Source organism: Pan troglodytes, chromosome 10 (assembly GCF_028858775.2).
Source record: "Pan troglodytes isolate AG18354 chromosome 10, NHGRI_mPanTro3-v2.0_pri, whole genome shotgun sequence".
In the NCBI taxonomy this organism is placed as follows: domain Eukaryota; kingdom Metazoa; phylum Chordata; class Mammalia; order Primates; family Hominidae; genus Pan; species Pan troglodytes.
Window position 1 is genome coordinate 116,584,335 of NC_072408.2, and position 141,610 is coordinate 116,725,944.

Sequence of the window (141,610 nt, forward strand, 5' to 3'; positions counted from 1 at the left end):
GGAAGAGGCTGGAGCCACTCTCCATGCCCGGTCCCTCATATTTGGATATCAGAGCAAAGGATGCACCTGCTATCCTGGAAAAACCACCTCATCCTCCACAGGGTGGGGTCTGTGTGCGTGGCAATGTAGGGGCGCATGGCACAGTCTGGGTCTGGGCCCAGGAACCCAGCTGGGGCTCTAGCCCTGACTACCTGTGCCTCCTTGGGCCTCAGTTTCTCCATCTAGGAACTGGGCTGGCTGATCTCAAAGTGCCCTCCGGTGGCCATTCTAGCATGGTTTCTTTATACAATCAATCACCTTTGATTACCACATTGATGGGGGGAGGACAGGTGACGAAAGCATTGCTATCACTGCTACAATTACTGAGATCCCACACTTAACTACAGGCAGACCAGATACCAGGCTCGGGGCTAAACGTTACTTGTGCCTCACAACCACTCGGCGCAACAGAGGTGCATGCACCCACATTACAGACAAGGTTAGTGAGACCCACAGAAGGGCAATCACTTTGCCCAAAGTCACACAGCTGAGGATGAAGAATGGAGAAGTGGCTGGGATAGAACACAGGCCTGTCTGATTCTGAGTCCGAGTTCCCAGCTGCAACCCTTTGCAGAGAATAGAAAACAACTGTCAACCGCCAAATGTGGCCAATTGGGCTCCAGAACCCAGGCACAGCCTTGGATCCCAGAGCCCCAACTGCCCAGACATCCCGGTGGGTGAGGGAGAAAGAGGAGAAGCCACCATCTCATCCAGGCCCCGGGCAGGAGCTGCAGTCCTTCTCTAGGTCTCTGTTCTGACACTAGGATCCTTCTCTCTCTACTTAGCTGTCCTGGGCTCACACCCTTTACCACGGAGCTGTCCAATACGGTAGCCTGGTGTGCAGAAAACCTCGGCTATCACTTCCTGTCATAGTGACCATTAGAAGATCACCCCAGGTCAGAGACAGGTGACCTTACAGAGAGATCAGAGCTGCCCCAGAAGGCCACGGGGGCTCAGGCGCAGATTTGGATAGAGGAAGCTGTGTTAGTAGACACTCACCTTTCCAGGGTGGCTCTGTGTTTTCTTCACTCATGTCCCTGTCTTTAGATCACAACCCCATTTCTGGAGCGGGGAAACTGAGACAAGTTCCAACTTCTGAACTTGCCATCCAAACAGCGACTCCTAACTTTGCCCTACTCAGCTCCCTCGGCTGCAGCCTGGACTCCTCCACGCGCAGCTCCACGTGTGCCCAGCACCACTGCGCCTGCCCATCCCTCCCGGGCGCTCTTAAAGGGCCCACACCCCGTCCCACCCCCAACGTTGGCCGGAGAAGGTGGAGTCCAGCCAGCGCGATAGGTGAGAGCAAGGGACGAAAGGTTTTCTGTTTAAATTGCCACCATCACCAGCGAGTGGCAGGGGGAGGGGAGGAGGCAAGAAAACTGAACTTAGCATCCCACTGACTCCACGTGTGACCCTGGGTGACTTGTGTGCCTCTCTGAGCCTCAATTTCCAGATCTGTTGAAGGAAGTGGTGGCACCTGGAGGAGTGAGGTGGCATCAGGTGATGTGTGGTCAGGATGATAGGGCAGATTCGTCCTGTAAGAGGACCCCTCTGAGTGCTGTGGGATGTAGTTGTCTGAGGGTCAGAACTTGTTCCATCCTGAGGCTGTGTGCAGGTGTGTGTGACCTCAGGCAAGTGATCACTCCTGAGTCATCTGTTTCCCAACTGTAAAATGAGGCTCCCACGGGGAGCTGTGGCTCGTACCTGTAACCCCAGCACTTTGGGAAGCAAAGGCTGGAGGATCACTTGAGCCCAGGAGTTCAAGACCAGCTTGGGCAGTATCATGAGACCCCTATCTGTATAAATAATTTTAAGATTAGCAGGGTGTAGTGTGTGCCTGTAGTCCCAGCTACTCAGAAGGCTGAGGTGGGAGGATCACTTGAGCCCAGGAGGTCAAGGCTGCAGTGAGCCATGATCGCACCACTGCACTACAGCCTGGGCAACAGAACAAGACCTCGTCTCATAAAATAAAATAAAATGAGGCTAATATTTTAATGTATGTACCATGTGAGGTTTAACTTAGGAGATAGGTGGTCAAATCCCCTGGGTAGCACAGAGCCATTAGGTAAAAGACATACAACAAAGGTGGAGTATTCCCATCCTTGCCTAGTGCAGCTGACTTCCAAGTCACCTTGGAAAGTGGGTTTCCCAGTCAAAAGAGTTTGAGAAACAGATGCCTATCCCGGCTCTTGGAGATACACAAATCGCATTAACATATTAAAGATGCTAACAGATCCTGCAGGCAAGATTCCCTTTTAACTTCTTTGCAGTGGCACAGTCTCGGCTCACTGTAACCTCTGCCTTCCAGGTTCAAGTGGTTCTCCTGCCTCAGCCTCCTGATTAGCTGGGATTACAGGCATGCGCCACTACACCTGGCTAATTTTTGTATTTTTAGTAGAGATGGGGTTTTGCCATGTTGACCAGGCTGGTCTCAAACTCCTGACCTCAAGTGATCTGCCTGCCTTGAAGGCCTCCCAAAGTGCTGGGATTACAGGCATGAGCCACCACGCCCAGCCCCCTTTTAGCTTGAACCCAGCATTTCCCTAACTTTTTTGACCACCTAAGTTTTTGTTTCCACCTATTTACACCCCATGGAACAAACAGGACTTCAGGAAATGCTGAGTCCTGCCTCTTGTATTGCAATTGGGGAAACTGGGTAAGTCCTTTCTCCTCTCTGGACCTCAGTTTCCCCAATTACACTGCAAGGACTCATAATGAGTTTGTGGCAGAGCAAGGACTGGAACCCAACCCTGACCTGGGTGGCTGGGTCTCATTTCTAGTACGCCCTAACTGGTCCTGTCCATCATATTGAATTAGGCACAAAAGAAGGGGAAGGCCCTCAGGGAAGAGGAAGAAGCCACATTTGAGAAGTAGGGATGAGTACTCTTATTTTGAAAGAGAGGAAACTGAGGTTCAGAGAGGGGAGGCAACTTGCCTGAAGGCACACAGCAACTTGGTCCTGAACGCTCCAGAGACAGTCGAGGCCACCTTCTCTCCTTCTTGGGGTGAGGGTACGAGGGTGGGGGTGGGATATTTCCTGTCTCAAAGCCTCAGGGCACACCCAACAGGGTGCTCACAGGGAGTCTTCCTGATCACATCCCCAGGTTCCAAGCTTCCTTCTGAACCCCTCTGAGGAGGCCCCTGCGTGTGACAACAGCGGCCCCTGGTGACCAATCTCCAGGACCTCAGCAGCCTTACCCTGTGCTAGCCAAGGGCAGATCTGTGGGATCCAGAGGGTGTACCCCCAAAACTAAGCGGTGCCAACAGAACGGGGACTCTCTAATGTCACTAAGAACCTTGAGGTTCTAAGAAGACCCTAAGCTGAGATCTGCGGACCTGGGTTTGAGTCCCCGCTCCAAACCCCAACCTCTCCTGCCCTTACCTGTTAGCAGCCATTACAGCCTGCTGCTATGGAGAAATAGAATGTGGGCCTGCTTTGGAAAGACCAAGAACACTAAGTATATATAAAAAAAAAAAATCCTGCCACCCCCTAGAAAGGTTCAACTCCACCACATCCAGGCTATGTGTCCTTAGTCATGGGCATTTACTTGATTGGGTCTCACTTTCTTCATCTGTAAAATGGGGATACAAATTTGTACTTGTATCAGCATGATTTGGGCCAAATATCAGAAAATCCCCCTGACTCAACTGGTTTAAATGAGAAAGAACATTTATTCTCTGGAATAATCATAAGAAGCCTTAAGGCAGGGTGGCCTCACAGTTGGTTAAAGCAGCAGCTCAATGGTGTCATCAGGGACCAATGTCCTTTTCATCTTTGTGTTCTGTCAAGGCCCCTCAGGGGCACAAAGTGGCTGCTGCAGTTCCGGGCATCACATCCAGATGCAATAGTGACCAGCAACAGAGAGGATAGTCTTTTCCTAGATTTCTCTTACTTTCCCAGAAACTTTTCCCAGAATTCCTCCTCCGCCAGCAGACCTCCCCACTTGTCTCATGGGGCAAAACTGGGTCACATGGGGCAGGTCACATGTGCCCTCAGGGGCACAAAGTGGCTGCTGCAGTTCCGGGCATCACATCCAGATGCAATAGTGACCAGCAACAGAGAGGATAGTCTTTTCCTAGATTTCTCTTACTTTCCCAGAAACTTTTCCCAGAATTCCTCCTCCGCCAGCAGACCTCCCCACTTGTCTCATGGGGCAAAACTGGGTCACATGGCTATTCCCACACTGATACCTAGTAAGGGAAGGAGAGTCACGGTGATTGGTTCAGGTGTTGTAAGGAAGAGGGGGCATGATTTCTAGGATGGTACAAACACTGGTTCATGAGCTCCCGCACATGGTTCCTGAGATTATGAATCCCAAACACTGAGCACGGCGTCTAACACATGGCAGGTGCCTTATCCATATTGCTTCCCCCTTTCTCTGATTCCCTCTAAGAACACAAGACTCCCAGCCTGGCCTCTCCTGAGCCAGCCTTCCACCCCTCAATCCTGGGGCTTAGGTCTCCACCACTCAGTGCCTCTCCCATCCTGACCTCTGGATCCATCACTGCCCTCCCTCTTATTTCTATCTCAAAAGCTTGGGATGAACAAAGATCACTTCGTTGTCCTCAGTGACACTAGATTCCTAAAGAATAAAAGATAGGAGATGCTAGATTCTTATATAAATGCTTTCACCAGGGAGCCAAAAATTAATAACAGCATGAACAGAGGCCTGGAGTATTTAACCACTCCATCCAGACAACTGAAATGATCCGAGTACACCGTTATCTGGGCGAGGTGCGGGGACTGACTGCCGACTACGACATTATCGCATTCGGAAATGTCAGAAGCATGCATTTTGCAGGGAGATGAACGGTGTGGCTGAATATGGCTTTTGATTAAAACAAAATTCCCAGCATTCATCTAAAACAATAATAACAGCTAATAATAACAGGGCATGTAATAATGAACCATTCATAGGCATAAGAGGTAATTGTTCAATTAAGATCCCAGAGTTTCAGAGACTGTCTTTTCTGATGGGGTCCCTTTGTTTTTGCCTCCAGTAGCACTAATTCTTTCCCAGTAGTGCTTTAAACTTGGGAAGAAAAAAGCCCTCCTGTCAAATATGACATACAAGTGCCTTATCATTATTAAATACACATACATGCACACAATAAGCAGTCCTTGTTGGAATAAAGTTAGGGGTATGGCGCTCTCAGTGAATGCTGACAGGCTTGGGAGCTCCGTGAAAGTGACAGGCAAGAGCCTGGGCCTTCACTGCAGAAGTGGTCTGGCCTCGTTACCTCTCACTGCCCAGGGACCGGAGTGCTTTCTCTCCAGCATGGGTTCTGAAGACAGAATGCCTGGGTTCAGGTCCCAACTCCACCACTTAGCATCCAGGTGCCCTGGGCAAGAGTCTTCATCTCTTTGAACCTGTTTCCTCATCTATAATACGGAATATAGTAGACATTTAGTTTCTTTGGCCTGCCTGGGTTCTATTTACTCCCTCTTCTAGTGTCTGTAACCATTAGCTATTGCTGCCTGCACTTAAAACACAAACACACACACACACACACACACACACACACAATCATAAAAAACCTGTGGTATCCAAAAACATTAATTTCTCATGCAGCTGCCAGGTTCCTCTGATCTCAGCTAGGTTGCCTGGGGTGACTTGGGTGTCTCTTATCCTCTTCCTGAGGGCTGGCCCTGGCATGTCTGCTAACATCCCATTGGTCAAGACAAGTCACATGCTCAAGCCCGGGTATGGGAAATTATGCTTTGCCCTCGGTGGGAGGACATCACAAAGTTAGACTGCAAAGGGCACACAGGGCAGGAGAACGGAGAAGGGCATCTAAACTAAGGATGCTGCTTTTTTACAGTCTTCAGAGACGATGAACCTCCTGTCACAGGAGGTATGCAAACAGAGAGGTGTAGGCTTGGTGGTAAAAAGGGATCAAGCGTGGATATAGGGTTGGGATAAATTAATGATTCCCAAATATCAATCATTTCTATAACATAGTCATAATTTTCCCCATGAACGTTTATTCATTTAATATAGTTCCTTAAATCATCTAAGTATTTTTATAAGCTATATTTTTATTATTAAATGACTTTCTTGTAAACTACACTTGAGACCACTACTTTATCTAGAAAACTGTATCATTTGCCATAAAGAGAAGGCTTTATTACTCTAAAAATAAAATGAAATTAAAATGTTTTTTATTTTATTTATTTATTTATTTTTGAGACACAGTCTCACTCTGTCACCCAGGCTGGAGTGAAGTGGCGCAATCTTGGCTCACTGCAACCTCCACCTCTCAGGTTCAAATGATTCTCCTGCCTCAGCCTCTCGAGTACCTGGGATTTCAGGTGCACACCACCACACCCAGCTGATTTTTTTATTTTTTTTGTAGTTTAGTAGAGATGGGGTTTCACCATGTTGGCCAGGATGGTCTTGAACTCCTGACCTAAGGTGATCCACCTGCCTTGGCCTCCCAAAGCACTAGGATTACAGGCATGAGCCACCATGCCCCGCCATGAAATTAAAATGTTTTTAAGTTCTTCCTAGATACCATGTCCTTCCAGAGGTTCTGAGCCTAAGGCTTTTCTCTATTTGAAAACAAAGATTAGTGAATGTTGGGAAGGCATTCAAACACAGAAGCACCAAACTGAGACCTTGATACAGTCAGGGAATACACAGAACTGAAAAGAGAATATGGGTTTTTTAAGTGTGATCCTATGTCCATTGTATCACCTGAGAATATTCTGGCATACCACCAGCGCATGTCCCACACTTTGAGAACATTGGGAAAGGTCATCTTTAAGATTTTACTGCAACAAACAAAATCCCAATGACTTGCAGATTTTTAAGTTCCCCCACACAGCTATTTAGTCATAGTCAATATCCAAATCATTGAATATTTAGAAAGATCACAGTTGGAAAAACTTACTACATGGCTAAAAGTGTACTCATAGGAAAATTCATAGCCAAAATTATTTCATTATAAAAAAATAAAAATAATTAGCCAGGAGATAGTGGCATGCGCCTGTAATCTCGGCTACTCAGGAAGCTGAGGCAAGAGAATTGCTTAAGCCTGGGAGGCGGAGGTTGCAGTGAGCCAAGATCATGCCACTGCACTCCAGTCTGGGCGACAGAGTGAGACCCTGTCTCATAAAATAAAATAATGAAAATAAATGAATTAAACACTCACCTTAGAAGTTACTGAGTCTTTTTGAGTTGGGAGGGTGTTTTGATTTTGTTGGCAGGCCCATCCCATCCGCCTCTAGAGAAGTGACCTCTTCACAGACCCAGAATGAGCCACAGCCATTCTTGATGACAATGTTGGGGTGGAGGGTGGACATTTGCAAAAAGGACTGTAGTAGATGCTACTGGTTGCCTAGGCAATATCAATTCGCACATCCTCTTTCTCATAGAACCCAGACCTGGCTGGAGTCACTTCCTTCCTCCATATCGCCATCTGCTTCTTTAGGCCAATTGCTGTTTCCTGCCTGCTGATTGGCTGAAGCGTGGGACACATGACACAATTCTGGTCAATAATACAAGAGGAGAGGCCAGCTAGGACACTTCAGGGAAAAAGAGACAGGAAGAGCTGTCTTCCCTTCTACTGAATGAGACTGAATCTGGATGTGATGTCTGGATCAAGGGCGCCATCTTGTGTCCTTGAGGAAAGCTGGTGTGACAAAAAAGCCAGCACACCAGGCGGGGGTTGCCTCGCACAGTGCCTGACGCGTGGTTGGAATCCATACTTAAATGCTGAAGGAGTACATGAGGGACAGAACTGGGTCCTTAATGAATCACAGAGACCCTGAATTTACCAGCCTTAATATCCTCCCTAACTTGGGATATCCTGCTGACACAATGAATATCCTTTTTTTTTCCAGCCAGTGTAGGTTTTCTGTTACTTGCTGCCCAAATCACGTAACTATATGAATACTACAACCACAATTCTCTCTTCTTCCTCACTGATTTGGGTGTTGATTATTTATGATTCAACTGCTGCCTGGGGGAATTTTTTTTTTTTGGAGACAGAGTCTCGCTTGTTGCCCAGGCTGGAGTGCAGTGGCGCGATCTCAGCTCTCTGCAACCTCTGCCGCTGCCCCCTCAACCACCCCTGATGGGGCTCAAGCAATTCTCTCACCTCAGCCTCTGAGTAGCTAGAATTACAGGGGTGCCCCACCATGCCCAGCTAATTTTCATATTTTTAGTAGAGACAGGGTTTCACCATGTTGGCCGGGCTGGTCTGGAACTCCTGACCTCAGCTGATCTGCCCACTTCGGACTCCCAAAGTGCTGGGATTACAGGCATAAGCCACCGTGCCCAGCCTGCCTGGGGGAATTTAATGGGTCCCAGGAATCACTTGATCATCGAAAAGCATGTGCCCATTTTACAGATAAGGAAACTGAGGCTCAGAGCATTTCTAATCTACCCACAAATACCCGGAAGAATTCCTGAGGCAAGACTCAAATCAGTTCTCTTGAATCCAAATCCAGAGCTTTTTTTCTTTTTTTTTTGTTTTGAGACAGAGTTTTGCTCTTGTCACCCAGGCTGGAGTGCAATGGTGAGATCTTGGCTCAATGCAACCTCCACCTCCCAGGTTCAAGCAATTCTCCTGCCTCAGCCTCCCAAGTAGCTGGGATTACAGGTGCGCAACCACCATGCCTGGCTAATTTTTATATTTTTAGTAGAGATGGGGTTTCGCCGTATTAGCCAGGCTGGTCTCGAACTCCTGACTTCAGGTGATCTGCCTGCCTTGGCCTCCCAAAATGCTGGGATTACAGGCATGAGCCACCACACCTGGCCCAAATCCAGAGCTTTCTAGGACATTCCCCCACATGCCAACATCCCCCCTCACTATCCCTGCTCGTTTCAAGGGCACCCAAGGCAAAATAGGCCCCCTCCTTGTCCCAAACAACCAGCTTCAAGGGAAGATCCAGGTGGCCATCTTGTCTTCTGACCAACCCAGAGGAAGAACCCAACAGCAACAACTTAAGAGTGTTTTCACTTCAATCAGAGTAGAGGAAAAGGAAAAGAGTGTTTCTCTCTCTGCCCCGACCTTTTGCCCTTCTCGAAGTTGAGACCCAGGGGCTCAATCACGTGGCTGCTCCTTCCCAGAGCCTGACCTGAGGGAAAGATGTTTGCAGCCTCCAGAGAGCTGACCTGCCACTCTTAGCTGGGGTTCCCTGTGGTTCTGGGGAGGTTCACCAGGAAGCACCCTGTCACCCGGACCTGAAGACTGGCTCAGGCGCAGCCTTTGACACAACCTGTCTAATCAGAATGGCTCTGGGGACGCCTGTTGAGAGCGCTGGCTGAGGACCCCCTGTCTGGGTGTAGGAATAGATAAAAAAGCATGGAGCCCTGGGAATAACTGGGCTACTCCTGGACCACGAGGGGTACAATCTGCTCCTGGAGGGCAACGTAGAAGGAGGTGGGGGGTTGGAGCCCCCTGGCAAGCCTTGGTGGTAATCTGAGTCCTCCCTCCTGCTCATGGAGATTGGTAGACTCATGTCCCTCCTGCCACTGACTCTCCCCTTCTGACAGATGAAGAGGTAGAGGCCCAGAGAGGTAAAGTGACTCAACCAACATTCCCTGAACCAAATAACCCATTGCCAATGCAAATTCAGGACTGCTCAACCCAAGCCCCATGATATTTTCCACTGCAGCTGCCCTTGGCCTTGGTCTCCTCCAAGACCCAAGCTCTTCTTGACTGAAGCTTCAGAAGGACGCGAGATCCCAGCTGGAAGCTGGACCCAGAGCTAGGAGGCCATGGGAAACTAGCTGGCTGTGGCTTCCTTGGCTCTGGGGTGGGGGCAGCAGGGTGGGTGTTTGTGGGGTCCCTCCTCATGCCAGGAGGTCTGGAGCTGCCTCGGAGCTTGACTGGTGTTGGGTATGACCCCAGGCGAGTGGCTGCCCTGGTAAGGTGATATAGTTTGGCTGTGTCCCCACCCAAATCTCCTCTTGAAGTGTAGCTCCCACAATTCCCACGTGTCATGGGAGGGACCTGGTAGGAGGTAATTGAATCATGGGGGCAGGTCTTTCCTGTGCTGTTCTCGTGATAGTGTCACAAGAGCTGGTGGTTTTATAAAGGGGAGTTTCCCTGCACAAGCTCTCTTCTCTCTTGCCTGCTGCCATGTAAGACGTGCCTTTCACTTTCCACCATGATTGTGAGGCCTCCCCAGCCACATGGAACTGTGAATCCATTAAACCTCTTTTTCTTTATAAATTACCCAGTCTCGGGTATGTCTTTATCAGCAGCGTGAGAACAGACTAATACAGAAGAGAAGAGGGTCAGCCTCACCTCCGGCTCATGGCTCACAGCTCCAGGTGGCATGTGGCCCTGTGGACAGACACAGGCAGGCAGTCCTCAAGGAGGCACCATCCCACTCAGCCAGCATCACCATGACCCCCACCCATCCCAGCTCCACAAGCACTGCCAATCGCCCCTGCCACCATGGTCCTCACCACAGCAACCCGCTTGCACACCCAGCACCCTGCTGACACTCCAGGCTCACCCACTCCCGTGCCTGCTCCGTGCTGCCTGGCAACCGTCCTCCTGCCTAGCAGGACAGCCCTCCCAGCATGACTGTCCCCTGATGAGCACCAGAGTCCCCGCACCTGCACTGTCAACCCCCTGCCAGCGTTACTCTCCCCTGCCCAAATGTACTGTCTCCATGGGGATCATTATCCCCCAGCCAGCACTACTGTCACCCCCACCAGCATCACTCTTGCCCTACCAACATGACTCTCCCTGGCCAGCATTATTACCCCCACTAGCATCACTCTCCTCTCCTCCCTCCACCCCCACCTTCCCCACAGCCACACCAACCTCAGCCACCTCTCAGGCCACCACCACCACCATCACAACCACCCAGTCCAGCCCCCAACCACCAACACTCTAAATGCCTCCCGGTCAGGACTTCTGCCCTCACTCTCACCCCCGCCCCTGGCTCCCCCCAGGCATTTCCTAACTCTCCCATCTCCCTCGCTGTAGTCTCATGCCTGTTACCATCCCTCCCACCCCTGCCATCATCCTGCCATCTCCACCGTCAATGAATAAACATTTATTGAGCACCGGCAAATCCCAGACACTACAGAACACACAGAAGGCATGGCCCCACGCCGAGGGCCCCAGCCCCCTTGCAAAGCTGCCACGCTGCCAAAAATGGTGGCGCATGCAGCTCAGGCGCAGGCTGAGGCTGGGGCTTGGCCGGGCAGTGCACTTGGAACGGGGTCCTGAGGCCTCTGCCAGGTTCCAGCTGGGGCAGGGGTCACGTCGCTTCCTGAGAGCAGAGCAAATAAATAATGGAGAGGCAGGGGCTGGGGCCTGAGGTGGAGGGGCTCTGGCGTTGGCTATGTGACTCCATAGGAGCAAGACAGGTGGCCGGGAGCCCCCACCCCAGGGTGGGGAGGCAGAGCCGGGGGACCAGAGGGTCCTGGGGCCTCCCTGGCACCTCCACTGGTCCCTCGCCTCTGGGGCCAAAGCAGGGTGTGGGGGGACACCCCAGAAGGCACTGCTGAAATGCGGCTGGACTAGAAATGAGTGGGCAGAGAAGCTGGGCTGCAGTCCCTAGAGCGGGGCGTCATCAGTCCTCCACTTGGGGGGGTAACCCTGCTGGTGGCCATCGCAGCGGGGGTTCCCCATGCTGTCCAGAGGCACCACCACCTCGTCCGGGTTCGAGTTCTTGTTCAGTTCCACCACGCGGGGTACCACCGAGGACCAGCGATCTGCACCGCGAGCACATCAGAGGGAGGGGTGGGGGTTGGTGGAGAGAGAGCGTGCATATATTGAGTGCCTACTGTGTACTGGGCACTCCACAGTGTTCTGAAGGGGGGGTGTGACTATGCTCATTTTACAGAGGTGGAAACGGGCTCAAGAGAGGTCAAGGTGCCTCCCCAGGAGAGAATGGAGGAACCAGGATTCAAGCCTGGAGCCGAATGCCCTGAGTGCCTGTGTCCTCTCCAGCTGCGTCTCGCGTGCTTATGGCTTACTGGACAAACGGGAAGGTTTTCTCCACACAGGGATGGCTGAGGAGCTTGTCCTCCCTCCCCAGGCCAGCTTATGTCAACAGTAGGGAGGGCCAGGATGAAGCCACGCAGGTGAGGTACCCCAGGCATTCACAAGCAGCAGAGGAAACTCAGGGGCACACTCTCTCATTCTGTAGACACGGACACTGAGTCCCGGAAAGAAGCAGGACTGCTCAAAGCAAATTCGTGATGAGAATGGACTGGGGCTCCCCTCCGCACCCGCCCCTCCACTCACCCCTGCGGAGGCGGCCCACGGTATGCGAGAAGCCATAATACTGGTAGGTGTCATTCTTGCCCGGGTCCTCATTGATGATGCCCAAGTTCTGGTTCCAGTGAGACCAGTTCACCTCATCCACCCTGGCAGGGCCCAAGCAGAGGGTCAGGGGACCCCCTCAGAGAGAGCCCCATGCCACCATCCCCAGCACACCCTCCTATTTTTTTATTATGGTAACATATACATAACAAGGCTGGGCGTGGTGGCTCATGCCTGCAATCCCAGCACTTTGGGAGGCTGAGGTGGGTGGGTCATTTGAGGTCAGGAGTTCGAGACCAGCCTGGCCAACATGGTGAAACCCCACCTCTACTAAAAATTTAAAAAAATTTTTTTTAAAATTAGCGGGGCATGGTGGCAGGCGCCTGTAGTCCCAGTGACCCGGGAGGCTGAGGCAGGAAAATCACTTGAACCTGGGAGGCGGTTGCAGTGAGCCGAGATCACACCACCGCACTCCAACCTGGGGGACAGAGCAAGACTCCATCTCAAAAAAAAAAAAAAAGACTTGTGTGTGTGTGTGTGTGTGTATACACACACACAAAATTTGCCATCTTAATCATTTTTGAGTATACAATTCAGTGGCATTAAGCACATCCACATTGTGTGACCATCACAGCTATCTATTTCCAAAATTCTTCCATTCCCCCAAGCAGAAATTATTTTTTTTATCCTTCTTTTGAGACAGGGTCTCACTCCATTGCCCAGGCTAGGGTGCAGTGGCACGATCACAGCTCACTGCAACCTTGACCTCCCAGGCTCAAGTGATCCGCTCACTTCAGCCCCCCATGTAGCTGGGATTACAGGGATATGCTACCACGCCTGGCTAATTTTTTAAAAACGTTTTGTAGAGATGGGGTTTCACTACGTTGGTCTTGAACTCCTGGGCTCAAGCAATCCTCTTGCCTCGCTTCCCAAAGTGTTGGTATTACAGTCACCACGCCTGGCCCAGGTAATATTTCACTGTACACATAGCCCACATTTTGTTTATCCACTCATTTTTTTATATATTATCTTTTTTTTTTACATATTATCTTTAATTTTTTATCCTATCTATTCATTTTTGTTTGTTTGTTTTAAGGCAGAGTCTTGCTCTGTCCCCCAGACTGGAGTGCAGTAGTGCAAACTCGGCTCACTGCAACCTCCACCTACCAGGTTCAAGCCATTCTCCTGCCTCAGCCTCCTGAGTAGCTGGGATTACAGGTGCGTGCCACCACTCCCGACTAATTTTTGTATTTTTAGTGGAGTCAGGGTTTCACCATGTTGCCCAGGGTGGTCTCAAACTCCTGACCTCAGGTGATCCGCCCACCTTGACCTCCCAAAGTGCTGGGATTACAAGCACAAGCCACCACACCCAGCCAAGATTTGAGCTTTGGATTCAAACTGAACAGAGTCTGGGTGTGGTGGCTCACGCCTGTAATCCCAGCATTTTGGGAGGCTGAGGTGGGAAGATCGCTTGAGACCAGGAGTTTGAGACCAGCCTGGGCAACATAGCAAGAACCCCATCTCTACAAAAAAATTAAAAATTGTTTGGATATGGTGGCATGAGGAGGCTGAGGTGGGAGGATCGCTTGAGACCAGGAGTTGGAGGCTGCAGTCAGCTATGATCACACCACTGCACTCCAGCCTGAGCAACCCTGCCTCTAAAAACAAACAAAAAATGGAATTGAACTGATCGGCTGGCCTAGGAGGTGGGTTCTATTATTGTTCCCATTTCACAGATGAAGAAACTGACTTTGTCTGACTCCAAACATTCTGCTTATGCTCTATGCTGACAACCACTTTACAATGAATGAATCAACTGGAAAGAAAAGATTCATGAAGGGGTTCCCCTAAGAAGCTGGCACTCCCTGTGCCTCTGGAACACGGAGTCATTCTGCAGATGGGCTGGGTGAGGTCTCCAGCCCTGGAAACTGCACATTCCTCAGCTTCCCATTTCACCGAAGGCACTAGAGCTCACCCCACTGTTTGGTAGATACAGGGTGATGCTCTAAAATGAACCCACCATCCAAGTCTCTGCTTCCCCCTGAGCAAGAACAGGGGAGCCTGTGGCATCCCGATGCGCATCAGGCACTGGCTGAGCACTTCTCACGTGCTGACCTGTCTAATCCGCACCGCCAGCCTAGGAGCCCGTGAGATCATTGTCTCATTCCACAGATGAAGAAACTGAGGCTGAGAGAGGAGGGCTGACTTGCCTGAGATCGCCTGGTGGAAATGAACTCTGCTCGGGCCTCTTGGGGCCTCAGTGGCTCCAGAAATTGCAATGGGTAGACGACGCTGGAGCAGCAGGGGCCCCGAGCCAGTGGGGACAGTTCCGCCCTGCCCGCCTGGCCCCACTGCCCCAGCCTCACCTGAAGCACCACCTGCGGTCAGGAGTGCCGTCCGAGCTCTTGCCCACGGTGACCATCTCCCCAGAGCGGAAGGCCTTCCTCAGGAATACGGGGAAGGAGCGCTCAATGTCCAGGATGGTGGTGGCCCACTGCGGGGAGGGAGGGTCAGGAGGGACATCGGTGAGCCTCACAGCTTGCGCCTGCCGCTCTGGTGGCAGAAATGAGACAACGGGCCAGGGTGGGCCCAGAACTAGGCATTTAGACTCCTACTCCCCACTAGACACAGGGTTTATAAACTCAAATACCCACAGGTGGCAGGCAGGAAAACAAATGGGTGAAACAGGATCAGGTGCAGAAAGGCTGCAGCCCAAGCCCTATCACACTTACACAGCAGTTGCCACTCAGTGAGGGAGGGGTGGAGACTGGGGCGAACAGGGAGCAAATGCCCACGTGTAAGGGGGCAGCTGCCACTCACCCTACCTGAGGGCTGCCAGGCAGGAATCCGGACCCTGCACTGCCTGGGGCTTCCAACTTTTCAAGAAAAGCCAGAAATCTGGATTTTCATAGGGAATCTCTTAACTTTTAAATTTTGCAGTTTTGTTTTTTTTTTTTTAATATAATGGTCTGATGCTGGGTGCAGTGGCTCACACCTGCAATCTCAGCACTTTAGGAGGCCAAGGCAGGTGGATAGCTTGAACTCAGAAGTTCAAGACCAGCCTGGGCAACATGGTGAAACCCCATCTTTACAAAAAATACAAAAATTAGCCGGGTGAGGTGGTGCACACCTTAGCCCCAGCTACTCGGGAGGCTGAGGCCAGAGAATCACTTGAGCCTGGGAGGCAGAGGTTGCAGTGAGCCAAGATCGCACCATTGCACTCCAGCCCACAGGATGCCCAGTTTGCATCCGGTGAGTAATGCCCAGTGGGGAAACTGAGGCCCAATGAAGTAAGCAATATAGATAAAGGTTAAGAGCAGGCCGGAGCTGTTTCCCTCAGACCCAGTCCTGGGAGGACAACCTTGGGCCCTTTTTTCTCACTGCACCATATTCCTGAAATGCACAGTCAAGGTAAACATGGGTGCTGTATTCCTGGGCCGTGGGGCAGCACTGTTTATTAGGACACCAGGTTTGTAGGCTGCACCTGGCCTGGGAGGGCTGTGATCCCAGGGCCTGTTCTTTCCAGGATTGCATAGAAAGCTTTTGGTAAGTAAAAACTTTCTGCAGCTCCCCGGGGCCAAGGCGGCCCCTGTCCCCATTGGTTTCTCCTCTAGGAAGCATGCTCACAGTTGCTAGAAAAAGACCCCCATGAGAATGCTGACATCCCTGTGCTGGAGTGCTAGAGCACAAAAGCTGCCCCTGGGCTCAGCGTGGGACCCCTGCTGAAACGCTGATGCCCACGGAGCACTTTCTGAGCCGGCAAAAGTCACTCAGTCATGCTAGGTGGAGCTGACTGTGTCCTGTGAGCTGGACCACAAGGAGAATCTGAGCCCACTGCTGGCAGCCAGGCAAGAAGCCACCTCAAAATTCACTAGGCAGCTCTGGGAAGTCAGCAGCAGCCTCTGATGCCCATTTTACAGACAGAGAAGTGGAGGGAGAATGAGAAGACACGGCTTGCTCAGAGTGGAAGGCCAAGGAAGCCAGTCGGGTGAGTCTCCTTGGAAGGATGAGGGTGGCTGGTAGAGTGGGGCTGGGGGCCCTGGGGCCTCACCTGCAGCTTCCAGATGTGCTTGCTCTCCTTGGAGACCTGGCCCACTGTCTCGCCCATGAGGGCAATGAGCATGTTGAGGAGCAGCACAAAGGTGAGGATGATGTAGGTCACCAGCAGGATGATGAAGACCACGGGGTACTTGGTGCTGCTCAGCATCTCCAGGTCGCCCATGCCGATGGTCAGCTTAAACAGGTCCAGGAGGAAGGTGCTGAAGGTCTCGCTGTCGCGGCACGAGGGGTAAGTGGGCACTGTGCAGTTGGTCTGGTCCTCATTGCACACCTTCATGTTGGCACACGGGTTCAGGAGGGAGACCAGGGCTGTGGGAGGATAGGGGTGGCACTCACTGAGTGTGAGAACACCCACAGAGAGGTGGAGGGTGTCATTCTCATTTGCTGGAGGAGAAAGCTGAGGCCTAGTGAGTGGAGCACGCTGGCCCACACGCTGACCCATGTCACCCTACACATCAGCCAAGCCACACCAGACCCAGGTCCTCCTGATCCCAAAACCTTTGAAGCCTTTCCATAAACTCTTGCTGATAAGGAAGAGGTTGTCTCTCTCTCTCTCTCTCTTTCTTTCTGAGATGGGGTCTTGCTATGTTGCCCAGGCTGGAGTGCAGTGGCTACTCACAGGCTCAATCCCACTACTGATAAGCGTGGGAGTTTTGACCTGCTCTGTTTCCAACCTGGGACAGTTCACCCCTCCTTACACAACCTGGTGGTTCCCTGCTACCGGGAGGGAAGAGGTGTTCAGGATCTAGTCCAGGGAGGGTCTCAGTTTTTCCCACCAGGGGACATTTGACAATGTCTAGAGACATATTTGGTTGTCACAACTGGGGGTGGGGGTGCTACTGGCATCAGGTGGGTGGAGGCCAGGGGTGCTGCCTGACACCCTACAATGCACAGAATGGTCCCCGCCACGAAGAATGATCTGGTCTCAAATGTCAATAGTGTTGGGAAATCCTAATGCGGCCTACCATTCTTAGAGGTCTTGGGGGCTCTGGAATGCCCCTATTCGCAGGGGTAGACTCTCTCTCTGACAGTTTCCCACTCCACCCCAACCCAGAGAGGAAAAGTGGGGGCTGAAACCAGGCATCAGTCCTGACTGTCCCCGAAGCCATGTTCTCTAAGGGGCCTCTCCTGCTCTAGACATCTCAAACTCATCATGATTCTCCTTTCCTACTAAGCCCAGGTGGAGCTTCAGATTCCTTCTCAACACAGTTTGGCAGCAACAACCTGTCCCTAAACCAGCCAGGGAGGGGAGCATGAAGAAGACTCAGTCCCATCAGTCAGTGGGGCACAGAATGTCATATTGCCTGCAACCAGGGATTAGAGTATGCAGATTTCAACTCATATGCTAATGTTCTTCAGTTGTATAGTACCTGGTGAAACACTGTGTTGAGAAGGATTCTGAGACCTTGTCTGGGCTCACCGGAAAAACTGTTCTGTGATCCATTAGTGATGTCTGCTATGGACACCAAAGTGTGGGAACAGAAAGAAGCGTGTGTGTCCTGTTTATGTCATGTCAGCCTCAGAATTGAGATCTAGTGCATCCTATAAGGAGAAGACCTGCAACCAAGCTGACTGCTAAGCTGCTACTCTAACCCTTGTTTCTCCTTAGTTTCAATAACTAGGACTGCAGTAGGGCTAGATCCCTGACCTGAATCCCAAACTGTTGTTGAACCCTTGACACTGTCTAGTTTTTCCATTGTGATCCCTGGGAAGGGAAAGCTGTACCCTGTCCCTATCTCCCCAGTGAAAACTACAATTCCACTTCCCACCAATAATCTACATAGAGACTTGGCCACTATCGTGGGTTAAAATATCACCCTTGTCAGATTCCTGTGCCAGGCTCGTCCCCAGATGAACCTGCTCAGATGTGAATGTGTCCAGGTCTAACCTGAGTTGGCCATTCCCCTTTGGATGCTGGGCATTGATGTCAGATTACCCACCCCTCGGGGATCAGCCCAAGGACTTGGTCAGTTTCTCCAGCCCTGGTCCCTGGTCCTTCTCCCATGACCCATGCCACTGAGGTCCCAGAATGCTTCTTAGTGGCATCGTGACATCACGAAGAAGGTATATCAAAGGGAGCTGATGTTGGGCTTTAAGAAAATACCTGGGCTGGTAGTTTAATTATTAAATTTTATCCTTCCATGTATCCATGCTCCTTCAATGTGGCTTTACAGCTTCTCCCACTAAGAAGTGGAGTCTAGGCCAGGTGCAGTGGCTCGCGCCTATAATCCTGCACTTTGGGAGGCTGAGGCAGGAGGACTGCTTGAGCCCAGGAGTTCAAGACCAGCCTGGGCAACATAGCAAGACCCTGCCTCCACCAAAAAAAAAAAAATGGAAAAAAAGAAGTGGCGTCTATTTCCCCATCCCTTGACTCAAGGCTGGCCTTGTGACTTGCTTTGGCCAACAGAGTAAGGCAGCAGTGATGCCATGCCAGGAGGTGTCCTTGAACACTTCTGCTCATGTTCTTGGAACCCTAAGGCCACCATGTGGACAAGCCCAAGCTAGCTGGCCAGAGATGAGTGACCATGTGGAAGATAGATAGCAAACCCCCTCTAACCAAGTCCATACTAGCTAGACCAGTCAGCCAGCAGCCAGCCTGCCAGCTGACCACAGGCACAAGAGCCTGTAGGGATCAGCCAAACCTGGCCCAGGGCAGCACGGCCACCCAGCTGACCCATTGACTCATAAGCAATAATAAGTTGGCCCGGTACAGTGGCTCACGCCTGTAATCCCAGCACTTTGGGAGGCCAAGGTGGGTGGATCACTTGGGGTCAGGAGTTCGAGACCAGCCTGGCCAACATAGTGAATCCCCATCTCTACCAAAAATATAAAACTTAGCCATGCGTGGTGGCACACGCCTGTAATCCCAGCTATTCGAGAGGCTGAGGCAAGAGAATCACTTGAACCCGGGAGGCAGAGATTGCAGTGAGCCAAGAGCACCACTGCCCTCCAGCCTTGGTGACAGAGTGAGACCTTGCCACAAAAAAAAAATAATAATAAGTGGGTGCTATTTTAAGCCCCACTTTAGGTGGCTTCCTTTGTAGCAATAGCTGATACTCCAGTTTTGCCATTCACCAGCTTTTTTTTTTTTTTTTTTTGAGACAGAGTCTCGCTGTGTTGCCCAGGCTGGAGTGCAGTGGTGCCATCTTGGCTTACTGCAACCTCCACCCGCTGGGTTCAAACGATTCTTGTGCCTCAGCCTCCCGAGTAGCTGGGTCTATAGTTGTGTGCCACCATGCCTGTCTAATTTTTGTATTTTTTGGTAGAGACGGGGTTTTGCCATGTTGGCCAGGCTGGTCTCAAACTCCTGACCTCAAGTGATCCACCCGCCTCAGCCTCCCGAAGTGCTGGGATTACAGGTGTGAGCCACTGCGCCCAGCCACCATTCACTGGCTTTTGAACTTGTGCTAGTTATTTAACCCACCTAAGCCTCAGTTTCCTTTTCTATAATAGGGGATAATAAAGGCACTTAGCTTACAGGCTTGTTGGGAGGCAAGGATGGAAACGTACTTAGTCTGGTGCCTGGCACACAAATAAGAACTCAGTGGCCAGGCGCGTTGGCTCACACCTGTAATCCCACCATTTTGGGAGGCCAAGGAGGGTGGATCACCTGAGGTCAGGAGTTCAAGACCAGCCTGGCCAACATGATGAAACCCCATCTCTACTAAAAATACAAAAAAAAACAAAATTAAAAAATAGTGGGGCGTGGTGGCAGAAGCCCGTAATCCCAACTACGTGGGAGGCTGAGGCAGAATTACTTGAACCTGGGAGGTGGAGGTTGCAATGAGCTGAGATTGTGCCATTGCACTCCAGCCCGGGCAACAGGAGCAAAACTGTACCTCAAAAAAAAAAAAAAAAAAAAGAACTCAGCAAGGCTGCTATTGTCCCCTATACATCATGGCTACTGTTCCCGTCCTTGCACCACCCCTGCCAGGACCACCTGAGCACCCAGAGCTCACCTGAAGCATAGCCAATCATGAAGAGCAAGTAGACGAGCAGGAATCGGAAAAGGTCCTTGAAGAGAATCTAAAGACCCCAGCGGGATTATGGAGGCAAAGAGGAGACACATGGTTTCTCACTTTCCCCATTCCTCCATCTCCACCCTGGTCCCACCCCAGTGTCCAGACCATGCCTCCTGCCCCCACGGTACCCAGCATCCTCAGGTCTGCAGGTGCATAAGTGTGCATGTGGTGTGTGTGACTCCCTCCAGGAACACACGAGTCCAGAGGGTCCTCCCAGCCCGTACCTTCTGGATCATGATGCTATAGGTCCCCGTCAGCTTCAGCCCACGGGTGAAGTAAAGGGCATTCATCCAGCCCAGGACCAGGGCAAAGACCATCACGGCCAGGTAGGCCTCGATCCCTGCCAGGTAGAGGGCTGCTGAGACGATCACCAGGACAGAGTAGATGAAGCTGCAGTGCAGCAGAGACCACAAGAGAGGCCAGAGGGGAGAGGGGACAATGAGGCTCTGGAGGGGAAGACACGCCTCCAAGCCCTCCAGGGTATCAGGACTTCCCAATGCCTTCTAGACCCCCAGAAACGAAACAAAGTGGATTAGCAGGGTTTCCCAGCATTCTGTTAACAAGAACATTCAATTAGCTGGCAATTAATCCTGAGGTCTCACAGGATCCTGAAGTGATGCCCCTTGGAATTGCTAAAGAAAGATTTAGTGGTGTTCAGTGGAGATTTTGTGGCTAAGTGAATTTCATCATTCTCCAACTCTAAGGGAAATGTGAAAGAGGGAACACACACTCAGTAACTCTCTCATTCTCTGTCCCAGGCAGATATCATTAATCAATCCCAACTCTTTCCCACTAAACACAGACACAGGTGCAAAATTCTTAACATGGCACTTCAGGCAGACATTAGCAATCATTCACCAGCATAAGAGGTTAAAATTATTTCTATCCATGTTGTATATGATAACTCCCTAGCAATCAGAATTTTTCTTGAACCAGAAGACCCTATTGTTTGTGGCTTTGTCCTGACTTTGGGTTAGAGCTGCCCAGGTTGGGTGCATTCATTTCTAACAGAATCACCTCTCTCCTGAATCTGGATGACCTAGCAGCCCAAACCCACCTTCCTCACCCAGAAGCTGCCGGCCCAGGGACCTCTACTCACTAGAGCAGCTGGAAGGAGCCATCAATGAAGAGAGAATTCACTCCAGGGCATTTCTTCATGAACAAGTCTTTGATCTGGAAGACAGGAGGGGGCACGTGAAAGGGGTGGGGCCAGCAGGAGAGGAGAGGAGGAGAGAGGAGACAGAGGAAGGGATAGAAGAGAGGGAGGCAGAGGCTGGTACAGATAAAAGACAAAGGACTCTTTCCTGTTAGAAAAGGAGAAAAAAGCAGAGATGGAGAACGTGGGATTGGAGGAGGTAGAAGAGAAATGGGAAAATAAAAGGAGGAAGGAAAGGAGAAGGACCATTTGGAGGAGAGAGAAGAGAAAAAGAGGGAGAGAAAAGAGGTGCAGGAAGAGAAGAGGAGGGCAGGCAGGGTGGGGGGCACGGGGGCCAGGCACTTACGTTGGTGAAGAAGAACAGGACCCCAGTGAAGAGCGTAATGACCTCGCCAGCCAGCCGCAGGTAGTCCACCGTGGTGCGGTAAGGGTACGGCGGCTGGGGAGCAGCAAGGGCACACAGGTCGTCACCCAGCCCCTCCAACATCTGGCCCCCAATCCAGATGTTCCCCCAGGCCCGAAACATCTGCATCCCATGGAGCCTCCTCCTTCACTCTCTTCCTCCTGAGTCTTCCTCCTCCCAGCTCAGGGCCACCCGTGGATGCTGGAGGGTGCCTCCCCAACCTGTTCCTAAACCTTCTCCAGTTCCCCCTACAGGGGACCCAGAAGGATGAGGTTGTGCCCCAGTCCTGCATGGCTCAGCCCAGTGCCTGCCCCAGCTCCTGCCTGGTCCCCGGGCACTCACTGTGCCCTCCAGCGGCTGGTAGTAGGCGGTGAGAGTGAAGATGACCATGGCACACAGGTAGGAGACCACGTTGATGTAGAAGGAGACGGCCCCGAACTTGCGCCACTTGTCCCGCAGCAGTTCATTGATGGGCTCCACAGCCAGCATCTCGTGGCGGTTCTATGAGAGGCAGGGTGGTCGGGGGCTGCCTTCCTGAGATGGGTGGGGGGTCCAGGCAGGCTGCCTCGGGTGTGCCTTCCCCCACCCTCCACCCGGATAGTGCTTTCTCTTTCCATCCATTCCTCAGCTGCATTCAAGGATTCATGGGGAACTGGACAGATACTGAAAATCAGCCCCAAGCTCCTGTGCTCACCATTTGAGATTCTGCCCAATTCTGCCTCAATGTACCTTTCCACCCTATTCTAGCATCACAGAACTCGGAACTGGAAAGTCCCTTAAAAGACATTTATTTTCAGGCCGGGAGCAGTGGCTCACGCCTGTAAGCCTAGCACTTTGGGAGGCCAAGACAGGCGGATCACCTAAGGTCAGCAGTTCAAGATCAGCCTGGCCAACGTGGTGAAACCCTGTCTCCACTAAAAACACAACAATTAGCCGGGCGTGGTGGTGCACACCTGTAATCCCAGCTACTCCTAAGGCTGAGGCAGGAGAATCACTTGAACCTGGGAGGCAGAGATTGCAGTGAGCCTAGATCGCGCTACTGCACTCCAGCCTGGGCAACAAGAGTGAGACTCCGTCTCAAAAAAGAAAAAAAGACATTTATTCTCATGGTTCCCAAACTCCAATCTGTGGATAGTACCAAGCTGCTGGCCACAAAATCATCTATGTAGCTTGCTGCAAGTATAAATCCTGGCCTCCACTCTCAGAAATTCTGATTCAGAGAGAAAGATTGAGAAATTTTGCCCAAAGATGATAAATGATTGACTCACCACAATTCTCCAATTCTGAACCCAGGGCAGACATCAATAATTGAGCCCTGCACAATTGTATTCATACAGTTCCCTGGGTAGACACTACTAATCAATCAGTTTGCACCTGAGATGCTAAACCTCCTGCCACCACTAATTTAAATCAAGATGGTCACTAATTCAAAAAATGAGGGAAATGAGGTCTTGCAAGGAAGCCAAGCTCACAGACCAGTAAGCCACAGGGCAGGGCTAGAAGGAAGACCACCTGCACCCAGTCCCCAGCATTTTCTGCTCCATTTGTATAGCTTCCTAGCCCTTTATTAACTTGAGTTTCTCTATAATCATGATTTGTGCAATAAAGCAGCCACAGAGATGCTCTTGTAGTGTTATTCCTGATAAAGGCAGAAACAAACCCAAGCGACCAGCAATAAGAGAACGGTTCATTTGAATATGGTATGTTTACATGCAGCGACAATATTACCGAAGAATATTTAAAAGTACAGAACGATGTTCACAAAATACTGCTAAGTAGGGGGAAAAAAGCTTAGTTTTTTTGTTTGTTTGTTTGTTTACTTTGAGACAGGATCTCACTCTGTCACCCAGGCTGGAGTGCAGTGGCATGATCTCGGCTCACTGAAGCCTCGACCTCCCCAGGCTCAGGTGATCCTCCCACCTCAGCTTCCCAAGTAGCTGGGACTACAGGCTCGCACCACCATGCCTGGCTAATTTTCATTTTTATTATTTTTTTTTTTTTGTAGAGACGGAGTTTCGCCATATTGCCCAGGCTAGTCTCAAACTCCTGGCTTCAAGCAATCCGCCCACCTTGGCTCCCCAAAATGCTAGAATTACAGGCATAAGCCACCATGCCTGGCCGAAAAAAAAAGAGCTTTCAAAAGTTCATATAACAACCATGAGTAGTAAAAGCTGACATAATGTTTACTCTGTGCCAAGCCATTCTAAAATTAACCTCTTTGGTCCTCCCAAGAACCCCATGGGATATCCATGATCCTTATCCCCAGGTTACAAATGAGGAAGCTGAGACCCAGAGAGGTGGAGCCACTTGTCCTGAGACACACAGCATGTAAGTTACAGAGCCAGGATCCCAACCCAGTCCTACCTGCCCCAAAAGTCCATCTTCCCACAAGTCTTGCTCATTTCCTCACATGGCAGACACTGTTCTGGGCACTTAGTTGGCACCTTCTCTTGCATTCAGCCAACAGACCCACCACGTTGGGTCCTAGAGGCTGGGGCTGTCTCCCCCAGCCCAGCCCCAGGGCCCTGTCCCTACTCCCAGCCCTGCCCCTCCTTCCTCGCACCCCATGCCCCTCCTGGAGCCCACCTCAATCTTGCTGTTGTACACCAGGATCTCCAGCACGGAGGCCTCTTCCCCACACGTGTCCAGGGAGGAGAGGTCATAAAGCGAGGAATACACTGGCCCATAGGCCCAGTCCTTGAACTTGCGGGACAGGTGCCGTGTGTCCTCATCCGTCACCTCCCGCCGGATGATGTGCTGAAAGATCTGCACAGGGGGCCAGGAGGGTCAGGGCGCTCACACTGGAAAGACCCCCAGGGCTGGGCCCAGCTCAGCACATGACGCCTCCCCAGAAAACAGCTAAGCACCGGCTGCTGGAGGACCCTTTCCTCATCTTGTTTAATTCTTGCTCTTATTATCTTGGTTTACAGATAAAGAATGGAGGCTGGGAAAAATGAAGGGTGTTCCAGAAGCCACTTAACCAGTCAGCTGGAGCCAGACGGAACCTGGATGAGCCTTCAACATCTTAATTGTAATGAATATCTTCTTCATGCCGTTAAAATAGCAATGAATCCATCTTAATGATATGTGAATTATAATACTGATGATCACATGCGGTCCTTCCTGTTACCACTCCTCCTTCCCTGGCTTACACACAGGGAAGCGGAGGCACAGAGAGGGGTGGGAATTGCCCAAGGTCAGGCAATGTTAGGATTTTGGGGTTTCTGTTTTGAGACAGAGTCTCTCTCTGTCACCCAGGCTGGAGTGCAGTGGCGCGATCTCAGCACACTGCAACCTTCTCCTCCTAGGTTCAAGCAATTCTCCTGCCTCAGCCTCCTGAGTAGCTGGGATTACAGGTGCCCATTACCACACCCAGCTAATATTTTTGTATTTTTAGTAGAGACGGGGTTTCACCATGTTGGCCAGGCTGGTCTTGAACTCCTGACCTCAGGTGATCCGCCCACCTCGGCCTCCCAAAGTGCTGGGATTACAGGCATGAGCCACTGTGCACAGCCAGGATTTTGGGGTTTTTTGAGACAGGGTCTGGCTCTGTTGCCCAGGCTGAAGTGCAATGGCACTATCACAGCTCATTGCAGCCTCAACCTCCTGGGCTCAAGTGCTCCTCCCACCTCAGCCTCCCAAAGTGCTAGGATTACAGACACGAGCCACTGAGCCTAGCCAAAGCCAGGATTTAAACTGGAGCCTTTCTACTGCCTCAGAGCCATGGTATAATTGCAATTTTAGTAATTTTTGCTACATTTTTTTTAATTTTGGTTTTTATTTATTTGGGATCTCAAATAATCCAGGCTGGACTTAAACGATCCTCTCACCTCAGCCTCCCAACTAGCTGGCATTACAGACATGTAAGTGACATTTACTGCTTCTCCCGGGCTCCTTCCTAAGAGCCTTATGTGGATCACCACATTTGTCACAACACCGCACCAGAGGACACTCTCATATCCCCATTTTACAGACAAGGAAACTGAGGCACAGAAAAGGGAAATGAGATGTCTGAGGTCACACACTGGGAAGTGGTAGCGCCAGGGCTTGGACAGGTGCTCCTGCCTCTAGCATACTCCAGACTTGGTTCCCAATCACAGCGATAGTGCCCCCCAGAGGACAATTCAGCAATGTTCTGGAGATATTTTTGGTGGTCACAAGTGTAAGGGGAGGTGTTCCTGGCATCTGGTGGGTAGAGGCCCGGGATGCAGATCAATGTCCGGCAATAGCACAAGACGGTCCCCACCACAAAGAGCCTGCCGCCCAAAATAATCATGCTGAAGTTGAGAAACCCTTCTCCAGGCCCCATGCTGCGCGGCCCAGAAAAGGGAAGGAACTGGGGCAGGGCCATTCAACGGGTTTGAGGCTGGGAGCACCACTGGGCTAGGGCCCAGGGACTCAGTTTCCTATCAGTGGCTCATCCTGGCTGGTGGGGGTGGAGTGGTGAACATCCAGTAGGGTGACATGAGGCGAGAGGCTCAGGGATGAAGCTAAGGAGCTTGGCTGGACACTAGGGAGCCATAGCAGGTTCTTGAGCTGGGACATCTGCACACTGGGGTTGGCATGTTGGGAGGTGCATGCATGTATTAATAATGAATACCAGCAGCAGACCCTCGTGTGTGTGTGTAGAGGGGTACGAGTGGGTGGATCAGCTGTGCCCCCAGCCGCACACTCACCCCAATCTTGCCCGTCTTGGCAGCCATCATAAGGGGCGAGAGGCCGTCGTTGTTGAGCACGGCCTCCAGGTTGCTGTCGGGGAAGAGGCGGGCACACTTGAGCAGCAGCAGGTCGTACATCTTGGTAACGAACTTGGTGTTCTCACGGGTGTTGTCAGCAATGGCCACCAGCGCGTGCAGCACTGTGTTGCCTCGCGAGTCCTGGCGCCGCATGTCCGCCTTCTTGTGGGGGTTCTCCGTCAGGTAGTTGACAATGTGGGGCTGGTTGGTGCAGGCAGCCAGCGACAGGGGCAGCTCCCCTGCGGGCCAGGGTGAAGGGTGGGAGGTCAGCGAAGGGGACCCAGGGTGGGACTCTGCCTGCAGACACTCGGGGGACGGACACCGTGGCGCTCTGAGGATAATGACGGAGACAGCACCAGCAGTGGATATGAACTGCACGTTTCTCTGGGTGATGCCAGGGAGATGGGGTGTGGCTAGTTAAGGGCACAGCCACGCGATTTGGAGGCTGTGAGGGACTGGACACATCCAATGATGGAATTCTTTTTTTTTTTTTTTTTGAGACAAAGTCTCACTCTGTCGCCTAAGCTGGAGTGCAGTGGCACAATCTCGGCTCATTGCAACCTCCACCTCCCGGGTGCAAGCGATTCTTGTGCCTCAGCCGAGTAGCTGGGATTACAGGCGCACGCCACCACACCTGGCTAATTTTTGTATTTTTAGTAGAGACAGGATTTCGCCATGTTGGCCAGGCTGGTCTCAAACCCCTGACCTCAAGTGATCCACCCACCTCGGCCTCCCAAAGTGCTGGGATTACAGGCGTGAGCCACCACGCCCAGCTGATGATGGAATTCTTTGTGTGACTTTGTCCCTGAGCTGCACATAATGAATGCCTTTAAGCAGGGGCAAAATTCAAAATATTTCATGAGTCCAGTGATGACAACGGCAGTGGTGGGCTTTGGGCCTGGTGATGGGGCTGTTGGTCCCAGCATAAACCAGATTAAAGCACACAGACAATACAGAGCTGGGCGCTGACATCACAGCCCAAGGGCCTCTCGTGATCCCCACTGCACAGCTGGGGAAGGTGAGGCTCAGGGAAGTGAGGTCACATGCCTGGAAAGTGCAGAGTGAGGATTTGGCTTTTTTTGTTCTTTTCTTTTTGCTTTTTAAAGACAGGGTCTTGCTCTATTTTCCAGGCTGGAGTGCAGTGGTGCAATCATGGCTTACTGCAGCCTCGAACTCCTAGGTTCAAGTGATCCTCCAGCCTCGGCCTCCCAAGCAGCTGGGACTTCAAGCACATGCCACCATGCCATCTAATTTATTTATTTATTTATTTTTTGAGACGGAGTCTCACTCTGTCACCCAAGCTGGAGTGCAATGGGGAAATCTCGGCTCATTGCAATCTCTGTCCCCCAGGTTCAAGCAATTCTCCTGCCTCAGCCTCCCAAGTAGCTGGGATTACAGGCACCCACCACCATGCCCGGCTAATTTTTGTTATTTTTGTAGAGATGGGTTTCACCATCTTGTTGGCCAGGCTGGTCTTGAACTCTTGACCTCAGGTGATCCATCTGCCTCATCCTCCCAAAGTGCTGGGATTACAGGCATGAGCCACCGTGCCCAGCCATTTTTTAAATGTTTAAAAGAGACAGGGTATTGCTATGTTGCCTAGGCTGGTCTCAAACTCCTGCCCTCAAGTGATCCTCCTGCCTTGACCTCCCAAAGTGCTGGGATGACAGGTGTGAGACACCGTGCCTGGCTGGAGTGAGGATCTGAATCCAGGTCCATGGTGCCAAGTTCCCCCATGGCACTTACACCTCAGAGGCAAGGGCCCTGTGACCAAGACCGACGTGCAGCCTGTGCTCCAGAGTGCTGCCTGCGCCCATGGCCAGAGTGGCCCTGGGTGTCTGGGGGATGGTCAGGGCTGCAGACACCAACCAGTATCATGCTATCTCCCGCCATGCTTCTCCAGCATGCTGTCAGCCCCCACCAGGCCCCTCCTTACCAAAGTAGAAGTAGCCCCCCTCATCCTTGGGCTGGAAGAAGCGCCCACGGGCCTGGGCGTGGACGTCAGCTCCCTGGGCCACGAGAAGTTCCACATAGTGTTTGCAGCGACGCTCAATGGCGATGTGCAGGGCTGTCTGACCTGGGGGCAGGGGATGGTCATCCAGGGTCCTGGCGGAGCAGAGACCTAGCCAGGCTTGCTGGGGGTGGGGGTAGGGTGCAGGACGTAGAAATTGGGGGGTGGGGGATGCAGGCAGAGTCCTGCCCAGCGACACCCAAGGGCAGCAAATAGGTCCTTGGATATTCCCTGGGATCCATCGCAGAAGCAGAATCTCAAGCCTGAAGGATACCTAGTTTGTGGAATCCTGAATGTGAGAAGTTTTTAGATTCATAAGATGCTTTAAAAATCCTAGAGGAGGCCAGGCGCAGGCTCACGCCTGTAATCCCAGCGATTTGGGAGACCAAGGAGGGAGATCACCTGAGCCCAGGCGTTTGAGGCAAGCCTGGGCAACACAGTGAGATCCCATCTCTATAGAAATGCTAAAAATTAGCTGGGCCTGGTGACTTACACCTGTGGTCCCCGCTACTCCAGAGGCTGAGGCAGGAGGATTGCTGAAGCCTAGCAGTTCAGTACCAGCCTGGGCAACTGATATGGTTTGGCTCTGTGTCCACACCTAAATCTCACCTTGAATTGTAGTTCCCATAATCCCCATGTATCATGGGAGGGACCCTGTGAAAGGTAATTTAATCATGGGGGCAGTTACCCTCATGCTGTTTTCATGATAGCGAGTGAGTCCTCAAGAGATCTGATGATTCTATAAGGGGCTTTTCCCCCTTTTGCTTGGCACTTCTTCTTCCTACCACCATATGAAGAAGGACATGTTTGCTTCCCCTTCCACAATGATTGTAAGTTTCCTGATGCCTCCCCAGCCCTGCGGAACTGTGAGTCAATTAAGCCTCTTTCCTTTATAAATTATCCAGTCTTGGGCAGTTCTTTATAGCAGCATGAGAACGGACTAATACAACAACATAGTGAGACCCTGTCTCTACAGAAATTTTAAAAATTAGCCTGGCATGGTGGTCCATGCCGGTGGTCCCAGCTACTTGGGAGGGTGAACTGGGAGATTCCCTTGAGCCCAGGAAGTCAAGGCTGCAGTGAGCCATGATCACACCACTGCACTCCAGCTTGGGTAACAGAGCAAGACCTTGTCTCAAAAAAAAGAAAACTCCTAGAGGAAACAACAGTACCTTGGCCTCCCAGAATTTTGGACTCAAGATATAATATTCATGGATTTTGAATCTTAATATCCAGGCATCTGAAGGTCAACTCTGATTTACAGAATCTCAACTGGGGATTGGCCCGGTTCTTGGCCCCCTGCTGCCTTTGCCTCTTAGAACTTGTGAACTCAGGACTTATTATCATAGAGCCTTAGAGTATCTGCCACCGCAGCATCTTAGGGCCAGATCCCGAGTTCATGATCACTAGACTCGCTGCATCTCAGAATCTTGGAATCTTTTTTTTTTTTTTTTTGAGACAGGGTCTCACTCTGTCACCCAGGCTGGAGTGCAGTGGCACAATCATAGCTCACTGCAGCCTTGACCCTCTGAGCTCAAGTGATCTTCCCACCCCAGCCTCCCAAGTAGCTGGGACTACAGGTGTGCACCAACAAGCCTGGCTTTTTTTGCATCTTTTTTTTTTTTTTTTTTTTTTTGAGATGAGTCTTGCTCTTGTTGCCCAAGCTGGAGTGCAATGGCGCGATATTGGCTCACTGCAACCTCCACCTCCCAGGTTCAAGCGATTCTCCTGCCTCAGCCTCCCAAGTAGCTGAGATTATAGGTGCGCACCACCACGCCTGGCTAATTTTTGCATTTTCAGCAGAGACAGGGTTTCACCATGTTGGCCAGGCTGGTCTTGAACACCTGACCTCAAGTGATCTGCCCACCTCAGCCTCCCAAAGTGCTGGAATTACAGGTGTGAGCCACCACACCTGGCCTTCTTTTATTTTATTTATTTATTTATTTATTTTTATCTTTTGTCAAGACAGGATTTCACCATGTTGCCCATGCTGGTCTTGAACTCCTGGGCTCAAGCGATCTGCCCCCCTTGGCCTCCCAAAGTGCTGGGATTACAGGTAAGAGCCACCGCACCCAGTGGAATCTTCTATTCTGAAACTCGAAACAAAGTTGGAAGGGGTAGTTACCGTTCCTTCATCCATCCATCTATCCATGCATCCATGCATCCATCCATCCATCCATCCATCCATCCGTCCATTCGTCAGGTCCTGGGTACATGCTGGCACTTAGGCCCAGATCAAAAGTCTCAGGAGTCATACAAGCAAAGGACAGCGTCTCCATCAGCCCCCGTGGCACCCCTGCCCAGCCCGGGGCCCCACCTCGATAGTAGATGTCACGGAAGGGCGAGTTAATGAACTCCCGCATGTTGCCGGTGCGCTCCGCGATGTCCAGCAGCACAGGGATGGTGTCGTTGCGGCCGTTGCTCAGGTTCAGCAAGGCCTTGGGCAGGCAGGTCTTCCCCGTAGATGGCTCTAGCAAGAGAGACACACAAGATGATGCAGTGCTCCAGCCCATGACCTTGAACTTCCAGGCATCGGGGTACAGAACACTGGGTAGGGGGTCAGATGTCCTGGCTGTCAACATCTCCTCTCCAAGCCTGTTTCCTCATCTGTCCAGTGGGGACCCAGGGCCACTCTATCTTTCTGCCTCCAGTGGTGCTGAGAGGGTACAATAAATGCATGGGGTTAGGTGCTTTGAAATGTGAGAGGCTTCAGCCTACAGATTGGTATTTATTTAATTAATCTTATTTGGGAAGATTTTGTATTTATTTTTATTTATTAATATCCTTTTTTTTGAGAGAGAGGGTCTCGCTCTGTCATCCAGCCTGGGGTATAGTTGTGCAATCCTAGCTCATTGCAGCCTCCGATTCCTGGGCTCAAGTGATCCTCCCACCTCAGCCTCCCAAGTAGCAGCTAAGACTACAGGTGTGCACCTCCATGCTCAACTAATTTTTTAATTTTTATTTTCGTAGAGAAGGGATCTCACTCTGTTACCCAGGCTGGTCTCAAACACCTGGCCTCAAGTGATCCTCCCACCTCAGCCTCCCAAAGTGCTGGGATTACAGATGTGAGCCACCACACCTGGCCCTCGAAAAGATTTATGTAAAGTGCTTCATAAACAAATAAATGGTGAGAATGCTGGGTTAAACAAAGCCAATCATAATTCCTTACTACAGGACTTCTCAGAGCCTTTCATACACTAACAGTGACTGTGAACCTGTAAAAGCAAGACACACTAGGCAGCATTCACCCACCTGTCAGAGCATCGAATCCTTTTCCCATGAAGCACTTACACTGGTGCCCCTAGAAGGGAGTGGAGGGGTGCAGCGTTCCCCAAAGTGTGGGACTGTGTGCCACAGTGGATGTGAACTGACCTTAGGGGATCCAGGAGAGAATCTTGGGGGTTCTAGGGGGGTGCAACAATAATAACCCTGAAGGTTTCATCCACTATCGAATCTTTCTCATGAAGTCAACTCTCCGTTTGGTACTAGCGGGTCCTTAACACCTCTCACTAACGCTTGCTGATGTCTCTTTGCAAGTTTCTTTCTATTGTAGCTATTTTTATGGTTACCTGAGTTGATTTATATCTCAAAAGAGTAAGTTGAAAACTCCCCTGTGAATCAAGGACAGGGCAAAATCAGCCAGGGGCTCAGGAATGGCCAGAGGTTGGGAGACGCAGGTGTGGGTTCAGGTGCCCGTTCTGAAGCCAGGCACCTCAGGTTTGAGGCCTGGCTTTGCTCCCCACAGCTGTATGACCATTTCTCTGCTTAGGGTCCTTTCTGGCTAAATTAAAGCTATGAAGGGAAATCAAAGAGCTAATCAGTGTTTGTTGATTAGCCCAGTACCAGGCAGATAGCAGTCTTTGATAAATATTACTGTTGCTGTTATCAATCCATGAGACGGGATTTAGGAACCGTCTCCCTAAATGCCGGGAATCAGTGGGGCAGACTCAAGAGACCTGAATTCTAGTCTCAGCCCTTCCAGGAGCAGGGTTGTTTGGGACAAGTCTTGTTCCCAGTTGCTTTCCCGCTGTCCACCTGGCGCCCAGCTCAGAGGCGACACCAAACCTCTCATGGAATAATGTGGCCCAGCCACCGTCCCTCTCACATGCCTAAGACACCTCCTTCATTTCCCTCATTTCCCCCAGCCTCTCTGGCCTTCCTTCATCCACTTTCCACATAGCAGCTGGAATGGTCATTTCAGACTGCAATTGACCACGGTGAACTACAGGGTCTTTGCACCTGCTGTCTCTGAACCCCCCACCCCAATCTGAAACATTCTTCCCTCCTCTTTTCACCTGGTTAACTGCAACTCACTCAGACTCTGCTCAAGTGTTACCTCCTCCAGGAAGCTCTCCTGGATTTTCCCTGACTAGGTCAAATCCTCCAGTACAGCCTTTTGTTGACACCTGTTACAGTTCATAACTGTGTGCTTACTTATGTGGTTGCTTGGTCAATGCTGGTCCTGTCCAGGAGCCTGTGGGCACCTTGAGGGCAGGGTGATGTCTGCTTTGCTCACTATCATTCGGCCTCTGCCAAGCACAGTGCCTGGTATGTGGTAGGTGCCCAACAACCATTTGCTGAGTTAACACACATTGAATGAAGGGGAGAGCTGGGCACCCCAGGTAATTCCAAACCATAGGTGACCCAAAGTGGAACTAGAGACCCTGGAATCGGGCTTTCAGACACAGGTTATAGACCCAGGGAGGGGACGCCTGGGTCCTGGGAGGAGATGTCAGGAGCAGGATCTTCCCAGAGATGAGGTGGAACATGCAGTTCCAGGAACCAGCCACCAGGTGGCGAAGTGGCTCTGCCCAGGGTGGGGTGCTGTAGCCAGGGGCTCTAAATTGACAATTGCCAAATTGGAGGTTGTGAAACTCTGCGGAGGGGAGGTGGGGGCACGGGAGGACGTCCCAGACTTCCCTGATAATCAGATGAGCTCATGACCTTTCAGCCATGCAGGGACGGATCCAGGTTTTGTGGGACGTAGACTAGGTCGAGGACCTCAGAAAGGGCCTTAGCCAGGGGCCCTGGCACTTAATTAGTATCATGGACCTCACAGTAAGTCTCCCTCCATGCACATACGCTAGCCTCTGCAATTTCAGAGACCCACCTCCCAAGCCTATCTTAGAGTCCCCCACCCACACTCATGCACAGACACACATGCATCTGGGTTCCTGGACTATGCTAGAAGCCCCCAACTCAGTCCTGAATTCAGGAGAAGCCAGAGGCCTTGACAAGCCAGCCTGGTGCTGAAGGCACAGGTGCCAGCATCCATCTCCCAGGATTCGCTCTACCCCAAGATTCCGCACTTTTGCCTCACGTACTTGGTGGACCAGGAGAGGCCATTTGGCCAGGGCTTAAACATGGGTTATCTCCGAATGAGATTACTCATGCCATCACTGAGCTACTCCAGGAGCAGAGAGAAGCCCCATCCTCCCACAGCTCTAAACTTGTGCCTCCAAACGAGGCCACATCACGTGGCCGGGAACCATGAATGAATATTTTTCATAAATCCAGCAATTGTATTTTTTTTTTTTTTTTTTGAGACAGAGTCTCGCTCTTTCGCCCAGGCTGGAGTGCAGTGGTGCAATCTCGGCTCACTGCAACCCCCACCTCCCAGGTTCAAGTGATTCTCCTGGCTCAGCTTCCTAAGTAGCTGAAATTACAGGTGTGTGCCACTAAGCCTGGCTTTTTTTTATTTTTATTTTTTTTTATTTTTAGTAGAGACAGGGTTTTACCACGTTGGCAAGGCTGGTCTCAAACTCCTGACCTTAGGTGATCCACCCGCCTCAGCCTCCCAAAGTGCTGGGATTATAGGCATGAGCCACCGCGCCCGGCCCCAGCAATTGTCTCCTGATGGACACAATGATACTGCATCGTATTGTTTCAGGGTAAGAATGAGGTTGAGGCCAGCCTCAGTGGCTCATGCCTGTAATCCCAGCACTTTGGGAGGTTGAGGCAGGAGGATCGCTTGAAGCCAGGAGTTTGATACCAGCCTGGGCAACATAGTGAGACCTGTCTCTTAAAAAAAAAGAAAAAAAAAATTTAGCCAGGCATGGTAGCTTGCACTTGTAGTCCCAACTACTCTGGAGGCCGAAGCAGGAGGATTGCTTGAGGCCAGAAGTTCAAGGCTGCAGGGAGCTGTGATCACACCACAGCATTCCAGCCTGGGTAACAGAATGAGACCCTATCTCAGAAAAAAAAAAAAAAAAAAAAAAACAGGTTGATAAAGGTATATGTGGATGATGTAGCACAGACTTGTTCACCCTGTTTGGGAACTTCATTTACTTAAGGTAACTGAAGTCTTAAAAAATGTCCTCTTCTGGCTGGGCACAGTGGCTCATGCCTATAATCCCAGCACTTCGGGAGGCCAAGGCGGGCGGATCACCTGAGGTCGAGAGTTCAAGACCAACCTGACCAACATGGAGCGACCCCGTCTCTACTAAAAATACAAAATTAGCCGGGCGTGGTGGCGCATGCCTGTAATCCCAGCTACTTGGGAGGCTGAGGCAGGAGAATCACTTGAACCCAGGAGGCGGAGGTTGCAGTGAGCAGAGATCATGCCATTGCACTCCAGCCTGGGCAACAAGAACGAAACTCTGTCTCAAAAAAAAAAAAGCCTCTTCTGACATCCCTGAAGCCTCCTCAGACTTAGGCTGTAGACCAACCATGGTCCGCCTTCCAAGATGGGCCCTTCTTCATAGCAGGTATCACAATTCTTTTTTTTTTTTTTTCCTGTCTGTCACCCAGGCTGGAGTGCAGTGGCATGATCACAGCTCACTGCAGCCTCAGCCTCCCAGGCTCATGCAACCCTCCTGCCTTGGCCTCCCAAAGTGCTGGGATTACAGGTGTGAGCCACCATGCCCAGCCTTGGTGTCACACTTCTTGACATGGTATCTTGACTTGTGAGATCACAGCCAGTTTAATAATGGCTTACCCAGAACCCAGCACATTGCAGGTGGCTGATTTGGGTGCAGGTGTTCACAGGTAAGGCCTGGGGCTGTGGAGGGTGCCGGTGTCCTGAGGTGGGTGTTTTGAATCTGGACAAGGCTGAAGGGTTACCTCTCTGGGCTGGGGCTTCAGCCTAGGAAGTGGAGCCCTAAAGCTGGGCTGGGGTGGAGCAGACCCCAAGAAGTAGAATCAGGACTACCAGCCCAGACACCCGCCCATCCCTCCAGACCTTCCCTCAGGGGAGCAGGAGCTCCAGGACTCCAGCTGCCTGCGCTGGGCTCTTTGTGGGATGAGAGCCAGGAGTATGCTATGATTATTCCCCAGTTTACAGATGAGGAAACGGAGGCTCAGAGAGGTCACACATCGCTTAAGTGGTAAAGGTAGAATCTGAACCCAGGTAGGTGGACTCTGCTTACCCACTACACTAACCTTTTCATACATAAGGGCTGAATGAATGAAAGAATGAATAAATGGAGGTAGCTGAGGCACAGAGAGGTTAAGTAACATGGTGAAGGACACACAGGACCAGACTCCCTGTCCAGTGCACTTTCCAGGCCAATGCAGTCCACCGACCCAAAGAAAGAAGCTGAGGGGAAAGGGGGCCCCCAATGCCAGGCTTCCCCCACACCCCTGGCTGTCCCACTGGCTATGCCCATCTGGGTGGCTCACCTCGAAACTCCTCATCAGTTAGGCGTTTCTTGTGGGTCAGCAAGAATGGGAGCAGCCCGTCCAGGTCAGCAGTGGAGCCCCGGGACACGATGTCAAAGAGGATAGGCCGGTTGAAGACTTTGAGGATGGGGGGCGGCTGAGGGGCAGGGGCTTTGGGGCTCTGCGGCTGCTTCCTGGAGGAGGTAGGGAGGCAAGTTGATGGGAGGGCTCATCCCCTGCCTGCCCCACTGTCCCTGGCCTTAGGGACCCAGAGACTGTGGTGGCGAGCGGGCAGCTGAAGCCCTACAAGGAACAGGGTGAGGTAGTTGGGGCAGATGTAAAAACTAAGGAATGTTTTATCCAACAAACTATAGCTAGTACCTACTGTGTGTTGGGTGGAGACAAACAGAAAGAAATGCACAGACTGCCCATACATCTATCCACCCATCCATCCACACATCCACTTACCCACCCATCCATCTATCCATCCATCCATCCATCACTCATCTATCCATCTACCTATCCACCCACTCATCCATCTATCCACCCATCCATCCATCACTCATCCATCCATCCATCCATCTACCCATCCACCCATCTATCCATCCAATCATCACTCATCCATCCATCTACCCATCCACCCATTCCTCCATCTATCCACCCATCCATCCATCATTCATCCATCCATCCATCCATCTACCCATCCACCCATCTATCCATCCAACCATCACTCATCCATCCATCTACCCATCCACCCACTCCTCCATCTATCCACCCATCCATCCATCATTCATCCATCCATCCATCTACCCATCCACTCACCCATCCATCCATCCATCTATCACTCATCCATCCATCCATCTACCCATCCACCCACCCATCCATCCATCCATCCATCACTCATCCATCCATCTGCCCACTCATCCATCCATCCATCCACCCACCCACCATTCACCCATCCACCTACCCACCCATCCATCCATTCATCACTCATCCATCCATCACTCATCCATCCATCCACCCATACATCCACTTATCCATCCGTCCATCACTCATCCATCCATCTACCCATCCACCCACCCATCCATCCATCCATTCATCCACCCATCTACCTACCTGCCCATCCATCCATCCATCCCTCATCCATACATCCACCCACCCAGCATCCACCCATCCACCTACCCACCCATCATCCATCCACCCATTCATCCATCCATCACTCATCCATCCATCCATCCATCACTCACTGATCCATCGATCCATCCACCCACTCATCCATCCATCCATCCATCCATCGCTCATCCATTCATCTACCCATCCACTCACTCCTCCATCTGTCCACCCATCCATCCACTACTCATCCATCCATCCACCCACTCATCCATCCACCCATCTGCCCATCCATCCACTCACCCATCCATCCATCCATCCATCCATCACTCGTCTATCCATCCATCTGCCTATCCACCCACCCACCCATCCATCCATCCATCCATCCAACTGCCCATCCACTCATCCACCCACTCATATATTAGTCATTTATTGAGTACTTACTAAGGCAGAGAAACTGAAAGAGACAAAAACAAAGATAAAATAAAGAAACAGCAGACTAAAAGATGAGGCATTTCATCCATTCATTCCATAACTAACCCATTAATTTATTCATTCAACAAACATTTTAGACAAATGAGGCCATGCTCATATGTACCTGCCCATGGCCCACCACATGGTAAACATTCAATAAATGTTAGTTGATATTACCATTATTAATGAGTGTCTACTGTGTGTCTGGAGCTTGTATGTGCATGGGAGAGATGTGGGGCTACAGAGGCAGATGGCGGAAGGGTGTGGCACAGAGAGGGCTGGGAAGAGAAGAGATAGAGAGAGAAAGGAAGGAAACAGACACTAAGAGCTGGAGGGCTTGGAGACACTCATTCAGTCATTCAACAAACATTATTTCGGCACCTATTATATGCTAGGTTCTGAGAGAGAAAGAGCTAGCCCAGGGCCACCATGAGGCAGGAATGCTCTCTCTGTCACGTTCTTACCTGGCCCAGTGCCTGGCACATCTTGGGATGCAGTAAGACTCTGTTCAATGAATAAGAGACTAAAGAGAAGGAGGAAGATGGAGGCACAGGGTCTGGGAGGGAGAAGAGGGGAGAGTAGGGGAACAGAGAAAACCCTAACAAGAGGCAGCAGGGCCAGAGGGGAAGGGGGAATGCAGTTGGGGAAACTGAGGCCAGGGCAGGTTGTGGAAGCAGGTGGGACGGGGTTGCAAGGGTGGACAAAGCTGGCATCTGGCTGTACCCAGCCTGTCTTGCCATGAGAAGGGGACAGCCACTCTCCTCCCTTCCTCTTCGCCAGGGGTTGAGATTTTCCATCTCAGGGCAGGTACTGGCAAAGGGGATCATTAGTATCCACAGTAGGGTAAGACGTGCTCTCCTGTTGACAGGGGCACAGGCACAGACACAGCCTCTAATGAGGGCACTTAGGCAGCCCCCACTTTACCTCTTCCTGAACTTTGACCTTTGAGCCAAAAAATAAAAAGCAATACTGCCCCCACCAGATCTCACTGAGGCAGCCTTCAGGGCTCAGCCGTGCCCCACTTACTCCACCAGCCTGGACTTCCTGGGGTAGGGGTGGGGAGGAGGGCTTGCGGGAGGGGAATGGGAGATACAGAGCCCACCAGCTTTCAACAGGACCTGGGAAGGCTTGGGGACAGAAGGATGGGAACACTGGGCACTCTGCTGCTCTGGCCCTTAGTTTCCACCTCTGAGCAGAGGTTGTACAGATTTTTCAGCACAGACAACTGTGAGGCCCTATTCCTTGGAGACATCTGCAGAGCCTCTCCAGCCTTAGGCCCTTGCACTCACACTTCTCTCCACCTACAACACCCTTCCCTCCCTCTCTGTGACTGCCCCTTCGTGACCTTTAGCTTTGGGCTTAAATGTCAACTCCTCCAAGAAGCCCTCCTGGATTACCTTTCTTGTATCCACCCACTCTCTAACTTCAGCACCTCCCCCAACTCACATGGCACATCCATGTGCTCAGCTACTTGCTTCTTGTCTGTCTCACCCTCTAAACGGAAAGTGCCGCCTGAGTAGAGGTGGATCTGGTCTGGCTCAGCCTGAAGCCTCAGGGCCAACCCCACTGACTGGCAGATAGTGGGCACCCAAGAAACATCCACTGGCTGGGTGCGGTGGCTCACGCCTGTAATCCCAGCATTTTGGGAGGCCGAGGTGGGCAGGTCACTTGAGGACAGTAGTTCGAGACTAGCCTGGCCAACAAGGTAAAACCCTGTCTCTACTAAAAATACAAAAATTAGCCGGTTGTGGTGGTGCACACCTGTAGCTCCAGCTACCCAGGAGGCTGAGGCTGGAGAATTGCTTGAACCTGGGAGGTGGAGGTTGCAGTAAGCCAAGATAGCGCCACTGCACTCCAGCCTGAGTGGCAGAGAAAGACCGTCTCAAAAAAAAAAAAAGAAAAAGAGACATCTGAATGAATCAATGACTGTGAATAAATAAAGGGGGCGGCTCTTGACCAAGCAAGGGCTGTGAAGGTGAATCGGCTCCATCCAAGAGATAAATGAATCTGTGGCCAGCAAGGGGGACAGAGGAGGACCATGCAAGTCCAGGTCATCTCCAGACCTCAGCACCATCCTCCAGGACACACACACAGGCCACCGAGAGGAGATTTCATGGAGCAGTTGAGGAAAGGGTCAATTCAGGGCACATTAGGGACAGCAGGGCCGGGACCTAGAAAGGATACAGTTCAGCAGGGCCTGCTGAGGCTCAGGAGGAGCTGGCTAGGAGACTGCAAGCCCTGCTCCCTCCCCCAAACTGCCAAAAGCTTGTGCAAGTCCCTAGGCTTCCTAAAGGACCAGGAGGGAGGGCTCAACCTCACAAAGCAGGGAGTCTGCAGGTGACAGACAATAGGGTCATGCTGGAAACAGAACCCGGGATGTCTGAGTTTGCAGAGTGCCACACAAACCACATGCAGATGCCAGCATAACACACTGGGGGAGGATGGGGACCAGACAAGGTGGTCAAGGGGGCTGCAGGCTCCCTGTCCCCAGCTAGGCCTGGCATGGAATGCGTCATAGGGGCCACATGCTGTGACCCCATCCAGGGCTTCTCTCCAGTCTGTCTTTTCTTTCAGCAAGGCTGTCATTATGGGAAAGAAGGTTGAATGCCTTAGGGTTTCCAGCTCTTTCTAAGCCTCAGGAAAGCCACTGGATGGCCAGGAATGGAGGCGATGATTGAAGAAGACCCAGGAGGGGCAGCTGGATGTGTGCCAGGAAGAGAAGGCAGGGAGATGGATGGATGAATAGATGCAAAAATGGAAGAAAAGATGAGCAAATGAATAAATGAGTCAGTGACTAAGCAAACAAAAGAGTGAATGGACAAATGGATGGACAGAGATCTGGGTGAATGAATTGGTGGTTAGAAGAGAGAAGGAGAGGAAGGAAAGAAGGACAGCAGGCAGGTGAGCAATCAAGCATGAGAAATTGAATGAATGAATGAATGAATAAATGAATGAATGATGAATAGTTTGATAGCTGAATGGCTAGATGACTAGAAACAGTGGGTAGGTGAGAGGATGAAATGACATTCAGATGAGAAAACGGTAGATGAATGGAAGGTTGGTTATATGGGTGTATGGCTGGACAGATGGCTGACAGATGGGTAGATGAGTAGATAGATATTTTCATGAGTGGACAATGGATGGATAGATTGGATAGGTGGACAAAAAAGTGTAAAGATGGGTAAATGAATGAGTAGATGATAGATGGATAAATGGATGGATGGATGGATGGATGAACAGATGTATAAATAAGAAGATAATAAACAAATGGAAGGCTGGATGTGTAGGTGAAGAGATGGACAGAAAAGTAGATTAATGGGGGACAGATGAGTACGTGAATATGTAGGTGAATAAAAAAAGATGAGGCAGGATGCAGTGGCTCACACCTATAATCCCAGCACTTTGGGAGGCCAAGGCAGGTGGATCACGAGGTCAGGAGTTCAAGACCAGCCTGGCCAAGACGGTGAAAACCTGTCTCTACTAAAAATACAAAAAAAATTAGCTGGGTGTGGTGGCGGGTGCCTGTAATCCCGGCTACTCGGGAGGCTGAGACTGGAGAATTGCTTGAACCCAGGAGGTGGAGGTTGCAGTGAGCCGAGATCATGCCATTGCACTCCAGCCTGGGCAACAGAGCAAGACTCCATCTCAAAAAGAAAAAAAAAGCAGATGAATGAATGGAGAGTTAGATGAGTAAATAGTTGTATAAATGAGTGGGTGGAAGGGTGAATGGGTAAATGGGTAAATGGCTGAGTTTGCATTTGTATAAATGCATTTGCATTTGTATAAATGAGTGGGTGGATGTATGCATTGTATAAATGAGTGGGTGGATGGATGAATGGATGAACAGACAAATGTCCTATGGAAGGGTGGACAGAGGGGTAAATGGGTAGAGTAATGGATGATGGATTAATAGATAGATGGATGATGAATAGATGGATGGATGATGGATAGATGGGTAGATGGATGGATGGATGATGGGTGGATAGATAGATGATATATGGATGGATGGATAGATTAATGGATAGATGGACATATGGAATGATGAATAGACGAATAGATGGACAGATGGAAGGATGATGGATGAATGGATGGATGGATGATGGGTAGATGGATAGATGGATGGATAGTAGATAGATGGACAGATGGAATAATGATGGATAGATGAATAGATGGACAGATGGAAGGATGATGTATAAATGAATAGATGAATGGATGGATGATGGATGATGGATGGTTGGATAGATGGATAGATGATAGATGGCTGGATGATGGATGGATGGATGGATGATATATGGATGGATGATATATGGATGGAGAGATGAATGGATCGATGGATAGATGTATGGATGGTTGGATGGATGGATGGAGGATATAGAGATGGAGAGATGAATGGATTGATGGATAGATGTGTGGATGGTTGGATGGATGGATGAATAGATGGGTGGTTGGATGGATGGATGGACGGATGATATATGGATAGGGAGATGAATAGATGGATGGATAGATGTATGGATGGTTGGATGGACAGATGGATGGATGGATGAATCGACGGATGGGTGGATAATAGATAGAGGGGTGGATGATGAATGGGTGAATGGATACAGAGGAGGAGACCACAGGCCCGGAAGCTAACAATACTCACTCTATGATCTTCTTCCTCCACCTCTTGTTGTCACTGGGGTGGTGACGATAGGTGCCGTAGTCAAACAGTGAGTCCATGGGTGCTTTCTTGGGCCCAGGCACCACGGAGGACTCATATAGGGTGGACTCCAGCAGATCGATGGGGTTGGGCACCCCCTTGCGGAAGGCGCCCTGGAACTTCATGCGCAGATTTGGTCGCCCATCGCCTGGGCCAGCAGGGCGACTGGCATCAGCCGGTGAGGGCGAAAGGGAGCCATCCTCCCCCTCAAACAGATTGGCCAGGGAGGAGAGAGGAAAAGCCTCCCCACCTGGGGTGCCACTCTCATCCCCGGGGAGCTCAGCCACCTCCCCGGGCCCCGTGCGGGGGCCTTCGCTGGAATCCGCCATGCCTGCCCCAGGCCCGTCTGCACTGCTCAGCCTGCAAGGGAATGAAAGGTGAGTCAGGCAGAACCCGGCCAGGGGTGGGGGCTCCAGGAAGCCCCCTCCCACGTGGACAAGCAGCAGTGCTGCCAGCTGCTTCAAAGCCACCGTTGTAATGACAGGGGCACAGGGAGGCCACTCCCAGATGTGGTTGGCCGCCAGCCTCAGGCGGGAACTGCAACAGGAGCCTCTTTCAGGAACCTGGAAACACAAATTGGCCCCAGGTCCAACTACCCTGGGCATTAGCTGAAAGAGGGTGGACTTCAGGGTCAAGCTGGGACCCCATACTTGGATCCCAGACCCTACTGCTGACCAAGAAAGCCAGCTTTGGAGCCCCAGAGAGCCAAGTTCAAATCCAGGCTCCACACTTAGTCATTCCATGACATTGAGCAAGTCAACATTTCATAGCCTCAGCTTCCTGATCTGTAAGATGGGGATATCCAAGCCTCATGGACAGAACATGCAGTCCAGTGGCCAGTGCAGTGCAGTGCCTGGCACGTGGTAAGAACCTGGCTAAGGCAGAACCATTAACCGTGGGCTTCAGGCACAGGAGGGGCTCAGAAAATCCATGTGGACTTGCTGTGTAGGCCGGCAGTCCTTTTCCTCATCAAACACCATCATGATGAACCCATTTTACAGAACAGGAAACTGAGGCTCCAAGACTTGAGTTGACTTCCCCAGTGCACAAACTCTGCTCCCCAGTGCAAAGTGCTGATCCCTCCCCGCACCTTTGCCTGGTCAACTCCTCCCCACTGGTATTCCAGCTCAACTGGGCTCCTCTGGAAAGCCCTCCCTGGCCTGCACACACTCACTCCCAGGATCCATGCTCCTCTCCTCAGAAGCTTTATCCCAACTGTTCACGGGATGGTTCGTTCCCAGGCTGTGGGTGCCAGGAGGCAGGAAATGTATCTGTCTTGTCCATCCCTGAGTCCTCACACAAATGAACAACTTTATGACAAAGATGTCATTTGTTCCCATTTCTCAGATGAGGAAGCAGCTTTCAAAGGCAGCAAACAGCTTGCAGGAAGAAGAGCTGGACTTGAACCATGTCTCTCTGGCTCCCGGGTCCAGTGCTTAGCCAGGAGCCAGGGCAAGGGAGGGGCAAGGCCCCACTGGTTGGCTGTCAGCGCCCTGCTCTCTGTAGCATGGTGCCAGCCAGGCGGGGCTGGGCACCAAGGGTGAGTTTCCTGGAACTCTTACCACCCCACCCGGGAGGCAGGGGCATGTCTGAAAAACCCTCTCTTGTACATCTCACCCTTCCCACCCAATACGCACGTAGAAAAACAAATAAACTAGTTCCCACCTTGTTTGTTCTGTGGCTTCCAGGAGGGAAGACTTGGACCAGAGAGGTGGGGACACAGCAAGAGGCCTCCCTTAGTGGGCGCAGCAGGACACAGAGGGTCAGAGCTCCCACTGGGGGTGGGCTTCCCTTTGGACACCAAAAGGGAGAGACAGCCTGGCCTTTGGAGTCATTCAGGCCTGGGTTCTAATCCCAGCTCTGCTATTTACATGTAGTGTGATCTTAGGTAAGTTACTTGAGCTCCCCAAGCCTCAGTTTCCTCCTCTGCAAAATGGGTACAATTGTAGTCACTTCTTCATAGGGTTGCAGGCAGTGGGAAGTGAGGTCAGATATATCCAGTGCCACTTCTGGGATTAAAGTGGGGTTTTGGCTGGGCGCAGCAGCTCACGCCTGTAACCCCAGCACTTTGGGAGGCCGAGGCGGGTGGATCACTTGAAGTCAGGAGTTCGAGACCAGCCTGGCTAACATGGCAAAACCCCGTCTCTATAAAAAATACAAAAATTAGCCAGGCGTGGTGGCACGTGCCTGTAGTCCCAGCTACTTAGGAGGCTGAGGCAGGAGAATCACTTAAACCCAGGAGGCAGAGGTTGCAGTGAGCCAAGATGGCGCCACTGCACTCCAGCCTGGGCAACAGAGCAAGACTCTATCTAAAAATAAATACCTCAGGTAAGTCGCTTAGCCTCTCTGAGCCTCAGTTTCCTCATCTGTAAATAGAGTGGGACTTTCAGTTATTATAACCAAACGAAGAAAGAGAAGTTAGGATGCCAGGTTCTGAAATGAGACCCAGTTCCTCTCTTGGCCCTGGTCATTAGCCGTTTGACCATGGGCAAATCACTTCCTCTGTCTGCCCCATGGTTTTCCCACCTGTAAGACTGGAGTGACCACGCCTCCTCCTAGGGTCCTCCAGCATGTGAGGCACCTACTCAGTTCCAGCACCTAGTAGGACCTCTGGAGACATGAAGTCCTTTCAACTGGCCAGACAGGAGAGGGGGATCTGGATCCCCAGTCCCTCATGGCTGCCACATGCATTTGGGCTTTGCTCTGCAGGAATGGGGGCCAGGGGGTTGCTGAGGCAGGGGGGGCATCTGCAGGGGCACAGGCATTGGCGGGAGGTGGATTAGACTCTCCTGGGCATGGCCCTGTCCACCTCACTGGGGGCCCTGAGGTCAGGGGGAGACGAGGCATCAGGCGCACCCTCTGTGTTGTCAATACCCTTCTATCCACTGCACCCCTCACCATGGCACCTCAGGGGCTAATGGAACCCCACCCCAGGGAGCTCCCAAGGCCAGAGAAGGCAGCCAAGAAGGTCCTTCCATCCCCCGCCATGCCTGCACCCTCCTCCCCTCAGGAGGATAGCCCTCCCCTAAGCCTGGACAGCACCCCAGGTTCCTGGGGACTCCAAAATGGGGGCTCTGGTGCCAGCCAATCCCGGGTTCAAATCCCCTCCCAGCAACTGTCAACCTGTCTGGCTGCTGTGTGGCCTTCGGCAAGTCACGCCGCGATCATGATTAGCATTCTAATTAGGATGAAATAATAATTATGAACTAAATCACCATCCTCGCCTGATGACGTAGCTCAGGCTGACCAAGGACAGTTCTGCTCCTCCCCTAAGGACATTTGGCAATATCTGATGACATGTTTTGTTGTCACAACTGTACAGGAGAGGGAGCACTACTGGCATCTGGTAGATCAAGGCCAGGGATGGCACTAAACATCCTCCAAAGCAAAAGACAGCCCCACACCACAAAAAAATGACCCAGCCCACAATGTCAATAGCGCCGAGACTGAGAACATCTGCCCTGGAGGTAGGTACTGCGATTGTTCCCATTCTACAGATGAGGAAACTGAGGCTCAGAGAGGCTAAGTGACTTGCCTGAGGTCACACATCAGGTTAGTGACAGAGCCAGGACTGAAATGCGGGCAGCTGGCTGCAGAGCCCAGGTTGAATCCCTCCATGGACTGGGGATGTCCTGGGTGCCAGGTGAGGGTGAAGGGGAGCCATCCTCACCCTCAAATAGATTGACCAGGGAGGAGAGGGGGAAGGCCTCCCCACCAGGAAGCTCGGCCACCTCACCAGGCCTGCACAGGGGCCTTTGCTGGGATCCGCCATGCCGGATGGTAGTAAACATCCTCCAAAACAAAAGACAGCCCCACACCACACAGAATAACCCAGTCAACAACATCAACAGCGCTGAGGTTGAGAAAATCTGCCCTGGAGGTAGGTATTGCAATCATTCCCATTTTACAGATGAGGAAACTGAGGCTCAGAGAGGCTAAGCGACTTACCTGAGGTCACACAGCAGGTTAGTGATGGAGTACCAGGGTACCACCTGAGTGCTTACAGTGTCTCCTTCAAGCTTCACAACCACCCCCAGGAGGAAGGGATGATTACTGCCACCCATTCTCATCTCTCTGAGCCTCGGTTTCTCTATTTGTAAAATGGGGATTGCAATAATAGCACCTCCCTTGTAGGGCTTCTGGGAGATAAAGCAGGTCAAGTGTTTCTTGGGCACCTAAGAAATATTTGATAAATGTTGGATCTTGTCACATTTAATGGTATCATCATCACCACTATGATACGGTCCTGATTTACCTGTCCTCCTTACTCCCCTTCCCCAAAACACACATGCACACACGTGCCAGCACTACAGCCTGACATTTTATAGCCCACGCTAAAATCCACCAAGCCCCTCTCTCATTCAATCCCCCGAAGAACCTGAACAAAGCTAGGCTATTGCTCCCACTTTACAGCTAAGGAAATGGAGGCTCTGAGAGGCCAGCTAGGGAGCAAATGGCTTTGAAGAAAACCTCTAGACTCCTAGCCCTGGGCTCCTTCCACATCACAGCACTCAGGAGTGTGTACACACCAGCTCACGTGTACACATACACATAGGCATGTGTACACACACACACACACACACACCCGGCTCTGCTGCTCTGTGGCAATTCCCTCCCCAAACACTGTCCTGTTCTCTGTGGTCAGAGAAAGAGTTTACTCCCTGTTCTAATTTGCCCTAAAGGCTGTTATTACACATTCCAAACTCATGCCAGTTTTAGGAGGGAGGGAAGGGGGGGATGCAGGCAGGGAGAGAGGCTGAGAGCCTGGGTGTGAGTCCACATGTGTCTCCTCTGTGTGTGACTGTCATGTACATTTCTTCCCACCTTCCTCCATGGGCGTGTGCATGTGTGTGTGCCCACTGTGAGCAGGCATGGTGGGCCCTTCGTTCCCGTACAGGCTCACAATGCCTCCTACCAGGAGCCCCTCCACAGTGGGGAAGCTCCCAGCTGCACCAGGTGTGCATCAGGGAGGCACCCAAGAACGTTCCTGCACGACTGTGAACATCCTCACACACTGACATCTTCACAGCAGCGTTCATTTAGAGCAGCGGCTGTTTGTTTGTTGAGACAGGGTCTCACTCTCTCACCCAGACTGGAGTGCAGTGGCACAATCTCAGCTCACTGCAACCTCCTCCTCCCAGGCTCAAGCAATTCTCCTGCCTCAGCCTCCCAAGTAGCTGGGATTACAGAAACATGCCACTACCACTCGGCTAATTTTTGTATTTTTAGTACAGACGGGGTTTCCCATGCAGGCTGGTCTTGAACTCCTGACCTCAAATGATCTACCCGCCTCGGCCTCCCAAAGTGCTGGAATTACAGGCATGAGCCACTGCGCCCAGCCAAAGTAGCGGTTTTTGAATATGTTGGTTTTAAATCGTATATATTCAAAAGAAGGTTTATATTCAAACTCTTCTTTAGAATATATATACTGAATGGTGGTCCACACAGAGATGGCAGTTGTGTAGGATGGACAAAGAATCTGCATCTTCCTCTGGAAAGGGCCCAAGGGGCAGCAGTAGAAGCCAGCTACCTATTTATTCCACACATTTATTGAGCACCTACTATGTGCCAGGCACTGTGCTAGACTAGGGACACAGATGTGAACAAAACAGATATCAATCCCTTTGGGGGCAGACCTTCTGGTGGGGAAACAATAAACTAGACAAATCAAGCAGCAGAGTCATGTCGGATGGTGTTAAGAACTGCATAGACCAGAAGGGCTCAGGAGTGGGCAAGTTAAGGGGTGCAGGAGTCCTGAGTAGGGTGATGAGATACAGGGCTGAGCCAGGGTCCCCAGACCTTCCTTTCTGCCCTAGACAGAGACCCCAGGCTTTCCGGAAACCTGGCTTTCTGCTCTCATGGCCCCCTGAGCCGGTGGGGCACAGAGTGAGAGAGCATTTTGACGTCAGGCAGACCAGAGGGTCAGATCCCAGACCCACAGCTCACTTGCTGGGTGAGTATGAGCAAGTTACCCAACCTCTCTGATCTTCACTTTCTTCAGCTGCCCTATTTTTTTTTTTATTTTTGAGACGGAGTCTCCCTCTGTCGCCTAGGCTGGAGTGCAGTGGCGCATCTCCACTCACTGCAAGCTCCGCCTCCCGGGTTCACGCCATTCTTCTGCTCAGCCTCCCGAGTAGCTGGGACTACAGGCACCCGCCACCACGCCCGGCTAATTTTTTGTATTTTTTTAGTACAGACGGGGTTTCATGGTGTTAGCCAGGATGGTCTCGATCTCCTGACCTCGTGATCCGCCTGCCTCAGCCTCCCAAAGTGCTGGGATTATAGGCGTGAGCACCATGCCCGGCCCTCAGCTGCCCTATTAAGGGATCGTAATAGGGTCGTTGTGAGAGGTATATACCTTGAGTCAAGTGCCTGGCATAAAGAAAGCCTCAATAAACAGCACATTGCACAACAGATGGCTTCTCTCTGAGAATCCCGGATTCAAAGGCGGTGGAGGTCTCTGGCTCCGTCCCCATGCCCCAACTTGCAGAGGGTGGAAAAAGGGGCCCATCCTCGGGGTTACCCGCGGCTTTGCCTGATCTCATGGAAACCCTGGCAAACATTTGTCAAATCCCATCCTCCTGATTACGTGACCAAGGAAAGCTGCTTAAATCTGGGGGCAAGTTTGGGCATGCAAACCTGCTCCGCCCCAGCGGGGAGGAATCCAGGGAGCTGGTTTCTCCCGGTTCCCTCCCTTCTGGAATCAATCCATTCCACCAGGCATCAATGCAGTGGCACCTGTTTGCAGGGCACAGGGGAGACATAAAAGTGTGGAACCTCAGAGAACTCGCAGTCCAGGAGGGAAGGCTGATGGCTCTTTCTGCCTCCAGGCCTTTGCCTAGGCTGTTCCCTCCGCCTGGAATGCCCTTCCCTTCGCTGGCTGGCTCCCACTTACTCCTCAGGCCTCATCTTAAAGGGCACTTCCTCTGAAAAGCCCTCCTGTTTCCCCTGCTCTTTACTCTTAGAGTAACATGTGCCTTCCTTTACAGCACTTCCCACGATTAAACTTTTCTATATATGTATTTTTTTTTTCAAGAGAGTCTCGCTCTGTCCCCCAGGTTGGAGTGCAGTGGCATGATCTCAGCTCACTGCAACCTCCGCCTCCTGGGTTCAAGCAATTCTCATGCCTCAGCCTCCTCGAGTAGCTGGGATTACAGGCATGCACCACAACACCCGGCTAATTTTTCGTATTTTTAGTAGAGGCAGGGTTTTGCCATGTTGGTCAGTCTGGTCTTGAACCCCTGACCTCAGGTGATCCACCCGCCTCAGCCTCCCAAAATGTTGGGATTATAGGTGTGAGCCACTGCACCCGGCCTATATATTATTCTTTGATTCATCTTCTTTCTTCGCCTCCAGAGTTTTAGTTCCATGTGGTAGGGACTATTTCGTGTCCCCTGTGTCCCCAGCATTCAGCATGGTGCTGAAGCAAAACGAGGTGTCAATGAATATTTGGTTTTTTTAGGCTGTAAGACCAGGGACCTGAAGTTCCAGGCAGGGTTGCAGAGCAAGGGCAGCCAGAATCCTGATGGGGAGGGGGAAAGGCTGTGAGGAGGAGGAGGAGGAAGATAAAGGGCAGAGGAGGTGTCAAGGACAAAGGTGTGGAGGGGAAAGTGCAGGGTGCACAGAGGAATGGTGTGGCCTGGGGCACAGGGAGAAGGAAAGCAGAAGAGATGGGTGAGTGGGTGGGCAGTGGGGAGGTGGGTGGGGGTTGGAATCCATGGGTAGGAAGGAGCCCACAGAGAAGGTGCTCAGGCTCCCAGACAGACCCAGTGTGCTTCTACCTCCCTCCACCCTGGGGCTCCTTAGCCAATTTGGGGGCCCCCACTTCCTGTGGTACCCTGAAATAAACACAACTGTGAGTGCCTGCCATTCCAAATCAGTCTTGCCGGGGACATGTGGATAGGAAGGTACTAGGAAGACAAGGACTCTGAGCTTTGCTGTTACTAGAGAGAAAATCCCAGACCTGTCCACCCCCTCCCCACCTTCCAGGTAAGAAAACTGAGGCTCAGAGAGGCGAAGTCATTTGTCTGGCATTGCCTTGCTCCAGAAAGGGGGAGGCAGGATTAGAACCCATGCATCCCCGGGACCTGCGCCTTTGATGGACACTTTACAAAGACAAGGGAACTCTGGGAGGGAGAAGCTGGAGAAAGAATGGAGTGGGGGATGGGTCGCAGTCCCTGATGAACCACCAGTTCACCAGCTCTGGGCAAGTCACCTGGCCTGCCCATGCCTCGGTTTCCTCACCTGAAAAATGGCAATGATCCTAGCACCTACCCCAAGGGAACTGTCATGAGGGTTAAATGAGATAAAGCATGCAAAACACTGAGCCCAGTGCCTGGTACAGAGCATGCATTCAGTCAAGCATGGCTGCTGTTGGAATCATCAGTATCAGTGTACTATTTATTAGTATCATTAGGGGAACAGATGAACAAAAGGACTGAGGACGAAGGAAGGCAATGACTCCTAGAGAAGGCAGAGCGGCCAGATCCAGAGCCTTGGAGGTAGACTCTGGCAGCCATCTCGAAGTGGTGGCTGCTGGGAACAGCCGGCTGGGAGCTCAACTCCTTGGCCAGGCGAAACCTACTGCCTGCCAGGCTACCCCACGGCTCCCAGGCACTTGGCAGGCGGCAGCAGTAGGGGGGCATCATGCCATGCCCAGCACCTTCCCTGGCCAGCCTGTATTTACCTAGCAGGTCTCGGCCCAGCCCGCTTCCTGTTTGCTGCACAGTGGCCGCCTGTCCAGGACAGACAGAGCCCCAATGTCCTGCTGGGCCCCCACCCCGTGCACTCACACCACCCAGGCAGGGCAGGTCTGGGGTGACTCACCACGCCCCACGGAGGGCAAGGCCAGCGTGGCCACAGCAGTCATTTGGTCATTCTGCAAGCCCTTGGCTGGAGGGAGGCCGGCTGACAGCACACACAGATGCCCCTCTGAGCTTTCACAGGGACCAAGTCATTTCCAAGGGTCCCGGCCCCTGGGTAGGAGCCACCAAGAAGCGGTGTGGCTTAATGGTTAAGAGCATGCACCTTGTAGACACAAAAGGCCACATATTGCAGGATTCCATTTATATGAAATGCCCAGAACAGGCAAATCCATAGAGACAGAAAGCAGATTAGTTGTTGCCAGGGGCTGGGAGTGGGGAGTGGTGACTGCTAATGGGTACAGAGTCCTTTTTTGGGGTGATGAAAATGTTCTGGAATGAGATAGTGCTGATGTCTGTACAACTCTGAATACACTAAGAAACCAACTGAATTGTACGTTTTAAAAGACTGAGTTATGAGTATGTGAATTACATCTAAATGACCCTTCCAGGCTTAGTGACCTCAGGCAGGTCACTTCCCTCCCAGAACCTCAGTTTCCTTGTTGCAACATGGGAATGTCATGGAGATTAAGCACACATAAAGGGTTTCTTTTTTTTCTTTCTTTTGTGTGTGTGTGTGCGCGCATGTGTGTGTGACAGAGAGAGACAGGATCTTGCTCTGTCACCCAGGCTAGAGTATAAGTGGCACAATCTTGGCTCACTGCAACCTCCGTCTCCCAGGTTCAAGCAATCCTCCTGCCTCAGCCTCCCAAGTAGCTGGGATTACAGGTGCCCACCGCTGCGCCAGCTAATTTTTGTATTTTTAGTAGAGACGGGGTTTCACTATGTTGGCCAGGCTGGTCTCGAACTCCTGACCTCAGGTGATCCGACCGCCTCGGCCTCTCAAAATGCTGGGATTACAGGCGTCGGCCACCGTGCCCAGCCACATAGAGGGTTTCAAACAAGGTCTGGCACGTAGTAGGAGCTCAAGGATACAAAGTCACTACCCCAGGAGGCTCCAGGTCCTTCTTCCCTTATCTCGCTTCCTTCCCATCAGAGCATAGCCCCAGGATTCCACCCTCTCAGCAAGCCCTGCTTAAGAACATGCTACTCAGCTCCAGCCCGGGAGGAGGGAGGCATCAAATTCTTAGTCCGGCCGGGTGCAGTGGCTCACGCCTGTAATCCCAGCACTTTGGGAGACCGAGGTGGGCGGATCACTTGAGGTCAGAAGTTCAAGACCAGACTGGCCAACATGGTGAAACCCCATCTCTACCAAAAATACAAAAATTAGCCGGGTGTGGTGGCATGCGCCTGTAATCCCAGCTACTCGGGAGGCTGAGGCATGAGAATCGCTTGAACCCAGGAGGCAGAGATTGCAGTGAGCAGAGATAGCACCACTGCACTCCAGCGGGGGCGACAAGAGCGAGACTCCATCTCAACAAAACAAAACAAAACAAAACCTTAGGCCCGCCTTCTCTCTGGCCTAGCCCCTCTCCTAGAGGATGGTCACAGCCACGGAGAACTCCAGAGAGGATTCTATAGTCTCAGAACGTTGCCTAATCAATGCTTTACATCTCATCTGCCACTCACTGGCCGTATGGTCTTGCACAAGTCACATCTCATCTCTGGGCCTTGGTTTCCTTATCTGTAAAATGGGAGTAATAATTACTACGACCTGGGTGGGGTTAAGCCGTATTTGCTCCATAGTTATTTGGTGTATAGCACATTCATGCTTTAAACTAAAAAATAAGGCTGGGTGCAGTGGCTCACACCTGTAATCCCAACACTTTGGGAGGCCAAGGTGGGAGGATCGCTTGAGCCCAGGAGTTCAAGACCAGCCTGGGCAAAATGGTGAGATCCCATCTCTACAAAAAATAAATAAATTTATTTATTTTTAAAAATATTAAAAAATAAAATAACAGCTCCTACCCCAAAGAGCTATTGTGAGGATTAAATGTGATAATTCAAGCCTTCAGTGCAGTGCCCAACAAACACCAAGTGTTCAATGAACTTGAACTTATTTTTTAGTTTAAAGCATGAATGTACTGTATACCAAATAACTATGGAGCAAATACAGCTTAACCCCACCCAGGTCGTAGCAATTATTACCCCCATTTTACAGATAAGGATGTTCAATGGCTGCCTTGCCATTCTTGCTAACATTCCCTCAGTTTGCAGTGGGAGGTGGGGGATGATGACATTGAGGTCCAGGGAGGTCAGAACTGGGCAGGCACTGGAACCCAGACTTCCCGGCTCCAAAACCAGGGCTCGTGACTGCAGAGACCTCACCTTTGGGAAGGGTTTCCTCGCCACCTCATTTCCATCTTCTGTCACCTTTAGAAGGCTGTCAGGACAAGTGCTGCCTCCCAGCTGGGAGACTAAGGACCAGAAGGGACAGGACACTCGTCCATGCATATGTTCCTCTACCCCACTTCTAGGAGCAAAAGTCCCGAGTTTGCCAAATCAGAGGAGGGGGAAGAGGGCAGGCGCCCGTTATGAGTGGATGGGGCAGGAGTCGGGGAAGGGAGCCCGAGGCAGCAGAAAACCAGTTTGAGATCCTTCCTCTGTCCCAGCCCACCTCAACACCAGTCTGTGCCAACAGTAAGCTGCTGCCTCAGGGGTTAACTGCTTGGAATTATGACTGAGGCTAATGCCTGCAATGTACCATCAGTAATGCCTACCCTCCATGGCACACTTCACACAGCACCTCCCATTTGGTTGTTTTTTGTTTTGAGACAGGGTATGGCTTTGTCACCCAGGCTGGAGTGCAGTGGCACAATCATAGCTCACTGCAGCCTCGACCTCCCAGGCTCAAGCAATCCTCCCACCTCAGCCTCCCCAGAAGCTGGGACCACAGGCATGTACCACCATTCCTACTTTTAAAATTTATTTTTTGTAGAGATGGAGTCTCACTCTACTGCCCAGGCTAGTCTCCAATGCCTGGGCTCACATGATCCACCCACCTTGGCCTCCCAAAGTGTTGTGATTACAGGCGTGAACCACCATGGATGGCCCCTTCTATCTATTTTAATCCAAATAATAACTATAGAGATTAAATATTATTGTCTCCATTCCCAGATGTATGAAGTCAGTCCCGGAAGAAAGGAGGTAAGGGCTGACATTTATCCAATACCTATCATATGCTAAGCACTTTCACATTTCTCTCTCATTTGAGGTCGGTGTTATTGTTATCATTTCACAGATGAACAAACTGAGGATCAGAAAGAATGAGATTTAACTGAGTCCACAACGCTACAGGAAGTGAATGTGGCTAGACTTCCAACCATCTGCTTTTAAATCCATTTGAGTTCATTCATCCCTTTGGGGGCTACCATGCCCTCTCCCTAGGACCCCCCTTCTCAACGCCATATCCCTTGGAACTCAGCAGGACAGGATGGCACAGTGGTGACAGGCTTGGAGTCTGAATCTTGACTTTGCCATTTAGTAACTGCGTGGCCCCAGACGGATCACTTGACCTCTCCGAGCTTCAGTTTCCTCACCTGTAAAAGGGAGCTCATCACAGTTACCACTGCTGGATTACTTGTCATTGTGGGTATCAGAGTCTCACAAAGTGGCCTCAAAGCACTGCGTGTGGAATGATGTCACTCGGACAAAAGCTCTAGGGTGGAGGGACTCCCTTCTGGTAACTGCTGAGGCCCAGATGCCTGGAACAGGTCCTGGCACATAGCAGCTGCTCAAGATGTATTTGCTGGATGAATGAATGCATGAATGAATGAATGAATGAATGAACAGAGGAAAGGAGTGAAAGACGGGCTTAGTCATTCTCTCCAGGGCAGAGAGGTCTCCAAAGCGAACCTCTGCCCAGCTAACTAATTAGCTTCCTCCCATCCATTTTTTAACAGACAGCTTACGGAGCACCTGCTATGTGTGGGGTTTTCTGGCCTATAAGACCAACACCTCTCATGAGGACAACTATCGTGAGCCCATTTTATAGATGAAGAAATTGAGGCTCAACAAGACCAGGACACTCACTCAAGCACACTTGGTCTCAGAGCCAGAGCCTGTATCTGAGCAGGTGCTTCCTTCTGATGCCCTGCCTGGCTGGCTTGTCCAGTCACTCATTCCTTCCTTCATTCATCCCTTCACTCTATCTACAGGTATTCCTGAGCCCCTCCTGTGTGCCAAGCAGGGACAGGAGTGAGCCAGACCCATGGGTCAGTCAACCCCATGCCCCCTGTCCCACCCTCACCTGCTGGGGTCTTAGCCCAAAGCCCATGGAACCCACCCTCCATAAACACACACACACACAATACACACAAATACATATACACATTACACACATATACACATACATACACACAATATACACACATACATACATATACACACAAACATACACACACACACACATGCACACATAGACATTCACATACACACATACACATGTATATACATACACATATGCACACACATACACATAGACATACATATACACACATACACACATATATACACAAACATACACATAAACATATAGTCATACATTACACATATACACATATATACACATATACACATATTACACATATAGACATACATATACACACATACACATACACACACAGACACACATACACACATACACACGCACATCAATATACACACACATACACACATACACAAACACACACACAGGGAATGGTCCCAGAAGGTGGCCAGCCCGCTCGGTCAACCGGGTGGAACCCAGGCCACTCCACCCTCAGGGGAAAACGGGCGCCTGGTGAGACTGAGGAGCTCTTTGTGCAAGGGGCAGGGTGGGTGGACAAGAGGGGCTGCTGTTACTCACTAACCAAAGAAATAGAAGGATATTCCTGTTTGGTCAATGGCCCGCCTGTCTGTCCCCTGAGCCCCCGCCTCCTTCTGTGGCCTTTCCAATGCCCTGACCTCATCTGGAGACCGGCAAGGGCTTCCTGTGCGCCTGGTGTGGTCTCGTGTGATCCTCCCTCACCGATGAGGAAACATGCTCAGAGAAGTGATGTAACCTCCTTGGGGTCACACAGCCAGCAGTGGCCAGGGCTCGGGGCAGAAAGGGGAAACCAATGGTCAGGAAGGGGCTAGGGGTGGGAAGGAAGTCAGAGTCACATTGAAAGTGAGGCCCTGTACCTTCCTCATTCCTGTCCGGCCACTGGGGTGCCAGCTCATGGGCTGCAAGGGCACCCGAGGTTGAAGGAGCCCAGGCCAAGACAAGAGCAGCAGCCAGAATAACCCAAATCCCTCCTCAAGTTGGCAGAGCTCTGACCTCAGCAAAGCCCAGGAACAGAGAGCTTAAGCCACTTCCTGAGGTCACAGAGCAGCAACTGGCGGAGCTGGGAGGTAAGCTAACGTGGCTCAGACGCCAAGGTGGGTGAGCCTAGCGTAGCTTTCCACGCAAGAAGCTAAGCTGGCCACTGGGCTTTTCGTGGACCCAAGGACACCAGTGTCACTCAGATCTGGCTTCCAGCTCCAGCTCTGCCATGAGCCAGCTGGGCATCCCTGGGTAAATTGCTTCCTCTCTGAGTCTCGATTTCCTCAGCTGTAAAATGGGGCTCAGCATTCCTGCCCCTGCCCACCCCCGGCAGTGGGGAAGCTGTGACACCATCAAAATGAACATCAGCCCTCACACCTGTAATCTGAGCACTTTGGGAGGCCAAGGCAGGAGGATTACTTGAGCTCTGGAATTCCAGACCAACCTGGGCAACATAGTGAGACCCCTGTCTGAAAAAAACCTTTTTTTTTAATAAGCTGGGTGTGTCCCAACTACTTGGGAGGCTGAAGTAGGAGGATCTCTTGAGCCCAGGAGTTCGAGGCTGCTGTGAGCTATGATCACACCACTGCATTCCAGCCTGAGCAACAGACTGAGACCCTGTCTCTAAAAATAATAAATAAAAAAAAAAGTGAACAACAGGCAATAGATGCTGGTTTTAAACTAAACACTCAAGGTTGTGCTGAAGACTGTCCACAACCTCCCAGCAAGGCAGGCATTACCTTATCCCCATTGTCCAGATGAGGAAACTGAGGCCAAAGGAATAATGGAACTTATTGGAAGCTGGGATTTGAAACTGGGCAGCTGGGCTCCAGCCCTAGTTTTTAAGCATTAAATCAGGAAAATAAAAAAAGTTGACAGCTCCTGGCACTCAGTCAATGCTCATAAATATTTCATTGCTGAAAACATATCATTATTTGCCCAAATGCAAGTCTAGCTTTGCCCCCAATACCTTCCACCCACCCACCTGGCATGGAGGGGCTCTCTGAGGATGTCTGGGGGATAAGCTGGAAGAAAACATGCCCTGGAATGGGCCTGGGGACAAGGGGAGCTGACACGGGCTGAGGCAGAAGAGCTGTGCTTCAGAGCCCCATCCACGTGCCTTGGGTCATCCCTGCAAAGTGGGATGAGAGTCCCTTTGACACAGGAGGAAATGGAAGCCCAGAGAGGCCAGGTGGCTTCCCTGAGCTCCTCCAGCAGGGAATAGCAGGCCTGTCTTAAACATGCAGATGCAGTTTAAGCCCAGGCCTGTCTGCAATTCAGGCTCTTTGTTTGTTTTGAGACAGGATCTCTCGCTCTGGAGTGCAGTGGCACAATCGCAGTTCACTGCAACCTCTGACTCCTGGGCTTAAGCGATCCTCCCACCTCAGCCTCTCAAGTAGCTGGCACTACAGGTGCGTGCTACCACGTTCGGCTAATTTTTGTATTTTTTCTAGAGACGGAGTTTCACCATGTTGCCCAGGCTGGTCTCAAACTCACGGGCTCGACCGATCCACCCGCCTTGGCCTCCCAGAGTGTTGGGATTACAGGTGTGGGCCACTGCACCCGGCCAACTCAGGTTCCTATCTCTGGACTGCAGAGTAGCTCCCCCATGACCCCAGGCACCCCAATGAGGGTCCAGACAAATGGGGACGGGCCACCTTACAGGTGAAGGGATGGATTTGCAATCACACAAATGGGATTCAGGTCCCAGCTCTGCCCCTTCTCAGCTGAGAGAACCCAGGCAAGAGATTTCACCCTCTAGACCTCATTCTGCCCTCTGAAAAATAGAGACAAAAATAGTTTTGTATCCAAATGTGCTGAGGGTGCTTGACTCAGTGCTTGGCACACAGTAAGTGCTCAATAAAGGCTTGCCACCATCATAATAGTTGTTAATGCAACCCAGGGTTGGCTAAAGCCAGACAGAACCTTGTACCCAGAGTTCATAACAGCAGCCACTTATCTCAAGAGATCGGAATTAATCTTTAACAGGTGAATTCTGCTCCAAATGGGCGATGTGGAGCATTCCAGAGGGCCCACTGGCACGAAATAAATGTTATCTTGGCTCCCCAGACCCTATCTGTGACAACAAGAGGAGCTGTTACCTGGGTCCCTATAATTTGGAGAACGGACTGGAGTGTCTTTCCCAAAGTCAAATGGGGGAAACTGAGGCAGACAGCAGAGTCAAGGGCCTGCATGGAGTAGAGACACCCACTTCATGTGGACCCCATCCCCCTAGGAACAGAGGAAGGAACTCAAAGGACTTTGACCATCTCAAAAGTATTTGTTCAGACAACCATGCCATAGATACTGACTGAGCACCTACTATGTGCCAGGCACATGAGGCTCAGTCTTGTGTGTTTCCTTCCCTCCTACATCTCCTTCCAGCTGCCGCTCTCCACTCAGAGCTTGGATGACTTCCCCAGCCTTGGGGCCAGCCTCTCTGTCTGAGCTCCTCCAATCTTTCCCACTCTGCAGCCAGAGGGACCTTTCTAGAACAGACAAACAACCGTGTCACTCCCAGGCAGGACTTCTGGGCCTCTGGGTCTGATTTAGCTCCTGCCTGTCTGATCCCTCACCCTTTCCAGTCACGTCACAAACTCCAGACAAACAGAACTATTTCTCTGCTCTATAAACCCCAGGTGTAGCCACCTGGTAACAGGTAAAAGTCATATCTCTGCTAGTGCCATTCTCTTTGCCTGAATACTCTTTCCTCTACTTCTGCGTTTATTCTTTAAGGTGCGGCTCAAACACTACCTTGACCAAGCCTTCGTGGGTCCTTCCTGGGCCAGTCCTCCTACCCTACGGCATTCTCCCCTGACCCCATCCATTCCACAGCATACATTTACTAAGCGTCGGCCATCCATGCACACCTTGCTAGATGCTCACAAGTCAGGTGTGGGAGCTCCTCCCCGGGGGGCCACAAGGGAAAATCCTTCTTGCCTTCACACGCCTCAGGCTACAGCGAAGCTGGGATTGGAAGCATCTCACTGCTCCAGTGCCCAGCCCAGAGCTGGCACAGGTGAGCTTGCAGAGAGCATTTGCTGGAGGAGGGAGTAAGTGGCAGAGGCCCAGTTGGCACCGGATAAGGCAGGAGGAACCTCCACAGCCCCTTCCCCAGATATAAGGTACCTGGGTTTCACCTGGGGAATCCCAGCCATCCTCACAGGAGCTCATGTGAAACATCCCTCCTGGGGGCATCACACCCTTTTTGTTCAGGCAACCATTCCCTGGTTACCTCCATTTCAAAACAGCCCCACCTTGATCTTACAAAGTGAACCGCCCTGAACTATGACTGCCATTTGCCATTTGTGTCTGGGACCCCTTCCCCCTGCAATTCACCAATCAAGGTGGGTGTCCAGGCTTTCTGGTTCCCATCATTCTTCAAACAGAATGAACTAGAGAAATGTGGAAATGGCCAATTGACTTTTTTTACCCTCTTTGTTAAGAAAATGTTTGGGGCAACAACAACTGGTTAAACGATGATGGCAGCCAACAGTGGCTGTGCCAGGTTCCTGGAAGGTCATCGGTCCTCATGACAGCCCTGGGGGCTTGCCCTCAGGCACCCCAGTATTACAGAGGAGAGAACACAAAGGCCCAGACAGCTAAGGGACCAGGCCAAGGTCACACAGCAGGGGACTGCAGAGCACACCCCGGGCCCCACACAGGCCCACTCTTAGCCCCCCAGATAACTCAGGCCTGACCTTTCTACCCGTGTTCCCCCAAAAGCCCACCTCGTCACCCTCCTCAGGAGCCCGGGGAGTCCCGACTTACCCTCTGCCCTTGCTCCGGAGCCAAAGTGGCAAAGCTTAAATCCTCAAGCGGTTCTTAGCATCCCAGAACAAAGCTCCCACAGGGTATCTGCCTAACATTTCAGGGGTTCACGGTCCCTCTGCCCCCAGCAGAGGCTCTTGTTTTAGAAGCTGAGCCAGAACAGCCACAGGGCCCACCTCTGCCCTGCCACTTCCCAAGCACCCAGGGGGCACCAGGCCCTGTGTGCAGAGCTGGCCCCAGGACAGGCCACCTGGTGTGGTGGGAAGGGCTTTGGGGCTGGATAGCCCCTGGGTTTAAATCCCAATTGTCAGATCCCCGACCTAAGCCTCAGTTTCCCCATCTGCAAAACAGAGAGGACAGACAGAGGGAACAGCTGCGGCAGGCTGGAGCAGTGGGTGGCTCGATGAATGCGTCTGTGGTTGGTGTTTCCAGGCAAGCGGGGAGTGTGGGAGTCTCTCTCTCCCCCACCCCCAGGAGCCACCCGCCCCCGGGACGTCCTGAGAGTCCAGGGCAGAACTAGAGGTTAAAGATTTTCATGCCTCTTGGAGGAAACAGCCGTCTCTCCGGGACTCAGTAACCAAGAAGAAGACTTTGGAAGCTCCAGACTCCAAATTCCCTCCGACATGCTCAGGGGCCAAGGGCAAACCTTAGGTCCCCCGAAATCCCTCTTCCAAGTCTCCTAAGGTGGGCTGCAAGGCTCCGGGCCTTTGGTTCCCTGGCTTGGGGTCTCAGGGAACCGAACCGCCCTCCCCGCAGACCTGCTACCCCAGGCCCCACGTTGGTGCCCATTTCACAGGTGATAAAACCGAGGCCCAAAGAGCCGGTGTCCGGCCCAAGGGCACTTAGCTGAGAGGCTGGCGCCTGCGGAACCTCGCGCCTTCCGTCTCCCGCGCCCCTGGCCCGCACTTTGGAGCCTCGGGACCCCCTGGAGCCGGACGGGCCACGGAGATGTCCCCAGGGGCGCGAGGGGACCTCGGCTGAGCCGCCCCTCCCGGGCCCGGGCCCCACTTACCTCCGGGACGGCTGGACGCCGGCGGCCGGGAGCTCCGCGCTTCCTGAATCCCGGCCGGCCCGCCCGGCGCCCGTCCGCCCGCGGGTCCCTCCTCCGCCGGCTCAGGTTCCAGCCGCGCGCCGCCCCCGGCCAGCTCCCCGCCCACCCGCCGGCCCGCGGACCCCGCCGAGCGCAGGCCCTAGAAGGGGCGGCCCCTGCTCGCACCCCGCCCGCCCAGCGAGGGCCTCCCCTGCGGGGGAGGTGCAGGGCCAGGGCCTCAGTTTCCTCGCCTGGAAAATGGGTGTCGCGATCCCTGGATAGAGCAGCAGACGGTCTTTGGAGAGGGCTCTAGTTGGAATCGGCTCCGATTCGATCTTGCTCCGTGATTTCGGGCCGCCCTGGGACTGTGTCCTAGTCTGTTCATGGGCGTCCCGGCCCAGTCCTCCACGTGTTTGCTCATTCATTCATTCAGCAGACAATTCCCTCCGAGGCGTTGAAGGAGGTCCCTACCCTCGGGTATGGCCCATAGAGATGGTTCAGGGGTAAATAAATGTGAGCTGCTCTCCTTGGTCTTCACCCAGTGCTTACTGCGAAGCCTGCCTCGGAGTAGGCCATCAATGTTTTGTTGCTGTTGTTTTTGAGACAGGGTCTCACTCTGTTGCCCAGGCTGGAGTGCGGTGGCGTGATCAGGAATCACTGCAGCCTCAACCACCAGCGTTCAAGCAATCCTCCCGTAACAGCCTCCCTAGTAACTGGGACCACAGACGCCTACCACCACGCTTGGCTAATTTTATTTAAATTTTTTGCAGAGATAGGGTCTCACTATGTTGCCTAGGCTGGTCTCAAACTCCAGGGCTCAAGCGATGTACCCACCTTGGCCTCCCAAAGTGCTGGGATTAGAGGTGTGAGTCACCGTGCCTGGCTCAATGCGTTTTTGCTTATTTTTTATTATTATTATTATTATTTTTGATACATGTTCTCCCTTTGTCACCCAGGTTGAAGTGCAGTGGCACGATCACGGCTCACTACAGCCTCAAACTCTTGGCCTCAAGAGATCCTCCCACTTCAGCCTCCTGAGCAGCTGGGAGTACAGGCATGCGCCACCACACCCCACTAATTTTTATTTTTTTGTAGAAGAGGGGGTGGGGGAGGACAGCCGGTCTCCAACTCCTGGCCTCAAGTGATCCTCCCACTTCAGTCTCCCAAAGCACTGAGACTATAGGCATGAGCCACCACACCTACCCATGTATTTTCTTTTATCAGATAACAAAGGTGGGCCCCAACACATAGCCATACCCTCTACCCAGCGCTGAGTCCACTTGAATACCTCCACAGGATGCGCAGCTCACTTCCTCCAGGGTGGTTGGAAAGCCTAGCAGGCCCACAGCTTGGCTCTGTGACTCTCTAACCCAGCAGCCCTATGCAAGTCCCTTCACCTTTGTGCCTCAGTGCCTCTACATCCCCCTGTAGAGTGCGGCATACAAAAGTCCTCACCTCACAGTCGCAGTGAAAATGCTGGGAGCATCCAGGCTGTGCAGAGCCCTTTTTTTTTTTTTTTGAGACAGAGTCTTACTCTGTCACCCAGGCTGGAGTGCAGGGGTGTGATCTCAGCTCACTGCAACCTCTGCCTCCTGAGTTCAAGCGATTCTCCTGCCTCAGCCTCCTGGGGGCTGGGATTACAGGCGTGCACCACCACGCCAGGCTAATTTTTTGTATCTTTAATAGAGACAGGGTTTCACCATGTTGGCCAGGCTGGTCTCGAACCCCTGACCTCAGTTGATCCACCCACTTTGGCCTCCCAAAGTGCTGGGATTACAGGTGTGAGCCGCCGTGCCCGGCCCAGAGCCATGCCATTTTCATCATTAGTGTTTTCACTAAATTGAGCTGACTCAGGGACTGTGGGGTAGCTCCTTCTTCCTCAGCTTGAAAATAGCAGCATCTCTCCTGAGGTCCAACAGCTGGAAAGTGAAATTTTAGAATTGCTGGGTGGGGAGGCGAAAGAGAGAGAGAGAGAGAGAGTGTGTGTGTGTGTACCCCTGAATAGGAGTGATGTGTTCACCTCCAGTGTGAAACATTTACAAAGAAACAAACCCTAATAATTAACTCACTGAGCACAGAAGCGTAGGGGGTGAGAGGGAGAACAGGCTGTGAGGTAGGGTTTGCTCTACCCATTTTGCAAATGGGAAACTGAGGCTTGGAGAGGAGTGTGGCCTCTCCAAAAGCTGCTCCCTCCATGGTGGGGGTTGGGGTGGGAAAGAGAACCCTCTGAGGGTCCGGAGTAAACAGGCAGATGTCTGGCAGTGGAGAGGAAGGTAAACACAAGGCCCCTCACACCTCCCTGACAGACAGCTATCTGCTGGGGTTCCTCAGGGCTGGGGCTGGGGCTGGGCCAGGTTGAGGGTGGAGGAGTGAGTCTGGGACCCATTTCTGCAGAAAGGCCTGTCTCAATTTAAAGAAAATGGCAAGGGTGATTCCAGCCATAAGGAGGCTGATGTTGGGGACTGGAACTGGAGGAGATGGGGCCAGGGATGGCGACCTCCTCTTCTCTAAGCTCAGAGGGAAGGGGCCTGAGCACTCAGCATCAGCATCACTAACCCAACTCTTTCCTGATCCCCATTTCACAGATGGGGCAACTGAGGCCCCCATGCAGGGAAGTGACTCATCTTGGGCTAAGCAGCTGGAGCTTGGCCTCTGCACCAGACACTGGGGTTCAAATCCTGCCCTGCCGCTGATGGGAGAAGGAGCTGTGGTGGGAGCTGTGGGCAAGAGCCTCCCTCTCTCTGTGCCTCAGTTTCCTCACCTAAAAATGGGTACCAGTGTCCATGAAGCAAGGGAACATGTTCATGACCACAGGTCTAGCACCTGGCACTTAGTAGGTGCTTTAAAAATACTGGTTGATGGGTCAGGCGAAGTGGCTCATGCCTGTAATCCCAGCACTTTGGGAGGCTGAAGTGGGCAGATCAACTGAGGTCAGGAGTTCGAGACCAGCCTGGCCAACATGATGAAACCCCGTCTCCACTAAAAATACAAAAATTAGTTGGGCATGGTGGTGGGCACCTGTAATCCCAGCTACTTGGGAGGCTGAGACAGAATTGCTTGAACCTGGGAGAGGGAGGTTGCAGTGAGCAGAGATCGTGCCACTGCACTCCAGCCTGGGCAACAGAGAGCGACTCCATCTCAAAAAAAAAAAAAAGTCCTGGTTGATGGAGCTGGGGGAGAGGAGAATGGGAGGTTGCTGTTTGTTGGGCATGGGGTTTCAGTTTTGCAAGATGCAAAGAGTTCTGGAGATGAACGAGGGTCACACAACAATATGAATATACTTTTTAAGTTTAATTTTTAATCTTTTTTTTTTATTTTTAGAGAGAGACAGGGTATTGCTCTGTAGCCCAGGCTGTAGTGCAGTTGCCTGATCATAGCTCACTGCAGCCTCAAATTCCTAGGTTCAAGCGATCCTCCTGCCTCAGCCTCCTGAATAGCTGGGACTATAGATGCGTGTCACCAAGCCTGGCTTTTTAAATTTTATTTTTTGTACAGGTGAGGTCTCGCTATGCTGCCCAAGCTGGTCTCAAACTCCCGTGCTCAAGTGATCCTCATAACCTGGCCTCTCAAAACATTGGGATTACAGGCATGAGCCACTGTGCCTAGCCAGAAATAATGTTTCCTCTTAGGGAAGGAAAGATTTTCAAGGCCCTCAGCATTGGCTGTGAGTCATGTGGCAGCCACATGTGGGGCGCAGCCTTGGTCTCCACGTAGCTCCTGGACTGCCCCAGGTGGACTCAGCGACCTCCCCTAAGAAAGGTTCCTGGGCAGCAGCCAAGGGTCTGCATTTACCAAGTGCTTACTGTATGCCAGGTCCAGTGCCAGATGCTGGGGAGAGATTGGTGAGCCAGACAGGTCAGGATCTCAGGGACTTTATACCCAGGGTACCCAGTTATAAAAACAAGACATGTGCACCTCACTTTACAGTTGGCACAGTCCTGATCCTGCCACTAACTCAGTTCATCTTTTGACAGCCTGGAAAGGAGGAATTCTTCCACCATTTTATAGATAATGACACAAAGACACCACTTGTCTGAGATCATCCCACAACTGGTAAGATTTGAACCCAAGCCCAGCAGACTCTACAGTGTAGCATGACCAGCAGGAATATTTTCCTGGCCAGGTGCGGTGGCACACACTTGTAATCATAGCATTTGGGGAGGCTAAGGCAGGAGAATCACTTGAGCCCCAGAGGTCAAGGCTGCAGTGAGCTGTGATCAGGCAGCTACACTCCAGCCTGAGCAACAAAGTGAGACCCTGTCTAGGAAAAAAAGAAAAAAAGAATATGATCTCAAAAAGACAGACCATAAGTGTGGATGAGGAAGTGGAGAAGCTGGAATCTTCGCACACTGCTGGTGGGAATGTGTAATGGAGTGGCTGCTATGCAAAACGGTCTGGCAGTTCCTCCAAATATTAAATCTAGAGTTACTGCCAGGCACGGTGGCTCCCGCCTGTAATCCCAACACTTTGGGAGGTCAAGGCGGAAGGATCACTTGAGGCTAGGAGTTCGAGACCAGCCTGGCCAACACGGTGAAACCCCATGTCTAATTTAAAAAAAAATACAAAAATTAGCCGGGCATGATGGTGGGCACCTGCAATCCCAACTACTCAGGAGGTTGAGGCACAAGAATTGCTTAAGCCCAGGAGGCGGAGGCTGCAGTGAGCTGAGATTGTGCCACTGCACTCCAGCCTGGGCAACAGAGTGAGATCCTGTCTCAAAAAAAAAAAAAAAAAAAAATCTAGAGTTCCCATATGACCCAGCAATTCCACCCCAGAAACATAGCCAAGAGAAATGAGAACTTACGTCCATAGAAAAACTTGAATGTTCATGGCAGCATTATTCATAATAGCCAAAAAAAGAAAAGGACTCAAATTCTCAGTGGATAAACAAACACAGTATATCCACACAATGGAATACTATTTGGCAATAAAATGAATGGTTACTGAGTCATGCAACAACATGGATGAACCTTGGAAGCAGGATGCTGAGTGGCCAGACACAAAAGGCCGCATATTACATAATTCCATTTATATGAAATGGCCAGAAGAGGCAAATCTATAGAAACAGAAAAGAGCTTAGTGGTCGTCAGGGGCTGGGGGGAAGGGAGGATTTGGGGGGCCAAGGGTAATAGCTAAAGGGTATGGGTTTTCTTTTTCTTTTCCTGTCGCACAGGCTGGAGTGCAGCAGTGCAACCACAGCTCACTGCACCCTCTAACTTCTGGGTTCAAACCATTCTCTCACCTCAACCTCCTGAGTAGCTGGGACTGCAGGCGCATACCACCACACCCAACCAAATAGGATGATGCAAATATTCTAAAATTGACTGGTGATGGTTGCTCATATGTATGACTATACTAAAAACCACTGAAGGCCAGGCACAGTGGCTCATGCCTGTAATCCCAGCACTTTGGGAGGCCAAGGTGGGAGGATCACGAGGTCAGGAGTTCCAGACCACCCTGGCCAACATGGTGAAACCCCATCTCTACTAAAAATACAAAAATTAGTCAGGCGTGGTAATGCGCGCCTGTAATCCCAGCTACTCAGGAGGCTGAGGCAGGAGAATTGCTTGAACCTGGGAGGCAGAGGTTGCAGCGAGCTAAGATCACATCGTTGCACTCCAGCCTGGGCAACAGAATAAGACTCAAAAAAATTTAAAAATTAAATAAATAAATAAAATAAAAACCACTGAAGAGTACACTTTAAGTGGGTGAATTGTATGGTATATGACTATCTTAATAAAGCTGTTGTGAAATTTTCTTTTTAAAAAAAGAAGAAGACAGCCAGGTACAGCGGCTCATGCCTGTCATCCCAGCACTTTGGGAGGCTGAGGCAAGAGAAACGCTTGAGGCCAGGAGTTCAAGAGCAGCCTGGGCAACATAGTGAGAAACCACTTCTCCAAAAAAAAAGAAGAAGAAGAAGAGGAGGAGGAGGAAGAAGAAGAAGACATGATCTCTAGGATCAAAACGATTGGGTGTGGCTCTATCATACTTCTAAGCTGTGACCTAGGGCAGGTGACTTTGCCTCTCTGAGCCCTGCTTCTCTCATCTGTAAAATGAGAGCAGTAACTTCCCCTGCCTCTTCAGGTTGTAGGGATTAAACACAATAGGGCTTGTGAGGGCTGGGCAGTACGGGAACACAGTAACTGTTCAATAAATAGTCCCACAATGGGGCCCCGCCTCCTCCAAGACTAACTTCATGTGCCCTCCCACCCAAGCGCTTCCAGCTTCACCCAGTGCTCTCCTGTATGTTCCTTCACATCTCCCTTCCCAGCAACCCTGTGAAGTGGGCATCAATTTCCCCATTTGATTGTGCCCATTTTACGAATGGGAACTACTGAGTCCAAAAGACAGCAAGCATAGCTCTCCTCCTCACTCCCCAGGCAGAAACTTCTTTCCTCTCCTTCCCCACACTCCCTGCTGTCCTGCCCCTGCTCTCTCCCTTCCTTCATTCCATGTCCCCTCCCCAACCCCGCCCCCTCCCCTTAGCCCAGCTGGGGGTTGGTTTAGGCCAAGAGTTAATGTCGGGGTCCCTGGGGGCCTGGAGTGGGTCTCTGAGGTATGGATGTAGCCAAGGCCACGATGTGGGGTTGGACCCCTGCAAATCCCAGCCTCTCAGCCCCTCCTGCACCAGCCTCTCAGCCCCTCTTCCCTCCTCCCCATCATCTTCATCTCATCCACCCCTCCCGTGGGCGGGTCTTCTCCCCTACCTTTTGCAGACCGACAAACTGAGGCTCCACACACAGTGAAAGCCGTTTATCCGAGGAGATAGATACCTGCCAATGGTGCCATCAGGATTCAAATCCAGGATATTCTGAATTCCAACTGCACCTTTCAGCCACTAAGCAACCGCTTCCCACTGTCCTGTGTGCCTCAGGACCCTCACCACCGAGGGGGGTCCCTGTTCACACCCCCTAGGATGAGATCAGGGATAGGCGTGGGGTGGGAGATATGGAGAGACATTCTGGTCTGCCTTCTTTGCACTTTCCCCAGTGAATGCCACACAGGGGCTCAAATCATGATGAAAAGAAGGAAAAACACAGGAAACTAGGGAGGAAAGGGCAGGGGAAGCACCAGGGCTAACAAGTATGCATTTATGCACTGCTTGCTGTGTGCCAGAGGCACTGTGTAGGGCTCTGCCTTCATGAGCTCCATCCAGCTGCACAAGAGGAAGCACGCCCAGAGAGGTGAAGGAACCTCCCCACAGTCACACAGCAGGGAGGAGACAGGGTCTGATGGTCTCCCAGGTTCCCCATGAAATCACATCTCCCCCCATTTACCAAGAAGCCACAGAGACTGGACACAAAAAGGCTGCAGACAATCAGTGCTCTGTCCACCCTGGTCCCGAGAATAGCAAGCTTTTGTCCCAGACACCAGGGCCCCACCCTGCCAGGGACCTTCAATGAGGCTCTTCTGGAATTCTCTCTGGGCCAGAAACCTGAGGCCAGGTGGGGAGGAAGCTCATCTCAGATGACCGTTGCCATGGGCACAGCTACTCTCAGCTGCCCAGCCACTGGCTGTGATTCCATTCCTCTGGGCAGCTGGGCGTGGTGGCCTGTGGGTAGGGCCAGTCACAGCTGGCCACGGGCACTTCAAAGATAGCCTCCATCTGAAGGCGATGGCACAGGCAGGGATGGGAGTGTCTAGGCCTTGGTCCCAGGGAAGGCAGGCTGATTCAGGACTTCCAAGCTGGGGTCCCTGGGTGGGCAACTGGGAGTCCATGGAGGTCCTAGAACAGGGAGTAAAATTGTGAGGGGATGAGGGAGCACCTTCTAGAGAGAGGATCATGACTTTCAGAGGCCTGGGGACACCCTCCCTACTCCGCGCCCCCAACAAAGTAAAGCACACTTTGTGTGAGGAAGTCTCACTTTACCCAGCCAGGCAGGAGCAGAGGTTGGATTGGGGCAGGGGAGGGGACAGCCTCTCTTCCGAGTCCCCCAAAGGGACCCCTAGAAATAGATCCTGGCTAACAGCTTGCAACCTGTAAACTGGCTCTGTCGCCCCCTACTCACAGGAGCGATGATTTCCCCTGTTCTTAGACCAAAAACCACACTCACGCTGGCCTCAGCACCTGTGGGTTTCATCCCCCACTGCCACCCTCTCTTGTTCTCCAGGCTCTGGCCACCTTGGCCTCTCTCTGTCCTTGGTGCATGTTGCTTTCTCTCCTGCCCCGGGGCCTTTGCACTAGCTATGCCCCTTCAGATCCCAGCTGAAATGTCACCTCCTCAGAGAGCTCTGCCCACCCGGACTCCAATCTAAATCAGGGGTCTGTAGTCATTTCCATCACATGACCCCTTTTGCTGTCCTCCACTGCTCATTTCCCTCTCTGGATTCATTGCGCACTGGACCTTGTTGTACCCCTGGGGAATAGAGACCTTATCTGTCGGCCGGGCGCCCCCGGTGGCTTACGCCTGTAATCCCAGCACCTTGGGAGGACGAGGCAGGTGGATCACCTGAGGTCAGGAGTTCAAGACCAGCCTGACCAATATGGTGAAACCCCATCTCTACCAAAAATACAAAAATTAGCTGGGCATGCTGGCACGCGCCTGTAATCCCAGCTACTCGGGAGGCTGAGATAGGAGATTCGCTTTAACCTGGGAGGCGGAAGTTACAGTGAGCCGAGATCATGCCACTGTACTCCAGCCTGGGCAACAGAGCGAGACTCTGTCTGGAAAAAAAAAAAAAGAGAGAGAGAGAGAGAGAGACCTTATCTGTCTTCTTGCAAGATCCCCTTAGCCGAGTTCAGAGCGTTGAACATAGTAAGTGCTCAGCAAACAGGGGTTGAATGACTATCCCTTCCAAACAATCTTCTCTGGGTCAGATCAAGGACTGATTAAGGGTTCATCATCTTCACAGCTGCCCTTTATCCAGCACCCCCTGGCAGGAGGCGCTGTGCTAAGTGTATTTGCATTTGTGGCCCCATTCCTTGTCAGAAGCAGAGTGTAGATTTTACTGAACTTATAAATACAAACCGGGAGCTGGATACAGTGGTAAAAGGTATCCATTGGCCGGGTGCAGTGGCTCATGCCTGTAATCTCAGCACTTTGGGAGGCCAAGGCAGGTGGATCACCTGAGGTTGGGAGGTGGAGACCAGCCTGACCAACATGGAGAAACCCTGTCTCTACTAAAAATACAAAATTAGCTGGGCGTGGTGGCCCACTCCTGTAATCCCAGCTACTCGGGAGGCTGAGGCAGGAGAATCGCTTGAACCTGGGAGGCAGAGGTTGCGGTGAGCCAAGATCATGCCATTGCACTTCTCCAGCCTGGGCAACAAGGGAGAAACTCCGTCTCAAAAAAAAAAAAGGTATCCATTGTAGATTGTCAGAGCTGGGCAGGAACTTTGAACTATCTAATCCCAATTTTGTTTTATTTTTATTTATTTATTTTTAAATTTATATATATATATATTTTTTTTTCAATAGCTTTTGGGGAACAAGTGGTTTTTGGTTACATGGATGAATTGTATAGCAGCGAAGTCTGAGATTTTAGTGTTCCTGTTACCAGAGTAGTGTACATTGTTTTTACTTATTTTTTTATTGACAGGAAATATTTTACATATTTATGAGGTACAAGTGAGTGTTACGTGTACAGAATGTGTTATGATCAGGTCAGGGTATTTGGGGTATCCATCTCTCGTATTTATCATTTCTGTGAGTAGGTAACATTTCAAGTCCTCCCTGCTAGCTACTTTGAAATATACAAGCCGGGTGCGGTGGCTCCCACTTATAACCCCAGCACTTTGGGGGGCTGGGGTGGGCAGACCACTTGAGGTCAGGAGTTCGAGACCAGCCTGGCCAACCTGATGAAACCTCCGTCTCTACAAAAAAATACAAAAATTAGGTCCAGGCATAGTGGCTTACGCCTGTAATCCCAGCACTTTGGGAGGCCAAGGCGGATGGATCACTTGAGGTCAGGAGTTCGAGACCAGCCTGGCTAACATGGGGAAACTCCATCTCTACTAAAAATACAAAAACATTACCTGGGCTTGGTGGCGCATGCCTGTAGTCCCAGCTACTCAGGAGGCTGAGGCAGGAGAATCACTGGAACTCAGGAGGCAGAGGTTGTAGTAAGCCAAGATCGTGCCACTGCACTCCAGCCTGGGAGACAGAGCGAGACTCCATCTCCAACAACTACAATGACAACAACAAAAATTAGCTGGACGTGGTGATGCGTGCCTGTAATCCCAGCTACTTGGGAGGCTGAGGCAGGAGGATGGCTTGAGCCTGGGAGGTGAAGGTTGCAGTGAGCTAAGATTGGGCCACTGCACTCCAACCTGCGTGATGGAGACAGACATTGTTTCAAAAAAATAAAAAAGAGAAAGAAATATACAATACATTTTTGCTAACTATAGTAGTCACTCTACTCTGCTATGGAATATTGGGGCTTATTTCTCTACCTAACTATATGTTTGTACCCATCAACCAACCTCTTTATCCCGCCCTCCCTCTATCACACCCTTCCCAGCCTCTGGTATCTATCATTCAAGTCTCAAAAAAAACTTTTGTTTTTTTTAGATGGAGTCTAGCTCTGTCCCCCAGGCTGGAGTTCAGTGGCGTGATCTCAGCTCACTGAAATCTCTACCTCTTGGGTTCACGTAATTCTCCTGCCTCAGCCTCCCAAGTAGCTGGGATTGCAGGTGTGCACCACCACACCCAGCTAATTTTTATATTTTTAGTAGAGACAGGGTTTCACCATGTTAGCCAGGCTGGTCTCGAACTCTGACCTCAAGTGATCCGCCCACCTCGGCCTCTCAAACTGCTGGGATTACACACGTGAGCCACCATGCCTGGGTTATCATTCTATTCTCTATCTCCACGAGATCTTTTTTTTTAAACTCCCACAAATGAGTGAGAACACGCAATATTTGTCTTTCTGTGCCTGCCTTATTTCACTTAACAAAATGACCTCCACTGCCAGCCATGTTGGCTACTAATGACATGATTTCATTCTTTCGTAAGGCCAAATAGTATTCCATTGTCTGTATATACCACATTTTCTTTCTCCACTGTCCATCAGTGGGCATTTAGGTTGCTAATCCCAATTTTAAAGATGAAACTGAGACCCAGAGGACAGAAGAGGCTTGCCCAGAGTCATACAGTGGATCAGGGCAGAGTGAGAGTTGAGAATGCACAACATTTTCTGGTGTTCCTTGTTGATGTGTTGAGAAGGGCCCTACTGTATCTTCAAGTACAAGGAGTAGGCCAGGAGTGGTAGCTCATGCCTGTAATCCCAACACTTCGGGAGACTGAGGTGGGCAGATCACGTGAAGTCAGGAGTTCAAGACCAGCCTGGCCAACATGGTAAAACCCTGTCTCTGCTTAAAAAAAAAAAAAAATACAAAAATTAGCTGGGCCTGGCGGCATATGCCTGTAGTCCTGGCTATTCTGGAGGCTGAGACAGGAGAATCACTTGAACCCAGGAGGCAGAGGGTGCAGTGAGCCGAGATCATGCCACTGCACTCCAGCCTGGGGGAGAGAGCAAGACTCCATCTCAAAACAAACAAGAACAGGGAGTAGGTGAAAATGATCCGGTTTAACTAACTGTATTAAGAACCAGTTGTCCTTTCAGGAGCCTTTGGCAGGCTGTAGCATCATAATTAATAAAAATATTAACACAATCCATTTATTGAATATCTTCTATGTGTCAGGTATTTTACACGCCTTATTTCATGTAATACTGCAAGGTAGAGATGTTTCTGTCCCATTTCACAGATGCAGAAACTGAGGCTCAGAGAGGGGAACTGACTTGTCCTGGGCACACAACTTCAAAGTTTCAGAACCTGGACGTGAACCCAAGAATTGTTAGGTGGTGGTGGTGCTGGTGGCAGTAGTAGCAGTGAAAATAACAGGACACACCTAATGACCCTCCACACTGAGGCAGGTGTGAACTCAGGGCCCCAAGACACCTGCTGGAGGAGTTGCAAACTTTCCCAACAGTGTGCAAGTGAGGCTTCTCACTTAGCCCTTAGGAAACAGCCCAAGCACGGTAGGAGGACAAGTTCTCCTGCCCCTCCTGCCCTCCCTCCGTTCCACCCACTTTGGAAGCGGGCAGGAGCCTGGTGGGGTGTGGGGAGGCGCAGGGCCTGGCGGGTCCTCCCAGCTCTGCCTCTGCGGCACAATGGGGACAGCGCCACCTACCGGGCCCGTGGGAGCTGCAGGGGCTCAAGCGCAGGCGCTCAATGCGCAGGCGCAGGGCTGTGGGGCCGGCGTGAACCCGGGAACCCATCCACCAACCAGCAAAACTGAAGGGTCGTGTCCCCATATAACCTCCTGCAAACGACGGTAATTGGGTCAACATTGAACGACTACGCAGATAAGCGCCTGCCCGGGCAGCTTCATTGACTCGGTGAGCTAGAAACTGTTGGTATTCCCATTGCATGGATGAGGAAACTGAGGCTCAGAGGGGTGAAGTGAGCTGTCCAAGTCTACTTCCCTAATAGACAGCCGACCCAGGACTCCAGTATTCGATCTCATCAGCCTACGCCCCACATCACGTAAATATATCTTTGCAGTTTTATTGAACACCTGAACACCTACTAAGGCAGCTTACTATGCTCCAAACATTGTTCTAATTACCTTACAAATGGTAACATTTAATTGAAGCCTCACAACAAGACCTGTGTGTTACGGATAAGGAAACTGAAACTCTGAAAGGTGAAGTTGTAACCGAGTCCAAACTCCCTCTGCTCCCTGCATGATAGCCACTCAGTCGAGAGGCCAGGAGTTGGAGCAAGGAAAGCGACTTTATTTTGGAGAGCCAGCAAACCTAAATGGCCTAAATGTTCTAAAGAGCCCTCTTAGAATTATATGGTCTTGGGCCCGGTGTGGTGGCTCATGCCTGTAATCCCAGCACTTTGGGAGGCCGAGGCGGGTGGATCACAAGGTCAAGAGATGGAGACCATCCTGGCCAACGTGGTGAAACCCCGTCTCTACTAAAAATACAAAAATTAGCTGGGTGTGGTGGTGCACGCCTGTAGTACCAGCTACTCAGGAGGCTGAGGCAGGAGAATCGCGTGAACCTGGGAGGCAGAGGTTGCAGCGAGCTGAGATAGCGCAACTGCACTCTGGCCTGGGCAACAGAGTGAGACTCCGTCTCAAAAAAATATATGTATATATGGGCTTGGCTTTGTCTTATATTTTAGGTAAGGGAGGAAAGAAAGAGGCAGACATCTGGGTGCCAGCAAGGGTCAGGGGGAAGTTTGTGAAACTTCTTTGTCCTTGGGTAATGGTCTCTCATGTGACAATAGCCAAATCTCCTTGTTCCTATAAATCGTTAACAAATTATAGTTGTCTACATACTTCCTCTTTAATCCCAAAGTTAGTTTTGAAAACTATGTGATTGCTATTTCTGCATTTTATCTCAGTTGCTCTAAAATTATCCTAGCCTTCATACAGGAATGGGTAAAGGCCTTTAAACAAAAATGGACCAGTCTGGACAACATAGTCAACACAAAAAAATTTTTTTAAAGATTAGCTGGGGCCGGATGCTGTGGCTCACGCCTGTAATCCTAACACTTTGGGAGGCCGAGGCAGGTGGATCACCTGAGGTCAGGAGTTCGAGACCAGCCTGGCCAACATGGTGAAACCCTGTCTTTACTAAAAATACAAAAGGTAGCTGGGTGTGGTGGCGGGCACCTGTAATCCCAGCTACCTGTAATCCCAACTCGGGAGGTTGAGGTAGTAGAATTGCTTGAACCCAGGAGGTGGAGGCTGCAGTGAGCCGAGATCACACCACTGCACTCTAGCCTGGGCAACAGAGCAAGACTCCTTTTCAAAAAAAAAAAAAATTAGCCAGGCTTGGTGGTGCATGCCTGTAGTACCAGCTGCTCGGGAGGCTGAGGCAGAAGGATCCCTTGAGCCCAGGAGTTTGAAGCTGCAGTGAGCTATGATTGCACCACTGCGTTCCAGCCTAGGTGACAAAGCAAGACCCTGTCTTTAAAAAGACAAAAGTTCTTCTGCTGTTTAATTGTTACAAAGTGAATTTCAGTTCCTTGTCTATAATAGCGATGTATTACAATGAGTTTGACATGTTGCATTGTAATGGGCTCAGTGAGTTTTAACTGAATGAATCAACAAGTCAGTGTCAACCCTCGTCAAACATTTGAGCTAATTTGGGTTTCTGTACGGTTAACCTGGGTCAGATAAGGCAGCACCCCATCAGTGGGAACGCTCTGGCAGGAGGTGTGCTGAAAATAGGCTGTCAGCTGGCACACAAGTGAACACGGCTGAGGGGAGATTTGGAGTCAGACATGAAACTTCTGTGGCCCCATATCTGGCTGGGTTACCCTGGGCAAGTCTCTTTGCCACACCCTTGGGGTTCAATTTCCTTCTCTGATAAACGGGGCTACTGAGGTCCACGTCTCAGGTGGTTGTGAAATGATTTGTGTAGAGCACTTTTGCAGGGCCCGTTATATAGTGAACAATGTGTGTTGTTTCCTCCCTGCCCCAGATGGAACTCAGTCACACTTTGACAAGGATGAAACGGGAAGGGCATAGATGCCTTTCTGGCTTTTGTCTCTGGGGTAGAAAACCCAAAATGTTCCCAGGGTCCCCGCAGGTACTAGGAACGGGGGCTGGGCTGGGAAAATCCCTGCCTTCCACAAAAAAATTGCCCTCCGGTCTCACCGTATTATGTTAGAGGCATAAAGAAAAGATCTTTTTGAGACGGAGTCTTGCTCTGTCACCCAGGCTAGAGTGCAGTGGCGCTATCTCGGCTGACTGCCAGCTCCGCCTCCCGGGTTAATGCCATTCTCCTGCCTCAGCCTCCTAACTAGCTGGGACTACAGGCGCCCGCCACCACGTCTGGCCAATTTTTTGTATTTTTAGTAGAGACGGGGTTTCACCGTGTTAGCCAGGATGGTCTCGATCTCCTGACCTTGTGATCCGCCCGCCTTGGCCTCCCAAAGTGCTGGGATTACAGGCGTGAGCCACCACGCCCGGCCAAGAAAACATCATTTTAAGGCCGAACACAGCGGCTCATGCCTGTCATCCTTGCACTTTGGGAGGCCGAGGCGGACGGATCACTTGAGGTCAGGAGTTTGAGACCAGCCTGGCTAACATGGTGAAACCCCATCTCTACTGAAAATACAAAAATATTAGCTGGGGTGGTGGTGCACACCTGTAATCCCAGCTACTCTCCTGCTGAGGTAAGAGAATCACTGGAACTCGAGAGGCAGAGGTTGCAGTGAGCCAAGATTGTGCCACTGCACTCCAGCCTGGGAGACAGAGCGAGATTCCGTCTCCAAAAACAACAATTTTTTTTTTTTATTTAAAAAATTAGCCGGACATGGTGGCAGCGGCCTGTAATCCCAGCTACTCAGGAAGCTGAGGCAGGAGAATTGCTTGAACACAGGAGGTGGAGGCTGCAGTGAGCCGAGACTGCGCCAATGTACTCCAGCCTGGGTGACAGAGCTAGACTCTGTCTCAAAAAAAAAAATCACTTTAAAAAGGAGAGACAGAATTCTGTATTTCTAAGAAATCCAAAGGAAAAAAACCCTAAAAAGCATTTAGAGCTTAGAATGAACAGTAACATCCCTAATCTGAGGACTATTAAAAAATATAATAAAATTGGCCGGGCACAGTGGCTCACACCTGTAATCCCAGCACTTTGGGAGGCCAAGGTGGGCGGATCACAAAGTTAGGAGTTCAAGACCAGCCTGGCCAACATGGTGAAACCCCGTCTGTACTAAAAAATATGAAAATTAGCTGGGCATGGTGGCAGGCGCCTGTAATCCCAGCTACTCGGGAGGCTGAGGCAAAGAATTGCTTGAACCCCGGAGGTGGAGGTTGCAGTGAGCCGAGATTGCGCCACTGCACTCTAGCCTGGGCAACAGAGCGAGACTCCTTCAAAAAAAAAAAAAAAGAAAGAAAGAAAGGAAGGAAGGCAGGCAGGAAGAGAAAGAGAAAATATAATAAAATCACAGACAGGAAAAAACTTATTTCAGGCTTCCATCTCTTGACCACGTTAGAGGGAGCTTTCCAAACTGGGTATCTGCATATACCTGGGTATATGCAATTGCACACAAGAGTCTTGAAGGTGTCCATAATTTTCAGGGTCAAGTTCAAATCTCTTAATGGTGCAATGTGACACACACATACACAGCCTGCTCTGGGTCAAGCCACCAGGTCTTTGCCTGTGCCTTGAAGTGTCCCCTGACCCTCCTCTTCTACTAGGCTTCCCTACCCCCGAACTTCCACAGAGGCTTGATGCATGCCCCAGTTCCCTAAGATACATCCCAGGACGCTGCCTCTCCTCTGAGGCTCCAGGTTCCCTCTGGGAACTGACCACTCTATTTCATCATTATTGATTTACCGGTCCATCTTGCCCACTAGATTATAAGCTCGATAGGAGCAGGAACAAAATAAAATAAATATTTCCCTCTACATTTAACCCTAGAATAAGAAAAAACAACAGCCCATGAAAAAGTGCAAACTGGTCCGGGGTGGGGAGGCAACAGGGATGGGTGGAGACTAAGGCAAAGTGGAGAATTGATTCCCCTTTCCCTTGCCCTGCCCAGCCAAGGGGGCAGTCATCTCTCAGCTCCCACCAGGCAGCCTGGTTTTTCAAAAGAAGCTAGAAACCCAAGGTTCTTTTCTTAATTATACGTTACATAGGTATACACGTGCCATGGTAGTTTGCTGCACCTATCAACCTGTCATCTAGGTTTTAAGCCCTGTATGCATTAGGTATTTGTCCTAATGCTCTCCTTCCCGTTACCCACCACCCCTGACAGGCCCCAGTGTGTGTTGTTCCCCTTCCTGTGTCCATGTGTTCTCGTTGTTCAACTCCCACTTATGAGTGACAACATGCAGTGTTTGGTTTTCTGTTCCTGTGTTAGTTTGCTGAGAATGATGGCTTCCAGCTTTATCCATGTCCCTGCAAAGGACATGAACTCATTCTTTTTTATGGCTACAGAAACCCAAGATTTTTTTTTTTTTTTTTTTTTTTTTTTTTTTTTTTTTTTTGAGATGGAGTCTCGCTCTTATCAGCCAGGCTGGAGTGCAATGGTGCGATCTTGGCTCACTGCAAGCTCTGCCTCCTGGTTCCAAGCAATTCTCCTGCCTCAGCCTCTGAAGTAGCTGGGATTACAGGCACCCACCACCACACCTGGCTAATTTTTGTATTTTTAGTAGAGATGGGGTTTTACCATGTTGGCCAGGCTGGTCTCGAACTCCTGACATCAAGTGATCCACCCACCTCGGCCTCCCAAAATGCTGGGATTACAGAAATGAGCCACTGCACCCTGCCGAAACCCAAGATTCTTATGTGAAATTCCCGTTTCTCCATGCAGCAACCAGTTCTGTTTTTTAAGACCATGGAGGCCAGGCCTGGTGCAGTGGCTCATGCCTGTAATCCCAACCCTTTGGGAGGCTGAGGCAAGAGGATTGCTTGAGGCCAGGAGATTGAGACCAGCCTGGGCAACACAGCAAGACCCCAATCTCTACAAAAACATTTAAAAATAATAAATAAATAAAATTTTAAAACCATGGAGGCCAGAAAATACATTCTTGGTAGGATTTGTAAGGGTCCCCAGTTGTAATTTCTGATGCAGGAAAGAAAAAAAAAATCAAGAACCAATACAGTGCACAGATGTGATTCCAAAATAGAGATTTATTTATTAAGGATTATTTAGTTTCTTCATAAAAATCTCCAATTGTTCCTCATTGGGTTTTTTCTTTTAAAACACACATCAACTCTTTTGGGGTTGCTTTGTTTGCCCCAGCACTTTAAAAAATACAGCTCTTTTTAGCGCCAGGAAGAACAGTTAAGGTTAAGGCAGTGAGGCGTTTTCTTGGATCTTAGCAGCTGAAGGGTTCATCTCTCCCCGTCAAGAGAATACACACGGTAGGTAGTTTCTTAGGTTGGAAAATCTGTCCCTGAAGGAAATAATTCTGCAGAAGAATGCAAACGGAGTCATCTATGGTCAATTGTTTGTGCCCTATAGCTTTGAAAGAAACGCCTCTTGGTCATCAAGGGCTTGCTGGTTGGTTTCAGCTGTAAAACAACAACAACAACAACAAAAAACAACCAGAAAAAAGAAAACAAACAAAAAAATCTGTCTAGCGAGACAGAAAGAGCAGGGTTTATAATAGTGCTGTGAGGCTGGGCTGTGCAAACCACATGAGAATACACACCAGTTTGCTTTTTAAAAAATCCCACATAGGGGCCCTGCATAATTTTAAATCAAACTCTTTATAGTCCTTAAAATAACAATACAGCGAGAGCCTCATAAGGTCACGTGCTTTTTTTTTTTTTTTTTTTTTTTTTTTTTGAGACAGAGTTTCGCTTTTGTTGCCCAGGCTGGAATGCAGTGGCGCGATCTCGGCTACTGTAACCTCCACCTCCCAGGTTCTAGCGATTCTCCTGCCTCAGCCTCCCAAGAAGATGGGATTACAGGCGTGCGCTACCATGCCTGGCTAATTCTATATTTTTAGTAGAGATAGGGTTTCACCATGTTGGTCAGGCTGATCTCAAACCCTGACCTCAAGTGATCCACCCACCTCTTTTTTTTTTTGAGACAGAGTTTCGCTCTTGTTGCCCAGGCTGGAGTGCAATGGTGCGATCTCAGCTCACTGCAACCTCCACCTCCCGGGTTCAAGCGATTCTCCTGCCTCAGCCTCCTGAGTAGCTGGAACTACAGGCGTGCGCCACCATGCCCAGCTAATTTTTTATATTTTTAGTAGCGATGGGGTTTCATCATGTTGGCCAGGCTGGTCTCAAACTCCCGACCTCAGGCGATCCACCCGCCTCAGCCTCCCAAAGTGCTGGGATTACAGGCGTGAGCCACGGCGCCCAGCCATCATGTGCTTATTTTTAAAGCGAGGTGGATGACACCATTCCCCCAGAGCTGTGTTCCTCGTTAGCAACAAAACAAAACCAAAAAACTCTAGGACTTGACTCATTAGAAGTGTTAATCGATTTTTACCACGCTGAAATGAAGGTATAAAGTCAGTCTGTGCTGTCGTGAAATTCCAAGGAGATTTGGAAGTAAGATCATTATTTACTGGTCCTTTAGAATAGACCAAAAAAAAAAAAAAAGACTTAAAAAACGAGGGCTGTCCCCTGCAGACTCTGGCAGGACCCTGGGCTGCTCTGGGGGACGCAGGCCAGGGGCAGCTCACCGACTTGATTCACAGTGATTCTGGTTTGCCTGTTTCCCCATGTGGCCACGAGTCGGGGACGTGTCCAGCAGTGGGCATGCCTACACCTTGTAGTTAAGCTCAGCGTTCATCTGGGTGTACATCTCGTAGATGACATCGATGGTCGCCGTGTAGTTGACTAGGAAGAGGCGGATCTTCTCCAGGCACTCCTCCTCCGTCACATTCTGCCCCTTGGAGAGCGCTTTCAGGAAGTCAGACTTATAGGGTGCTGCGTACAGTGCTGCCTTGAGACAGGCAAGAAGGGAGGTAGGCACAGCGTTAGCGGGGGCTAAGGAGCCAGGCCAGCAGGCCAGGGTTCTGGGAGGGGTCTTCCCTGGGTCTGTGCTGGACAGGGGGTTGTGCTATTTGAGGTGTTGGAAGGGAAAGGAAAAGGGAGGTGTATTTTGAGCGACAGCAGGAAGGACATCAGCTTTCGGGACAGACAAGCCTAGATGCAAATGCCAGTCTGGGCCATCAACTAGCTGTGAGCCTTGAGCAAGTCAGTTAGCCTCTCTGAGCTTCAGTTTCCTCATCTGCAAAATGGGGATAATGGCTGCCACCTAATCGGGTTGCTTTTATAAGGATTAGGGGGCTTGTACAAAGTGCTCAGCACAGCACCAGGCATACAGTAGGCACTCAGCACAACACCAGGCACACAGTAGGTGTTCAGCATGGGTGAATCTCTTCCCTCTGGGTTCCCTGCTCCAGAAAAGGTGAACTGCTCCTTCGGAAAACCCACTTTCTGAGTTGGGGAGACGACTGCTAAATATGCTGTGGTCTCTCTTTTGTCCTTAGGGGGGCGATACTTCCCTAAATTTCAGAGCTGCTCCCATACTTGAAAAGTACAGAGAATTCAAAATTCACAGAATTTCAGAGCCAGAAGAAAAAAGGTACAACTAGATAAAAAGCTTAGGCTAGCCAAGCACGGTGGCTCATGCCTGTAATCCCAGCACTTTGGGAGGCCGAGGTGGGCAGATCACAAGATCAGGAGTTCAAGACCAGCCTGGCCAATATGATAAAACTCCATCTCTACTAAAAATACAAAAATTAGCCAGGTGTGGTGGCTGGCATCTGTAGTCCCACTACTCGGGAGGCTGAGGCAGGAGAATTGCTTGAACCCGGGAGGCAGAGGTTGCAGTGAGCTGAGATCACGCCACTGCACTGCAGCCTGGGTGACAGAGCGAGACTCTGTTTCCAAAAAAAAAAAAAGTTTAGGCCATGAGTTTGATAGGATGAGGAAAGTATAAATATTATTTAAAAAAATTTTTTAGACGTAATCTCACTCTGTCCTCCAGGCTGGAGTCAGTGGCGTGATCTTGGTTCACTGCAACCTCCGCTTACTGGGTTCAAGTGATTCTCCTGCCTCAACCTCCCGAGTAGCTGGGACTACAGGTGCCCGCCACCATGCCCAGCTAATTTTTTGTATTTTTAGTAGAGATGGTGTTTTACTATATTGGCCAGGCTGATCTCCAACCTGACCTCAGGTGATCCACCTGCCTTGGCCTCCCAAAGTGCTGGGATTACAGGCATGAGCCACCGCGCCTGGCCAAATATTATTCTTTCATAATAAAAGCAGTAATAGCTAGGGTGGTGGCTCACGCCTGTAATCCCAGCACTTTGGGAGGCCGAGGTGGGAGGATTGCTTTGAGCTCAGGAGTTCGAGACCAGCCTGGGCAACATGGTGAAATCTCGTCTCTACAAAAAATACAAAAATTAGCTAGGTGTTGGTGGCTCGCACCTGTAGTCCCAGCTACTCAAGACACTGAGGCTGGAGAATCGCTTGAGCCTGGGAAGTGGAGGTTGTGGTAAGCTAAGACTGTGCCACTGCACTCCAGCCTGGGCGACAGCGACAGAGTGAGACCCTGTCTCAAAAAAAAAAAAAAAAAGTAATAGCTTTGATGTACTGAGTGTAAACCATGTGAACCATGTGTCAAGCACTTTATAGTAATTAATTCATTTAATTGTCACAATGACTCTTTGAGTAGTGCCTATTTTATACCCATTTGAAAGATGATATTGAGGCTCAGGGAGGTAGGATCACAGCCCCCCATTTCTGGGTTGTGTGACCTTGTCTGAGCGTCACTGTCCTCATCTGGGAAATGGAAGTGAGAACAGTGCCCACCTTGTGGTGCATCTGTGAAGATTACAATTCATGGGCAGCTGCCCTGGGCCAGGTACACAGGACACACTGTTACTACTGACGTGGTGGTTTGAGGATTTGTAGGGGCAATGCACCGTGGAGCTCTCGAGGGGCCCATGGGAATGGGCCCTGTCTACAGCTCCCGGGGTGGATGGCCCAGGGGCTGCCACGCATCTCACCCTATGACCAGCTCTTCCTCTCTGGAACCATACTGGCTTCTGCCTCAGCCTGCTTGCAGACTGTACCCCACAGGAACACTGTACAGGGCCCGTCAGCCCCTCGTTCTCATGGCCGCCAGGGTGGGCAGGCAGAGGGAGCTGCAGCAGAAAGGGTGGCCAGAACAGGCCGGGCAGGAACACGTGGGTGAGATGAGGGCAGCAAGCAGCAGGTGAAGGGCATGGCGCAGGGCAGCCGGAGGGCCTTCGCACGTCTCCTGAGCAGGGCTGTCCGCCTGGTGATCAACTGTAGGGCCCTCACCTAACCAGGCAGGTGCTGAAGCCTCACCTCCAGGAGCCCTGGCCGATGTCACCCCAACACAAGCCACCAAGAACCCAGAGGGCCGGTGTCCTTTCAGCAGATGCTCCCAGGGGAATGGGAGCTGAATTTGAGGGGTTGAATTTGAGGGGTAAATTTGAGGGGCCATCACGCTGGGCCACTTTTGACCTGGGGTCCTCCAGGGCTTTCCCTGTGGTTTCTCGTCGCCCCACCATCAGGCCTTGCAGGCCAAGGCCCCTAAAGAGAAACACCGTGGAGTAGCTACAGTGACACCCGCTGCAGCTGTGAATGGGGCTGGCCAAGGGCACGGGAGGGGGACCTCTCAGTACACTAGCCTCACCCAAATAGATGAGGGAGCCCTTCCTGAGCCCGAGGGGGTAAACACAGCCTCACAGGCCAGGAGGCCTCGGCCAAGCAGGGGGAGAGTGGGGAGCAGAATCTGCAAGCTGGTGGTCCTTTGGGGCTCATGGGGGTGGCTCACCTGGAAGATCTTCTGCACGATCCAGCCGTGGTACTTCTTGAGGGCCATCTCGTAGGCCTTGGTGGCGTTGACACGGATGAGGTTGGGGTGGTTCTCGTCCCGCTCCCCGTCGCAGATGCTCTGGAGGAAGACCTGGATGAAGCGGAGGCCTCTGTGGCCCAGGGAGGAGAAGGTTCGTTAGGACCCTGCACAGCCCTGTCGTGAAAGACCCTGATGGACTCTGAATTTGCCACCTACTGTGAGCCAGGAACATGCACACCCCAGAGGGAGTGGTTATTCCCTAATCATCTTTCCCTTCTGCTTACAAGTAACGTGACCACTTGGCTCCATTGACTATCTCCCGAGCACCTTCTCTCCTCCAGGCCTGGTGCTGGCCCATGACAACAGTCACACTGGCTGTAAGATCCACGAGGGGTGGGTCTGGGCCTGCCTTGTCCATTTCTGTGTCCACATGACCCCCACAGGCTGAAACATGGTAGGCAACCATCAGGCTTGAGGAATGAAGCCACAGTGCTGGCCCTCGAAGGGTTCGCGGACCACAGACTATGGATACACCGGGCACACTGACGAGACTGGCCCCGCGTGTACCAGGCTTCCCGCCTCCACTCTCCAGCCCTCAGCATCTTTCTAAGTCTGCTACGGTGCTCCTCTGCTTGAGACCTCCCTGAGCATCCTCCAATGGCCACTCGAGCTTTTCCTCAAGGGGCAGGGTGATGTTTTGAGAGCCAGGAGAAGCGGATGGGGTACAACAAGGAGTCCACATCGAAAATCTCACCAGGGCCAGCCCCTTAGCACACATCATCTCATCTCTTGCTTCCCTGGGGCCTGTGAGGCTGAGCTTGGCACAATCAGCCCATTTCACAGAGGAAAGCACTGAGGTTCCCCTAGAAAGGCTCAGTCACAGGCCAGGATGTGAACCCTGCATGCCTCACTGACCCCCAGCAGGCTCTTTCCTTTGCTGCCCCTCACTGTCCCACTGGGGTCCCCAGATGAGCTGCTCTGCTCCCTCCCTGCAGTGGGGTGGGGATCAAGTCAGGGTGGGGTGCTCTAAGGGGCAGGAGCACTGGGTTTAAGGGCTGAAGAGTCTGTAGCTGGTAGAGAACAGCATGAGTTCAAACTAGCCCATAGGATGTATTTGTGCAAATTAGAACTCCTCACGGCCGGGCATGGTGCCTCACACCTGCCTCACACGGATCACTTGAGGCCAGGAGTTTGAGACCAGCCTGGCTAACATGGCGGGCTTATCTCTACTAAAAATACAAAAATTAGCCAGGCATGGTGGTGCACACCTGTAATCCCAGCTATTCAGGAGGCTGAGGCAGGAGAATTGCTTGAACTTAGGAGGGGGAGGCTGCAGTGAGCCGAGATTGTGCCACTGCACTCCAGCCTGGGTAACAGAATGGGATTCTAAAAATAAAAAATAAAAGAATTCCTTCTCCTCAAGATGGTGTACTTCTACCAAGAAACTGTCATAACATACAAATCCACTTTGTACGCGTGACCAGCCCTAAACAGGACACCTTTGTGCAGTATGCAACCTGCATAACTGTGCTGGATGACATGGGCACGTGATTTGGCCTCCAGAAGCGCCAGCTGCCTCGTCTGTGAGATGCGAATAGCTACCACACTTAACTCACAGAATATGAAACCCAATCAGGTGTATAAAGAGCTTAGCACAACTCCCAGATCAGGGTGTGCTCATATACGATGGGACTGGAACCAGGAAGCATCACTGTCAGGCAAGCCCTGGCCATTGGGAGGCCTTTTCCCAGCCATTAACTAGCATCACACTGGAAGGGCTCGGAAGTGACCTTCCCAGCCTGAGCTGACACTGCGGAACAGTGACAGGTTTGCTTTCCCTCCTCTGCAGCACAGAGCCCAGGCCCTGCCACCTGAGCCCATCACCTCTTCAGCCACATCAGCGCCAGTGTGGCCCCTACTTTGGGCCACTCTGCTCCATACATTTCTTTCTCCACCTCCAGGATGTTCTGCAGGGTCCGGAACTTGGCTGGGTTGGTGTCGTACACAGCTTTGATTTTCTGAAATGGAGCACACAGGATTTCCCCTTGGGTAAGCTGCCCCCATAGACATCTGGCCCGCACGCTGGGTGAAAAGCACCCTACCGGCATCTCCTGCTCCTTCCTGCCCTCCAGGAACAGCAGGGATAAGACTTGTAACAATAACTATGACTGTTCACATGAGCCAGGATTTGCAAAATGCTTTACAGGCACTACCTTATATGATCCTGGTGGCAAACCTGATGTTGCTGTCATTATCCCATTTTACAGGCAGAGACACTGAGGCTCACAGAGGAGCACGGACTTGCCCAAGGTCACACAGTTGGTACAGAGTTCATGTTCTCCAGCCACTACTGACACTGCCTCAGACACCAAGTATCTGAAGTTTTGCTTTGGTGGACAAGTGGAAATAGGTTCCGAGGATTCCAAGAAGTCCAGGAACGAAGGCCTCTGAGATGGAGCCAGGTAGGCCTGGGTCTGAATCCCAGCTTTGCCACGTACTTGCTTGTGACCTTAAGTGAGTCCTTCAACCCCTCTGAGTCTCAGCTTCCTCATCTGTAAAAAGGGGATAACACAGGACCAGCCTCAAAGGGCTGCTGGGATGAAGAAATGAGATCATGCAGTGTGTCCCAAGCCCTTGGCTGGGCCCTACGTGGATTCTCACAGGCAGTCTATGGCTGGGGAGGCGGCATCAGGAACTACCAGGATTGGAGAAGGGGAAGGCCAGACCAGTGCTGACTGTAGACTTTGGAGCTTACTTACTTGGTGGGGATAGATGAAAGAACCAGCAGGTTCCTTCTCAGGGTCAACCCTTTAATTAGACTTTGGTTCCAGTCAGGCTAGACTGGTGACCAGATGGCAAGACTGTGGAGGAGGGCAGAGAACATTGAGCCCTGATTGGACAAGCTTGAGGCCCATCTTCCATGTCTCCATTCCCTTCCTCGGGGTGGGAAGCTTGCAGCTGGGACCATGATGCTGGTAACCCAGGTGGGCTTAGATTCCTAACGCAAGTCTTGGGCTGTGGCTGCCCGGCCAGGTACATACCGTGATGTTGCCGCTTATGTCTGCCTTGATGGGAGTAAACACTGGGGACCCAAGGCAATCTGGGGACAAAATGAGAAGACAGATTGAGATTCGCAGCAAGAGTGATTTTTCAGGGCCACCACAGGCCATGGGGACATGGAAGGGTGGATTACATGGTGTGTCCCGGGGAGAGCTGAGTTGTCCTGGATGTTACTAAGGCAGCATGGGCTTGGGTGCAGCCCCCAGCTCTGTTCTCTCAGCTTCCTGCTTCCTATCTGGCAAATGAGGCTACAGCACCAACCACAGAGGCATGATGAAGATGGCTTGAAATAAACAATCCAATCCTAAGACACACATTTGATTCATGTCTAGAATCAGAATGGTATTTGTTTGTTCTTTGAGGTTTATCTCGAGACAGGGTCTCGCTCTGTCACTCAGGCTGGAGCACAGTGGTGTGATAATAGCTGACCACAGCCTGGACCTCCTGGGTTCAAGCCATCCTCCCACCTCAGCCTCTGGAGTAGCTGGGAATACAGGCACGCACCATCATACCTGGCTAATTAAAAAAAAATTTTTGGCCTGGTGCAGTGGCTCACGCCTGTAATCCCAGCACTTTGGGAGGCCGAGGCGGGTGGATCACTTGAAGTCAGGAGTTCAAGACCAGCCTGGTCAACATGGTGAAACCTTGTCTCTACTAATATACAAAAATTAGCTGGGCGTGGTGGCTTGCACCTGTAATCCCAGCTACTCAGGAGGCTGAGGCAGGAAAATTGCTTGAACCCGGGAGGTGGAGGTTGTAGTGAGGGGAGATCACACCACTACACTCCAGCCTGGGCAACAGAGCGAGACTCTGTCTCAAAAAATAATTTTTTTTTTTGCACAGATCTTGATGATCAGGATCTTGTGTAGACCTAAGCTAATGTGTCTGTTTTTAATAAAAAAGATTTTTTTAAAAAAAGTACTTAATTTTTATAATAGAAAAAAGCTCATAGAATAAGGATATAAAGAATTTTTTTCTAGAGCTGTACAATGTGTTTTTTTTTAATTGTATAAAACATTTAATTTATTGGTCTTTGGGGGAATTTGATGCATCACCACTATATTAGAACTGAGCCATTAATTTTGTAGCTTCATCAATATTAACTACTTTATTTTCATGATGCTGCTGAGGAATCAGTTCTTTCTACAGAGGTTCAAGAGAAAGTCCTTTTAAGAAGTGTGCAAATCTCGTATATTTATTAGATTGGTGCAAAAGTAATTGCAGTTTTTGAATACAAAAGCTTTATCTACTCTGTTGACTTTTTCATCATTCATAACGTTTAACTTTTTTTTCCCCGAGACGGAGTTTTGCTCCCCTTGCCCAAGCTGGAGTGCAATGGTGCAATCTCAGCTCACCGCAACCTCCGCCTCCCAGGTTCAAGCGATTCTCCTGCCTCAGCCTCCCGAGTAGCTGAGATTACAGGCACACGCCACCATGCCCAGCTAATTTTGTAGTTTTAGTAGAGATGGGGTTTCACCATGTTGGTCAGCCTGGTCTCAAACTCCCAACCTCAGGTGATCCGCCCGCCTCAGCCTCCCAAAGTGCTGGGATTACAGGCGTGAGCCACTGTGCCCAGCCTCGTTTATCTTCTTAAGATTAGTGGTAACTGGTTTTGCTTTGTTGGTAGCCTTAAAGTGTTTTCAGCTGGCTATATGAAATACACTCCTGGACTCCTGCCCTCTTAATTTGTTCTCGCCATTGTCTTCAATAGTAGCATGCACCTATGTGTGTTTTTAAAGACAGGGTCCTTTGGCAACTGAAGAAAGATAAATAAAAATAAATAAATGCATAAAATAAAGGCAGGGTCTTGTTCTGGCACTCAAGCTGGAGTACAGTGGCAAGATCACAGCTCACTGCAGGCTTCAACTCCTGGACTCAAGCGATCCTCCCGCCTCAGCCTCCCAAAGTGCTGGGATTAGAGGGATACACCATCACACCCAGTAGAATGTTCTTAAATGGAGGCGTTTTCCTTTCTTGGTGGGTTATAATATATCGGAGCATCATATAATAGGTAACACCTTGGAGATGATAAAATGTAGACCTGGAAACTGCCTGGCAGTGCCTAGGACTGCTGGGATCTGCTGAAATGTGAGCAGCCTGCTGCCTGCCTTTCCTCCTCTCCCTCTTTTGTCACCCCCATGGCAGGCTGTCACAGGACATCTTGCCCCTTACATGCAGGAAGTATGCAGGTTCTTTACTGAGCAGGCTAGATGTGGACTTTACCTTTGAGCCTGAAGACAGATTACCGGGCTTCCATGACACCTTTTCATTGTCCTTGTTGCGGTCCAGAAAAGTGAGCTCGCTAAGCCTGCTACAGAGCCCAGGGGACAAAGACCCCAGAGCAGGCTAGAGGCGGGTGCCAATCCCATGGGAGTGAAAGGCCAATACCCAGGAGGCCAGACAGGGACCTCAGTGTGGGCGCCAAGTGACCGCATGAGGGTAGAGGGCTAGGGGTAGAACTTCCTTAAGCCAAATTCCACCCAGGGTGACCCTGCACACCTGGCCAGCCATCTGGAACATTCTAATTGCAGCTATGAAAAGAGGTGCATGAGAGAAACAGCATTAAACATTTAAGGAAACATCCCATAGCCCAATGGAAAGAAGGTGGGCTAGGGATTCAGCCAGACAGGGTGAGAATCCTGCACGACCACTCCCCAGCCAAGCAAGTCTCCTCGCCGCTGTGTTCCTCAGTTTCCTCTTGTGTCAAATGGGGCAATAATAGTACTTATTTCATATGCTTCTTTAAGAAATTAAAAATAAGGCACCGAGGCCAGGCGCAGTAGCTCACGCCTGTAATCCCAGCACTTTGGGAGGCCAAGGCGGGCGGATCACAAGGTCAGGAGTTTGAGACCAGCCTGGCCAACATGGTGAAACCTTCTCTCTACTAAAAATACAAAAATTAGCCGGGCGTGGTAGCAGGTGCCTGTAGTTCCAGCTACCCAGGAGGCTGAGACAGGAAAATCGCCTGAACCTGGGAGGCAGAGGTTGCAATGAGCCGAGATTGTGCCACTGCACTCCAGCCTGGCGACAGAGCAAGACTCCACCTCAAAAAAAATAAGGCACCAAACACATGTAGCAGAGTGCCCGGTGAGTGGTGAACACTCAGTACCTGAACTTCAATCATTTTTATGACCTCATATCATTACTAGGGTCATGTGCTGTGACCCAGCAAATGACATCATCGTGGAAGCCACAGGATTCCCCAGAACCTCCATTGAGTGGGACTCATCCTTGACCTGTGCCCCTGCTGCTTTCTCTGTGCTCCCCTGTGAGGCCCCGCTAGGGCTGGGGCTGCCACCTTGACCTGCTGCAAGCTCCGGGCATGCTGTCGTCATGCTAGGCCACGAGCAGTCTCCTCTCGGCAACTGAGCCTCGTTCCAATGTCTGCAGAGGCAAATCTCCCAGCAAGGGGCCATGCTGGAGCCTTCCCTAGGGTGGTCACGTCAGAGGCTGCTCAGAGGTGCTGCGCCAGGGGTGCGGGCAAAGAATCCAGGGTGCTCTGGTCTCCCAGACAGGCCTGCCAAGCATCAATGGGGTGATGACTCCATGCCACCCTTTAACCTCACCTGACGGATCACTGACCTCCACTGCGTGTAGAGGCCAGCCTGGGGAGGTCATGCCACTTGTTAGCCCTGGAAGGTGTTCTCTTCCAGCACTGCTACTGCTGCCTCTCTGAAAGGACCATGCATTCTCAACTTACATAATAACGCCGGAGCCAAGATCCTCTTTCCTCTGCCAGTGACTACAGTGCTGCCAGGGGGTGCAAATTCCAACCCTCACAGGGGGCCAGGCAGGTGCCATGGATGGGCTACATGGGGACTGACAAAACCCATGCAGACGTATGGCTGTTCCTCAGCTCCAGCTGACGGCTTTACATCCTCATCTTCCCAAAATGTATAATGAGCTGGACGTGGTGGCATGTACCTGTAGTCCCAGCTACTCAGGAGGCAGAGGTGGGAGGATCGCTCAAGCCCAGGAGTTCAAGGCTGCAATGAGCTATGATTGTGTCACTGCACTCCAGCCTGCGCAACAGAGTGAGACTCCATCTCTAAAAAAAAATTAAAATGTGGGCCAGGCGCAGTGGCTCACGCCTATAATCCCAGCACTTTGGAAGGCCGAGGCGGGTGGATCACCTGAGGTCAGGAGTTCAAGACCAGCCTGACCAACTTGGTGAAACCCCATCTCTAATAAAAATACAAAAATTAGCCAGGTGTGGTGGTGCATGTCTGTAATCCCAGCTACTGGGGAGGCTGAGCCAGGAGAATCACTTGAACCCAGGAGGCAGAGGTTGCAGTGAGCTGAGACTGCGCCACTGCACTCCAGCCTGGGCAACAAGAGTGAAATTCCATCTCAAAAAAATAAATAAATAAAAAATAAAAATGCATAATGTCCAAAGGCTTACATTAGACTGATGGATGGATGGACAGAGATATGGATAGATAGGCACAGTAAAATATTAATGGTAACATCTAGATGATAGGTGTATGAGTACTATTTGCTGTAAAATTCTTTCAGCTTCGCCACATGTTTGAATTTTCTCATAGAAAATACTGAAAAAAGTAATGTCAGGTTTTTTTTTCTGCTCATAAAATCCTATTTCTTTTTCTACTTTTTCTTCCAAGTCTGTTTTACTGTTACAGTGATCATAGTCACATGTGTTACACCTTTGTTTTTTAAACCAACAATCTTGCCACCAGACTTGAGCTCTGAAGAGGGCAGGGACAAGGTTCCCTGCTATGCCCCCAGCACCCAGCAGATGCCTGACCCCAGTTGGTACTTGTATGACATCTGTGGAATGAATGAATGAGTGAATGAATGGACTGTGGGAAACGTGGAATCTGTCAGCGTATTTCCCTGCCAGGCTCTCCATCTCTGTACCCTCCTATGGTTCAGACTGACCCAACACACTGGTTTTAAACACCTATCCAACCCAGATGACAGAGGATATGTGAAGGGACTTTGGGCCTCAGTTCCCCTGTTTCTAAAACGGAAATTCTTCTAGGATGTTCCTCTGCAGGGCTGCTGTGAGAGAGAGGTGTCACACATGCAAAGTGAGGGCTCAAAGCACTGACCACGATTGTTTTTACTGCCACTGGCTGGTTTTCAACCAAAGCCTTCCAGTGAAGAAGAGATGACGGCAGGGCTTGATGACAGATCACCATCGACCATGGGTGGCTTATTAGCTTTTCTTAATGACTCGGGTCATTCAACATGCATTTCAGAGATGCAGAAAAATGTTATGCAGCATCCTTGTGCAGTTCTGAGCGGCCCTGCCCTGGTGGCAGGGAGAAAGGCTTTTTGTTTTGTGTTCTCCTGACCATGAGCTACGAGGGTCACGAGGCCACCATGGTCAGCAGAAGCTGGGCCCCAACAGCAGCTGTTATTGTGTGTGGGGCCACCACACAGGGCCAGAGCTCCCGCTCAACAGTAGGGGAGGAATGTGGTGCCTCAAATGCACTTCTGGGGCTGGGAGCCTAGCAGAAGAGAGGGGAGGCGAGGCAGGGGCTGGGAACAAGACCCCAGACTCTACTTCCATGCTCTACCCACAGGGAGCCACCAGCAGGAAAGGCAGCTCTGCATGCATCTCTGTGTTACATAAACAAGCACGCTGAAGTGGGTTTGGAAGCATCTGGAGGTGGGCTGCCTGCAATTAGCAGTGGTGTCAACCTGGGCAGTGGCACTGAAGCAGTGGCATCCACAGTCCTGGGTTTGAATCTCAGCTCTGGTGTGAGTTTGGCCAAGTGACTTAACCACTCCAGGTTCAGGCCCTTCGGTTTCTACAGCCCAGAGGTGCTATGCAAACAGGAAGTGCTCTGTATATGGTTGGGCTGAAGCCTGTTTCAACATCACCCACCCAAGGCTCTGGGCTTATGTTTGCCTTTGGTGCAGTCCAAGGACATCAAGTCACAGAAAAGCCAAATGACTTACCCAGGTTACACTCCAGGGAGTGCCAGGAACTCAGACACAATTCCAGAGCCAAAGCTGCTTCCACTACACCCTTAACCTTTCTGTCTAGAATGTTACCATTCTTTGAACTCAAAGAATGTTTCTTTGAGGTCCTGTGAACTCAGAGAAAATAGGAAACCAGAAGACGATTTTAATTCCCAAGCATGTGGTGGCTTTTCTAATAGTTTATTTTATTTATTTACTTATTTTATTTATTTATTTTTTTTCTGAGGCAGAGTCTCACTCCGTTGCCCAGGCTGGAGTGCAGTGGCGCAATCTAGGCTCACTGCAACCTCCACCTCCCGGGTTCAAGTGATTCTCCTGCCTCAGCTCCCCAGAAGCTGGGATTACAGGCGTGTGCCACCGCACCCAGCCTCTAAGAGTTTAAATTCAAGCCTGCGCCTGCTCTGAATACAGCATGACATGTTTCTACCAGGCTCTCAAGCCTTCCCTTTCCTACAGAATGCAGCCTTAACCCCAAATTACCCTTCTTGTTTGACCAGTTTTGCAGTTACTCCAAACTTGTTTTTTTCAATTGTTGTCAGCAAACAGCCTCTTTGAAATGCCACCCAGAACCTGTCTGCCTGGAGGGAGGGAAGGGACTTGGAGGGTTTTCTAGTTCATGACCTTCAGGGAGAAAGGAAGCTGTCTTTTAAACATTTTTTATTTATTATTCTTCTTCTTATTTTTTAATAGAGACAGGGTCAGGCCGAGCATGGTGGCTCACGCCTGTAATCCCAACACTTTGGGAGGCCGAGGAGGGCGGATCACCTGAGATCCGGAGTTCAAGACCAGCCTGACCAACATGGTGAAACCCCATCTGTACTAAAAATACAAAAATTAGCTGGGCGTAATGGTGCACATCTGTAATCCCAGCTACTTGGGAGGGTGAGGCAAGAGAATCACTTGAACCTGGGAGGCGGAGGTTACAGTGAGTTGAGATTGCGTGTGAGATTCTGTTTGAAAAAAAAAAAAAAAAATAGAGACGGGGTCTTACTATTTTGCCCAGGCCAGTCTCAAACTCCTGGGCTCAAGTGATCTGCCAGCCTTGGCCCCCTCAAAGTGCTGGGATTACAGGCGTGAGCCGCCATGCCTGGCCTGAAGCTGTCTTTAAAAAAGAAAAATCAGATGTGGTCCCACCATCTTCTTTCACAGACCCAACTAGAGTGAGCAGATTCCAAATACAGTAAAGCCTTGGTTATCTGGAACAGCTGGCAAACGGCCCCTTCTGTTTAATGGAGAAGGCTTTTTCCAATGCACGCTACTCAACTCAGAAGGCACAAGGAAAGAAACCAATAAATCTAATTATAAAAAACAGAAACCTCCTATATGGGGGAGAGGAGAAATCCCACCACCAACCAAAGCCAAACAACTTGAGGGGCAGAGAGTAGAGAGTCTGTGTAACAAGGATAACAGAAAAAAGGCTAATATCCCTAATATGTAAACAGCTCTTACAAATCAGTAAGAATAAAACAACAGCCCTATAGAACAATGGGCAATTCACAATAGAAATGAAAAGATGCTTAATCTCAATAATAACAAAAAAAAAAGTGAAATATTTTCCATCTACCATTTTTTAAAAAAAGAGTCTTGCTATATTGCCCAGGCTGGAGTGCAGTGGCCATTCACAGGTGCAATCCCTCTACTGATTAGCATGGGAATTTTGACCTGCTGTTTCTGACCTGGGCCAGTTCACACCTCTTTAAGCAACCTGGTGGTCCTCTTTGCCAGGAGGTCACCATATTGATGCCAAACTTAGTGCAGACACCCAATCAGTGTAGCACACTACAGCCAAGAACTCTTGGGCTCAAGTGATCTTCCTGCCTCAGCTTCCTGAGTACCTGGGACTACAGGTGTGCACCACTGTGCCTGGCTCTCAAATATGAATATACCATCAGCATTCTAGTTCAGCCATCCTGGATGGAACTCATCAAAATGTAACACAAATGTCACTGCTTTCATAGTGGAAGCCATTCGTAGCTTTCTAAACAGGGCCATCATCAAAAATACGAGTTATGATAAAGATGTAGCCCAGAAATGTCAATGGTCCCCTCAAACCGTCACTAAATGACTCTGGATGGTGTGCCTTTAGGCTTTTAGGACAACTAGACAGCTTTGTTTTTTTGTTTGTTTGTTTGTTTTTTTTTTTTTTTTTTTTTTTTTTTTTGAGACAGGGTATCACTGTGTTGCCCAGGCTGGAATGCAGTGGCACAATCATGGCTCATTGTAGTCTGGAACTCCTGGTCTCAAGCAATCCTCCCACCTCAGCCTCCAGAGTAGTTGGGACTACAGATGTGCACCACCATGCTGGGCTAATTTTTTTTTTTTTTTTTTTTTTTTTTTACTTTTTGTAAAGACTGGGACTCACTATACCATTGCCCAGGCTGGTCTTGAACTCCTGGGCTCAAGCAATCCTCTAGCCTCGGCCTCCCAAAGTGCTAGGATTACAGGCATGAGCCACTGTACCTGGCCAACTTTGTGTATTTTTTTAAAACTCCTGTTGATGGTTGACAGCTACTTCTTCCTGCAGTGCTTCAATTATTTATTATTCTTTTTTTTTGAGACAGAGTCTCACTCTATAGCCCAAGCCGGAGTGCAGTGGAGCAATCTCGGCTCACTGCAACCTCCGCCTCCCGAGCTTAAGCAATTCTCGTGCCTCAGCCTCCCGAGTAGCTGGGACTACAGGCACACGCCACCATGCCAGGCCAATTTTTTGTATTTTAGTAGAGACAGGGTTTCACCATGTTGCCCAGGGTGGTCTCAAACTCCTGAGCTCAAGTGATCCACCCACCTCGGCTTCCCAAAGTGCTGGAATTACAGGCGTGAGCTACCGTGCCCAGCCAAATTCTTATAGATACTTAAATACCAAATAGCCACCAGAATCAGAATCTCCTGCAAAGAGAAGGTATGCACCAATGAGGGGTTTCATGCATGGCCTCTGGGACAATTCTGACTAGACAAGGGCTATCTGGGGCCTCCTGCCTGGATCTCTGCCACAGTTCAGATGGGTGACACTGCCCAGAAAGCAGAATTCCCTGTAAGCCAGCAGTGACCATATGCTACACAGAATCACACTAATTTCTTTTTTTTTTCTTTTGAGAGGGGGTCTCATTGTATCACCCAGGCTGGGGTATAGTGGCACAATCACAGCTCACTGCAGCTTTTTCTTTTTTCTTTTTTTTTTTTTTTTTTTGAGACAGAGTCTCACTCTGTCGCCCAGGCTGGAGTGCAGTGACACGATCTCAGCTCACTGCAAGCTCCGCCTTCTGGGTTCACGCCATTCTCCTGCCTCAGCTTCCTGAGTAGCTGGGACTACAGGTGCCCGCCACCACGCCCAGCTAATTTTTTTTATTTTTAGTAGAGACAGGGTTTCACCGTGTTAGCCAGGATGGTCTCGATCTCCTGACCTCGTGATCCACCCGCTTTGGCCTCCCAAAGTGCTGGGATTACAGGCGTGAGCCACCGCACCTGGCCTCACTGCAGCTTTGACCTCCGAGGCTCAAGTGATCCTCCAGCCTCAGTCTCTGGAGTAGCTGAGACTACAGACACATGTCACTACGACCAGCTAATTTTTTGTTTTTAATTTTTTGTAGAGATGGGGACTCACTTTGTTGCCCAGGCTGGTCTTGAAATCCTGGCCACAAGTGATCCTCCCACCTTGGCCTCCCAAAGCACTGGAATTACAGGCAGGAGCCACTGTACCCGACCTCATTTCCTCTTTTTCTGGCCTCAAGAGAGTTGGACAGTACTGGTCGTTATGCTCTTAGCAAGACCACAGCATATACCTGGAAGTTACCATCCAAGCTGCCTCTCCATGCCTGCCTCTTCAAACAGCCATCTCTTACAACATGGGATGTTCCTGACATTGAGTAACAAGGTGACCAAATTGCCCTGCCCTGGCCTACCCTCTTGTTTCATCTCAAGAACAATGTTCAGGAAAAAAATAGGACTCTTTAAGATGCACAGCTTGCTTCACTTTCAGCCTGTGTGATTCAGGACAGAACACACCTAACCCAATTCATAAACAGTCATTTCCAGAAAGGAAGAACAGGATGCCCGTGTCGTGATGCTACAAGCCTGGTGTGGGGAGGTTCTATTGCAAATTCAATGGTTTTTTTCATAGCTGGATAATAAAGTTCAGTTGTTAAACACATGAGGCAGATTAACTTTATAGGTCTTGGGTTACAAGGATCATAATGGAAGACACTCAAATTACAGCTGATGGAGATGAATCATTTATTAATCTGGGGGTGTGGGTTGTCATGGCTCTGCTTACAATAAGGCCTATTTTTAAGGATACGAGCCTTGAGATTACCTACATTTCTAAAACAGGTTCCTGCTCTGAGTCTACTACCTAAAGAGGAAAGAATGTTTACAAAACAATTCAAAATACTTCTTTAAAAACTTCACCCCCGGGCCAGGCACAGTGGCTTACGCCTGTAATCCCAGCACTTTGGGAGGCCAAGGCGGGTGGATCACTTGAGGCCAGGAGTTCAAAATTAGCCTGGCCAACATAGTGTGAACCCGTTTCTACTAAAAATACAAAAATGAGTCGGGCATGGTGGTGCACGTCTGTAATCCAAGTTTCTCGGGAGGCTGAGGCAGGAGAATCACTTGAACCCAGGAGGGGGAGGTTGCAGTGAGCCAAGATTGATTGCGCCACTGCACTCCAGCCTGGGCGACAGAGTTAAGACTCTACCTCGAACAAAAAAAAAGAAAGAGAAAGAAAAAAAGAAAAACTTCACCCTCATGACATGCCAACTATTTGTCCTATAATTGCTCCCGGTTCAGGAAAAACCAGTCTTGAACTAAGAATGATGCAGTTGGGAAAATTCTTTTTTTTTTTTTTTTTTTTTTTTGAGAGAGTCTCACTCTGTTGCCAGGCTGGAGTGCAGTGGCCTGATCTCGGCTCACTGCAATCTCCGACTTCCGGGTTCAAGCGATTCCCCGGCCTCAGCCTCCCGAGTATCTGAGACTATAGGCAACACCACCACACCCAGCTAATTTTTTTTTTTTTTTTTTGTATTTTAGTAGAGACGGGGTTTCACCATGTTGGCCAGGATGGTCTTGATCTCCTGACCTTGTGATCCGCCTGCCTCGGCCTCCCAAAGTGCTGGGATTACAGGTGTGAGCCACCACACTCAACTGGGAAAACTATTATCATTATTTTGAGACTCTCGCTCTGTTGCCCAGGCTGGAGTGCAGTGGCGCGATCTCGGCTCACTGCAACCTCCGCCTCCCAGGTTCACACCATTCTCCTGCCTCAGCCTCCTGAGTAGCTTGTGCCACCATGCCTGGCTAATTTTTGTAATTTTAAAAGAGACAAGGTTTCACCATATCTCGAACTCCTGACCTCAAGAGATCTGCCTGCCTGGGCCTCCCAAAGTGCTGGGGTTACAGGCATGAGCCACCGCACTCGGCAAGTTTCCTCATTTTTAAAATGAGGCTCATAATGGACCCTTCTTCAAAGGGTTGCTGTGAGGCTTAAATAAAGTTGTATAAATAAAGGCCTAAGCACAGTTTCTGGTACCTAGAAAGTGCTCAGTGAAAAAGAAGGTATTAGGCTGGGCACCATGGCTCAGGCCTGTAATCCCAGCACTTTGGGAGGCTGTAGCGGACAAATCACCTGAGGTCAGGAGTTCAAGACCAGCCTGGCCAACATGGTGAAACCCCATCTCTACTAAAAATACAAAAATTAACTGGGTGTGGTGGTGTGTGCCTATAATTCCAGCTACTTGGGAGGCTGAGGTAAGATAATTGCTTGAACCTGGGGGGAGGGTGGAGGTTGCAGTGAGCCGAGATCATGCCACTGCACTCCAGCCTTGGTGACAGAGCAAGACTCTGTCTCAAAAAAAATAAAATAAAAAGAAGGTATTATCATTTATGCTTATTATTATAAATTATATCATCACCACCTTTCCCAACAGACAAAGCTTTTCTTTAGAGAGGAAATCCAGAAAACAATTATTCCAATGATTAAGAAATCAAAGCAGAAGGAGAGGAAGGAAGGGAGGAGGGAGAAAAAGAATTATTGACTCATTGATTGATTGTTAGGGGTAAAATTAGCAGAAATCTCTCCATCATAAAATAATGACTTCAAATGTATTCCAGACCATTAAGACAGAGATCTCAGAAGGGAGTGAAGTAAGGAACTTGGAGGAACAGCAAGGCAGAAAATGAATCATTTCTGAACACAGGGAAGTGTGAGTCGACTGCCTAACTGCCAGGGTGGAAAGCAGAGGCTTCTAGAAGACCCTGGAGAGGGCTGATCCACTGCAATGACTTTGAAAAGCTCAGATACAGTTAACACTCTAGCAAGAACCACAAAAAAGGCCTCCATATAAGTACCACCGTAAGTACGTAATAAAAGGAGTTAACATTCACTCTGGCAGGTTTTTACTGAAACAATGAAACCTAAGACTAGGACCCAACATTTCCATTCTTTTTTTTTTTTTTTTTTTTTTTTCTGAGACGGAGTCTCGCTCTGTCCCAGGCTGGAGTAGTGGCGTGATCTCGGCTCACTGTAACCTCCGCCTCCTGGGTCAAGCGATTCTCCTGCCTCAGCCTTCAGAGTAGCTGGGATTACAGGATTGCGCCACCACACCCGGCCAATTTTTTTTTGTATTTTTAGTAGAGACAGGGTTTTACCATGTTGGCCAGGCTGGTCTCAAACTCCTGACCTCGTGATCTACCCGCCTCGGCCCCCCCAAAAGTGTTGGGATTACAGGCATGAGCCACTGCGCCCGGCCCCAATATTTCCATTCTAAGAAGCTCATTGAAATAATCACATTGTCATGCCAGCCGGGAACTTCCTATCATTTCCCCTCCTCCCCTACAAGGGACATTTCTGCCCTAGAGACGACTTCCAACGTCTTCCTGTTTCCTGATGTGGTGTTGGTCTCCCGTTACAGGGCTAGACCTGCTGCAAAGTCCTGTGGACCACTTCCTACCTTCATGACCTGATCAAATCGCTTCACCTCCCTGCACATTGGTTTCCTCTTCTGGAAAATGGTGCCAAATTCCTCCTAAGTTCATCATGAGGATTAGAAATGAGTTACTGCCTAATTCAATGGCATATCCTGGGAGCCACTCAAAATAGAGATGATGCTAGTTATGATCACGGTCATACGTTATATTTTATAAAGCCCTTTGTCATGAATTCCTCCCATTCCTTTTCACGTGGATATAGGCTGGGCGCCCACGCTGCAGAAGCCCATTGGTGGGTCCTGGGAGGGCCTGACTTCTGCCCCAAGGGATTCACAGTGGAGGGCTGTCCCTCCAAGCATCCCTGTGCAGCAGAGGAGGGGCAAGATGAGTTAGCAAGCAACTGTAGTCTCTCCCCTCCTACTCAATCCTCGTCCTTCTGGCAGCAGAGAGGCCAGACCTCAGGCTCTGACCTCAAGGGCCAGATTTTTCTGAACACAAAGATCTAATCACCACCATCCCAGGACTGGGTGGGCGGGTGCCACTGGTCTGTACGTACTCTGGCCTTTGGACATTATAAAGGAGGCTGCTGGAGCAATTGTAAGACTTAAGCAGCCATGCAGTTGGCTCTGTGCCCTGGCAGTCATTCACCAAGGCAGGCATTGATTTTGATGCTCCTGCCCAGACTCACCACATCTTTCCAAAGGTAGGATGGACGGCCCTAGACCTTTAGGAAGTGGGCCTTTTGCCACACAGCTGTTGGGAAACGGAGCTGCCAAAAAGAAGCCACCTCGGGGCCTCTCAAGCTCAGGCTGGCTCAGATGGATGCCAGTCTCCGTGTTTCCTTCCACTCATCTGTCCACGGTGTTCAGGGCATGGATGTCAGTGGAAGAGAATCAGACTCAAAGTGACTTCTCCCCTCTGAGCCTCAAAAACAGCCGACTCATGGGCTGTTACACACATGGACAGAAAAACACAATAGGGCCCTCCATAGCCCTCCTTCCAGATTGTTCTCTGGCCAGGTGGGATCAAGAGTGGGACCCACCAGCACGGCACCAGCACACAGCAGGTGTTCCTGAAGGCTAAAAAAGCCTCACTTACTACTTGCAAATGCATCTCCGAAGTCTGCCAGCAGTTTCAAAATTGTACAGCCATTGCAGAAAGTCTCTCTCTGGCTTCTTCCTCCAACAAGACATTATTTGTTTCATCTTCTCAGGGTCCCTCCCAGGCACACAATCTAAATCCCATTCCTCTAGAATCCAGCTCTCAACAGTCAATCAAAATGATAACTCACCTGCTATATTAGGAGGGTTAATACAGTTTCTTGTCTTTCTTGGGATATTCTTCACCAACCTTGTCCAACCCGCAGACCGCAGGCTGCATGTGGCCCAGGACCACTTTGAATGTGGCCCAATACAAATTCATAAACTTTCTTAAAACATTATGAGATTTGAGTTTTGTTTTGTTTTGTTTTTTAGCTCATCAGCTATCATTAGCATTAGTGTATGTCATGTGTGGCCCAAGACAATTCTTCCAGTGTGGCCCTGGGAATCCAAAAAATTGTACACCCCTGTTCTATACAAAACCAAAAATAAACAGGTATTCGCATTAACTTTAAATTAAAAAAAAAAAAAGCAGAAAATATTGCAAGGCTGTGGTAGGTGGTCCCAAATCTCAGAGGATGCTTGTTGCAGTGGGGGAGCTTCTAACTCACAGATCAAGGGGTACAGGTGGGGCTGGTTCCCAGTTAGCCTGATGTCCCAGATGAAGGAAAAGCCAGAGCTGAGGCTGGGCGCGGTAGCTCACGCCTGTAATCCCAGCACTTTGGGAGGCTGACGTGGGTGGATCATGAGATCAGGAGTTCAAGACCAGCCTGGCCAGCATGGTGAAACCCTGTCTCTAGTGAAAATACAAAAAATTAGCTGGGCATGGTGGTGCACATCTGTAATCCCAGCTACTGGGGAGGCTGAGCCAGGAGAATCACTTGAACCCAGGACGCAGAGGTTGCAGTGAGCCGAGATCGTGCCACTGCACTCCAGCCTGGGCAATAGAGCAAGACTCTGTCTCAAAAAAAAAAAAAAAAAAAAAGCAAGAGTTGAGGGCCGTGGCACACGCCTATAATCCCAACTACTCATGAGGCTGAGGCAGGAGGATCACTTGAGCCCAGGAGCTGGAGGCTGCAGTGAGCTGTGATCACCCCACTGCATGCCAGTCTGGGCGATGAAACAAGACCTTGTCTCTTAAACAAAACACACACACACACACACACACAACCAGCCAACTTGTTTGGGGCTTTTCCCACAAGACGATTTCAACACTCCAGTCATTTTCTAATTTACATTCAAATAAACAGGAGTTATGGACCAGCTTGGCGGGCTGTTTATGAGTTACACACCTCAGAGCAAACCTGCATGTCTGGTCTGTGGCACCCACACCACTTGTCATGTGGACAAGTCACCATGGTGCCAGCAGAACCACTGGAATTCCTCAAGTACCCAACCAGGCTGGCTCCACTGGGGGTCTTCTCCTTTGCCAGAGAGAAAGCCAGGACAGCAGGCATGACAGCAAGAGCACCACATAAGGAGTCCAGAGGACTGAGTTCTAGTCTGGTGCATAAGAAGTCCAGAGGCCCAAGTTCTAGTCTGGCTTTACTGGTCACTCACTGGCTGTGTGACCCTGAGCAAGTCACCTAACCTCTCTGGCCTTGGTTTCTTTGGCTGTAAAACAAGATAAATCTCTGAGTCTAGGCTGCCACTGCCACCCTCCCCCAAAATGGAACAAGCACTGAACCAAAAGTGATGGAAAACCACTCTTTCTGGGTTCACTCTAGGACTATTTAATGCGTGCCGGATACCTAGAAGGCCACATTCCACAGACATCCATTTAATTAAGGTAAGAGGCATGAAGAAAAATCAACCCCAGAATTTGGATCTCAAGAACCGAGAGGTAATGAAGAATCATTACCTTCAGCTCTTCCATCTCTAGACTCTCCCTAAACAGTGAGAGCAAATAGGTATCATCTCATGCAGCACTCTAACTGACCTGGAGTGGCTGTGTTAATAAAGATGCCGAGGCTGTGTTTAGGCTCAAAGGGGAAAACAGCATCATGATTGATTAATGATGTCTGCCACAAGTACAGGCTATGAGGGGGTTATGTATTTTAATTTAGTCATGTATCTTATTTTAGTTTAGTTTAGTTGATTTATCTTGAGACGGAGTCTCACTCTGCTGCCCAGGCTGAAGTACAGTGGTGCAATCTCAGCTCACTGCAACCTCCACCTCCCAGGTTCAAGGGATTCTTCTGCCTCAGCCTCCCGAGTAGTTGGGATTACAGGAGAATGCTAACATGCCCAACCAATTTTTTTTGTATTTTTAGTAGAGACGGAGTTTCTCCATGTTGGTCAGGCTGGTTTCCAACTCCTGACCTCAGGTGATCTGCCCGCCTCAGCCTCCCAAAGTGTTGGGATTACAGGCGTGAGCCACCATGCCTGGCCTACTCATCTATTTTAATTTGGAAAGAGAGAGAAGGGCCCAGCATCTTCAACAAGAACCCAGAAGAATGAGAATGGAATGAAAAGCAGTCATTCAGCGAACAGTACTAGCACCGAGTGTTACACACTGAAATAACTCAGAGTCACAGAATATGATAGGGTCCATGGGAGTCTAAGAGAGTTAGGAGAGACGTTCTGGATAAGGTAAACCCTTAAGGATAAGTAGAACCCAAACAGGCAAAAGGAGGGAGGTGGGCTGAAGAGTAGAGTGGTCCAGCAGGCAGAGGGGCTGATGTGGGGAAGCTCTGGAGGCAAGAGTATGACAATACTGCCATGTGTGGGGCTACAAACCATTCACAAAGGCTAAAGCACAGGTTTCAAGCTGGGATGAAAGGGAACCACAGAGGCTTCTAGACAGGGAATGTCAAGAACTAGATGATACCTAAGTCTCCATGCCCCTGCCCTCCCATTGTTAATGCTTTAGAACAGCCACAAAATTGACCTTCAAAATGAGAAAGGAGACGTCCCAGAAGTCAGTCTTGCAAACTGATCAGTCAGGAAAGATCTGATTACTGGGTCAAGGTAGAGAGAGAAGATAAACAAAGGGCTGGCCTCTAAGTGGATGTAGTAAAACCTGTACAACTGGGAGATTCCAATTGGAGATAAGGAGGAAGGGCAGGCCCAAGATATGGATGCGCTAAATCAGGCAGGCAAGAGGCTGGCCCGCAGCCAGCGCCCACTGACGCAAGCCCAACTAATGCTGTCACAAACCACACCTAACAAAGGTTTAAGAAATGTGGCTGCTCTAACAGGTTAAAGCACTCTTCAACTCAGCAGTTTCACTTCTAAAAATGAGAAATAACCAAAGGAGTGCACAAATAATTGAATACAAGGATGTTCACTGCAGCACTGTCTACCAGAGCCCGACATAAGAAGCAATGTGAATGTCCAACAGTAGGGGCTTGGTTTAATAAATTATACCACATTGAGATGATACAATCGGCCAGGTGTGGTGGCTCACACCTGTAATCCCAGCCCTTTGGGAGGCTGAGGCAGACAGATCACTTGAGGTCAGGAGTTCAAGAACAGCCTGGCCGAAATGGTAAAACCCCATCTCTACTAAAAATACAGAAGTTAGCTGGGCATAGAGTCATGTGCCTGTAATCCCAGCTACTTGGGAGGCCGAGGCATGAGGATCACTTGAACCCAGGAGGTGGAGGTTGCTATGAGCCGAGATCATGCCACTGCACTCCAGCCTGGGCAATATAACAAGATCCCCATCTCTACAAAAACAAAAATTTAAAAATTAGCTAAGCATGGTGGCACATGCCTGTAGTTCTAGCTGCTCAGGAAGCTGAAGTGGGAAGATTGCTTGAGCTCAGGAGTTCACATCACTGCACCACTCCAGCCTGGGTGACATAGCAAGACAGAAAGAAAGAAAAACAGAAAAGAAAGAAAGAGGGAGGGAGGGAAGAAAGGAAGGAAGAAAAGAAAGGAAAGGAAGGAAGGAAAGAGAAAGGAAGGAAGGGAGGAAGAGAGGAAGGGAAGAAGGGAGGAAGGGAGGGGGAGGGAGGGAAGAAAAGAAAGAAGGAAAGGAAGGAAAGAAAGAAAGAGGAAGGAAGGAAGGAAAAGGAAGAAAGAAAAGGAAAGACAGAAAAGGACTGACATGAAAAGATGGTTATGCTACATTGTTGGGTAGAAAAAAGCAGGTTATACTTATTTGTTTATTTATTTATTTGAGACAGGGTCTCACTCTGTCAACCAGTAATGAGCAAGAAATAGGCTTTATGTAGATTTTCTTTCTTTCTTTCTTTCTTTTTTTGAGACAGGATCTTGCTGTGTCACCCAAGCTGGAGTACAGTGGCATAATCTCAGCTCACTGCAACTTAGGCGTCCCAAGCTCAAGTGATCTTCCCACCTCAGCCTCCTGCGTAGCTGGAACTACAGGTGTGCACCTCAACACCCAGCTAATTTTCTGTACTTTTGGTAGAGACAGGGTTTCGCCATGTTGCCCAGGCTGGTCTCAAACTCCTGACCTCAAGAGATCCGCCCACCTTGGCCTCCCAAAGTACTGGGATTACAGGCGTGAGCCACAGCACCAGCCCATACTTTTTTTTCCCCAAAAAGACCGATGTAAATGAGTTTGGAAGGAAAATATTCTGAAATCCCAGCAGAGATTCTTTCTTCAAAACTCTACCTCAAATGTTGTCAGACAATTGAGTGAACTAATCTACATAGAGTACTTAGCACATAGTAAGGGCTCAGTGAGTGACAGGGAAATTTTTATACATCATTTGTATTTGCTCAGTTTTCCTCCAATTGACAGATCTTCCTTGCAGAATTAAATACTTTTTAAAAACACAGCTTTTGGCTCTTAGTCACATTTATATCTAGAGCTATGGTTCTCAGAGGTGATTTTGCCTCCCTGGGGATAGTTTAGGTTGTCACAATCTGGGGAGGGGGGTGCTACTGGCGTCTGGTAGGTAGAGGCCAGGGATGCTGCTAAACATCTTACAATGCACAGGACAGCCCCCCCACCACAAAGAATGATCCAGCCCCAAATGTTGGCAAGTGCCACGGTGGAAAATCCCTGACTTGGAGGAAACTGTAGCTGCAAGGCGTTTCACACTCCTGGTGTCCCTCACCCCAGAGCAGCTCCATTCAAGAGACACACACACCACCCATATCATCCCGGTGACCAGACGCTCCCAAGATCTAGAAAAAGCCCCTGCATCACAGCCAACAAATGATCTTGATCAGACGTCCCAGAGAAAAGTCACTCGTGGAAGAATCCTCCTAAAGCTTAAATCTTCAACCTTCAGGAGCAATTCTCCTCCCCCCACAGAAGAGAATAATGGTTCAAATGAACTATCACTTTTTTTTTCTTTAGAGTCCTAAGAATTAGCCTCTTTGGTGAACAGTAAACAGCTCTGGTGGGCAGAGGGCCCTGTGGTGGTTAACCCATTGTGGACCAACCCCACTGCGGCTTCTGTATAAATGGTACTTCTGTCAACAGATGTGACACCCCACAGCACAGGGATTGCAACAAAGACAAGGGTCCTTTGAGACCAAGGAAAGGGAGGAGGAGATGCTCTTTAGCCCTGGCACCAGATGACTGCTGGCTCTGGCTTGCCACCTCCCTCTTTCCTCCAAAACCAGCCAGATAATTGCATCAAATTATGATACCCCCAAATACAGAACGGATGTGCAACCTCGCTGAAAATAAGGAAAGAAAAAGCCACAGAGTTTAACCTGGGGTTTCTCCACCTTTGACGCTGCTCATGTTTGGGGCTGGATCATTCTTTGTTGTGGCAGGACTGTTCTGTGCACTGTAGGATATTGAGCAGCTCCCTGGCCTCTACTCACAAGACACCCCGTGCCCCATCCCCCAACTCAGTTGCGACAAAAATGCCTCTAGGCATTGTCAGATGTCCCCTAAGGGGCAAAACTGCCCTCAGTTGAGAACCACTGGCTTAAATGGATTCTGAATCCCTGTCTAGGGCAAGCTGGCTCTGACTTGGAACTATTCCTGGAACCAAAGAGGAAACAAGCAAGCAAAAAAAAAAAAAAACAACCAACAACATCACAAAATTAAACAACTTTTCAATGCTAGAGCTGGTTCGCTCCCAAGCCCCTACCTGGAGAGTCAGTATTCTCTCAAGACTGTGACACTGATAATAAGAAAGTTTTGTGCATTCAGCAGTATTGACTGAGCATCTGCTATGTGCCAGGCACTGTTCTGGGCACTGGGGACACAGAGTGGATGTAAAAAACCAAGCCCTTGCTCTCAGATTGCTTACCCAGGTCTGGGAATCATACACACCAGACAATTGCACTCCCTCAAACACTGATTAATCACTCTAGCAAGGAACCAAAACTGGATTCAGGAACTTATAACCACACCCCCTACAGCGAAGACCTATTTGGCACTTACGGCCTCGGTACTTCACACACACCACCTCATCGACTCCTCACAGCTGGCCTAGGAGATCAGCATCCCCGTTTCACAACTGGGGACACTGAGGCCCAAGAGGTGAAGGAGGGGAACTATAGCCTCCAAGTAACCACAACCATCCCAGAGCTCAGGACACTGTGGGAACTACCACCCCCAACAAGCCTTCATTGCCCATTAAGTTGGACTGTCTTAAGGTCTCCTGTCTTTGGGTTTCAGGTGGACTCTGCCCTGGGGGCTGGTATTTTCCTGCAAGGCCACCAAGTGAACCAGCAGGGCAGGACAGAGCCCACATGGAGAAGGAGAATAGAGGCTCAGGTTGCACCCTTTACCCGGGACCCAAAAGGCAAAGGGCAGGGGCAGTGGTGCCGGCTTCTAGTTCCCATTTTCCATCTGGGGTCTTGGCTGGACTGGGCTAGGCTGAGGGAGTGGGGGAAGAGGGTCTGAAAGTGGACCGCCTTCCCAATGCGCCCAGGAACTTCCACACGACATACAGGGGAGGGGCTTCCTCTCCTGTATGAGCTCCTGTAGAGCCCAAACTGAGGGAGGAATTGGTGCCAAGCTCTGTATGTCTGATGTCACCTCACAAAACAGCTCCCCCGACAACCCTCACCCCTGTCCTAAAAGGAGGAAAAACTTTAGGTGGTTTCCCCTAGAAAGAGGCCCTGGAGTTTTGCAACTCCATCTTCAAAACCCTCTCCTTGTCCCCGCCTCACCAGGCTTCCTACCCTTGGAGGGGGGAGATGGGAGTCTTTGATCTGGAATGGGCGAATTCTGAGGGAAGAAGGAAGGGTTCGTAGGTCCCATGAGGGAGAGGCTGGAAGCGTTTAAAGAGAAGGCTTATGAAATGGGGGGATTCATTGTAAGGGGAGCGAGTTGAGAGCCATCAGAAAGCGCCAGGGATGAAGGACTTTGGGGAAGAAGGGGCAGGAGGCTTTGGGGGAGATGGTGGATTACAGAATGCCTAAGGGAGATGGAAGATCATCCGTGTTGGGGGCACGGATGATCAGGGGGCATTTGGGGGATATGTAGGACTGTGAGGTGTCTAGGGAGAGGGAGGATTTGGGGAGGACAGGTAGGATGTGACATGTTTAGAGCGGAGAGGACTTGGGAGTGATCCGGGAAAGGGAGAATTTAGGGTGAGTGGAGGGAAAGAGGATCTTGGGTGCCTGGGGAAACAGTACTTAGGGGTGTCTAGGGCAGAGATGGTTAGGGGATGCTCGGGGGAAGGAGGATTCGGGTGCGCGTGGGGCTGCGGGCCGCCTCCCCCCTTCATTCCGGCTCACCGAAGAAGGGCGGCAGGTGGGACACCGCCTCGAGGAAGGGCCCGGTCTCGATCTGCTTGTCCGCGGGCAGCGGCTTCAGCAAGTGTTCGGCCAGCAGCGCCATTTCGGGGTCGAGGCCCGCGGTGATGCCCCAGCCGGCGCCGCGGGCGTCGACGCCGCCCCCCCGGCCGCCGCCGTCAGCGCCGGGGCCGTCACAGCCGCCCGCCGCAGGCTCCGGGGACGCCAGCGTCGCCACTTCCGCCCGCACGGCGCCCTCGTAGCCGAGCGCTCAGCGCCGCCCGCCGGCCGAGCGCCTAAGCTGCCGGGCGCGCCGCCCCGCCCCCGCTCACCGGCTCCCAATCCGCGCCCGCCGCCGAGGTCTCCGCGCCCCCATTGGCCGGGGGGCCGGCCGGGGGCGGGACGCAGAGGAGGTGCGCCGGTTCATGGGTCCCGGAGGGCCCAAGTGAGCCGCTCCCGGTTGAGTCTTCCCCAGGTGTGCCTCCCGCCGCCCCCGGTTTGGCCCCCGAATCCGGGCGGGCCGGCTCGGGCCAGGTCACAGCTCACAACCCGCCCACCAGCTCGGGTTACAGCCCCACCCAGCCAACGCTCCCCAGGACCCCCGTTTCCCCCAAAATTGTCCCCCAGTAACCCCAAGTGACCTGGGTGGACACTGCTCTCCTGTTGGTCACGGTTCTCTTTCGCTACAACCGACGAGGACGCTCGATTGCTTGATTCTTGGTCTTCAATGACCTCATACCTGTTGAACACTGCTGAAGTCACAGTCTAACTCAGCCACTGCCCTGCTGGACAACTCCTGCTTCCCGAAATCTAGGGTCCAGTCTGCCCTCAACAGTCTGATGTTACCTGTTGTGAGGCAGAAAAATAGGGCCTGGAGGCAGGGAACATAAGGCTGACTTCGTAGACCTAAATCAAAAAGCACCTTAGCAATGACAGGAATGTGAACGGCTTTGCAACTTCACTTCATCCTCTCCATTCACGCCCTTTACACTTTGTAACTTCACATTCATCCTCTCCATTTACACAGACCACACACTCCAAGAAACATCCTCTCCATTTATACTTTGTAACTTCACATTCATCCTCTCCCTTTACATAGATCACACACCAAGTAACATCCTCTCCATTTGCAACAGGGCACATTCTGAGTAAATGACTCTGTGACTTCACTTCATTCTCTTCATTTACATAGAATATTCACCAAGTAAACAATGGGAAACCTCTAGAGTATTGAGACCCTAGAAAATTCTGTAAGCAGAGCTCTTGAGCCTCTACGCTCAAGCCTGCTCCCACACTGTGGGGTGGACTTTTCGTTCTCAGTAAATCCTTGCTTTTGCTTTCCTTGCTTCGTTTGTGTGTTTTGTCCAAGATGCCAAGTACCTGGACACCTTCTACTGGTAACAGTTGGAGCCAGCCCAGTTTATACCAATTCATCCACAACCTGGACACTTGTTTCCCAAACCTAATGTCTCTCCAACAGCCCAGGGTCCAGCTTCTCACACCTTGAATCACAAGTCATCTCAGCCACAACCCACCTAGATGCTTATGTCCTAAACCCAATGCCCAGCTTATGCAAAAATCTAACACACCATTGTTGAGAGCCTCTTATTCATTCCAGAATAAACATTTTCCATCCTTCCCACCCCTCCCCCACCCTCCGCCACTATGTGTCATGCACTGCACTGGGCACTGAGGATAAAGTGAATGATACAGCAAAATCCCTGCCCTTGTGGAGCTGACAATCTGGTTGGGAACACAACACAATGCAATACACAAATTGGTAAGACAACTTCAGACACGGATGAGTATGTGAAGAAAATAAAACAGTGTAGTGACGGAGGATGACTGAAGCCTGTTGGCTGAGATCGGATGTGGGGGTTTGGGAGCAGTACCTCTGAAGAGGTGATATTTGAGCTGAGACCTAGAGGAGAAGTAGGATAGAGCCAGGTCAAAGACTTGGGGTGTGAGTCTGGCCAACATGGTGAAACCCCATCTCTACTAACAAATACAAAAGTTAGCTGGGTGTGGTGGCAGGAGCCTGTAATCCCAGCTACTCAGGAGGCTGAGGCAGGGAGAATTGCTTGAACCAGAGAGGTGGAGGTTGCAGTGAGCCAAGACCGTGCCATTGCACTCCAGCCAGAGCGAGCGAGACTCCGTCTAAAAAAAAAAAAAAAGACTTGGGGTGTGAGGCACATGAGCAAAAGCCTTAAGGTAACAAAGAGCTTAGTGTGGTGCAAGGAATCGGGGGGCCAGGGGAGGAAATGGGAATGGGTAAGTGAGGGCAAGAGTGAGTAGGGTGATAGGAGTTGAGGTCAGGGAGGTGAGCAGAGGCTGGAGTATATTGGGGCAGGAAGGGAGTGGTGAAGAGTTTGGATTTTTTTTTTTTTTTTTTTTTTTTTTTGAGATGGAGTCTCACTCTGTCGCCCAGGCTGGAGTACAGTGGTGGTGCAATCTCGGTTCACTGCAACCTCCGCCTCCCGGGTTCAGGCAATTCTCTGCCTCAGCCTCCCAAGTAGCTGGGATTACAGGCATTCGCCACCATGCCTGGCTAATTTTTTTGTATTTTTAGTAGAGATGGGGTTTCACCATGTTGGCCAGGCTGGTCTCAAACTCCTGACCTTGTGATCCGCCCGCCTCAGCCTCCCAAAGTGCTGGGATTACAGGTGTGAACCACCACGCCTGGCCAAGAGTTTGGATTTCATGTTAAAGGCAATAAGAAATCACTAGTGCATTTCTGCTGAATCTTATAGAATGTTTTCTTTTTTTTTTTTTTTGAGAGACAGGATCTCACTCTGTAGCCAAGGCTAGAGTGGTGTGATCACAGCTCCCTGCAGCCTCAACCTTCTGGGCTCAAGGGATTCTCCCGCCTCAGTCTCTCAAGTACCTGGGACTACAGGAACATGCCAACATGCTACCCTATTTTTTTTTTTTTTGTAAAGATGGGGTCTTGCTATGTTTCCCAGCCTGGTTTTGAACCTGTGGGCTCAAGCGATCCTCCCACCTTGGCTTCCCAAAGTGCTAGGATTATAGGTGTGAACCACTGTGCCCAGCCTGAATGTTTTAATCTTTCAGAGGGCAGGTGAGAGAAGAGGTTGTTTCAAACCATGACCCAGGTAGAATCAGGAAGTGAGAGGGGCTGGGGAAGATAAAGCTAACATCAACTCTTGCTCATACCCAGACCCTGACATGCTCCATCAAGTCAGATCTCCTACTGATAGGATCCCAAGCCATCAACTAGGCTTGTTCCCACCCCACCCAACCTCACTACCTCGAGCATCCTATGATACCATCTCCTTGAAGCCTCACTGCCCCGCCCCGCACCCTGTCCTAGTGCCAGAACCCCACCCACCTGTCAGACGCCTCCATCAATTCCACACAGAGATTGCACCCTATGTGGGGACCTCTGGCATCAGACAACACCCTGATTTCTCAACACTTTCCATTCCAAACAAACCATTCAGACACTATGGCTGATTCAAGAAGCACCTTGCCATAGAACATAGGCTTGATGCACTGAGATAGGTCATTGCTCTGAGATAATGGAGCATCTTGAAAGTTCATCCATCCATTCATCTACCCCTTCATCAATCCAAAAAATATGATTAGTGCCTGGCCTAGGGTGGATTTTTGCTTTCCCATAGCTTGTGACAGGGGCCAGGCTAGTAGCATAAATGGGTGCTGTGGGCTGAGTGTGACACAATGAGGAGTGGTGGAGACTTTGGAGAACTGGGGGCCACATAGCCCATCAAAAGGGCACTATTAGTCATGCATCATGACAAGTGCTTGTAGTCCCAGCTATGTGGAAGGCTGAAGTGGGAGGACCCCTTGATCCCAGGAGTTGGAGGCTGCAGTGAGGTGATTGTGCTACTGCTCTCCAGCCTTGGTAACAAAATGAGAAAAAATCCTTTTTTTTTTTTTTTTTTTTTTTTTTGAGAAGGAGTCTCGCTCTGTCACCCAGGCTGGAGTGCAGTGGCGCAATCTCAGCTCACTACAAGCTCCGCCTTCCGGGTTCACGCCATTCTCCTGCCTCAGCGTCCCGAGTAGCTGGGACTACAAGCGCCCGCCACCACACCTGGCTAATTTGTTTGTATTTTTAGTAGAGACGGGGATTCACCGTGTTAGCCAGGGTGGTCTGGATCTCCTGACCTCATGATCCGCCTGCCTCAGCCTCTCAAAGTGCTGGGATTTCAAGCATGAGCCACTGCACCCAGCCGAATCCATCTCTTAAAATTAAAAAATAAATAAACAAATAAATGGAACTATCAGGCTCTTCACCTGACTACTCATCCCCCAGAGCTGCTAGCTTTTCCAGTTCTTCAAGAGAAACCAGAAAACTAGATCCGTAGGTAAAAATTGCTTGATTTTTAAATGTTGGCAACTAACTCGAATTTGTTAAGAACAAGATGTCAGCCACACAAAGCATTTTTTCTTTTTTTTCTTTGACACAATCTCAAACTCACAGAAAAGTTACAACTACAGTCACAAGGTTTCCTTCCTGAACCATCTGAGCATAAGTTGCTGAAACAATGCCCAATCACCCTAAACACCTGAACGTGTATTTCCTCCAAACAAGGACGCTCTCCTGCAGAATCACAGTACATCCATCCATGCAGGAAATTCACCCTGATGTACTGCTACCACCTAATCCTCAGAGCTTATTCAAGGTTTGCCATTTGTCCCAGTAATGTCCTTTGTTTTTGTTTTTTGAGACGGAGTCTCACTCTGTCGCCTAGGCTGGAGTGCAGTGCTACGATCTTGGCTCACTGCAACCTCCGCCTCCCGGGTTCAAGCGATTCTCCTGCCTCAGCCTCCAGGGTAGCTGGGATTACAGGCACCTGCCACCACACCCTGTTAACTTTTTATATTTTTGGTAGAGATGGGGTTTCACCATGTTGGCCAGGCTGGTCTCGAACTCCTGACCTCAGGTGATCCTCCCGCCTCGGCCTCCCAGAGTGCTGGGATTACAGGCATAAGCCACCGAGCCCAGCCCCAGGACAGTAACTTTGTAGAATATCCCTCATTTTGGTTTTGTCTGATGTTTCTTCATGATTGGATTCAAGTTGTACATCTTAATACTAGAAGCAGCTATAGATTTTGTGTGTCACAAACTATCACAGAAGTGATGCTCTATCCTTCTCATTGTATCATAACAGATGACACAGTGATTTTTATTTGTCCTATTATTGAAAATCTGATGGTTTTTTTATTTTTTATTTTTTCTTTGAGACAGAGTCTTGCTCTGTCGCCCAGGCTGGAGTGCAGTGGCACAATCTCGGCTCACTGCAAGCTCCGCCTTCCAGGTTCGCGCCATTCTCCTGCCTCAGCCTCCCGTATAGCTGGGACTACAGGCACCCACCATCATGCCCAGCTAATTTTTTGTATTTTTAGTAGAGACAGGGTTTCACCGTGTTAGCCAGGATGGTCTTGATCTCCTGACTTCCTGATCCGCCCTCCTCGGCCTCCCAAAGTACCACAGTACTTCGCGTGAGACACCACACCCCGCCTTTTTTTGTTTTTTTTAAGGGCACAGTTTTGCTCTGTTGCTCAGGCTGGAATGCAGTGGTGCGATCATAGCTCACTGCGGCCTCGAACTCCTGAGCTCAAGAAATCTTCCCACCTCAGCCTCCTGAGTAACTGGGACTACAGGTGTGTGCCTATTATTGCAGGTCTTAACTTTGATCATTTGAATAAGGTGTCTTCACTCTTCTCCACTGTAAAGCTATTCTCTTCCTCTTTGAAATTAACAAATACTTCACAGGGAGGCACTAGGTAAAGTAAATATCTCATCACTCATAAAACCTTCCATTTATTTATTTACATCAGTGGAGACTTGTGATTCCATGGGTTACAATCCATCACTATTTATTTATTTATTCATTTTTAGACAGAGTCTTGCTCTGTCACCCAGGCTGGAGTGCAATGGTGCGATCTCGGCTCACTAAAACCTCTACCTCCCAGGTTCAATCGATTCTTCTGCCTCAGCCTCTTGAGTAGCTGGGATTACAGGCGTCTGCCACCACGCCCAGCTAATTTTTGTATTTTTAGTAGAAACAGGGTTTCACCATGTTGGCCAGGCTGGTCTCGAACTCCTGACCTCAGGTGATCGACCCACCTCAGCCTCCCTAAGTGCTGGGATTACAGGTGTAAGCCACCATGCCCGGCCTATTATTATTTATTTAGTGGCTCAAATTGTCCAAGATTTGGCCAGTGAAAGCCCCTCCAAGCTAGCTTCTGTGTGTTTCTGTCATGTCCCCATCATTAAGTCCTTCCTTACTCTCTAGCACAAGATATTCCAAGCTTATCTTGTACTTTCCCTGCCCTGGTCTCCAAACCAGCCATTTCTCCAAAAAGCCCTGGTTCTTTTCGGTGGGCAATGGTATTTCGAAACCAAGATCTAGATGTGCTTTTTGTTTTTTGGGAGTTTTTTTGTTTGTTTTTTGTTTTTTGTTTTGAGACAGAGTCTTGCTCTGTTGCCCAGGCTGGAGTGCAGTGGCGCGATCTCGGCTCACTGCACCCTCCACCTCCCGGGTTCAAGCAATTTTCCTGCCTCAGCCTCCTGAGTAGCTGGGATTATAGGTGTGCACCGCCAAGCCCGGCTAATTTTTGTATTTTTAGTAGAGACGGGGTTTCACCACGTTGGTCAGGCTGGTCTCGAACTCCTGACCTCGTGCTCCACCCACCTCAGCCTCCCAAAGTGTTGGGATTACAGGCGTGAGCCACTGCGCCCGGCCTAGATGTGCTTATTGTTATTGGGGTGTCCCTTCTCCTAGATTCACTCAGTTTTATATGCACACATACACATTCATGTCTATGTTTATCTATATTTGTTCCTATAGTCTTCTATCCGTATTGAAAACCATAGTTTTGGCCAGGTGCAGCAGCTCAAGCCTGTAATCCCAGCACTTTGGGAGGCCAAGGTGGGTGGATCACCAGGTCAAGAGATCAAGACCATCCTGGCCAACATGGTGAAACTCTGTCTCTACTAAAAATACAAAAATTAGCTGGGTGTGGTGGTGCACGCCTGTAATCCCAGCTACTCGGGAGGCTGAGGCAGGAGAATCGCTTGAACACAGGAGGCAGAGGTTGCAGTGAGCCGAGATCGCACCACTGCACTCCAGCCTGGTGACAGAGCAAGGCTCTGTCTCAAAAAAAAAAAAGAAAAGAAAAGAAAAAAGAAAACCATGGTTTTTCACCCTGATAGATCCAATTCTAATTTGTCTCTATGGGGTTAATTCTACTTTTCTCCCTTTTCTTGTTTGTAGTTCCCTTCTCCTGCAATGAGAAACCTGGTGTTCTCCTTGTTTTTTCCTCATTTGATCAATCCCCCATAGGTTACAACTTCCTATCATTGCTGCCACTCCCTCCCCAGCAAGGATGCCCCTCATGCCGTGCTCACGCTTCTGTAGCCCCTGCCAGTCTGCCTTTCCATGAGGATGCCCTCCTCACTTGCTGAGCTCTGGCCACCCCCTCCCCATGCAGACACCTTTCTTATTCCATTTGGGATCTGACACCCACCTTTGTTGTTTTTGTTGTTTAGAAACGGAATCTCACTCTGTTGCCCAGAATGGAGTGCAGTGGCATGATCACAGCTCACTGCAGCCTCTACCTCTTGGGCTCCAACGATCCTCCTGCCTCAGACTCCCAAGTCGCTGGGACCACAGTCATGCATCACCATGCCTGGATAATTTTTAAATTTTTTGTTAAGACAGGGTCTCGCTATGTTGCCTAGGCTGGCCTCGAACTCTTGGCCTCAAGCAATCCTCCCGCCTCAGCCTCCCCAGGCACTGGGATTACAGGTGTGAGCCACTGCACCCAGCCTGACACCCCTCTTTGTACCAGCATGTACCCTCCCCAGTGCCCCCCATTACTGACATTTGCCTTGCTGGGACCCACCTATTGGCTTTTGGATTGAATTGTTCAAGAATAGAAGGGCGAGGAAGAGAGAAAACAGGGCGGGGGAGAGGTGGGAAGGAAAAGGGGAAGAGCCACAGAAACCTTCGGCAAGTTGGCTTTGGCTATGGGCCATCAGTTTCTCCCCTTAGCTTCCCGTAGTGTCAGGGAAATACTACCAGGCACAGAGGAGCCACCTCATCTTTTTGGATTGTTGGGTCACTGTACTTCTCCATGAGTTGCAAACCCTCTCTGCACTTAATCTGTAGGACGAGCTTGACCAATGGAGTTGTAATGTTTGGAATCAACTCAGTGTGGGTGAGGTGTTCACTCTGCAAAGTTTTGTCATTTTCCTAAACCAGCTCCACCCAGTGTTAATAACATCTTCCCCAACTGAATCATCAAATCCTTGTTACACAGGCCGTCTTTCCCCCAGCGGTGTCTGTTGGGATGGGTGAAGTAGGCTGAGTTTGTGGTCTTGCTGACATTTTATCCAATAAACGCACCTTCTTTATTGCAGCATAGTAATAATAATAATGACAGCTAACATTTATTGAATACTTACTATGTTTAAAGCTCAATACTTCTACTTTCTAGCTGTGTGGCCTTGAGCAAGTCACTTCCTGTGTCAGTTTCCTATGGCTGCTTGATGATTTAAAACAATCAAAATGTATTCTCTCACAGTTCTAAAGGCCAGAAGTCCAAAATTAGTATCACTAGGGCAAAATCAAGGTGTTGGCTAGAACACACTCTCTCCGAAGGCTCTGAGCTGGGCACGGTGGTACGTGCCTGTAATCTTAGTTACTTGGGAGGCTGAGGTGGGAGGACTCCTTGAGTCAAGGAGTTTGAGACCAGCCTGGGCAACATAGCAAGGTCCTGTCACCAAAAAAAAAAAAAAAAAAAAGACTGGGCGTGGTATCTCACACCTGTAATCCCAGGACTTTCGGAGGATGAGGAGGGAGGACTGCTTGAGCTCAGGAGTTTGAAACCAGCCTGGGCAACATAGCAAGACCTCATCTCTACAAAATTAAAAGTAAAAGACGACTCTGGGCTGGGTGCGGTGGCTCACGCCTGTAATCCCAGCACTTTGGGAGGCCGAGGCAGGCAGATCACGAGGTCAAGAGATCGAGACCATCCTGGCTAACACGGTGAAACCCCGTCTCTACTAAAAATACAAAAAATTAGTCGGGCGTGGTGGCGGGCGCCTGTAGTCCCAGCTGCTCAGGAAGCTGAGGCAGGAGAATGGCATGAACCCAGGAGGCAGAGCTTGCAGTGAGCCTGCTGCACTGCACTCCAGCCTGGGTGACAGAGAGAGACTCCATCTCAAAAAAAAAAAAAAAAAGAAGACGACTCTGGAAGAAAATCTATTCTTGCCTCTTCCAGCCTCTGGTGGCTCTAGGCATTCCTGTCTCACTCCAGCCTCTGCCTCCATCTTCATGTGAGCTTCTCCTGTGTGTGTGTAAATCTTCCCTCTGTTGTTTCATCTGTAAAGTTAGGACAGTAGCAATGCTAACTCCCTGTCAGGGCTGATGTGAGGTTTCAATGGGTTAATGTAGATAGAGCAGTTTGCATGCTGGCAGGCAGGCAGCCCTCGATGAATGGTGTGGCTATTATGAATCGATTTACGGAGTTATTTCTACCCAGGACTGGCAATTGTGGGGATAATTGATTCCAGTGATGTCACCTCCCCAACTGCCAGGTTTTCAGCAGGACTAAATGTGCCAAATGGGCTTTGTTGAGCCAACTCCTCTGGGTGTTAAGAGCCACCATGCCAATTCTCCTTGCTGCTTCTCGGGGCCCGTCTGCCGCCTCTCCCTAATTAATGCGAAGGCGCACCCACCAACAGGCCCACTTGCTGTCATCCCAGGAAACACCCAAGTGGGATACAGCCAAGTTTTGGACATTTTTTCAGTTACTGGATAAAAATAGTATTTTGGTCATTTAAACAGCACAGAGAAGAGGGGGAATGCCACCTTGTCCTCCATCTACAGGGGCAGCCTCAGGGGCTGAGAGGGCCTGGCCTTTGTAGTCTCACATGGATAAACTGTTCTAAGGAAGCCTGACTGTGTCACAATCCTAAGACAGTGTCATAGCACACTACCATTATCATTAAATTGAAGAAACATAAAAATGAACCAACCTGTGCAACACAAAAGACCTCATCTCTACAAAAAAAAAAAAAAAAGTTAGCTGGGCATGGGGGCGCATGTGCCTGTGGTCCCAGCTACTCAGGAGGCTGAGGCCGGAGGATTGCTTAAGCCCAGGAGATAGAGGCTGCAGTGAGCCATGATTGTGCCACTGCACTGCAGCCTGGGTGAGAGAGCAAGACCCTGTCCCAAAAAGAAAGAGAGAGCAAGCCAACCTTTTTCTTTTTTCTGGTTTTTTTTTTTTTTTTTTTGAGACAGGATCTCACTCTGTCACCCAGGCTGGAGTGCAGTGGCGTGACCTCGGCTCACTGCAACCTCTGCTTCCCGGGTTCAAGCGATTCTCCCACCTCAGCCTCCCGAGTAGCTGGGACTACAGGTTCATGCCACGACGCCCAGCTAATTTTTGTATTTTTAGTAGAGACCGGCTTTCACCACGTTGGCCAGGCTGGTGTTGAACTCCTGACCTCAGGTGATCCGCCTGTCTCGGCCTCCTAACGTGCTGTGATTACAGGCATGAGCCACCGTGCTCAGCTGACCTTTCTCATTCCATTCAGTTCCGCAATCACTACTGGAACTTTTCTCTCAGACCAGGCTTTGCCAGGCAATGTGGGGTCAAAGATGGAGCTCTCTCAAGGAGCTCACCGACTGGTGTTGTTAGTGGCAATGAATCATGTATGAATCTGAGCATTCAAAAATGAGGACAGGCATTAGCACACAGCCTCTGCCTGGCAGCTAACGAGTCCGGGTAATGGTTTTGAACCCCTAGGGTATTTGTTCCTTTCTTCTCTTATTAACTTCCCTGGGTGAAAATGTTTCGAATACGGAAAACGAAACAAATCACGTTGGAATTTGTACCTCTATGGTAAACTACCTGTACAGTTTTGATTCCATGGGAACACTTAGGTTTAATTTTGAAGCAAAATCTAAAGACCAAAGTTCCTCACTGAATTAATTTTATAGTAAGCACAGTTTAAACATCCTTCTCTATAGGAAAATTGTAACTTTCGCTTATTTTTATTGGTACTTCTAATGCTGTGTAGTTGAGTGAGTAAATGTGCTATGGTCAATTCTATCTAAAGGAGAAGATATGGGCTTTCTTAATATTTCTTTTTTTTTTTTTTTTTTGAGACAGAGTCTCACTCACTCTGTCGCTCAGGCTGGAGTGCAGTGGTACAATCTCCCCACTCACAGCAACCTCCACCTCCCAGGTTCAAGCAATTCTCCTGCCTCAGCCTCCCAAGTAGCTGGGATTACAGGTGCGCAACACCATACCTGGCTAATTTTTGGGGTTTTTTTTTTTTTAGTAGAGACGGGTTTCACCATGTTGGCCAGGATGGTCTTGAATTCCTGACCTCAAGTGATCCACCTGCCTTGGCTTCCCAAAGTGCTGGGTTTATAGGCGTAAGCCACTGTGCCCAGCCCCAATATTTGCTTTTTTTTTGAGACGAAGTTTTGCTCTTGTCGCCCAGGCTGGAGTGCACTGGCAAGATCTTGGCTAGGCTCACTGAAAACTCTGCCTCTCAGGTTCAAAGGATTCTCCTGCCTCAGCCTCCTAAGTAGCTGGGATTACAGGCGTGCACAACCACGCTCTGCTAATTTCTGTATTTTTAGTAGAGACGGGGTTTCACCATATTGGCCAAGCTGGTTACCAACTCCTGACCTCAGGTGATCCACCCGCCTCAGCAAGTAGAAACCTTGTCTCAAGGTTTCTACTCAAGGTTTCAGTAGAACCTTACTCAAGGTTTCAGTAGAAACCTTGTCTCTACTGAAAATACAAAAATTAGCTGGGCGTGGTGGCGCATGCCTGTAGTCCCAGCTACCCAGGAGACTGAGGCATGAGAATTGCTTGAACCCAGGAGGTGGAGGTTGCAGTGACCTGAGATTGTGCCATTGCACTCCAGCCTGGACAACAGAGCAAGATACCATCTCAAAAAAAAAATCATTTATTTAATGCTTCAATGAAAGCTATGGAAGAAAAATACAGTATGTCCTGACACCAAGTGACCTGGTCAGAGGGAATAAGGAGGGCTTCTCCAAGGAAGGGACATTTACACTGGGATCCTGAAGTCTGAGTAGGAGTTAGCAAAGGGGAAGGGTCTTCCAGACAGAGGGAACAGCATAGCAGGAAAGGTGGTGGTGAGAGATAAAGAAATGACCAGTGTGGCCAGTGATGTCAGCAGAGGACCAGACCAGGCTGGACCCAGTGGTATGGGCTTCATGCCAAGGGAAATGGGGAGCCATGGAAGGTTCAAGGCTGAGCAGATGATGGAACTGCTCTGATATGGTCTACCAGTCATCTTGAACTTTGGGACTTAGGAAGTAGAGGCTGTCTGTCATCCAGGAATGGCCAGCGGGTGCCTGTGGGCAGGAAAGTCACAGAAAACACAGGACTGACCTGATGCCCCATTTTGGTGGACTGTGCCCCATACCTGACACCCCAGCAGAAGGGAATTGGTGCGGGATTTGGGATGGGAACCCTGATGCACTGTAAAGACCATCAGAGTGCTCTGCCCAACTACTCTAAGCCTCAGTGGGGTTACTCTAACTCATACTCCTAGAGACACTGTGAGGATGAAGGTGGTCACCCAGGAACAGGACAATCAAGGTTCAGTAACTGGTAAGCAGGTGTTGGCTGAGTCTCCTCTTCTTTGTGGCTTCAGTTTCTGCCTCTACACACGGAGTCTACCAGCTGCTTTCACTATCACGCTGGCTCTGCCATTTACCTCATTTAGGCACACACTCCCCATTTCTGAGTCCCCATTTCCTCCTCTATAAAGCAAGGGCTTTGGGTGGGGTGAGCTTCAGCAAGCTGGAACCTGTGGTCTTAAATTGTGAACATCAGGCCGGGTGCAGTGGCTCATGCCTGTAATCCCAGCACTTTGGGAGGCTGAGGTGGGTGGATCACCTGAGGTCAGGAGTTCAAGACCAGCCTTGCCAACATGGTGAAACATGGTCTCTACTAAAAATACAAAATTAACTGGGTGTGGTGGTGCATGCCTGTAATCCCAGCTACTCAGGAGACTGAGACAGGAGAATCGCTTGCACCTGGGAGGCAGAGGTTGCATTAAGCTGAGATCTGCACCATTGCACTCCAGCCTGGGCAACAAGAGTGAAACTCCTTCTCAAAAAAAAAAAAAAAAAAATTGTGAGCATCAGATCCAGCAGGGCATCTTGTCACCAAGGATTGCTCTTGGGCCCAGTCCCCAGAGAGAACTCTAGCGCTGGGGAGGAAGTTGGATGTTTATCATGTGTCTTTCACAGGATACTTCTTTATGCTGGTGGCTTGCCTAATGCCAAAGTGTCCCATGACCCATGACCAGGTGTCCTTCTCCCAGGAAACATGTTGAGATCGGCTGATGCCCTTGTGGCTCTTGTTTCACCTATATCCAGTTTATTCCAAACAAGACAGCCACTCTCTAGGAGAGCCTGACCGGGAGGGGTGAGCATTGGGTTCAGGTGTGTTGGTCGAGTGAAACACAGAGGGAGCAACTCAACAAAAATAGCAGAAGCAGTTTATTACTCACAGATCCAGAGAGCAGCGAGCAGGGTTTGCATAGCCAATGGAAATGGGAAGCTATTTGGGACATGTGTGCTTAATCAATGGGGACAGAGAGAGAGAGAAATATGGGCTAAAGACTTTATTGGAGGCCAGGCACGGTGGCTCACGCCTGTAATTCCAGGACTTTGGGAGGTTGAGGCATGTGGATTACTTGAGGTCAGAAGTTCAAGACCAGCCTGGCCACTATGGTGAAATGCCATCTCTACTAAAAATACAAACATTAGCCAGGCATGGTGGCAGGTGCCTATAATCTCAGCTACTCAGGGAGGCTGAAGCAGGAGAATCGCTTGAACCCACGAGGTGGAGGTTGCAGTGAGCCAAGATTACACCACTGTACTCTAGCCTGGGCAACAGAATGAGACTCAATCTTAAAAAAAAAAAAAAATGTAATCTCAGCACTTTGGGAGGCCGAGGCGGGCGGATCACGAGATCAGGAGATCAAGACCATCCTGGTTAACACGGTGAAACCCTGTCTCTACTAAAAAATACAAAAAAATTAGCCGGGCGTGGTGGTGGGCACCTGTAATCCCAGCTACTGAGGAGGCTGAGGCAGGAGAATGGTGTGAACCCGGGAAGCCGAGCTTGCAGTGAGCCACCAAGATTGTGCCACTGCACTGCACTCCAGCCTGGGCAACATAGCAAGACTCCGTCTCAAAAAAAAAAAAAAAAAGGCCGGGTGCAGTGGCTCATGGCTGTAATCCCAGCACTTTGGGAGGCTGAGGTGGGCAGATCACCTGAGGTCAGAAGTTCAATACCAGCCTGACCAACATGGAGAAACCCCATCTCTACTAAAAATACAAAATTAGTTGGGCGTAGTGGCGCATGCATGTAATCCCAGGTATTTGGGAGGCTGAGGCAGGAGAATCACTTAAACCCAGGAGGCAGAGGTTGCAGTGAGCCAAGATCGTGCCATTGCACTCCAGCCTGGGCAACAAGAGCGAAACTCTGTCCCAAAAAAAAAAAAAAAGACTTTGTTGGAGTCCAGGGCATTCCCCTAGCAGGTTTCCCTCAGGGAGTTCTAATTGTTGGGTTTAGAGCTAGTGGGCATGTGTTCCAGGAGGTCACACTGTGACTGGGACTGGTCACTGCAGCATGACTGTGCCATCCAGGCAGGGGGTGGGGTCGGGGGGTGAGTCGAGTAGTTTGTCTTCAGCTGTCCCATAGGGAGGGGGTCAGCAGGAGGCGGTTGCATAAGACAGATACCTGGGTTGACCACCTTGAGGAACTGGGAGGAGGTGGAGAATGGACTATGTCAAGGGTTGACTGAGACCAGCTTTTTATATAAGAAAGTCTAAAATATTCAAAATGGTTGCCCAGGCAACATAAAATTACAGGAATTCACTACAGTTCCCCAGCTGAAGTAATGGTATGGTTCAAGGTTCAAGAATTACTTTTTTTTTTTTTTTTTCCAGAGACAGTGTCTCATTCTCTCACCCTGGCTGCAGTGTAGTGGCTCAATGATGGCTCACTGCAACCTCGACTTCCCAGGCTCAAGCAATCCTCCCACTTCCACGTCCCAGGTAGCTGGGACCACAGGTGTGCACCATCACACCCGATTAATAAAAAAAAAAATTTGGGTGGAGATGGGGTGGGGGGTCTCTCTATATTGCCAGGCTGGTCTTAAATGCCTGGGTTCAAGCGATCCTCCTCGGCCTCCCAAAGCGTTGGGATTACAGGTGTGAATGACCTCACCTGACCCCATTGTTATTTTTTTAAAACACAAAGCTGGGGCTCTGAGAAGCAGCCCAGTAGCCCCAGGGTCTTTGAGCACACCTGTCTACTTCTGCGGTCTTGTCTTCAGGTGGGGTGGGGTGTGAAGCAAGAAGCTGGAGTGGTTGGTGTTGAAATGTCATACCTTCACAATGGTACCTGCTAATTAAATGATGGCATTGTGCGGCTTCCAGTACTGTCATGTTTCATCTAATGGAGAGTGGCTCCCATAGCGTCACCCCCTCTCCCTGTTCTTGTTTTCTTCTCCCATGCTAGGATACCTAAAATCACAAGTCCTGGAGCAGCTCCAACCTGCGGGTTCCTACCAGGGCTTTCCCTCTCAGCCCCCTGCACGCCGTAGTCATTGACCTGTCATTGAATATTTCATATTGCCAAATTCTTTGTATGTTCACATTTGCAGGCCTCTTTTTTTTTGAGCTGGAGTCTCACTCTGTTGCCCAGGTTGGAGTGCAGTGGCATGATTTCGGCTCACTGCAACCTCTACCTCCCAGGTTCAAGTGATTCTCCTGCTTCAGTCTCCTGAGTAGCTGGGACTACAGGCGCGCACTACTACACCTGGCTAATTTTTGTATTTTTGGTGGAGATGGGGTTTCACCATGTTGCCCAGGCTGGTCTCGAACTCCTGACCTCAAGTGATCCACCCGCCTTGGCCTCCCAGAGTGCTGGCATTACAGGCGTGAGCCACTGTGCCCGGCCGCAGGCCTCTTTTAAGAGCTACACTTGCAAGCCACAAGCTCCCAGAAAAACACACTGAAGAGGGATTCACAGTCTCAGAGGTTTGTTGTAAATCCTGGCTTTTATAGTCTTTGCTGTGTGACCTCAAGAGAGTTGATTCACCTCTCTGAGCCTCAGCGCCCTCATCTGCAAAATGGGGGCAGGAACAAACTCCTCCCAGGTTGGAGGGAGGCTTAAATGAGATAATATATCTCAAAGCACCTGGCACATAGCAGGTGTTCAAGAAATGCTCGTTCCTTTTCTTCTTTTTGCTTTCTCTTAACACCATAGATTCCTTTTTCCTTTGGAGGAGAAGAAAGTACTCAAAATAGGGGATCCATTCACTTTTTCATTCTCAACACAAATATTGATTGATGCCGGGCACGGTGGTTCATGCCTGTAATCCCAGCGCTTTGGGAGGTTGATGCCTGAGGTCAGGAGTTCAAGACCAGCCTGGGCAACATGGCAAAACCCCAACTCTACTGAAAAAAAAATACAAAAATTAGCCGGACGTGGTGGCGGGCACCTGTAATCCCAGCTACTTAAGAGGCTGAGGCAGGAGAATTGCTTGAACCTGGGAGGCAGAGGCTGCAGTGAGCCAAGTTCGCGCCACTGCACTCCATCAGCCTGGGTGATAGAGTGAGACTCTGTCTCAAAAATATATATAGATAGATATAGATATATAGATAGATAGATAGAGTGCTTACCACATACAAGGCATGGCATGGGGACTGCAGCAAGGAACACAATGATCCCTGCTCTTGTGTTACAGCAAGAGGGCTTAGGCACTGGGATCAGGCAGAACTGGTTTCAAATCATGGCTCAACCACCTATCAGCTGCGGCTCCTCAGGCAAGCCATGCCACCTTTTTGAGGCTTAGTTTAGGCAATTCTAAAATGGGGGCAATAAGATATCTCATAGAATGCCCAAGAGGAGCAAAGGAAAAGGTACTTGTAAAGTTGCTTAATAGCGACAGCCAGCAGCTGTGTAATCAAGAGGTTCAGAGTTGAACTGTGGGGGCCGGTGAGGATGTCTGGCCAGCAAAAGAGAATGGAGGCTGTAATCTGGGGACTTCAGGCTTCCAGGATCAGGCCACTTAGGAATGGTTGCCCTCCGGCATGCTGGTCAAGCCCTAAGCCCTAAAGTTCTGCTAGTGGAGCTTATCTGGTCATTATACAGATGAGGAAACTGAGGCCCAGAGAGTGGAAAGGCCTTGCCCAAGAGGCACAAAATCAGGATCAGGTCTCCCTTCCCTTGCCCCAACTCACATATTTCTTTTTCTTTTCTTTTCTTTCTTTCTTTTTTTTTTTTTTTTTTCGAGACAGGGACTCCCTCTGTTGCCCAGGCTGGAGTTCAGCGGTCAGATCTCGGCTCACTGCAACCTCTGCCTCCTGGGTTCAAGTGATTCTCATGCCTCAGCCTCCCGAGCTGGGATTACAAGCGCATGCCACCACACCTGACTAATTTTTGTATTTTTAGTAGAGACAAGGTTTTGCCACGTTGGCCAGGCTGGTATCGAACTCCTGACCTCAAATGATCCACCTGCCTCAGCCTCCCAAAATACTAGGATTACAGGTGTGAGCCACCACGCCTGGTCCAATTCATGTGTTTATGAAGTTCCTGTCGACAGACATTTATGTGTTGGTCTCCTTTGTTGGGTGGGCATCTCTGCTGAGTGACTGCAGTGGGCTGCTGCCACCCCTCTGCACTGGGGACACAACATGAAAGAGTGGCCATGAATTTGCCCAAGGGGGTAGGGATTAATGGGAGGGAAACTTGAGGACTCTTATGCACGCAGTGGGACAGACCCTGATTAAACGGGTGCCAACTAAAGGGGGATGTGAAGGAAGGCTCAAGTTTGGGCTCACCTGGGATGCACTGGATGCTCTACTCCTGGGCATGCTCCATTTATTCTCACACAGGCAACCCTAGAAAGCTGCACTATTTTTTGTTTTGCTTTGTTTTTTGAGACAGAGTCTTGCTCTGTTGCCCAGGCTAGAGTGCAGTGGCGTGATCTTGGCTCACTGCAACCCCCGTCTCCTCGGTTGAGGCGATTCTCCTGCCTCGGCCTCCCGAGTAGCTGGGACTACAGGTGCCTGCCACCACGCCCAGCTAATTTTTATATTTTTAGTAGAGACGGGGGTTTCACCATGTGGCCAGGCTGGTCTAAAGCTCCTGACCTCAAGAGATCCGCCAGCCTTGGCCTCCCAAAGTGCTGGGATTACAGGCATGAGCCACCAGGCCCGGCCTGAAAGTTGCACTATTTTTACTCTCATTCCATGGACTAGGAAGCTGAGGCACAGACAGAGGAAGTGACCTGCCCAAGACTACACCAGCATGGTATAGCTTGAAACCTAGGCGTTCTGACTGTAGAGACCATGTTTTGAGACAGGGTCTCGCTCTGTCACTCAGGCTGGAGTGCAATGGTGTGATCACGGCTCACTGCAGCCTCCTTGTCCTGAGCTCAAGTGATCCTCCCACCTCAGCCTCCCAAGTTGCTAGGACTATAGGTGTGCACCACCACAGCCTGCTAATTTTATTTATTTATTTATTTATTTATTTAATTTGGAGGTGGAGTCTCACTTTGTCACCCAGGCTGGAGTACAGCAGCGCATTCTTGGCTCACTGTAACCTCTGCCTCCCAGGTTCAAGCGATTCTCCTGCCTCAGCCTCCCAAGTAGCTGGGAGTACAAGCATCTGCCATCATGCCCGGCTAATTTTTGTATTTTTAGCAGAGACAGGGTTTCATCATGTTGGCCAGGCTGGTCTTCAACTCCTGACCTCAGGTAATCCACCCTCCTCGGCCTCCCAAAGTGCTGGGATTACAGGTGTAAGCCACTGAACCCAGCTGAGGCCATGATGCTGAATCCAGGAAAAACAGAGATGAATAAAGAATGGAGAAATGAAGGGAAGAAGAAATGAAAGAATGGGAAAATGAAAGAAAAGAGAACAAACAAGTATTTTTCTTCATTTTCTTTTTAATGGAATAGTTGGTATGTAATACTTGTAGCACACGAGTTATAAAACATACTAATAGAATGAACACTTTTGAACTCACCACCAATATAAGACTATAATAGAAAGTTATCGGCCAGGTGCAGTGGCTCACTCCTGTAATCCTAGCACTTTGGGAGCCTGAGGCAGGCGCATCACGAGGTCAGGGGATCGAGACCATCCTGACCAATATGGTGAAACCCCATCTCTACTAAAATACAAAAAATTAGCTGGGCGTGGTGGCGTGCGCCTGTAGTCTCAGCTACTCGGTAGGCTGAGGCAGGGTAATCGCTTGAACCCGTGAGGCGGAGGTTGCAGTGAGCCGAGATCACGCCACTGCACTCCAGCCTGGCGACAGAGCAAGACTCTGTCTCAAAAAAATAAAAAAGTTACCAATAACTTCCATTTACTTATGCCAGCAGGCCTCTGCCGAAGTTGTACATTGAACACACCTGGGGAATTTTGGAAAACACTGATACTCTCAGATGGGATTTGGGGTTTGGTTTGGGCATCTGGATTTTTTAAAGGTATCTGGATTTTTTCTTCTTCTTTTTTGAGACAGTGTCTGGCTCTGTCACCCAGGCTGGAGTGCAGTGGCACAGTCATGGCTCACGGCAGCCTCGATCTCCTGGGCTCAAGTGATCCTCCCGCCTCAGTCTCCCGAGTAGCTGGGACCACAAGTCCCACCATGCCCGGTTAAGTTTAAAAAATTTTTTAGAGACAGGAGTCCCTCTGTGTTACCCAGGCTGGTATCTGGTGATTCTCACGCGCAGCCAGGTTTGAGGACCACTGACTTATATTCTCTTCCCCCTGGTTTCCACCTTCACCTTCACGTGATGGTAACCACCATCCTGAAATACGTGTAGTGCATGGACGGATTCTTTGCCTCCATGCTTCCCTATTTCAAGGAGCAGCGATGTTTGCTATTTATCTCCCGCTGGCCACGACGGGGCACCAGAGAAAAACACAGGCTCCCTACGCGCTGAAGGAGGCTTGGCCCTTGCGATGCTCCGTCGTCGGGCTCGTTGCCGGTGCAAACAGGGAGGAAACCGCCGGCGTTGCTGTAGCGCGTCTGGGAATTACACCGGGGGACTGGCCGGCCCGCTTCGTGCCTGCGGGAAGTCGGGCCGGGGGACTCTTCGGAAACTCCGAGCCTCAGAGAAATGTGAGTCGGGGGGTTGGACTAGGCCGGATCCGGCGTTAGGGCGGGGGCCCGCAGGCGGCCCGCGCGGGCGGGAACCGGGGCGGCAGTCAGCGGGCGCGAGCTCAGGGCGCCTCCGGGGTCCTCACTGCGCTCCCCACGCGCTGTGACCCCATTTGTTGCACGTGCATGTTCAAGTCGAGAGAGGGATGCGACGTGTTCGGGGAGCAGCCCACCTTGTGGGTGGCCGATCCGGGACGGGAATCTTAAACTTTTGACTCTTGGTGCAAAGACTGATCCACTGGCGGCTTTACGGGAGCGGGAAAAAAGTATGTGAAGCTTGCCACGGTCTCGAGACCGAGGTCACACGTTAGCAGCCCGCCGGCTACATTTGGACCATAGACGCAGAGTGTTTGCCCCCAAACCTGGAGTACCTCCAGAATGAGATTCTTGGCGTGCACCAGGCCTTTTCGCTCATTCAACCGGCGTTCCTACCCAGGCACTGCATCGACCCTATACTTGAGGACAGCTTTTGGGTCAGGGGAATTGGTGCCTGGAGTGAGACTGCTCTCTGCTTTCAAGGCTCCAGCTGTATCCCTACATTGCTCAGGCAATTCCTCTCTCTAGGTCTCAGCTTCTTCATCTGCAAGATGAAAGGTCTGTCCTCCATGGTAGCCCAACATACTTCCGAGTGTTATTATCAGGCTAGGCCCCTCCCCGGGGACTGCCAGAGCCAGGGCAGGTTGGTCCCAACAGGCAGCCCCTTGCAGCAGAGAGAGCCTGGGCTCTGGTCTCAGACGGACATGAATTAGGAACCCAGCTTGTTTATTTCCTTTACTTCCTGGCTCTGTGATCCTGAGCAAATCACTTTGTAATGCTTAACGTTGTTTTTACTAACCTTGCTTTTTAATGCCTAACCTTGTTTTTACTAACCTTGCTTTTAGACTCTTTTTTTCCCCTTAATCACCTAGCCTTGTTTCCACATGAATAAGCTCTCCCTTAGCTGAGAAAGCCGGATGAACTCCATCTGGTTCCCTCATTTACAAGACATCAAGGACTCCTTACCCACCCCTTTCCTCAAGGAGTTAACTTGTGTAAGCAGAATCTCAACATATCAGAGTCCAATTAACTGATAAGGTACTGAAACAAGCAATGTACGAAGTTCCCAGGATTTTGCTCAAAAGATAACACCATAAAACCTTGAGTTTGTGTCGGGCAGAGCACCCATATCTAACATTTTATGAAAGATTTAGAGCCCCTGCACCTGGAACTGTTGTTTCTCTGTAACCATTTGTCTTTTAATTGTTTCTCTGTGACTATTTGTCCTTTTAATTTTTGCATGTTTTTACTTACGTAGAATTGTTGCATCTGAGCTCCCCTCCCCTTCCTAAACCAAAGTATAAAGGAAAATCAAGCCCCTTCCTCGGGCCGAGAGAATTTGTTAGCCGTCTCTTGGCCACTGGCTAAATAAAGGACTCTTAATTTCGTCTCAAAGTGTGGCGTTTCTCTAACTCGCTCGGGTACAACAACTTTACCTCTTCAACGTAAGTTTCCTTACCTGCCAAATAGCGAGGTGATTGTAAGAATGAAAAAAAGTCATATGTATTGAGTGCTTGGCACATACATGTGTTCCTTACATTATTGTCTCTGTTTAAGCAGAGCATAAATGCCCCCGACGTGCCTAGTCTAGGAATCTTAGGACAATCCCTGTGTCTGTCTGTTGTGTCCCTGGTGATGGCTGGCCCACAGCTGGGTGCATGCAGTCCAGAATTTTTGATGTTTTTGTTTTTTTGAGACAGAGTCTCACTGTCACCCAGGCTGAGTGCAGTGGCGCTATCATGGCTCGCTGCAGCTGTGACCTCCTGGGCTCAAGCAATCCTCCTGCCTCAGCCTCCTGAGTAGCTGGGACTACAGGTGCACCACCACTCCTGGCTAATTTTTGATTTTTTATAGAGATGAGTCTCATGATGTGGCTGGTCTCCAACTCCCAGCCTCAAGTGATCCTCCTGCCTCAGCCACCCAAAGTGTTGGGATTACAGGCATGAGCCACTGTGTCTGGCTAAGGTTTATTTGTTTTGTTTTGTTGTGTTTTGAGATGGAGTCTTGCACTGTTGCCTAGGCTGGAGTGCAATGGGACAATCTTGGTTCACTGCAACCTCCACCTCCTGGGTTCAAGTGACTCTCCTGCCTCAGCCTCCCAAGGAGCTGGGATTACAGACGCCCACCAGCACGCCTGGCTAATTTTTTGTATTTTTAGTAGAGACAGGGGTTTCACTATGTTGGCGCAGCTGGTCTCGAACTCCTGACCTCGTGATCTGCCCACCTTGGCCTCCCAAAATGCTGGGATTACAGGCGTGAGCCACGGCAAATTTAAATTGATAATTTGCAGCACTAGTGGCAGATCATTTTAAAAAATGCTGGTGCCTGGGCCCTACTAAGTTTTTTGATTGAATTAGTTTGGAGTGGCTCAGACACGTTTTTTTTGTTGTTTTTTGTTTTTTTTTTAAAGTTCCACCAGTTGATTTCACTGTGCAGCCAAGGGGTGGTGACCACTCGTTAAAGGGATGAGGCCAAGCTGGTGAGGGTTCCTGGGATTTGCAGTGGCTCACTTTCCTCCCATTCCTGTTCTCAGATGGCGCTCCCGACGCTGCCGTCCTACTGGTGCAGCCAGCAGCGCCTGAATCAGCAGCTAGCACGACAGCGAGAGCAGGAGGCCCGGCTTCGGCAGCAGTGGGAGCAGAACAGCCGTTACTTCAGGATGTCTGACATCTGCAGCTCCAAACAGGCAGAATGGAGCTCTAAAACCTCCTACCAGCGGAGGTAATTGTGCGGTAACTGCCGATTTGATGGAAGTGGGGGCCACTTGCTGGTCAGGGGATGAGGCCTTAAGGATTTAGGGAGCGTAGGATTTGCCAGGCAGTATGAATTACCTGCATGGTGATGTTTTTCCAGCTGGAAATGGAAAAAAAGATCATCAGTGCAGCCATACATTGGCATTGAAAAAGATAAAATGATGCAGAAGCATATGATAGAATTTGGAAGCCTGGTTGTAACCCCATATCCCCAGAGACAGCCACAGTTAACAGTCTGGCACATATCCTTCCATGCTGTTTCCCATTGGTATTTGTGCTTAAATACACACACAGAAAGCTACTTTTATAGAAATACGTGTAAAAACATGGAGGCCAAAAGCATAGGCTTTGAAGTCAGACCTAGATGGAAATCCTGACCGTGTCTCTTGCTGAATGTATGAGCTTTGGTTTCCTCATCAATCAAGTGGGACTACAGCAGACCTATGCTGTAGGATTTATGTGATGGATAATATATACATTATTTATACATTTATACATTTTCTTTTTGCAAAAAACAAGATTTTCTCTTACACATACTATTCTGTGACCTGCTGTCTCTGCTTTGGCTGGGGACACATTCCTGTGTCGTCATGACACATCTACCTCAGCCTCTTTTACCGACACAGCAGAGCAGAGCACGTTCCCTGTGGCTGTAGCATGATTGATTCAGGCAGGCCCCCTCTCACCCAGCATGCATGCCTATCAGCGGGAGAAGATGAAGGAGGAGAAGAGGAGGAGTCTGGAGGCCCGACGGGAAAAGCTCAGGCAGCTCATGCAGGAGGAGCAGGACCTGCTGGCCAGAGAACTGGAGGAGCTGAGGCTGAGCATGAACTTGCAGGAAAGAAGAATCCGGGAGCAGCACGGGAAGCTGAAATCAGCCAGAGAAGAGCAGAGGAAACTGGTAACTCCCCAGAGGGCTTCAGGAGGCTGTGGAGCAGCAGTGTTCCCAGCCTGAGTGTGTCGCACATGTAGGGTCATTCCTGGGTGCTCAGGTCTGATGAGATGCCAGTTAACTCCAGAGCCAGCAGGAAAAGAGCTTAGGTCCTTGTGCAGGGACTGGGTTTTGGATCAGTTAGCTGTAGTCTCTTTAGCCCCTTCAATCATTACATCTGAGTGCTTTTCCTTTCTTCCAGTTCTGTGGGTCCACAGAGATCTGGGACTAGTCTGTTTTACCTTCCAAAGTAGTTATGTGAAACAGTGAGCCCTAATCTGTGCTTTTCAGCCTGCTGTATTATTTTGAGACCCCCTAGATAGGACCTCTGTAGCATCAGATTTTGGCCCCCTTTTGTCATTATTGCAAGAGTCACTTGGTAGTGCCGTGTGGTTCTCAGAGCTGTGCGTGTGAAGCATGAGGGTTTGAACAGTGGGTGCAGTGACGGTGTGAAGGGAGGCACTCATAGCCTGAGCTGACTTCCACTGTATGTCATCCAAAATGTGAATGGATTTGAAAAATGACATCAGGCTTTCCATTTTGTGTTTTCTTGATAGATTGCTGAACAACTTTTGTACGAACACTGGAAAAAGAACAACCCGAAACTTCGAGAGGTGAAAATCAGAGATTTCCATTGATTTACCTAAGTAGATGAAATCATGTTTCCAGACACTTTATTTTTTGAACACGTTATCTTGTACTGGGTTGAAACAGAGGAGGGAACCTTGAGCCACCTGAAAAGAGCACCAGGCAGAAGATCTGGCACAGGCTGCGCTGAGCGGCTCATTCGGTTGTTGAACAAATGTTGATTGAACCTCTGCTGCCTGGTCTGCCAGGTGCGGGCATGGAGATTAGACGTGGTTTCTGCTCATTAGCCTGTGTCCAGCATGGGAGACAGTGGATAGCTCACTACAGGGCAGGATGCAGGGTGCTGGGCCAGCCTGAGAGGATGAGCATGGGCCAGCACAGTCAACTCTGGAGGGGTTGGGGAGGCTTCCCAGAGGAGTTCCTGGGGTGGAAGAGTTTGAAGGGATGTATGTGTGTAGAGGTGAGGAAAGGATGTTCTAGGTTGTTGTGACTGTGAGAACCAGGCTTGAGACTCGAGAACAGAGCGAGCCCTGGGAGCTGAAAGTGTCTGGGTGAGGCTAGGATGTCAGATAGTGAGGGAGAACCCCAAGAAATGATGCTGGCGAGGCAGAGGGTGCCAGACATCGGAAGAGCTTGTGTGACCTTCCTCCAAAGGGGCTGGGGGCAGCATACAGGATCCCAGCTGCATTTCAGAGAGACTCCTCTGGTAGCAATGTGCCAGCCGACAGGGAGGGGTGCTACGACAGCCCAGCCGGGGGTTGGTGAAGGCCTGAACTGGGCTGGCAGGGGAGGGGGTGGCCTCTTGGCTTGGTGGCCTTGTTCAGTGGAGATTTGGCTGCAGGGAGATCATCCCTCACTGTTATTCATTTATTTTCAACTTACAGTTTTTGTATACATTTGGTGCCTTCATGTTATTCGTAGTTACATTTAGAAATCGCCAGGCACTAAATAATGGAACATCTGGTGCTTTTGTGCAGTTTGCACTAATCTGTGGGAGGAGTCCTTAGCCCTGTTGGCTTCGGTGGAATCATCCAGAGCCGTTAAATCAGAAAAGTTTATTCAGAACATTCAAGTTAATTGCCTATGTTCACAGCTGTAAGTTGGGAAAGATTATTTTAAAACGTTTTTATAGAGATGGGGTCTCCCTATGTTGCTCAGGCTGGTCTCAAACCTGGGCTCAAGTGATCCTCCCACCTCAGCCTCCCGAGTAGCTGAGACTACAGGTGGGCGCCACCATATCCAGCTAATTTTATAAACAGTTTCCCAAACAAAAGATTTGGATTGAATGTTGTGATCCATTTTCTAATCCAGGAGATTCTCTGCGCTCAAATCTCTTACTAACAATCCTAAACTTGTTGCACCTACTGGTGCATCACTTGATACAGGGAGTACGTAGTCCATCTGCTTTGCAGAGGAAACTTCGGGGAGCCAGGCACAGGGCTGAGTCTTCTCACTCAGCTGTCTCCCAGGGCCTGGCATGCAGTAGATCAACCCAAGGTGGCCTTTGAAATTGTATTTCCATTTCAGCGTCCAGCCCAGCCCTAGGGCTAGTGGGAGGGAAGTCTCTGTTACTTTGTACCAGCTCAAAAGATTGGTGTAGGAGTGCCTGGTCCTTTGGTCTTCTGATTGACATGCATTCACACTATACATGTTGAAGTCACCCCACGCTCTCTACTAGACGCCTGTGCCACTGAGTCCCCATGAAGGGAAGTCATGGCCACGTTCCAGCAGGTGGCACAGAGGGCAGCAGCACACTGTCCCCACAGTGCCCATCTGTCTGATGAGGAAATTCACATCGTCCCCCTTCCATCCTCAGATGGAGCTGGACCTTCACCAGAAGCATGTCGTAAACTCTTGGGAAACGCAGAAAGAAGAAAAAAAACAGGTGTGGTATGTGGCTCTGGGAATAGCCGCGTATTCTGCTGTGCAAGACTGTTCACGTCTTTGCATTCATTTACCGTTTTCAGCCTCAGTGACTCCAGTTAAGGAGTATAGTGTATTCTTTTCTTAGTTTACTTGACACATGTGAAAACCGAATGTTTGCTCTTACATATACCAGAATCGTATATGATAATTCCCAGGGCAGAATAAGGCCAGGTGACCAGGGCTGGGAGGTGGCACATACAGCATGCGTCTTCTTTTTTTCTTTTGGAGGCAGGGTCTTGCTCTGTCACCCAGGCTGGTGTGCAGTGGCGCGACTCACAGCTCACTGCAGCCTCGACTGGCTGGGCTCAAGCAGTCCTCCTAACTCAGCCTCCCGAGTAGCTAGGACCACAGATATGCACCACTGCGCCCAGCTAATTTTTTAATTTTTGTAGAGATGGGGTCTTGCTCTGTTGCTCAGGCTGGTCTGGCCTCCTGGCCTTAAACGATTCTCCCACCTCGGCCTCCCAAAGTGCTGGGATTACAGGCGTGGGCCACAGGGTCCAGCTAGAACATGTGTCTTTAAGGGCATTTTTGTCTCTCTTTTGATGAAATCTGCATCATAAACTCGCAGCCCTGGCTTACTGTAGCCCCTTTGGGGTTAAGCTTCCACACCTCTGTGCACTGGTCGCTTTGCTGCCTGGTTCATTTTAGAAAGTGTTTTGTTGAGTGGGGAGGAAACCCAACATTATTGAGTCCCTCCCTGACTTGGCGTCTGAGGGCGTTGTCATTTGGAATTCAGGCAGGATCTGCCTGGGCCCTGTGGCCTGCAGAACGGCAGCAGGAAGCTAGGTTTTTGTTGGCTTACGGTACAGATATTGACCTCCTGTGTTCATTTGGTCCCTTGTAGCAAGAAGCCACCGCAGAGCAAGAGAACAAACGGTATGAAAACGAATATGAAAGGGCCCGAAGGGAGGCGCTAGAACGGATGAAAGCCGAAGAGGAGAGGAGGCAGCTGGAGGACAAGCTCCAGGCCGAGGCACTGCTGCAACAGATGGAGGAGCTGAAGCTGAAGGAGGTGGAGGTGGGCACAAGCCCCTCTCAGCCGTGACCTCCTCCACAGCTGCTCGTTAGCATGAGATGGGCACTTGAGAGGCCGCCCTAAGAAGAGGCCATAGCAGGGCTGAGATTCTGCAAAGGGCGGCAGCAGCCGGGTTCTCCCTGTCACATGCATCCCCATCTGCCTTGTGCTTTCCCATCCTCCTCGTTTGCGTGCCTGAATTCCAGAACATTAACGACATGGAGCCAGTAGCTGTTCTCTTAGAGGTGGTTAGCGGCCTGCTGTTGGAGAACCTTCTTAGAATCTGGATTTTCCAGTGCACTGAGTAGACACAATTTAATCGGGTGGTCTAGCACCCAGCTCTCCGTGGGGAGCAGGTTTCGGGTCTCGAGGCATAACTGAGGGTTTTTGGTCCAGGGGCTGTTTTTGGAGAACATGGCACAGTTTCCTTGAAAGAGTTAGATCTTTCTATTTAGAAGAGGGAGGCCCATGCTCCTGTGACCTCACTTCCCCTTGCCCAGGCCGTGATTTAGCAACTACATTCTTAGTGCCTACTGCTTATTCTAGGTGCTGAGCACTGGGTTGGGAACTAGAGATAAAGCCTGACCAAGGCCCACAGTCCTGACCTCCTGGTGGGGGCTGTGTCAGGTGGAGGACAGTTGTTAAGTTACAGTAAGAGTGGACCAGTACAGGATCCTGTGGGAGTTTAGAGTTCAGGGCTCAGAAAGGCCCTTGCAGGAAATGGCTCAGAGGGGACTGGATGAGTAAGTGAGTGGTGGGAGGGGATCGTGACCACCTGCATGGCCAGGCCTCTGTTGCTGTAGTGTCTGCGAAAAATGGAGATGGAGAATGAAGGAAGATCTGATTCCCACGATCTCAGATCTCAGTCGAGCTTACTCTCATCATCACCACAGGCGACCAAACTAAAGAAGGAGCAGGAGAATCTGTTGAAGCAGCGGTGGGAGCTAGAGAGGCTGGAGGAAGAGCGAAAGCAGATGGAAGCCTTCCGGCAGAAGGCAGAGCTGGGGTGTGTGTCAGAAGGGCCCCCCACTCTTCCCAGGCGGGTGGGCCTCTTGCTTTTTCAGACTTGCATTCGTGTTGCTGAAACCATAAAGGAGACAGCCTGGTCAGCAGTTATCTAACTTCTATTTAATTCTTTCTGAGATACTGAAGGCAGCCCACATTTGATTCTCCTTCAGGCGTTTCTTGAGACATCAGTATAACGCTCAACTCAGCAGACGCACACAGCAGATCCAAGAGGAGCTGGTAAGTCTGAAGAGACAGCCTGACATCTTTCTTAGCCTCTTTTGAAAAAAAGGCCTTTCATTGCTTAGTGTATGAGTGCATTCTCGTAAGAATGAAGACAGTGAGGGGTTGGGGGGAAGGGGAGATGTTGGTCAAAGGATACATCCTTCGGTTGGGAGATCTGGAGTAGTGTCCATCATGTTGATCACAGCTGATGATACCATATTGTATTCTTGAAATTTGCTAAGAGAGCCAATCTTAAGTGTTGTCACCATGAAAACCAACTGTGAGGTGATGGATATGTTAATTAGCTTGACCGTAAGGATCCTTTCCCAGTGTCTGTGTGTATACATAGATGGATAGATACAGGTATCAAAACATCAAATTATTTTTCAGTAACTGTGTTACTTAAAAAACAGCACAACACAAAGTGAGATCACCTCCTTGACCAGCACCTGCAATCTCTGTCTATCCCCAGAGGTGTCTGTTTAGTTCACATCTTTCTAGATGTATTTACATACAGAGAGGTGGAGGTTTTTGTTTTTGTATTTAAATCTAATTGAGGTTGCATTCCTCAGCATCTTCAATTAACACGAAATCTCTTAATTTTTAAAAAGATCGGCTTGGTGCGGTGGCTCCCGCCTATAATCCCAGCACTTTGAGAGGCCAAGGCAGGCGGATCACCTGAGGTCAGGAGTTTGAGGCCAGCCTGAATGACATGGTGAAACCCCATCTCTACTAAAAATACAAAAACTAGCCGGACATGGCTGGGCGTGGTGGCTCACACCTGTAATCCCAGCACTTTGGGAGGCCGAGGCGGGCGGATCACCTGAGGTCAGGAGTTTGAGACCAGCCTGGCCAATGTGGTGTAACCCTGTCTCTACTAAAAAACACAAAAATTAGCCGGGTGTGGTGGCAGGCGCCTTAATCCCAGCTACTTGGGAGGCAGAGACAGAAGAATCATTTGAACCTGGTAGGTGGAGGTTGCAATAAGCTGAGATCAAGCCGTTGCACTCAAGCCTGGGGGACAAGAGCGAGACTTCTCTCAAAACAAGAACAACAACAACAAAAACTAGCCAGGCATGGTGGTGCACGCCTGTAATCCCAGATACTCGGGGGGCTGAGACAGGAGAATTGCTTGAACCCAGGAGGTGGAGGTTGCAGTGAGCCGAGATCGCACCACTGCACTCAAGCCTGGGCAACAGAGTGAGACTCTGTCTCAAAAAAACAAAAAAAGGTCATTATGCTTAGATTGAACCTGTTCTTTTCAGATAGCTCCTTTGTATTCCTGAGTACTTTGATGAGCTCCCTTGAAGTGAGGGGGACAGACCTAAGCTGCCCTTCCCATCCCTGCCCACTGCGGTCAGGGCAGGACATGGGGCACAGTGGCACAGTTGGTCCTGGTGTGCAGCTGTTTTTTATGGGGTCTTGCTCTGTTGTCCAGGCTGGATTGCAGTGGCGCAATCACGGCTCACTGCAGCCTCAACCTGCCAGGCTCAAGCCATCCTCCCACCTCAGCCTCTCGAGTAGCTGGGACCATAGGTGTACATCACAATGCTTTGTAGAGATGGGGTCTTGCTACATTGCCCAGGCTGGTCTTGAACTCCTAGGCCCAAGTGATCCTCCCACCTCAGCCTCCCAAAGTGCTGGGATTGCATGCATGAGTCCCAGTGCCCAGCCTCTTGCATTATTTTAATGCTTCCATTATGTTGATGTACATAGTAGCTAATTCCCCACCAGGGAGCATTTTGGTTGTTTCTGGTTTTTCCCTCTTACCTAAAAGCTAAAACGAGTGTTTTGCACTTTTGTGTCACTTTGGTCTTTGTTCTTATAAGTGGGATTTTTGCCAAGTTGTATTCCAAAAAGTTGTGCAACCAGGTGTGTCCGAGGGCATGTGGTGGTGGCTGGGTCTCCCTTTAGCCAGAGAGAAACTCCTAGGCCTGTGCAGTGTCTGAACCACCCCTCGTGATTATCCCCGGTCTGTTCCAGAAATAATCCAGGATCTTCCCATCTCTGTCTTGAGAACACTGTGTAGAATCACAAATGTCTATGTAGAAAGGAAAGGGAGGCCAGGCCCCTCTGTAGGCTCTCATTGCAGAAGGACTCTGTCCAGCCCAGCCACGTGCCGCCCTCTGCTTCCTCTAGGAGGCAGACAGGCGGATCCTGCAGGCCCTCCTTGAGAAGGAGGACGAGAGCCAGCGCCTCCACCTGGCCAGGCGGGAGCAGGTCATGGCCGATGTGGCCTGGATGAAGCAGGCCATTGAGGAGCAGCTGCAGCTGGAGCGGGCGCGGGAGGCAGAGCTGCAGATGCTGCTGAGGTGAGTGGCAGCTGCTGACTGGGCTGGATGCTCCTGGCCTCAACTCTGATACCTTGAAATGCCCCATGGGTCACCTGTTACTGAAATATCTATTGGCTGGGCGTGGAGGCTCACACCTGTAATCCCAGCACTTTGAGAGGCCGAGGCAGGTGGATCGCTTGAGCCTAGGAATTTGAGATCAGCCTGGGCAACATGGCAAAACTCCAGGCTCTACCAAAAATACACAAATTGGCCAGGCGTGGTTGTTCATACCTGTAGTTTCAACTACTCGGGAGGCTAAGTGGGAGGATCACTTGAGCCCAGGAGGTTGGGGCTCTGATTAGCCATGACTACACCACTGCACTCCAGCCTGGGTGACAGAACGAGACTCTGTCTCAAAAAAAAAAAGAAAAAAAAAAGAAGAAGAAGAGATAGCTGTGTATATTGTCCATCATTCCTGAGGAGCACATCTTCATAATGGACCTGGCCTCCGGGGGTGTTTCCCTTGTATTATCTGAGGTGGAAATCATTAAGGTTTAGAGTAACGATGTGTTCATCTGAAATCTTAGAGGTTTAGAAGGAAATTCTTTCTTTTTTTTTTTTGAGATGGAGTCTTGCTCTGTCACCCAGGCTGCAGTGCAGTGGCATGATCTCGGCTGACTGCAATCTCTGCCTCCTGGGTTCAAGTAATTCTCTGCCTCAGCCTCCCGAGTAGCTGGGATTACAGGCGCCCGCCACCACACCTGGCTACTTTTTTGTATTTTTAGTAGAGATGGGGTTTCACCATCTTGGCCAGGCTGGTCTTGAACTCCTGACCTTGTGATCCGCCAGCGTTGGCCTCCCAAAGTGCTGGGATTACAGGCGTGAGCCACTATGCCCAGCCAGAAGGAAGTTCTTATAGAGATGTTGAATGCTGCTTACATCTATAAAACTGAGTTTGGGTCCTAAAGACTAAACTAGTAGATTGAAATCATCGAATAATAAGTAGCATACATTGAGCACTTACTGCATGCTGGACACTGTGCCAAGTGCTTTACATGCCTCATCTTACTGAGTCCTGACATCCAGCCAAGTGGTGGCTTGTGAGACCCGGAGACTTGAAGAGGTCACTCCGTCCAGGGTGAGCTATCAGTGACACAGGCATGTGGTGGCAGGGTTCAGGCACAGGCAGCACCCTCCTCCTCTCCATGTTCTGATGGTTTCATTCATCTCTGTGTTAAACAGCCACGGTGTAAGTCATCCCAATTCCTTTTTATAAGGAGATGGGGTATTAAAAGGGTAACTTAAAATACTTACAACAGGGCCAGGCACGGTGGCTCACGCTTGTAATCCCAGCACTTTGGGAGGCCAAAGCAGGTAGATCACTTGAGGTCAGGAGTTCAAGACCAGCCTGACCAACATGGTGAAACCCTGTCTCTACTAAAAATACAGTAATTGGCCAGACATGGTGGCACACGCCTGTAATCCCAGCTACTCAGGAGACTGAGGTACTAGAATCGATTGAACCTGGGAGGTGGAGGTTGCAGTGAGCCGAGATTGCACCACTGCACTCTAGCCTGGGCAACAGAGCGAGACCCATCTCAAAAATAAAAAAATAAAAAACTTCCAACAGTACTTTCCGTGGATGCTGTCCTTAATTGTAATCTTTTCAAAGTGCATGTGGATGTTTATCTGCAGTGTGGTCCTGCAGAAGCCATGTGCCCTGCAGCCCTGTCTGTTCCGTAGCTCGCTTCCTGCCAGGGCGGGGAGGAGCCTGCTGTCATCCCTTTTGTGTTTGCCCAGGGAGGAGGCCAAGGAGATGTGGGAAAAGAGAGAGGCAGAGTGGGCCCGAGAGCGCAGCGCACGGGACAGACTGATGAGCGAGGTAATCCCAGCTGTGGCGATGTGGACCGGCTGTTGGGTCCTGGGCAGGTGTCTGGAAGTCCATGGTCAGTCACCCTGCCAGATGCTCTGGGAACAGAGTCTTCTCTGGTCATTTTAAGTGGGCTTTAAAAATCATTGAAAAAGTAATATGAGCTTAGCAGAAAAGAATTCAGAAGTACAGGAAGTAGAAATGGAAAAAAGTCCCCCAGAGCCCATCCTGTATGCAGCCGTAGCTGCTGCTTCCGTCTGCTCTTCTGTTTCTATGCCTGACATTTTTTCTACATGTATTTCTTACTGTCTTGTGCTATTTGGCTTCAAGCGTTGTGACATGCTGTTACATCTTTATAAACGGCATGTCAGGGGCTGTATCACGGACTGTCCTCTGTCACCCGCTGCCTTTCCATTCCCTCT

General features: G+C 50.3%; 3 protein-coding genes across 16 annotated transcripts in view; 1 reads left to right on the plus strand and 2 right to left on the minus strand.

Annotated features, from left to right (window-relative positions):
- Positions 1-11,040: 11,040 nt before the first annotated feature.
- On the minus strand, positions 11,041-61,472 carry TRPV4 (transient receptor potential cation channel subfamily V member 4). 6 transcript variants are annotated; one of them, XM_016924152.3, is made up of 16 exons: positions 61,378-61,472; positions 42,492-42,908; positions 36,287-36,459; positions 30,984-31,136; positions 28,592-28,732; positions 26,596-26,894; positions 24,506-24,685; positions 22,262-22,420; positions 21,863-21,955; positions 21,460-21,533; positions 20,585-20,750; positions 20,298-20,364; positions 16,331-16,647; positions 14,646-14,773; positions 12,262-12,383; positions 11,041-11,726 (listed from the first exon to the last, which is right to left on the minus strand). In XM_016924152.3, exons 2-16 carry the CDS (start codon positions 42,875-42,877, stop codon positions 11,569-11,571), a joined length of 2,616 nt encoding a protein of 871 aa, XP_016779641.1. In that variant the 5' UTR covers positions 42,878-42,908; positions 61,378-61,472; the 3' UTR covers positions 11,041-11,568. The 6 variants fall into 6 exon arrangements, with proteins under 6 accessions (XP_016779641.1, XP_016779640.1, XP_016779642.1 ...); XM_016924151.4 differs by lacking the exon at positions 61,378-61,472 and adding an exon at positions 60,366-60,454; XM_016924153.4 differs by lacking the exons at positions 28,592-28,732; positions 61,378-61,472 and adding an exon at positions 60,366-60,454.
- Positions 61,473-68,701: 7,229 nt separating this feature from the next.
- On the minus strand, positions 68,702-109,477 carry GLTP (glycolipid transfer protein). Of its 9 annotated transcripts, XR_008538198.1 has the most exons (8): positions 109,433-109,477; positions 109,171-109,230; positions 108,966-109,063; positions 86,710-86,768; positions 85,553-85,686; positions 83,648-83,798; positions 71,372-71,522; positions 68,702-69,121 (listed from the first exon to the last, which is right to left on the minus strand). XR_008538198.1 is itself a non-coding variant. In XM_054662961.2 (7 exons), exons 1-7 carry the CDS (start codon positions 109,465-109,467, stop codon positions 80,594-80,596), a joined length of 663 nt encoding a protein of 220 aa, XP_054518936.1. In that variant the 5' UTR covers positions 109,468-109,477; the 3' UTR covers positions 78,985-80,593. The 9 variants fall into 9 exon arrangements, 7 of the variants coding, with proteins under 7 accessions (XP_054518936.1, XP_054518937.1, XP_054518935.1 ...); XM_054662961.2 differs by lacking the exons at positions 68,702-69,121; positions 71,372-71,522 and adding an exon at positions 78,985-80,776 and having other exon boundaries at positions 85,610-85,686; XM_054662962.2 differs by lacking the exons at positions 68,702-69,121; positions 71,372-71,522 and adding an exon at positions 78,985-80,772.
- An 18,735-nt stretch (positions 109,478-128,212) lies between these two features.
- The window catches only part of TCHP (trichoplein keratin filament binding), a 17,979-nt gene continuing 4,581 nt past the window's right edge, over positions 128,213-141,610 (plus strand). The window contains exons 1-10 of the mRNA XM_016924155.4: positions 128,213-128,524; positions 131,133-131,320; positions 132,043-132,253; positions 132,841-132,897; positions 134,688-134,756; positions 135,645-135,818; positions 136,709-136,821; positions 136,994-137,060; positions 139,185-139,357; positions 141,119-141,200. Coding sequence (XP_016779644.3) covers positions 128,276-128,524; positions 131,133-131,320; positions 132,043-132,253; positions 132,841-132,897; positions 134,688-134,756; positions 135,645-135,818; positions 136,709-136,821; positions 136,994-137,060; positions 139,185-139,357; positions 141,119-141,200 — 1,383 coding nt within the window. The 5' untranslated portion in view covers positions 128,213-128,275. The remainder of the gene's footprint in view (positions 128,525-131,132; positions 131,321-132,042; positions 132,254-132,840; positions 132,898-134,687; positions 134,757-135,644; positions 135,819-136,708; positions 136,822-136,993; positions 137,061-139,184; positions 139,358-141,118; positions 141,201-141,610) is intronic.

Excerpts from the sequence above, each read along its gene's own strand:
- TRPV4 (XM_016924152.3), bottom strand. The coding sequence starts at position 42,877 with ATGGCGGATTCCAGCGAAGGCCCCCGCACGGGGCCCGGGGAGGTGGCT. Across the intron at positions 20,751-21,459 it reads GGCTCCTTCCAGCTGCTCTA|CTTCATCTACTCTGTCCTGG; the intron begins GTGAGTAGAGGT and ends GCTGCACTGCAG. Across the intron at positions 11,727-12,261 it reads CGTGGGCCGCCTCCGCAGGG|ATCGCTGGTCCTCGGTGGTA; the intron begins GTGAGTGGAGGG and ends CTCGCGGTGCAG.
- GLTP (XM_054662960.2), bottom strand. The coding sequence starts at position 109,467 with ATGTGCCCTGTTGCAAATGGAGAGGATGTTACTTG. Across the intron at positions 109,231-109,432 it reads AATGGAGAGGATGTTACTTG|GTCTACGAAGTCAGCCTTAT; the intron begins GTGTGTGATCTA and ends TTTTTGATTTAG. Across the intron at positions 109,064-109,170 it reads ATTTTTCTGCCTCACAACAG|GTATGAGGTCATTGAAGACC; the intron begins GTAACATCAGAC and ends AGTGTTCAACAG.